The sequence below is a fragment of the Manduca sexta genome, chromosome 26, assembly GCF_014839805.1.
Source record: "Manduca sexta isolate Smith_Timp_Sample1 chromosome 26, JHU_Msex_v1.0, whole genome shotgun sequence".
Classification (NCBI taxonomy): Eukaryota; Metazoa; Arthropoda; class Insecta; order Lepidoptera; family Sphingidae; genus Manduca; species Manduca sexta.
In genome coordinates this window covers 12437853-12582031 of record NC_051140.1, presented here as the reverse complement: position 1 = coordinate 12582031, position 144179 = coordinate 12437853, and the positions used below count along the sequence as shown (strand labels likewise).

At 32.9% G+C, this 144179-nt stretch overlaps 16 protein-coding genes across 16 annotated transcripts; 14 read left to right on the top strand and 2 right to left on the bottom strand.

The window, feature by feature from the left end:
- Nucleotides 1-4035: 4035 nt before the first annotated feature.
- Nucleotides 4036-25360, top strand: LOC115444673 (T-related protein). The gene is made up of 8 exons (XM_030170540.2): nucleotides 4036-4302; nucleotides 16265-16426; nucleotides 19946-20066; nucleotides 20966-21109; nucleotides 22345-22621; nucleotides 23235-23351; nucleotides 23823-24162; nucleotides 24535-25360. Exons 2-8 carry the CDS (start codon nucleotides 16266-16268, stop codon nucleotides 24782-24784), a joined length of 1410 nt encoding a protein of 469 aa, XP_030026400.1. The 5' UTR covers nucleotides 4036-4302; nucleotide 16265; the 3' UTR covers nucleotides 24785-25360.
- Nucleotides 25361-30162: 4802 nt separating this feature from the next.
- LOC115444674 (origin recognition complex subunit 3) lies at nucleotides 30163-38207 on the top strand. The gene is made up of 12 exons (XM_030170542.2): nucleotides 30163-30486; nucleotides 30568-30714; nucleotides 31205-31380; nucleotides 32076-32184; nucleotides 32503-32723; nucleotides 33298-33445; nucleotides 33805-33930; nucleotides 34152-34466; nucleotides 34773-35153; nucleotides 35380-35613; nucleotides 36983-37164; nucleotides 38049-38207. The coding sequence occupies exons 1-12, from the start codon at nucleotides 30460-30462 to the stop codon at nucleotides 38143-38145; spliced, it is 2163 nt and encodes a 720-aa protein (XP_030026402.1). The 5' UTR covers nucleotides 30163-30459; the 3' UTR covers nucleotides 38146-38207.
- Nucleotides 38208-43290: 5083 nt separating this feature from the next.
- LOC115444661 (larval cuticle protein 16/17-like) lies at nucleotides 43291-44698 on the top strand. Its single transcript, XM_030170522.2, has 3 exons — nucleotides 43291-43421; nucleotides 43814-43926; nucleotides 44254-44698. Exons 1-3 carry the CDS (start codon nucleotides 43413-43415, stop codon nucleotides 44456-44458), a joined length of 327 nt encoding a protein of 108 aa, XP_030026382.1. The 5' UTR covers nucleotides 43291-43412; the 3' UTR covers nucleotides 44459-44698.
- A 1921-nt stretch (nucleotides 44699-46619) lies between these two features.
- LOC115444660 (larval cuticle protein 16/17-like) lies at nucleotides 46620-48477 on the bottom strand. The gene is made up of 3 exons (XM_030170521.2): nucleotides 48385-48477; nucleotides 48118-48230; nucleotides 46620-47160 (listed from the first exon to the last, which is right to left on the bottom strand). Exons 1-3 carry the CDS (start codon nucleotides 48460-48462, stop codon nucleotides 46947-46949), a joined length of 405 nt encoding a protein of 134 aa, XP_030026381.2. The 5' UTR covers nucleotides 48463-48477; the 3' UTR covers nucleotides 46620-46946.
- A 1317-nt stretch (nucleotides 48478-49794) lies between these two features.
- Nucleotides 49795-51144, top strand: LOC115444651 (larval cuticle protein 16/17-like). The gene is made up of 3 exons (XM_030170513.2): nucleotides 49795-49910; nucleotides 50285-50397; nucleotides 50726-51144. Exons 1-3 carry the CDS (start codon nucleotides 49821-49823, stop codon nucleotides 50940-50942), a joined length of 420 nt encoding a protein of 139 aa, XP_030026373.2. The 5' UTR covers nucleotides 49795-49820; the 3' UTR covers nucleotides 50943-51144.
- A 5923-nt stretch (nucleotides 51145-57067) lies between these two features.
- LOC115444653 (larval cuticle protein 16/17-like) lies at nucleotides 57068-58452 on the top strand. The gene is made up of 3 exons (XM_030170515.2): nucleotides 57068-57170; nucleotides 57790-57902; nucleotides 58106-58452. The coding sequence occupies exons 1-3, from the start codon at nucleotides 57162-57164 to the stop codon at nucleotides 58317-58319; spliced, it is 336 nt and encodes a 111-aa protein (XP_030026375.1). The 5' UTR covers nucleotides 57068-57161; the 3' UTR covers nucleotides 58320-58452.
- A 4489-nt stretch (nucleotides 58453-62941) lies between these two features.
- LOC115444656 (larval cuticle protein 16/17-like) lies at nucleotides 62942-64562 on the top strand. The gene is made up of 3 exons (XM_030170518.2): nucleotides 62942-62998; nucleotides 63900-64012; nucleotides 64218-64562. Exons 1-3 carry the CDS (start codon nucleotides 62990-62992, stop codon nucleotides 64429-64431), a joined length of 336 nt encoding a protein of 111 aa, XP_030026378.1. The 5' UTR covers nucleotides 62942-62989; the 3' UTR covers nucleotides 64432-64562.
- Nucleotides 64563-67907: 3345 nt separating this feature from the next.
- On the top strand, nucleotides 67908-69521 carry LOC115444659 (larval cuticle protein 16/17-like). The gene is made up of 3 exons (XM_030170520.1): nucleotides 67908-67955; nucleotides 68373-68485; nucleotides 69178-69521. Exons 1-3 carry the CDS (start codon nucleotides 67947-67949, stop codon nucleotides 69389-69391), a joined length of 336 nt encoding a protein of 111 aa, XP_030026380.1. The 5' UTR covers nucleotides 67908-67946; the 3' UTR covers nucleotides 69392-69521.
- Nucleotides 69522-72690: 3169 nt separating this feature from the next.
- On the top strand, nucleotides 72691-74035 carry LOC115444657 (larval cuticle protein 16/17-like). The gene is made up of 3 exons (XM_030170519.1): nucleotides 72691-72747; nucleotides 73370-73482; nucleotides 73689-74035. Exons 1-3 carry the CDS (start codon nucleotides 72739-72741, stop codon nucleotides 73900-73902), a joined length of 336 nt encoding a protein of 111 aa, XP_030026379.1. The 5' UTR covers nucleotides 72691-72738; the 3' UTR covers nucleotides 73903-74035.
- Nucleotides 74036-77094: 3059 nt separating this feature from the next.
- LOC115444655 (larval cuticle protein 16/17) lies at nucleotides 77095-78016 on the top strand. The gene is made up of 3 exons (XM_030170517.1): nucleotides 77095-77163; nucleotides 77357-77469; nucleotides 77673-78016. Exons 1-3 carry the CDS (start codon nucleotides 77155-77157, stop codon nucleotides 77884-77886), a joined length of 336 nt encoding a protein of 111 aa, XP_030026377.1. The 5' UTR covers nucleotides 77095-77154; the 3' UTR covers nucleotides 77887-78016.
- Nucleotides 78017-81113: 3097 nt separating this feature from the next.
- Nucleotides 81114-83137, top strand: LOC115444654 (larval cuticle protein 16/17-like). The gene is made up of 3 exons (XM_030170516.1): nucleotides 81114-81197; nucleotides 82503-82615; nucleotides 82793-83137. The coding sequence occupies exons 1-3, from the start codon at nucleotides 81189-81191 to the stop codon at nucleotides 83004-83006; spliced, it is 336 nt and encodes a 111-aa protein (XP_030026376.1). The 5' UTR covers nucleotides 81114-81188; the 3' UTR covers nucleotides 83007-83137.
- Nucleotides 83138-85263: 2126 nt separating this feature from the next.
- Nucleotides 85264-86781, bottom strand: LOC115444652 (larval cuticle protein 16/17-like). Its single transcript, XM_030170514.1, has 3 exons — nucleotides 86705-86781; nucleotides 86105-86217; nucleotides 85264-85667 (listed from the first exon to the last, which is right to left on the bottom strand). Exons 1-3 carry the CDS (start codon nucleotides 86711-86713, stop codon nucleotides 85451-85453), a joined length of 339 nt encoding a protein of 112 aa, XP_030026374.1. The 5' UTR covers nucleotides 86714-86781; the 3' UTR covers nucleotides 85264-85450.
- Nucleotides 86782-90859: 4078 nt separating this feature from the next.
- LOC115444649 lies at nucleotides 90860-104562 on the top strand. Its single transcript, XM_030170510.2, has 9 exons — nucleotides 90860-90936; nucleotides 91078-91359; nucleotides 91855-91945; nucleotides 92128-92203; nucleotides 92455-92707; nucleotides 94847-94898; nucleotides 100357-100544; nucleotides 101440-101560; nucleotides 104401-104562. Exons 2-9 carry the CDS (start codon nucleotides 91079-91081, stop codon nucleotides 104560-104562), a joined length of 1224 nt encoding a protein of 407 aa, XP_030026370.2. The 5' UTR covers nucleotides 90860-90936; nucleotide 91078.
- A 4106-nt stretch (nucleotides 104563-108668) lies between these two features.
- On the top strand, nucleotides 108669-109641 carry LOC115444672 (endocuticle structural glycoprotein SgAbd-8). The gene is made up of 2 exons (XM_030170539.1): nucleotides 108669-108750; nucleotides 109050-109641. The coding sequence occupies exons 1-2, from the start codon at nucleotides 108739-108741 to the stop codon at nucleotides 109437-109439; spliced, it is 402 nt and encodes a 133-aa protein (XP_030026399.1). The 5' UTR covers nucleotides 108669-108738; the 3' UTR covers nucleotides 109440-109641.
- A 5982-nt stretch (nucleotides 109642-115623) lies between these two features.
- Nucleotides 115624-116416, top strand: LOC115444666 (larval cuticle protein LCP-17). The gene is made up of 2 exons (XM_030170534.1): nucleotides 115624-115727; nucleotides 115888-116416. Exons 1-2 carry the CDS (start codon nucleotides 115713-115715, stop codon nucleotides 116245-116247), a joined length of 375 nt encoding a protein of 124 aa, XP_030026394.1. The 5' UTR covers nucleotides 115624-115712; the 3' UTR covers nucleotides 116248-116416.
- A 12319-nt stretch (nucleotides 116417-128735) lies between these two features.
- LOC115444669 (larval cuticle protein LCP-14-like) lies at nucleotides 128736-131046 on the top strand. Its single transcript, XM_030170537.2, has 5 exons — nucleotides 128736-128871; nucleotides 128945-129180; nucleotides 129365-129437; nucleotides 130411-130500; nucleotides 130854-131046. The coding sequence occupies exons 1-5, from the start codon at nucleotides 128860-128862 to the stop codon at nucleotides 130947-130949; spliced, it is 507 nt and encodes a 168-aa protein (XP_030026397.1). The 5' UTR covers nucleotides 128736-128859; the 3' UTR covers nucleotides 130950-131046.
- The last annotated feature ends 13133 nt before the right edge of the window (nucleotides 131047-144179 follow it).

The window sequence follows — 144179 nt, the reverse complement described above, 5'->3', positions numbered from 1 at the left end:
GTGCAACATGTTTTATGTAAAGTAAACACGCAAATTGAGTGCGGAATACTCACGTGTACTATGGTTTATCTAAAAATATTTATGTCATTAAGTAACATATTTACAAAACCATTTTTTTCAAAGACATAAAAATATATTTTATATCTAAATGATTAAATACAATTGAAACGCCACTCTAAGTGCCACCTCATGAAGCTAATCAAATTTTATACTTACTTATTAAAGTCTCATATCTATTAATTCAGCATCCTGATATGACGCTACTGACGTGACGTAATATAGCCAATATTTCTATTTCTTGTTCGAGTGCGCATTTTGTACGTACTAATAAATCTACGTCAGTTAATAACAATCAGACATTCTTTCAATGAAATACGTAAAACTCATATGGCTGTCATGTTACGGCACTAAATGATATTTACGCCAAGGTGTTAATTTCAGGAGTTTAGAGTAGCGTGAATTTTATTTATATGAAAAGGTAATTCATGCCCTACTAGCAGGTAGTGCTTAAACGGAGGAGTTAGCACTGGGCTTCGAATAAACACCGCGACGCAACGGAGTATACGCGTTAGCGTATGCCGCGGTTGCGTGCGCGCACCGCGGTCTGCCACTGATAGCACCTTGTGTGCTCCGCAGTTTTTGGAACAATTAAAGTAATAAGACTAACGAATTGCTTATCTGTAAATACTTCGACTAATTTTAAATAGCATAAAGACACAGATTTTTTTATTATAAAGTGAGTGGGAACTGCCTTCGTGAAAAGTTCAAGCAATGCAAAAAATCCTATGAACAATGAAAGCTTCGCTTTTATACTATTTAGCATTTATAAAATTTTGGTGTATTGTGAAATTCGAAATACCTGCCTTTTGTCAAACAGCTGTTTCGTAGTGTTCTTTGCGCTATCTTTGCTAATGTGAGCTATTGCAGTTTATAGATTAATGAAAAATTATATACACTAACCGTTAAACGGTTTTAATAAATATTTTAAACATAATTATAACTAACGAATCTAATTATATGATTAAAAATTTTATAAATAGGTGTTTATACGATAAACGTGCCCAATACAGTCGTAATCAATATTTAAGGTACTTCACGGCCTGCAGTACATATAAATAAATATTTCATATATTAGTTTATTCACGATATCTAGAAAGGCTTGAATGGGGATTTTGTGTAATACATGTGACAAAACGAAAAATATTTGTTAGGAATGATAAGGGGTCAAACATACGTCTAATAAATTTTACGACATAGATATTGTAAAAAGTTCTCTGTTCATGATTCGAAGTGAAAAATGTGGTTAATTTTGTATAGTTATTTCTCATCATGTGTATTGTATATATTAAACCAACCACATATCTGTTGGAATAAAATGAGTGCGATAACAAGTTATTGTTCGAAAAAAATATAGATATTGTTTTGTTTGCTCTACATTTCTAAAGATTCTGTATCCTGAGTAGAAACCATTTTAAATAGAATTATCTGTGCAAACAAGCGGATAAAGAGAATTTCGGTTCAGTAGTTTCTGAGAAGGCTGGGGTTTGTTTGAACCATGCAGAGGCGAGGTCAGGTTTTAAGTTCTCGAAATTCGTCTAAAATGTAGATTTTGTACAAAAGTATCTAGGTCTGATATTGCTTTTATATCGACATGTGAGGTATATTTACTTGTAGGTCTTTCATTTGCGAGTTTGTATACCTTTTATTTTAACATCAGTAGTGCAGTGAATAAATAACGGACTGTAAAGCGAATATTCCCAGGTTCTAACTCCCGTCCATAAGAAATTTTCGTGATATCACACATTTCTATAATTATGGTTTAAATGTTGTGAGACTACAAGGATTTTTTGAAAATCCTACCTACACAAGAAATAAATTTAGAGCTCTGCTTGTAACAATTGTTATGTATTGTTAGGTACGTTTGTTTATTCATAATTATCTACTTAAATTTTATGATAATAAGCGATATTACGTATATTACAACTTATAAGTATATGTTATGATGAGATATAATTATCCACGTAATCGGAAGTACTTACAAATACTACTTCAAACCATGTATGTAAAACAATAGAGCATAATTATAGTAAGCATCCGGTTGGAAGTCAGTTATGCGTGGAATATTCCCAAGTTTTTAACCTAGTTTCAGAAAACGAACGCGAGTCACCTCCGCTTTCAAGAACTGCAATGTATGCGTGTAAGTATCGACTATAACGGTCACGGAGATGTTTAAAAATGAAACATTTCTGTGGAGAGCATTGAGCTCGGTCGTTGTTTGAAGTTTCCTTTTCCAATTAACACTTGGTCGGCCGGCAGACCGTAACTGGGTGAGGCGGGCTCGATGCATTGGAATGCTGACTAGGTGTCTACAGCAGCTCTTCACGAACCGACACACTTCTACACCATACTCTATACTTTAAAACCGATTCTAATCATTGTATATTCATCAAACTTTTTCATAAAACTTTATATAAATAGGTACAGACAAAAATGTTCAGTATCTTGTTCTGTTTATGAACCCATTTTATTTACTTTTGTTTAGTAGATATTGATGAGCTTTAGGGTAGTCAATAAAAAAATAGTCGAATTTCATCTTGAGCACTAATCTATATTATAAACAGTAGCATTTTTTTTCTTCATTTTTAATGGGACGTCTACAATAGACGACAATATAAAAACATACTTAATATGTTTGTTATAAATTAACTAAGTATCCACTCTTTAGAAAGTTCGGGTGACATGCAATTTTTAAATGAATTGCAATTCTACTTATTCTACGGCTTGTTCATAATTGGGTGTTTGTCTAATATAAATATTTACGCTTTTTTTATACGTGCACGGCAAAGTGACCTTACTGTACCTGATCGTAAGTGGAGTGAGCTCCAATAGAATGTCCACTGATGAAAGATGATTACCGCTCGGCAGTCGATACAATTATGCCGGCCTATTGAAACCGGATATACACAGGCTGAGTACGCGACACACTTACGTATTGTGTACGGTGGTCGCTATCCGGGCGGATATGAAATATATCCTACCACTAGTAAACGAATAAAGTCCTAAAACAGACGTCGCATCCTTATGGATTGCTCGTTGAAATAAGTTTTTGGAAAAAACATTTACTATGCATGTAAGTAATAGAAATTTTTCCACACATTTATTTCTCCGGAGGGGAATAAAAATTTAAATTATATATAGAGTTGACATAATAAATAAAGTTTTTAGAAGAATTCAACAGGTGCTGGAAAGACAAGTGCATATTTTAACTATTATATAATATTATGTACTTATATTAAGTACTAGGTGTCGCTATTTCAGCATAGTATAAGAGTTTATATGTCACCTACGTTGGATTTTCTTAGTGCAGGAACCCGCCTATGTCTGTAGACGATAGGTAGGTAATTTTGATTACCTAATTCATTTACACCTATAGATAATTTTGACGGGTAAAATTTATAAATAATCAAATATATTATTTAAGTAGTTGAATGTTTTAGTTTATTTAATATAATATTTGTAAAAAATTATTGGCATTTGTGTATTTGTCTATAATCTTAATTGTTTATTATATTTTTATAAATATGCATTTTAATTATTTGGCTAACAACAATACACATTTATAAAGTAATTTTAGGTTTATCAATTTTATTACAATAGTTTCTAATACAATCAACTAAGTTAAAGTTATTATTAACGACACAAGCGTAACTGAAATCAAAAATTATAGGAATTTAGTTGTAACCTGAGTGACCGCCTTTAAGCTGCGCAGGATTGTCCTAACTATGAACAGAATGAGCCACCAATCAGTTTATTTGTCAATACATTAGAGGCGGAGTCTCGTATAGTTTACTTCGTTACATCTCAAAAGAGCATAATCGACTCTACTCTGAAAGCTTTATGGTTCAAAATCGTATTTTTTTTCATTGAAGAAGTTGAAAATAATTTTGTTGAAAATTATATTCTATAGCTCATATATATGATTGAATATCAGTCAGAGCGTACCGTGGGTGGTGTCTACGTTGTTTTGTACGAACGTTAATGAAGAGTAGTGTGGTCGAGTTTGCGGTAGTTGCTCACGGAGTTGGCACGCAACCACTGATTTGTGATATGTGACAAATAGGTGAATCTAATTTGGCCACTTAAATACTTTCAACAATTAACATTGAAAATGTTCAATAGGATTTCTACAAATTCGTTAGTGTTCGTGTTGTGAAGAAAGGTGTTGTTAAAATAATTATTACATTTTGAATGTGTTTTTAAATAAGTCGCCGAAATTGAGGACAAAATAACCAGCGAAAATAGGTAAGTTAAAATTTAAAGAATTATCGTCGAAAATTGTTGCTTATTTATAAAAAAAAACTTCGTCTTGAAATATGTATATATCATAAAACCTAAATATTATGTATAATATTATGTATAACCTGTCTAACTTATTTATTTAAATAGAATAAAGACCTCCTCAATATTCATTAGATTGTAATAAGCACTTAGAAATAATAATGGATGTATATAGATATTCTAAGAATAATATCTATAAATATGCTCGTAAAAAGACAATAAATTTAAATGTTGACGTAATTGTTGGTAACTGATTTGTACAATAAACCAACTCTGTATCAATATTACAAAGTAAAGCATTATTATTCTAATTACTTCATTGAGCACATAAAAGTTGTATGATTATAGCGATAATCCTGTAAAACAAGTCAGTAGGTATTATCCGCAAATATATTGTTAGGTATCAATTGAATTTGCCTGTAATTATATCTAGGAACTATCATTTTATTTAAAGCTAATTTCATAACGGATTCTGTCCTCCAAAAAGTAGGTGATAATTATCAAGTGAACTTTCATACATTTTTATTGAAATCATATCAAAATATCTTTTCAGTTTCAAGGAAATATTATTATCTTAAAATTCATACTATTTAAAGTACATATAGATAATCTAATAACAAAATTATTATCAGGGTCTATAACTATAGACGGGTATGCATTATACGCACGCGCAATAATTATATAAACACAAAAAGCGCATGCGGCATTTTGCACAAAGCATAAAGCTCGAGGTTGAGGAGTACAGAGGCCCCGGGCGTCGGTGCTGCGGTGGCGCGGCGCACGGGCACGACCGACGGTGTCCACGCCGCGCCGGTTCCGTCATCGGCTCAACGCCTATCGGCGCGTCCGGCTCGCCACAAAGCCCTACAATAAATTTTTACAGCACACATAAAACCCTGACTTTTTAACCCGAGTTATTTGAATTAATATCAATTCGGAGTTCCTCAATGGGCTTTACTCGTCAAACTTTAAAGTTTTATGACAACCACAGAATTGAGAAATAAAATTTAATTGAAATGTAGCTTCAAAAAAGTTTGATTGTGGTTATCAGCTTCCGAATTTGAATATTTACACTGAACGCGTATTAAAGAAAATAAAATCGACACCAATTTGATGGCGTGTATCGTGGAGACTAATTGAAACCATACATACATTTTATTATCACGTCAAAATGGTTTTGCTGCAATTATCATTATTAGAACATTTTATATATTTACACGTGTAAACTTCACATGTAGCTGGGCTACTTGTATTGATAGTAAATAAATGCGCCTATGTTATTACACGGGGAAATCGCTATAAACCTTCCTGTTTAGGCAGTGGACGTTGGTATCTAAAACAAATAAATTTTATTGGTATTATAAACATTGTAGTTTCAAAGCACAGAAAAGAAGACCATCAAAAAACCATTAAATATAATTTATCGTATCAATATTTCTAATTTTATTACTTTTAGTGATATGTGAGTATTTTGCATATTTTCTGTTGACATGGCCGATAACCATGTGTCTTTTAATGACGCGTTCGTATAGCTTACATTCTTGACTCGTGTTATTAACTCTTACACATAAGAGTTGCACTGAAGTATTCGGATTCTATTGTTAGAGAAAATACCCATACATACAAGGTGATGCCGACACAGATTGTTATTAATACCTATTCAAGGCAATTTTAGCCAATCGAACATTGTGTAAACAATTGACCAATAGTAGAAAAATATATTTTTATTTGTAGGTATTTAAGGTCAAATCTTATTGATCATGTGTTGCGGTTATTTGATTTTAGTCTATTGTTTGATTAACATATCAAGGCTGGTGGTTGTATACATGCCAAGTGATAATGAAAATTCAAGTTTGAAACGTCGATGACGCAAGACCATTAAAATACTTGAGTTTTCGGCATCGTTCCATTTGCACAGCCTTCTCGGCCTTCGTTACGCAGCCATTCCGCAAACTTTGAAATTGGAAAAGAAAACACGAGCCGTATTGTTTCAATGGTTTCAATATCGGTTTGGTCGGTCTTGCATTTGATAATTAGCACCTCCCGGCTCGGTGCTCACATCGGTGCTGTTGTGCGCGGATGACGCGACGCCCCGCACCGCGCAGCGCCGCGCCACCTCTTCTGTCCCGGACAATTGCGTCTCTGACGCGATGCCGCACACATAATGCTTCTATTTATCGAAGCGATTGCCATAAACCTCCAATCACTGCGCCGAGGTTCCTTTCGAAATAGCTCTCAGAGCCACTCGTTGTTATCTTTGATATTTTATAGAGATCAGTAAAACGCCGGCACTGCAAAGCGATTTATCGACATTCCAAAGCGATTGATGCGTCGCCCGAGATTGACGTTGGTGCCATGTAGCGTTTGATAAAAAATGTTATTGCACGTAATTAAAGGGCCGTAATGAATTACTCACATTGTTCCCCTCGCATTAAATATTTTGTATTGAACGTCCCTCGATACAGAGTAAGATCCAAAACTGAGGCCATCACTCGCACATCATATTTAACCTCGCCATTAAAAAGGAAATGTTAGCAATTCATCTATACGACTTAAGTTTAATATTTATACCTCATGCAGTCGTAAAACGATGAATAATGACGCTGCAGACGAGTGGGCTAGCGCTGTAATTACTGGACCTTTATACATACATGTTGCTTGCTTTCTTGTTATTTAATACTTAAATGTTGTACGAATACGATAGGCACCTTCATAGTTTCTCCGAGCTGGACATAAAACCAAATTACGAGCACTGAACTATAGACGAGAGTTCATGGCAGGGGATTCAATAAAGCACCGGCGTGCCGTCTTTATTCGCAAACATGATCCATAAATCATATAAATTTTTGAAAAACAATTCTCTAAAGAATAAACAGCATATTTTGTTTAACTATGTAACGTAAAACATAATACGAACTTATTCAGAGAACATTTGAAGTCCAGTATAATAAATGGGTGAAGCACTTTGGCGCATGTTTACGGATACATGATATCCCGATTAATGTGAATTTACATTTTGATGTTGAAACTATGTTAATAAAAAAAATTTCCGCTTCTTTCAATTTTTATTCTAGAATGTTGATAGATTTCAAAATTAAAAAAGTTATTTTTTTTTGTAATTTTCAAACTAGTTTTGATATTGTGTTAGGTATAAATTGATTCGTGTTCCTAATCTACGATATTACAGTAAATACGTGGTAGATGAGCGTGTTAATATAACATATTTAGACCGTAAGATAATGCAAATAGATATCTTACGTAAATAAGAATACATTTTGTGTATTTACTAATTCAGTCATTTTTGAAGTTTTTGTCGTCCCAACGATCTAATGAAACGATAAAAGAATAGAAAATGCATAATGAGTACTTATTTCAGGCTATGCTTTCAGCAATAAAATATATTCTGTTTTACATCTCGACTTAGGTTTAATTGGTACCCAAGTTGGAATCACTTCATTAAGGATTTTTTGTTATAATACTATTTGCACAACAAAATCAGTATGTAATATTATTCCGTCTCTTGTTTGTATATTTTTGCACATTTGCTTACCTTTATAAGGGATACAGAATAGATGTATGTAAACAATTATAAAAAAAAGAATTATACTATTTTTCTTTGAAGTTATGATAATATTAAAAAAGGAAGTATTTAAAAATATTGCCGTCAAAGAACTCGATCGAAACTTACGAAAGTATAACCGGATACGGGCCGAATGTATCTATACATTATAAACTACAATATTAATATGAAACATTTTCCTTTAGATGTAAACATACCATTAGCCCCAAATGAATGTATATACGTACTGGGCTGGTACTGAGTCAAACCCAGTATCACTTGGTCCGTCCTGGGACCTCAGAGTCGTGTCGTACCGCGCACGCAATACAATTACGCCACCGAGACACTCAGTACTAAAATGTATCGCTACATTATTATTTCTTTATTTAATAAGCGTAATTTTAACGAACGGGTGGCATTACTGAACGAATCCATCAAATGATCTCTAAGTTACTAAATTGATTAGTCGACATATTAACAGTCGTCTGTTTATTACAATTTACTTTGCGTTCAATGAATATTCACCAGCCAGGATCTAACCATCGTATAATATTTAAAATAAAGTTATCCTATAAATATATTGGGTAATAATAGCCAAAGTTTAAGTACTTCAATTGTTAGTTCTTATATTTAAAATACAGCCATATAACATTTAGTTTGACGAGTAGTTACAAATGCAAAACTCTACCTTTGCCTTCATGCTTCCGGTGTTAAAAGTTTAATATATTCAAACAATATTTTTTAGGTAAATAGGTGTATTCACACATATTAATAGTATACTACACGGGAAATGACGGCGGGATGGCTTTATGTTAAACGGATAAACTCTATCTGATAGAATATAATTCAAAAATACGTTGTTTACCGCAATGTATTGCTTTACAGTTACATATATTGTATTTATTTTGAAAATGATTGTTAATCTTTTAAACAACGAGGTTAGAAAAGTGTATATTTTTATTTTAGTTTTTATAAATCAGCTTAAATATATAATTAAGGGCAAATAACAAAAGAAAATCGAAGATGTGCAGAAAGCGGGCGAATAGTAAAGTTATTTTGCCATCTCGCTTGTACGCAGGCCCGGGAATAGGATTATCTTTTAATATTATTTGACGCTTTATCTTAAAGCATACAAATTATTATTAATATTTGTTAGTAATAAGATTTTTTATTTTAATTCTGTCATTATTATGAACTTAAAAGGCAATTCTTCAAAATAACAGAGAGTTATCATATGTATGATCAAGTAACTATTGTTATTAAAAAAGTAACAGTAACGTAAATTGATTTTAGTTACTTATTTGTAAATTTATTATTAATAAAAAAAGGTACACGTTGCAGATGTCACGCAATCAAAATATAATAAAGATAAATAAATTGTAACTTTCCTTACTAATTGATCAATTCATAACGTTAAAACAAATTTATACACAAAATACAAATATAACTACATGCTACTTAAAAATTATGTGTTTTTAATCAAATAAAATAGTGATCGTCCAGTCGCCGAAATTCTACCGTCGAATTTAGTATATTTGTAACATATATTATACATTAATTCTATTTTTCTGCTTTCTTTTTCTACATGAACTTTAATCAAGTAAAATTTCACACATCTCCGTGAGCGCAATGTGCTTAAAAGGGGTATGTTTTCTCTTGAAGTATATATTAGGTACATATGTAATACATTAATCATAAGTAAAAGTGTACACACATGTGTCATAGGGGTAGTAATAGGTATATTTTTTTTTATTAATTTAATGTATTTATAATGTCCATTATACAAAGATATTAGCTTTTTGCAGTCCTTTTCCATATTAACTTAAATTGTACTTAATTTCATTCTTCTACGTCCGGGTAATTTTCTTGAAAAGGGGTGCAAAGTTTGTTCCCCACATATGAGATAGACGCGTTGAAGTCTTTTACTACGAAAGGATCACCAACATTTTTAACCAATTTATTTTATTTAGTTACTCTCTTTGTTACGTACAGGCTCAACTTTTAACATACTAAGCCACTTAAAAGACAATTTTTGATACCGCTGTCGTGATTCCGCATTTCTAAGTAAACAATATAATATTAAATGTAGTGCTTATTTTATTATTTGTACTTTTTTATTACAACTACGCAATTATTAGAACTCCATGGTATATTTCAAATCGTAGCCGTTTATTTTTAGTTTGTTAGTCTAATTCTACTACATTCATATCTCTTAGCCATTTCTATTTTAAAATGAATAACTGCGATCTGTTCCGGATAATGTTAACCGCAGGTTATTAAAATTGTGTTTATTATATATCAATTATAATATGATGTCTCACTAAAATATTGTGCACAGATAAGATGTGTAAAACTTATACATAAAAATGATTTAAAATTTGCCAAATAAATACTAACAATTGCTGTGTCACAAAATAGTAGCGCGATAAAAACTTGTAAGTTGAATATTTTTTAAATATGGCGCACAATACAGATTTCCTTAATATTTCGTTAAGTATATGAGAAATTCTGTTTGTCTACATGACGTTAAAGTTGCAAAAATAATTTTAAGGTATATCATTTTATGTCAACGATTAAACAATATTGAAACAATATTGCAGTCGTCAATAGGCCACAAACTGACAGCGTAGTATACTACTTCTTCGAGGGAAGGAAGAGGCGTCTTCACATCATACCCCGGTATTGATAACGTTCTTAAATCGTATTAAGAAGGATTCACATTTGAGACTGAGTTAACTTAACTACATCTCCTAACTTAACAACCATAAACGAAATACAAGTATAACATTATTAAGGTAGAAAAATATAAAAAAAATTCTGTGCCTGTCTTATAGTATATTGTAGAGACCAGTACCAATATAATATGATGGTTATAATATACAAAAACGTGAAAAATCACAGGAAAAAATATGTGTACAAAACAGGTATTAAACAAATAGAGCAATTTCCATTTCATTTGTTAAACAAGCGGATTAAGATATTAAGGACATTAAGTAAAAACCTTTTTCCTATATACACATACATAACTTATTAATTTGTAGACCATCGTGTTCTTGTCCATATCTTATCCTAATATAATGATGCTTCTAGTAATTTTTTCAATCATGTAGAATTCTTGTAGCTTAGTTTTTACGACCATCGCCTGTTTAAATTTGGAGGATTTAGATTCCAGTCTCGGGCAAATTTTGCCAGAACTGAGATTCAAACTGTCTAGCAGGACTAAAACAAACATTTTGATGTTATGGTTCACTTTTCAGACTAATCTTAAACAAATTTGAGACAACATAGTCTCAATTACTTGTCATTTACGATCTGCGAGTAATACTTATTAAGACTTAAAGTGAACGTGTATTAATATTAAGTGAATTCAAGAGTCAAACTATTGTGAGTTATCGCCTAGTCTCGTAAATACCTAATCGTCGACAGTAACACAACTCGTCTCTACAGGTGTGCATCTTATTATAATCATGTTCATAATTTTAGTTCTTATGAAAATTATAAATGCGAACGTTTATGAAAATATCTGGATGTTTATAGGTTTGTTAGAATTAATCGCTGAAACAAACGGATTTGGATATAATTAGTCACACAGGTAGATCATATCCTGAATTAACGCATAGTTTACTTTTTGTCCCGGTAGTTAAAGATAATAGTTTTTAAATAGACGACGCTGGTATGTTTTAAGAGTGGGAAAGGCATTTCACGTAGGCGTTGTCGCGAGAAAAAAACAGTAAAATATATAAGTTACTTGTATGACGTACATAATGTGTTAACTTTATAAATAATGTATTCGGATAATATATGTTTATTACATTAAACTAATTTGTAGTTAAGCTAAGTAACACGAAATATATAAATATGAACACAAAATAAAATGTCCAATTGACAAAAATGTACCGTGTCAGAAAGAGTGTTGGGACGTTGAACCAACGTAGCCGGCGATAATGGGTACAATAAACAGTGAACGAGAAGATCGTGTCCGAGCCCAACTTACAATAAAATATCCGGCTTATTTGCTATACCATTGGATTTCGTGATTCTCTTCGTTCGTAAAGTACATACGTTTCGTAATAGTCTAGAATAACTACGCATTTAAGTTATGAAAATTGGTATGAATTTTGTTATTTAAAATAGAATTAGCCTACTCAGATTCTATTTACACGTAATAGGGAACTCGACAAGTATTTCGACGACTTAATTGTGTACTATAAATCATGTTATCCAAATATACGTATATGATATTTTATTATTTATTTGATTATTAACAGGTTCTATAACTGGATTTTTAATCCGTCATGTTTATTGCTGGTTTTTATTTCGGCACAAACTAAAAAAGCAGTGTAGATTTAAAACAAAGGTTTAGGTTTTCAAGTTTGTGATAATATTTGTATACATAAACTGTTGAATAGGTTTGCGTACAATTTTGTATGCAAATAGAACTAGTTCTGGACTAATATATAGGGATCAAGCGTTAAGTTATATTATGTAAGTTGACGTTATACTTTTATCACCGAAACACAATTCCTATTGGCGATGCCGTGAGCACAAACTAGAATTTAATAAAAGAACAAATGCCTGTATATAAATAAAACATTTTATAGATGGAAATGTCGTTAAAGTCTTGTTTAATAGAAATTACAGAGGATAGTTCGGTGTAATTTACATAATTATTTATATTCGGTAATTTGTTTCGTATCGTGTGTGGTATAAACCAATCTTGTATAAATAATTAATGATGATGATTTTTATTTATGTTGAACTTTATTAATGTACTTTTGACCGTCGCTTCGCGGGCTAACCTTTTCCAAGTTATGGGTACTATTGTGTCCATATTACTGGCAGAAAAATTCCACACAGGCGTACCGTAATTGTCTTTCAAAAACCCTTCAATTCATATAGCTTCATATATCAATCATTTTTATTGTTGTTAATATTATCAATAATTATATTGTTACCATTTTAATCTGTTGAAATTTTACGATAGAGTTTGTTTTGAGAAATAATTAGTATTTCCATAGATTCGATTATTAGGATAAATCGTTCTGTAACACATGCGCTTCTGTAAACATTACAATATTTATGATTATATATATAAATATATCTAGCTATCTAGCATCTAATAAGGATCATATATGTGCTTTTAATTATTAGCGTCTCGTCAATAATTTATTCTTCTTTATTTTCCTACCCAGGCTATACATTACTAGCCAACGTATCGACGCCTTTAAAATGCGCAAGAAGATACTCCCAATTCTGTGGACTACGTTTAAATCCAATTAATCTTTATTTGAAGAACTCAAGCTTGATACAAAACCAAGGCTCTCTTATGACTGAGGAGAATCTTTGAGTTCTTCGGTCACATCACCCATAGATCTGGTGTTAGTTTCCAGAAATTAATATTCATCGGGAAAATGGATGAGAGGAGACCGAGAGACTGGAACCTAATGCGCTAGATTGATCAGATCTGCACCACGCTCAACATATAAGTCCCTGATGCTGTACTTATCGCCAAGAGCCGAAGTAGATGGCACAATAACGTGCGCGAAAAGTTATTTCCTTAATGGCTCACGTCTTTCAACGTTAGGGAATCGACACAAGAAGAAGGAATGATTAACGTAATAAAATTGTGTATTGAAATCATAGTTTTTGCGAAATATTTGCTTACCCATAGTACCGCAGTTCACCCAACAATTGTCTGTTTATTGTTGCTCTTATTACGTTACGATTACGTGCGTCAGGCTTTCGGAGTACTTTTTAGAGTTCCGTACCTCAAAAGGAACCCTTAAATAATCACTTTGTTACTCGTCCGTCTATTGTCTGTACGTTGAGGTGTCAGAATGAAATTTATATAAAATAATCAGTTCAACGGTCTTTTTCACTTGTGAAAAAATCAAACTTGTAAATTAATACAATCAAAGCCTTTAGAGTATTTCCCGTTAGCCTTAAATCTCGAAATTTGTCAAAAAGCAATGTCTTACAGTACATGAAAAGAGAAAATGTATAAGCCGTAAATATGTACTTTGATAACAAAAAATGCGAATTTACGGTTACAGATTTGTTATTTGCGGTTGATGCAATACCCGTGTGTAGGATACGAAAGGCAAAGAAAAGTTTGTCAAGTTCGAACTTTCATATAAATATACTTAGATAGTAGATACCTTATCTACAAATTTGTACGGAACCCTCTGCGCACGAGTACAACATCCATTTGTCTGATTTTTATTTATCAAATCCTTTCTTCATTATTATTTAATTCCATCAAGAACCTATATAATGCATATATTTAGTGGCCTCTTATGTTTAGGCGAATGTTAGTCATTAAAATTAAACTAATTTTCGGATTTTATCGCAGTTTTAATATTTTTCTCCTGACGTTTCGAAGACTTTTCGCCATTCATGTTCACGGAGGGGACTGAGGTGTTGTTCATCGGCAAAGTCAAAGTTACAATATCTACCTACATTTTACAATTATACAACTTTTTAAATTTTAGCTGTTGGTGATCCGATCTACGCAGAATGAGTTAACAGTGTCTTGAAGTCTGGCAGCCGGTCTTTTGGGTTCCGATGTAATTAAATGTGGAACTGGATTTATAATCGATTTAAATGACATTTATCAGTTGATCAAAATCAAAGTTTTTTTTAATAGATAGAGCAAAATTTACCCAATTTGATATATTTTAATCCCTTTTCCGGGATCTTTTCGTTAGGAAATACAACATAATCTTTGACCATACAACTCTTGTCTATCATAAATTATTATTCCACATCCGTATTGATATACATTTTCACAAGCCAAACTAAGGCTGTGATATTTCACACGATGCTTCCGGTATACATCTAAATGATTATATAGCATATTATTAATCTACTATGTTTCCGTTGATAGATGAAGGACATAAAAAAGTTTTGTCACTATGAAGAATTTTGGTGCTTAGTATCTGGCAAGTAAGACCGGGATTTAAAAAGATTGTAGTGTGACGGCAATATACGTAGAAATGTCTTAATACATACAACATAGACTGACTTGACTATGTTTAGGCAATCGTCTAAACACGAAATTTTGAGACAAGACCTTACAATATCAACATTTTATTTTTACATTTTATTGATGTAAGCTGCTCTTTATACTTCTTTGCTAGAAGGCCCTTCTTACTCTCAATAAAAGTCAACGCCTTAATATTCTTGCTATAAATCTAGTATTATTTCTTAGTAGTATTTAATATATTTGCAATAAAACTTTTAAAATAATGACAATATCATTTTAGGGACGACATTAGAGGGACGAATTTCCAAAATATATTTTTGGATGCGTGGTCTTCGTTATGTGAGCAATTCTTGCGCAAATTTACGCTGTTAGAGCTATCAGTTTAGGATATGCATTGTTTGCGAGTTAGTTAAAAAAAATGTATTTAGAGTCCCTTTTTAGACTCTTTCCTTTATTCTAAAAGAAAGTTCGTGCAAAGGAAGGATCTTATTTAACTTAACATATTAGGTGTAATCAATTTATAAATACAAGAAAATGTGCATTGACATACAGGTTATTTTCGTGTAAAAGGGAAAAATAATTATATATCGTCACTTAATTTTAACTAGTTCTTAATAATGAGATATATCCAGTAATTATTATTAAATATTTAAAATAAAATGACTTTCTGCCGCCACTTCAATTGCGTGAAATAATTTTCAATAGTACTATTTCCAACAAACCTTTTCATTTTCCAGACCATCTAAGTAATTTCATTTATAACAAATGTATAAGCATCTTAATAATAAAATATAAATAAGACGTAAATTATAAGCATTATAATGATATTAAATAAGATTTGTTAGAGTTGTTACCTTTTTACGTCTCCTTTACTGATTGAATATTATGAAGTACTCAATCGCCTCGAATTGGCATTGGAAATATTATGAATAATTTACTTTAGCATACCCCGTCATGTAATAAGTGTACAAATATGAAAGTTCTGCAAAAGCTTAGATTTTCAATTTATTTTGCACTAACTGACAATCTACGTACAGTAAATAATGCAAACTGAGCGTACGTTTTTAAAGAATTACATTACTCTAAAAATAAATTTTACGTATTTAAATATAACTTTGAAATAACAAAAGAAAAACAAAACGCAGTCATTAACTGCTACTCCAATGATAATGATATAAAATAAATGTTATGAAGCAATTAACAGTATCAACAGGCTTTTTACCTTTATTTTGTTGTATAATATTTCGATAAGCCCTATTAAATTATGCGGCGGAATAAGTTTAATGAAAAGTGTGTGCGCGTGCATTATTTACGCATGTGCCTATTCCTTCAGTTGTTTACGTAACTTTAATATTTATTAACATTGACATTGTTCAATCCAGAATGGCTGCGTCGCACATCCTGAGCGCGGTGGAGCCGACCGTTGGAGGCGGGGGCTCGCGCAGCGGCCGCGAGCGTGAAGTCACCGTCGCTTTGGACGACCGAGAGCTGTGGGTGCGCTTTCAGACCCTCACCAACGAGATGATCGTCACAAAAAATGGAAGGTGATATATCAGGAAAATACATTTGCATCAAATAGGGTTGTTTAGCTATATTTAAAGAACAAATAAAATACATAGGAAATGTTTAGCTGATAGGTAATGTTTGTTATATGATTAAATATGTGTTACAGGTAAATATTTAATCAATAGTGTTGTTAGGAGATAAAATTTTTGTTCTAGCAGGATCAGGATAGCGAATTCAATCATCAAACCATCACGTGTAAGTTGGCAAATTAGTTCGTCGCAATAAATTAGATACCGTAGTGGCTAATCATTTGAGCGTTGTCTCCCTCTATTACAATAAAATACAATTATATTATATAAAGAAGCATTTCGGTTTTGAACAAATATTCGCATTGTCCAGGTATATAAATTATAAAGATAGGTAACTCTACCATTTGCCGTTGCTAAACAAATAATTACATGAATAGTTGTACAATTTAAGTGTAATATTCAATTTAATACTATAACGAAATAATGTACTTTCATGATGATATAATACGGCATTAAATATGGATTTAATCTTTCGTACAATGTATGTACTTTATACAAACTATAAACTGAGTATAAATACAAAATACAGATATGCATTACCTGCGCAATCAATATAAATACTAAAAGTATAATAAGCAAGCGTGTGTATGACTCATTAGTCATTCACTAATTAAGTACTCTTCATATTACATCGAACATTTTATTCAAGTGAGCAGTGTTTTATGGCGAGTTTGAACTTTAGTCGATTTTAAGTATTAAAATGTGATAATCATTCAGTCCGGTTGTATGTAATACAATACATTATCAGGAAATATTTACAAAGTATATCAAAAATTTTATTAAAATGAACTGTAGTTAAAGTGCACCTATTCAGGTTATTAGATTGTACATTTCGCTGGTTTTATTTAATTATTTAGGAAGCTATTTAAAATATATTATGTTAAGTCAATTATTATTTTTGTCAAACATCGATCTGCCCATTTTATTGGTTTTTGGAACTTGAGTAGCAAGATAAACATATTATTACAAACATAATATTTTAATATTATTGGATTACATTTGGACGACCCTTTTTCGTTATAATTTAATGATCTTACTGCACTAATACCTGCTAGTTTCAATTTCAAAATAATCTATTGAAGGTGTAGAGGATTTATAATATTGAAGAAATAAAATAAATAATTAACCTCTACGTATCGATTGTTGGATTATTTAGAATGTTTGAGGAACAGTACAGTAATAAAAAATTTGGAAAGATTGACTAATTTCAATATGATTTAATTTAATGTCATACAAGATAGAATTTCACGGTTTTGAGTCTAACTGCATATATTTTTTTGTTGCTATATTATTTAAATTTCGTAAAGCTGTATTCATAATTGTCAAATATTCTGCTACTGTATTTTTTTGCGTATTGAAACCCTTTTCATTGTATCTATGGGTATTTAAAAATGGTTATCCCTTCTTAACGTGCTCGTACTACTTGGGGCTATTTACAATACCACTAGTTCATTTTTATTTTATTAAAATTAACATGCAAAACAGATTATAATCAAAATTAAAGCTAATTTTAAAATATACAAGCATAAAAAATAGATTGTATTAATAATAGATTGTATAAAACTTCTACAAATGGTCCTCTGTTTCCTATGAGAGCGGAGACTTTCCTGCCCTCACACCCACGTCTACGACTCTTATAAGCCAAGATCTGCAATCTTCTTCTTCTGGTCCTAAGTTCCCACGGCGGGGCAAAGGGTAGACACAAAGTTAAGCCATTCTTGTCTGTCTTGCGCCTTCCGCTTAACTTCACTCCAGGTGGAGTTGGAAATATTAACTGTCCACTTTCCTACATAGGAAAGGCGGAGACAAAAAAATGAACTAAAGAGGTATTTCAACCTTAAGTATAAAGACGTTTACAATTAGAAAAGCCAGTTACAACGCATCACAGATAAACATTAAATCAAAGGATCCTATAATATTAGCTCTTAGATTTTAAGATAGTGCTATGACAGCAGTAAACATGAATTAATTCCAGATCCTCCTTTCTATAATGTATACTATGTGATTAATTTCATTAAGAAAAACTGATTTCAGCGACTTGCCGTACTTGGTATCTCGATAACATAAATGCGTGTTACTATGGGTTCTTATCTTATACGTCAATGATTCTTGTATAAAAGAGTTGCAGCGGCGAATATAGAAGTAGCATAGGACTGAGTTGTTAGAATTAGTCTTATTATACGCGTTACTCAGAGAGTTAAATAAAATGCATGTCTCGATATTCGCTATTACATCGCTTGTAGTTCTACTTCGATATATTATGACGTAATTTCATAGCGACTAGTATAAACAACTATGAGATCTTAAGATCTTAAAGGTTTGAATGCTAAAGTATATTATCATGAGTTAACATTGAAAGCACCAAACATTAATTGAATGGTAATTTACCATTTCGTGTTACAATCGCAACTTTCAATGATGTCATGCTGAATTACAAATATTAAACAACGATCCCTATATCTATCTTCAATCCGATTCTGATAAAGAACTATATAAATATAAATCATTTGTAAGCATGTCAAAAAACCTTGTCTGATTGGTTTGAAATAGATCGAAAAAAGGTTTGGGATGTTTTCTGAAAATGGTATTTAGTGGCTTGATTCATTGTTAAAGTAGGATATGATTATAGGAGTATATACATACGTATGCGGACACATTCGCCAGTGCTAACCGTTCGCCGGCCGTCGGCTGGTTTTCAACTATTAACGCGGTAGGTCTTACTCATTAACGTGAGGCAGCTAAACGATACCGCCCGGTGCTCGATCAGCCACGACAGTTCTCCATCTTTGGCGTACTGAACCGTCTTGTTACCTCAGTGCTTATAAACATAATATGCTGGCTTTTCTATAAGTAATTATATGCAAATGATCAAATACATAAATTAGTTCTGATATTGGTGGGAATAATTTAATAATAATGTTAAAAAAATTGAAATAGTTTACACTAAACCTAAAAGTAGAATTTATATGTTACTTTTGCATTATTTTCTTCGCGTCTCATATTTTGTTTTAATGCCATCTCAAATACTTTTAACTCAATAAAACCTAATATAAGGAAATAGGCACGCCCAATCACATCATGGGATGGAATAAAGACGTTGAAAAAATGCATCGGTCCCGCATCTGCCTACCCCTTTGGGTATAAAAGACGTGAATGTGTATAAGGAAACTGGAAAAAAACTAATTTGATATAGGTACTTCGTTTAAACGCAACTGTAAATTCAATTTTATACATGTAATATTGACTCTACCATCATAATAGGTTATCGGCGAGCATAATGTCGTAGGACGGTAGTCAAAGAATTATCGGCTATCAAATACTTCGACATCATTTACTTACGTTGGGAAATTGAATTATATTATAACCACACAACATCTGTAACTTTCACTACCTTTATTGACCGTTAGTATTAAAGACAAACTATGTAGAGTTCTTTAGGCTCTAGAGTTAATAATATTTTTGTTTTAGGCGTATGTTTCCAGTCGTAAAAGTAACTGCTAGTGGATTAGATCCAACTGCAATGTACACTGTCCTACTCGAATTCGTTCAAGTCGATTCGCATCGATGGAAATATGTTAATGGTGAATGGGTATGTATATTTTTAATTAGTACTATCTTTACTAAAAAATTATAACACAAAATGTGTCATATAATGAACACAAAAATATACTTTACTATGTCTAATAGAGTTAATTTCTTATATAACTTTTCCCGGTTTTTTCGGTTACCTCGAATTTATTTACCTCAAAGAATTCAGCGCGTGTTTCAGCATTTATGCTGGGTTTCTACTTGCAAAAAGGTATTTAGCCATTATGTAGGTAATGGTTGGATGATAAGGTTCCGTTTAGCTAATAGCTCATCTTCGTAACCTTCTACTGACAGAAGCTTTTAATAATTATCTTTCGTTGTAAAAGAGAAATGAACGATAAACGAGCTCATTATCAGACCTTCCTGCCACACTTGTTGGTGGAACTGTTTGTATGCATTAAACTAAGTCAATATAGAATCCGCTCCGTTTACAGTAGATTCTTCACATTAGTTTCTAGAATCAATAGGTGCCATGCATTTGTATCTATCATCAGGCCAAAGAATGAGGATTACCACTTCATCTTACTAATATTATAAATACGGATGTTTGTTAACTTGTTTCGATGCTTAGATGTTTGCATGTTAGAAGTAAACGCAGAAACAGCTGAACGGATTTGAATGAAATTTAGTACACGGGTAGACCATGTCGTCGATTAACACATACCTACTTTTTATCCTGTTTATTTAGGGAAAACACGCAATTTTTAAATAAATGGCATTGACGTCCTATAGGTGGCGTTGTGTATCGCTACAAAATTTTAGGGACCTTTGTGGTAGCCAAGGCTTCGCACGCGGGCGAAGCCGCAAGCAAAACCTAGTATCTAATAAATCATGAGTCTAATACCTATTTATAATCATATGTAAAAATTTTCTACTATTAACATTTATTTTATTTATTAGGTACCTGGCGGCAAAGCAGAAGTGCCACCTTCCAATGCTATCTACATACACCCAGAAAGTCCAAATTTCGGCGCTCATTGGATGAAAGAACCAATATCTTTCGCTAAAGTTAAACTTACTAATAAAACTAATGGAAATGGTCAAGTAAGTTAATTTTTATTTATTTTGTTATTGTAGTTTTTTAATAAACCTAATATGAAGCTTTTTATTTAGCGAAAAATAACAATTTATTTGTATAAACAGTCCAATTTGTTGCATCTCGATAGAAGGAATTAATTAATGACTTCGTTTATGTTCGTGACCATGCTTAGTAATTAGTTTACGGTTCGGATTCGGAGTATAGTTTTTTATGACGTAAAGCTTCCATAGGTGTTATAATGTTATGATTTCGGGCTACCGCTACTTCATGGAAGCCAGTTCTCACGGTTGAATGTGGTGCGAATGAATACGAAAGTAAACATCTGATACATCCAGATCCATATGTTGACGTCTCGGTGTGAAATCTGTAGCTTACCATCTGTTTAGCGGGTGCCTGTACGCACTATCATTTGTAATAATTATTGTCTCTGCGCTATGTTTACATTACACATATTTTATGCATAGTCAAGTTATTTGCCCCCCAGTGTTGCTTTCACATATTAATGTAGCGTTAATTTAAACGTGTTAGTATATGATTCATTATATCAATGGCTAACGTTAACCTCAAACTATAAATTGTTTTACATGCAAATATTTTTTTTTCTTTTTTCCCCGCGGGGTATAAACGCGTTATCGCGACCACCACAACGAGGGTAAGTGGAACCGATACGTTGGTTTCACCGGTCTTACCGCCCATTGTCGACACTCGGGATTATAGCATCATTCGAGCGAGTGTTGGACCAACTTGCTACTATTATATATGCTTTACACCAGCATAACAGCCAAAACCCGCGGTGCGCTTTATCGGCCTATATGAGGCACATTGGCACAGGGTATATTGTTGCACTGAGAGCTGCGAGGAATCATCTTAGCGCTATAACGTATTGCGGCACCTTTCTAATTGAGAGGGATAAGATGCTCCCATACGCTGAAGGACACTTTCGGCGTCTGCAACATCGGGAGACCGACTTTGTCGTCCATCTCGGAGTCGCTGTAGTCAAGCAAACACCATCCCATTGTTTTCCTCGTGGCTCTCACTATGCCCCAATTAGGTGTCTCTTATAACCGGTAAGGGATGTCGTAACGGAATTATTTCGATGCCCCCAAGCCATAGGGCACTTGCAAATAGTTGCCTTAATGTTATCATCCCGTTATGAAGTTAAAACGATGATTTATAAGCAGATACGATGTTTTAGACAGTTCTGGCAAATAGAATTTTCTAACAGACATACTTGTTGCAGATAATGCTAAATAGTTTGCATAAATATGAGCCTCGGGTGCACCTAGTGAAAGTGGGTACGGATCTGCGTCGTATAATGACGTATCCGTTCCCGGAGACGCAGTTTATCGCAGTCACTGCCTATCAAAACGAAGAGGTGACGTCATTGAAGATCAAATACAACCCATTCGCAAAAGCGTTTCTCGACGCGAAGGAGAGGCCCGAAGGCTACTACCAGCGGGATTTTGTCGGGACTCATTATCCTCAACAAAGTTCTTCGCCGCACCAGTATCCACAGTGTAAGTTTTTGTAGCTAGCGTTTTGATACGTTAATTAGTGACAATCGCCAAACGCGGTGTGTGAATTGGTTAAGACATCGTTGTATCTTCGTACATAGCAATGTTTGGAGCCATAAAAATACATTTTAATGTCCTCTTTTTTCAACAGTACATTACGTTGCTGGATTTACTTGAATGTTTGATGCAATTTTTAATATCATCTCATCATTAACCTATCCATCCTTCTAAGTATTTAATCGTAAAGATACCTTCTTTCCTCCTTGTTGTGTTCATGTGTTCTTAGTCTCGGGTTAGGGGTAAATATATCGCGTCATTAGTCAACAGCCTGTATATACCTAATATGTTTCGTTTATTGAAAATAGGCTTTTTGTTGATATTATTTTAATTTTTTTAACACTATATATTATTTGTATATGAGTTCATAGAATAATAATAGAAATTTGTTTGAAGTTTATAAGCTTTTAAGGCCACTAGCAATCGATGTACACAGACATTCTTATATCCACATTGCATAACATTCGGTCGACAGTCTATTAGTCGATACTTTGTACACAATCATTTGAATTGGGTAACGCATAATCAATATTAAACGGAGAAACCGTTTGTTTTACAGTCGGAGGATGGTTTGTGACATCTCAGTCTTTCTACGGTGGCAGTAACACAGCGTCTCGAAGGCCAGCGCCCTACCCGCCGCGGCCGCCATCACGTCCGCGCACTCTTTCACCGCCTTGTAAGTTTTTATCATAAGTAATTTTTTGATCGCACTGCACCTGATTGTAGGTGGAATGGGATCCAATAGAATGTCGACTAACGAGAGATGATTACCCCTTGGCAGTCGATACAATTATGCCAGCATTTTGCAACCTGATATACACAGGCTGATCCCGGAACGTGGCATACTTATGTGAGCCACTATGGCAGGGTTTAACATCATGAGTACGGTGGTCGCTATCCAGGTGGATATAAAATATATCCTACCACCAGCACAAAATTTGATTCTTAAAGAGCACGACTTAAAAGTAACTGTGCAAACACGTCATGGCATTTTTTTGCTGGCAGTATTTTTACACATACTGTACATTTAATTACGTAGCTGTGTATGTTTCGGTTCATACGTCGGAGTAGAATGGTAACTTATCCGTCTATGTGCTCGAAGTTTACCTACTTATTTTTATGCTATAAATATATTATTTTTCTAAAGCTACATACAGCAACACGGAACGCACCACAACAGCGCCGAATGGCAGCGGCAGTTACACATGGCCAAGTAGTAGTGGATATTGGAGTTCAGCGCAAGGCAGCAGTTCTCCCCAGCCGAACACTTCTCCCGCGCCATACCGCACCCCTCCGCACGCGTACCCAGCTCCCTTAGAATACTCGCCTGCGCCCCCCAGCAGCACCTCAGCCCCGACGTCGGCTCCGGCGCCGCTCTACCCCCTTCAGTATGAAACGTCGACGCAACACCATTCGCCATACTACCAACATGCATATGCTCCCTATGCTCATCATGCTATTGAGGACATCTCTTACTGGCCGAATAGGTAAATATTACCAAGAATTCGATGCTACAACACTTAACACGTAAGATTTTCTTAATGATCTTAATGGACCATGATGTTATTGTATTGAATATATTTCCACGAATTTAATCCGAATCATGAGTTTTTCCATGACTGAAATTTTTACCAATTACAAAAAATTACGTTGTTATATCCGACAAGAAAATAGTATTCTTTATTATCTTTGAATTAATAAAATTTTAGTACAAGCACAGCCGTGCGCTGTTTTTATTTGTTTGTATTAAAATAGAGCTTTTCAAAATAATTTACATATACAGAATAGAATAATTTAGGAACTGTAGGTACTTTCTGAATATTATATTGTAAAAATCATAATGCGGTCATATGTTTCAGTTTAAACAGCTATGGATACCAACCATCGGAATACGTCGGTACGGGTGATGTTGCATACGGAACAGAAGGCATGCCGTTTGGACCGGCGGGGCCGGCACTCGAGGCCACCGGCACTAGTGGAGAGAGTCGGGCCACACCACCGGGCCAAGAACATCCTTCAACCGAAAGGGAATACAAATTCAGCACCGAAGAAGATCGCCACTCACCTTGTGAAGAAGCCGCGTTGCCACCACGGTCGCCTACACAGTGACGATGTTGTTAAATAGTCCTAATATCAGTGAAAGCAAACATTGGTTACTAAAACCAATATAGCTACATAAATTCATGGCCTGTAAATATCACGATCAGTCACAATGTGAGAAGACAATTAAATATTAATTTCCTAAATAAATGTATCGTTAACCAATTTAACAAACGGTATGGTAAACGTAAATAAATTATGATTTTTTAGGATTTTTATCAAATTATTGTACTCACTTGTTTTAATGTTATGAAAGGCTAGTTGAAGAGGTTGAAGCACTTTAGAGGATTTTTAGTTTCAATCGACCCTTAAGCCTCGGTAGGTAATGGTAACAATGAAATATTTAAAATACATAAAGTAAAGTACGCTTTTATTTTTATGTAAGTAATATTTTTAAAATATAGCTTCAAAAATAAACCGAAAAAAGAAAAATCAAAATATTGGATTATTATTGTAAAGATACACGACGCATATTGTTTTTAATATTCAAGTTCGTTGTACTTATTCCTTTTTAGATGCACAGTAGACTAAGTTTATACTTATTGCCTTGTAGGTACTAGGTACACATTAATAATAAAATCATGTTTCTGTTATAAATGTGTATTTATTGTGTACTAGCTTCCGCCCGCAGCTTCGCCCGCGTGGATTTCGGGTTTCAAAAATGGAGAAGGTGCTCAATTTGTCGGGATGTTTTTTTAATTTATGGTGGTATGCAGGTGGTCCGATTGTCCGGTCAGGGTCTGATGATGGGATCCTGGTGAAATCGAAGGAACTTTTAACCATTAAGGTTGCACACGAAATGAAGGAAGCTTAAAAATGGAGTAACTTCTCCCGTTTTCCCAACATTTTCCATCACTGCTATGCTCCTATTAATTGTAGCGTGATGAAAAGTATACTATAACCAGCTCAGGAGTATGAAAAATAATTGTACCAAGTTAAGTTAAAATCCGTCGAGTAGTTTTTGTTTCTATAACGGTTATACAGACAGACAGACAAAAATTTTACTAATTGCATTTTTGGCATCAGTATCGATCCCTAATCACCCCCAGTTATTTTGGAAATATATTTCATGTACAGAATTGACCTCTCTACAGATTTATTATAAGTATAGATATGCAAAAGTAGCTCAAAAATTGTCCATAACGAAAACATGCATTTTAAAGTAAAACAAAAGAAATAATATCGTGAAGCCAACCAAATAACTAATGATATATTAAATTTTGTGACTGTTCAATTTAGTCGGGTCCGCGATATCACTTTTGTTGAGTTTCAGAACGCGACATTACATTATTATATTCTGTGCTCCAACGCACACTGCTTTGATGTTAGGAACACACCTACATTGCTTAGACAACAGTGAACTTTATACAATAGCAATAAAGCTCAAATTGACTCTACGTATTAGTTAGAAAACGTTTGTATGGGAAATAGAAAAATGCTGTTTTGAGGATTTTCCCGGCAATTATTCGAATTTTTCTCACCTTTTAAATCTTCCCTAGACCTCCACGAATAATTCAAGACCAAGATAAGATAAATCCGTTCAGCCGTTCTCGAGTTTTAGCGAGACTAACGAACAGCAATTCATTTTTATATATATAGATTACAAACCTGGTACATGATTAATAACGTTATCCATTTTTCATACAAAATAGCCAAGTGTTGTTGCTTTCGAACGTAGAACTTACCTAAGACCTTCTTCCGAGCAAATAAATTGACTTAAGCATTCGTTACATACACTTTGGGCGCACGACTTACGGCGGGAATACGCAGATTCATGAAAAATTAATTTAAAAATCATTCTAAATATTTTAGAAAATTGTAAACTACCAAAATATTCCTCATTGAAATGTCTATTTAATAGTTTTGAACATCAACACATAGCATGGAATTAACAATTTTCATTGTGAAATTAAGGACAATAATAACCACGTTATAAAAAAAAACTAAGAAATTAAGATAACATATTGTAGGTATATGATATAATTTTTTTTCTATATCTATACTATTATATAAAGCTGAAGAGTTTGTTTGTTTGTTTGTTTGTTTGTTTGAACGCGCTAATCTCAGGAACTACCAGTCCAAATTGAAAAATTCTTTTTGCGTTGGATAGCCCTTTGTTCGTGGAGTGCTATAGGCTATATATCATCACGCTATACCCAATAGGAGCGGAGCAGTAATAGCTAATCTCAGGAACTACCGGTCCAAACTGAAAAATTCTTTTTGCGTTGGATAGCCCTTTGTTCGTGGAGTGCTATAGGCTATATATCATCACGCTATACCCAATAGGAGCAGAGCAGTAATGGCTAATCTCAGGAACTACCGGTCCAAACTGAAAAATTATTTTTGCGTTGGATAGCTCTTTATTCGTGTAGTGCTATAGGCTATATATCATCACGCTATGACCAATAGGAGCGGAGCAGTAATGACTAATCTCAGGAACTACCGGTTCGAACTGAAAAAATCTTTTTGTGTTGGATAGCTCTTTATTCGTGTAGCGCTATAGGCTATATATCATCACGCTATGACCAATAGGAGCGGGCAGTAATGGCTAATCTCAGGAACTACCGGTTCAAATTGAAAAAATATTTTTGTGTTTGATAGCACTCTGTTTTTGAAATGCTATAGGGTATATATCATCAAGCTATGACCAATGGGAGCGAAGCAGTAATGAAACATGTTGCAAAAACGGAGAAAATTTATTAGTTTTGAGGGCTTCCGTTGCGTGCGCTGCGTAAACAGTTAAAGTTATGCAACAGTGATGTATGACGGGATTGTTCCTCTTAAAAAGTTCTACAAAAATATATTATAAAACAAAGTCCCCCGCTGCATCCGACTGCCTGAACGTGTTAAATTCAAAAACTACCCAACATATTAAGATGAAATTTGTTATGGAGACAGTTCGAGACCCTGGGAAGAACATAGGCTTCCGGGAAAATATATAGCGTGCCTTTTATAACGGAATACTTTAGCCCGAAAAACTTTCTAACGCGGGCGGAGCCGCGGGCAAAAGCTAGTATTTTATAAATTTGAAGTAAATCTATACTTATAATACAAAAGAAAGTTGTGTCAGTTACACTATTTATAACTCAAGAACGGCTGAAGCGATTTGGCTGAAATTTTAGTGTTGGATAGCCTACTTATCGAGGAAGGCTATAAGCTACGTACCATCACGCTATGATTAAAAGGAACATAGCATTAATGAAAAATGTTGAAAAAACGTGGAAACTTTATAACTTTTGAGATATTATATTGCGTGTGCTGCGTAAACAATTAAAGTTATGCAAGAGAAATGACGAAACTGTTCCTCTTAAAAAATTAAAAAAATATGTTATAAAACAAAGACCACAGTCATATATGGAGATTGTTGACCCTGAGAAGGTTATAGGCTACTTTCTATGCCGGGAAAACATATAGCGGGACTTTTATCTCGGAAAACTCCTTCACGCGGGCGAAGCCGTGAAGAAAAGTTAGTACTTAGCTTCTAAAATATGGATAGCGCACCGTTTTACTAGGGGAACCACCTTAAGGCAGGACTCGTTTAAAAGTGTAATGTTAAATTGAATTAAAAGTAATGTATTTAAATTAAGTAATGAAAATAATTAAAATCACCCGACTACGGCGTAGGGAGGAAGGGATGACTTTAATACATAGGTAAAATTTACAGTTCTATTTAGGTATATAAACCAAAATTTTAGGACCTAAAAGTTTTAGGCATTTTGAAGATTGAACACAAACATTAATAATTATAAATGCTTATTTATTATTGTTACCAAAAAACAATTATTAAATCAAGAAATTTCTTGTGAATTAAGCACGTTTATAAAAAAATTACATTAATAAAAAAATAAATAAAACGTACCTACCTATATTACATATTAATATAATTTATTTAGGTTAAAACTAAGTATATTATATTATTATGATAACTTTAAAAATATTTTATACCAAATTCAACCAATACTTATCTCTTATTGCTCTTAAGCTGTCCTAGTGGCATCGATATCATGGAAATCGTGTTTACCTACGATATTGCAAAATGTATGCCCATCTTAGATTATTAAATACTGCAAATTGATAAGATCACCTGTCTATACCATTCCTGTGTCTACGGATCAGGCGGTACTCTATAATGTTGTTTGTTATAATACAGACTAATTTCGAAGGATCGATTTAAGACTTTTTTTTCACCTCATTTTTTTTTAAATATTTTATTTATTTGGTCATGGGTTACAAAATATACCAAGTATCTATAAATAAGTTATTATCGATATATTTGATAACATTAAACATATTGACGTATATTCTATAGACAAGAACGTCCATATAAACTATTTGTTCAAAATCTGAACTAAAATGGCAGCCGAAACGTCACTGTTATACCCTAATTTATTAACTTGAACAACAAATAATTTTACTTATTTGATTAATATTTTTTATTCAAATCCAAGTTTACACTTAGACTCGAGTTCTTAATTATCAGCGCCACTCCATCCACAACCAAAAGCTGTCACTATTAACCATATTAAAGTCAGTTGCATTGCAATCAATGATTGCAATTCAATTCAGTTGAACACAGTGAATGTTGGGAACGCCAAATCTAGTTCGTAGTACATATATATCGATGCATTAATAATACTATAATATTATTTAAATTAGGAAGGTACGTTGAATCTTCGCGTCCATTAAGTCGGGCTGGGACGAAACATGCCGCACGATGCTGCAAGTGCAGTAATTGCTACGCCGATTACCTCCGTTGCGACACATTTCTAATAATGTACCACTAAAGAAAATATATAGAAGACGGATTTTTGTATTGAGTTTCGTGTAAAATTATTTTTTTTCCGTTAAAATTGATGTATACATCAACTTATTGGCGCTTTCAATATAAACTGCGTGGAATGGAATGAATTCCGGAATCCATAATGTTTGCCAATGATATTCTTTCAAATCAATCTATAAAATTAAAAGCTATCATTAATTTGGTAATATACTAGTAATAGGATGTTAAATTTGTGAAAGTGTGTGAAAGTGAAGTTTCACTCATAGATTTTTTTACATCCGTAGCATTTCTGACCAGACCAGAATTCAGAAAAGGAATTTCCGGATGTTAAAGCTCTAATACAAGGATGCTACCGCTTGTCACTTGTCAGAGCTGAGATTAGAGAAAAAATAAACTTATGACTTGGCTTTGGCCTTATTTATATAATAATAATAATTAAACAAGGAAATAATATGAAAACTTGGCTTTGGCCTTATTTAAATAACATTAACAAGGAAATGATATGAAGACTTGGCTTAGGCCTTATCGTACTGCATCTCATTGAAAGCACTATTAATGACGAGGCTGTATGGGCTAGAATACTTTGCCTTTCCAAAAAAAAAAAAAAAATTAGATTAGAGAATGTGATTGACAATAAACAATTTGAATTGTTTCAAATTTTATTTTGTGCGTGGTTTTTATGAACTGTTTGCTGAAATAACAATGAATATTATGTGTATCATATAAAGTAAATTATGAAATAATAAACATAACATTTTTTATGGGTTCAGCATCATAAACACCAGTGTACGTAACGGACATATAGGTCCATACCTTGGACTCATACGAAGTTGGGTTATAATCGGCAGGTTCATATAAATTGTTGATAGTTTTTTTTTCACGAGTTACAACGGTCACATCCGTAATGGAGTCTACGGTATCTGTTTCAAAGGTTTGTTTAAAATATTCGAGGTAATTACTTTTATTGAAACAATCAACATCAATCTTATTTTGTCCATTTTTTTTTCTGCAGGGTGTGTTTCTATTTCCTAATGGTTTTAAAAAAGTTAAAAGTAGCAAAAAGAAGCCAGAATCTGTATTTTTCGAGAAACTATTTGAAGAGGAGTCCTGGTATGTTGTATACAAAAGGAATTGGGATTTAATTGAAAATGTGCTGCAAGTAAGTAAATTATAGCTTATAATTTAGAAATAAACTTTTTAAAATTAAACTATTTCTTGGATTTTATCATGGTTTTTATATTATGATTATCTCCCAATATTTTGAAGACGTAAGTATTATTTAGTAAAAAATTATGAATTTGATGAAAATATTGCCTTTAACAATTACTCAGTAAAGAAACAAAGACACCTTATTTGTTAAAATAGGTGCATTAGGAGTGATGCTTAATTAGAACATAAAATTTACATATATAGAATGTTAAATTTGTAACTCTTCCTCGCTTCGCTATGGTCAGGTAAAGAATTACCATGACCAGATTTTTTTTTTAAGTTGTCTGATATATGACTTATATTTGCTGTTTTTAATATTTAAATTTATTTTATAACACTGAGTGAAGACTATATAATACTTGTTGTAATAACAGAGGGATATGCGTCATCTTAAAGTTGATCTCAATTTCTGCTAACTTAATTTTCATGTTTTATTCCAGGACCTCCATCACAGAACTTACAGTGTGTTGTTAAATGATATAGTGAATTATATAAAGGAATTCTCTGGGAGAAATGAATTTTCTTTGGATGGTATTATTCCGAGTGCTACCCTTTTAACTGGTGTCAACCAGCCAGACCATGCATCACAATTCACAGCTTTACTTAATATTATCAGGTAAATAATCATTTAATTTGTGTTTGAAAGTAGGTGTTGATTTAATATTCTCAAATAATATTAAATAATAATATAAAGAAGCGGCGATGGCCTAGTTGGCTGTGGAACAGACTGCCGAGACTAATGTCCGCAGGTTCTAAACCCAAAGGCGCCACTGACTTTTCTAAAATAATTATGTATATATTCTTTTCGAATTATCGTGTTCTTTAACGGTGAAGGAAAATATGGTGAGGAAGCCTGCATATCTGAGAAATTCTCTATAGCAATTTTCAAAGGTGTGTGAATTCTACCAACCCGCACTAGGCCAGCGTGGTCAACTAAGGCCTTATCCCTCTCAGTAGTAGAGGACAGTATATAATACAGGGCTGATATTATTCATAATATTATTTCAATATTATTTCATAATATTAATAATTAATAATCATTAATATTATTTCATAATATTATTTAATTATTGAGAAATTCATTCCTATAATAAAAAAATACAGCATGGCTGGTGAACTGTGTATGTAATTACACATAATGATGTACTTCTTGTGGGTTCTGAAGCCATATGCACTAGGTTTCAGTCTGTTAGTTGTTGCAAATGATAGGTGTGGTATATAATCATATTTCTAAGATACAGAAACAAAATTGAAGTATGATATATTAAAGTAAAAATTACATTAATTATATTTGTAAATTTACATTTTCAGGGAAGAAATCACACCTCATGTTGCTATCATAAATGCCCAAGACGCGCCTTCTGTTAAACATTTAGTAGAAAATGCTGTTCGGCAGCTGATTTGTGAGCAATCCCAAATTGTTAGTGTTACAAAAACAGTAAAATATTTTGTTAAATTGTTATCATAATATTATTGCTTACAAAAGTTGTATATTTAATTGTGACATAAAATTATTGAATCAGTTCTTTGAAAAAAAAAAATATGTATTATTTTCATTATTGTTCTTTATAGTCCACAGTCACAAAATTCTTTTTTATATTTATTAAAACTAAAGTTACTAGTTAAAAAGTATTCTTAGGAAATTTTATAATGTCTTATATAAAATTTTAAAAAGCAATACTGTGGTAATGGTAGTAAATAGTATTATTATGTAATAATCAAATTTAAAATGTTTCAGGACTCATCAGATTGTGACGATTTCAATGTAAAAAGTAAAACCAAATTAAAAAGGGGTCAGTATACTATGAGGGCTTTAAAAAATTGGTATTGCTCAAAATATGTTAATGTGTCACCAAAGAAGAATAAACACAGAGTACCACCAAACACTTTAGTAATAGTTATGCCTGATTTTGAGAGCTTTAATTGCAATGTATTACAAGATTTTATAATGATTGTAAGGTATTGTAATTTTCTTTCTTATTTAATGCCGTATCAATATTTAAAACTATCATATAGAAACCAATTTGTTTGTGGAATATTATATTATGTTAAAAAAGAGTAACTTTACTAAGCCACTAGGCGAGATTTTGCATTATGGGTACAGTGGACACTGCTCATAATCCAGTCAATAGGTTATTTTATTGATTTCGGAAACCATCATTCTTTTCGTTCATTCTCGCATTTGGTTCAAGTTTGAAATTGGGATTGTTTAATGAAAATGGCTGTAAATATATTAACAGCGATGACACCAGATGTTTACAAACGTGTGATGTCATCGCAAATTCGCCAGTCGAAACCATTTACGATTATGTGCTTCCAACGAAATTATTTGGTTTTGGGTTTTTGTAATATAATAGATATTCAATATTTTTATATATCTTGTTTCAAATTGCTTTTAAACTTGATAATCTACGCAAACGGTGATAAAAAAGTGATTATTTCGTTTGCTATGAGAGTGACTCTCATATGAAAAATTAGATGAGCGTTAGGCTTTTTATGTAGATTTATTTCAATATCTTTTTTCTGTTTCCAGTTCCTATACATCATGTTTACCCATAGTTATTGTATTTGGCGTGGCAACATCAGTGTCTGCATTACACAAATCCTTTCCTTACCACATCTCATCAAAACTATTAATTAAAGTATTTCATTCACATTCTTCGCCAGTTTATATGAATCAGGTAACGTTAATTTTAATAATATTTTTAGTTTTTATACTACTTGATATATAAGCATTACAACCATAACTATTTAATAAGTTTATAGTGTAATAGTATATGTTATAGACTATTGGATGATTATGTTTTACTATATTTATATTTGTTTTTTTTTTATATTGAATGCTATTACTTATTGTGTGCTATGTTCTTCCTAATATTTTGTATACTATGAAGCTAGCTACCTCTTGCCCCCATTTCCTGCTGTCACACTTTAGTCTGAAACAATAACAGTCACGCACTCGTTACTACATTCCTCCAGGTCAAAAGATTGGAATAGCAGCTATAAGTAAATAGATTATTATTTTTTTAAACTTTTTCAGGTGCTGGATGAAATATTTTTGACTCACACAAGCCCCTTTCACTTATCTGGAAAAGCGTTCGAACTATTAACAGATGTGTTTCTTTTTTATGATTTTTCTGTTACTGGTCTCATACAGAGTATAAAGGTAAACACAATTTCTTGGCATATAAAAATAAACTGACTGACATATTTTAAAGTATTGAAGGTAAACTGTGGAATTGAGACAATTTATTTCAGTTGTACTGTAGATTTTAAATTCCCTTTCAGACAGACCAATTGTATTTTTTGTAGTTTACCAATTTGTGTATAATTAAAATCTTAAAAATGTTATATCTTTCAAATTAAATGGCTTTCATTAATTTCCAGTATTGTATGATGGATCATTATTATGGAGATAATATGAAGTCACTATGCTGCCAGCCAGACATGTTAGAGGAAACGATTTTAAATCTCAGCAAGGAAGATCTCGAGAGCATACGACAGTTAATGTCTTTTAGGCCGTTTTTGGAGCAGCAAGATTGTAGAGCAAAAATAAGTTTGTTTGAAGATGATAATTACTTCAGAGATGTGTTGTACAAACAAATGAATAGGCTTTATGATTACTTATACAGTTTCTACTTGTGTGTTAGATTGTTACACGCATTTGTGCAAGATATTCCTAAAAATTTACTCGGAAAGACGGTATGGAAAAATCATGCTAGTTATACTTTATACACTAGAATATGTTTTATAAAATAAATGCTATATAGATTAACTAAAGTAAAATCCATATTTTCACACCCATTTTCATATTCCATCAAGCAGTTGGGCTATGTTTAGAGGTGAATAAAGGAAGCAGTAGACTTTATGTGATGGATGCACAAGCTGCTTTCTTAGAACCTTAAGGTGGTCAAGTGTACACTTTTCTGATTGTATTATATCTTGATTTCGTATTTATGATGATGAAGATTAGAAACATTGCGTTATTGTTAATTATCCATTTTCAAGGTACGTGAAATCTACACAAAGTGTGCTGTTCAAGATATAGTGGAGACAACAGCGTTTAAAGAATGCATGCAGTTACTGAATTTTCAATCGCAAATGAAACTTGTGGAAACTATAAAAAATGGCTTAAAAGTTGTGAATACTTCACTGCAAAATGTTTCACCAGTAAAACCATTGCAAGTTACGCCAAAGAAAAACAACATGGAAGATGTGATTGTAAACAACCATTTAGGAGAAGGTTTCGTGAAAAATGTTAGAGTACATTTGCTTATGTTTCTGAGGCAAATTGAGAAAGCCAATACTGAAGCAACTATTATTACAAACTCTATGGAAACCGATGATGATGTAGAAAATGTTCCTGGCAATAGATATAAACTTAAAGAGGTGAGATACAAGGATTTGATACTTTAATCACAATCAATTGGTTATTTAACCATTGTTTTTAAGCAGTAACAGAGCTTTAATTTCTTTGATATCATATTTTTTTGTCAATGGCTATTGTTGCCATATAATTGTTAATTTAAGAAATCAATTTTGTTTGTTATGACGACTTGAATTCTGAATATTCGCCTCTATCTATCTCTAATTATTTTTAATTTTTGTATTTTAGAAACTGCTAAAAGCAACGCGTGTTGACAGAGTACAGTCTGAATTTGAAATGGTTCGATTAAGGTTCGTAAGTTACTTAGAAGAGGTTTTCGCGAAAGGATTGCAACCGCCGCACACGCAGACTTTCTACGAGATATTGTTCTTTAATGACGTGTCGAATGTCAAGAAACAGATCGTCGGGTCCCCCCGCGGAGCGTTGCACACAGCGTTGAGCAACCCTGCACATTATTTACAGGTACCGAAAATAATAATAATGTTTGTTATTATATATTATAATAAGTCTGCAAAAGAGCTAGGTAAAGATCCTTTAGATTTGGTAATTCCAAAGCATTGAAACTTGTAGCTGTGCATAAATATTAACTTCACCTGTAAATTGTTAATTATATAAATAACTTTACATTATGTAGGTACATACTTATCAGTCATAATGTCAGTCCAGGAGTAATATTATTATGTAGATGAATGCTATTACACGCATAAACTCATCAAGTGTACATGTGTCAGTAAAGAATTGTTTCTCCAATTAGTTGAAGAATTATGTGAAGTCAATATGACGGTTTCGTAGTGGAAAGTCCATAATATCTGTAAAAATAATATTTATTCAGAATTTAGAAATTAAAGATTATTGGAATGAACCACTAATAACAGAATTTTTATCATCAAATACATATCAATCACGTTCAATTAGTGTAATGATTTAGAGAAGAAAATACATATTTGTTATTTGAAACAAATTGTGTCAACGTTTTAATAAAACTATTGTCGTTCGTGCGAAAAAGTTCCTCTCCTGATTTTAAGTTACCTCCTCCTACATATTACATCCTACGAGTACATTTCCTTTAATGTAATCATTAGAATGTTTTAGCCTTGAAAAAACAAAAGACAGGCAAACTCAAGTTCCCAAATTCACAATATTAATAAGTATTAACAATAATAATTATAATATTGCTTGACATTTGACATGGTTTCATTCAATCTTAATGTTAACTTATTTTATTGTCTTTTAAAAATGTATTAAATTATTTTAAAACTATTGCCTGCACCAATTATGACGATGATGAAATCTTTAAGCATATTTCGCGTTCGCAAGTGTGTGAGATTTGGCATGAGTAAAGTTCATGTAGAGAAGGAATGAAGAAGAATATACTTGATGTATTATATGTGTTACAAACATTGACGTATATTGTCACTAGAATATTCAATTCGATGTCGAATTTTGGCCATTGAACGACCCCTAGTAATAGACAATTATCTTTAATTTGGAAATAAGTGATTTTTCCAAGCCTATAATAATATCGCCAGTTGAAAGGTTAATTGACTTAAGACATTTTATGCGACACTAAGTTTCATATATATTTAGAATCAGAAAATGTTTCTATATTTTTTTTAAGCTTGTTAAAATTAGCTTTCAACCATCGATATAGTTATGTTATTAAATTGGTCCTTACCGAACAAATATGCATCCCTCTCAGTAGTAGAGGAGGCCCGTGCCCAACAGTGGGACAGAATATAATACAGGGCTGATGATGATGATGAATAAATATTTACAATGATAAGTCATGATAGATTAGTATTTGTCGAGTAAGGTGATTGTTTCGTGACAGTGTACGTGCTGTCAGCTGGCGTCGTCGGAGAGCGTGGTGGGTTCGTTGCCGGACTTGTGCCTCGCGTACAAACTGCACCGCGAGTGTGGCAAGCACATCAACCTGTACGACTGGCTGCAAGCCTTCGCCGCCGTGCTCCGACCCGACGACGATGAAGACAGGCACCAACACCCCGTGGTCCAGTAAGACATTTCGACAAATAACTATATATTGTTTGTTGGTGAAGTGTCAATACCTATTAACACAAGTTATACCTAAACACTTACCCCCTTATTCATGAACGTTATTTATCTAAGGACGGAGCATTGCTGTGATAATAAGTCTGTTTCTCAGTGCTATGGCCGTTGTGATTGGATAATATTGAGATACAACTTGAATCTAATTGGCTGTCAGATAAACAAAGGCGAGAAACAGACTTGTTATCGCAGCAATGCTCCGTCCTTAGATAAAAAACGTCTATAAATAAGAGGGCCGTAAAATGTGAGTTAGGTAAGTAGGCATTGAAACTTCATTGTCAATATGCGCACATTTATTTTTATGTTTTATCGTTAAAAGCCCTGTAAATGCGATAAAAACTAGGATTTTTTAAACATTTATGGATTGTTATTTATTACAACTTGATTTTTCTATGTATTAAATAAATCTTGGCGTGATTTGCTAGAGAATCACATACGGATTAATTGAGTGTTAAATATTAACAACTTCTAATATACACATAACAATTTCTGCGTTGGTAAATATTGGTATAACTGTGTCCAATTAAGTACAATCATATCACAGCTACTAGGACAAAGTGATGTTGTGTTGTGATAGAAGAAAGTAATAAATAATTGTTTTAACTGTTTGCCGACTATTTTTCAAATGTCTGATTTACCTTTTAATGCTTCTGTGATGTGTTTTGCATTTTATTTGTATTTTCCATATTTCACCTAGCAGCACCTATATTTAGCTTTAAAATGAAAGTTGCTGTTAGACGACGCGCAAGCGCATTATCTAGGACTTTAAGGTGGTCTAGCGTACACTTTTCTGGCTGTTCATTACAAAAAGGTGTAATTTGTGGTTACAGGTCGCGTTTTACGCGGGCAGTGGCAGAGCTACAGTTTCTCGGCTTTATAAAATCATCCAAACGGAAGACAGATCACGTGATGCGTTTAACGTGGTGATTGTTGTATGCCTTTAATTTATTAATTTATTGCATTTTATTAAACATTTTGTTACATTGGAATTTATAATGTTTTATTTTGTGACCGAATAACCAGGCCAAGGATTTTTTTATTTTAAGTAGTATTTGAAACCCAGTAGTTGCGTTTCTGTCTACCCCTTTCTGGATAAAAAGCCCTGAGTGTGTATGTGGATAACTTTAAATTTAAAGACTATTACTAAACTTCAAGTTATTTGTGACTGTTACATTTACTTTGATGTATAACGTGTATCTTTTAGTAAATATTATAATCTGTTACCTAACATTTTACTTAGTAAATTCGTATTTTTCTTGACTTGAGGTAATTGAGACAACAAAGCAAATTTCCATTTTCGGTCTTAATCAATTCGAATACATTTTTGCCTCTTTACAATTCGTATCGAAATTTGGAAGGTAATTTCTTTGCAAATGCAGCCAGTTTTTAAAATTGTTATAGAAAAATAAAACAATATTTTTTTAATCTAGATCCAATTTAAAGATATGAAAAAATTATGTAGTTTTGTAGAATATTTTTTATCTTTAAATTACGCAACCACTGATTCTGTCAGGATCATGCGAAAGGCCAACTAAGTATTACTTTTATTTAGTAAAAAGTAAGAAGTAAAAACATCAGGAATCTAGACCCAATAGTTAAGTTCTAATTACTAAATTTAGTGTACAATCGACTTGCAATTTACAATAATCCAAATAAACTACGCAATTTCGGGCAACATACATGGGGGTTAAATCGATGCACATTGAGTTCTTCTATCGACCTTATTCAGCTGGATAGTCTATCGTGTTACAACTCTCTAATCAGAAACACATAAATATAAATTCGAAATATATTTAAAATTGCAAAATAATGTCGTTTAAGCCAATTAGCCTTTCATCCGATATATTATACGCAATTAGCATAAGTTTCATCTAAAGGCTGTATGTATATCTTATTCGGAAGGTAGGTTATGCCACTGCTATGTTAGCAGTTATTGTAATAGCGATTATGATCGCAAAAAAATCTGCATTGCGCTTAAAAGTCCTGCGGCTGTGATTACTTAAATTATAATTAAAATAATCATGATAATTTTATTTTTTGTGGTATTTCTAGCAAAAAAATTAAAGTTATTTTGTGGGGATAATATTTTTTGTGGCATGTGGTATTTCTAGCAAAAAAAATTAGAAGTTATTTTGTAATGATTTTCCAAATGCAATACAAAATATATTATCACACTTACTATGTGAATGTTTAGCAATATTAGCGCTGTTGTACACATGTTATGTACGCTAAATGGCACGAAGACTGATTGCATTAACATAAGCATTAGTAAGAACATAATGAGATTCATATATTTTTTCAATAATGCAGTGTCTGCGATATTTGAAGAGTTGAGCACGCAAGGTTAAACGATGTTACTTATGTCACGTGGCTCCGGCGACTGGCGATTACTACACCTCAATAAATTCCAGACATTTGGTATTCAATGAGGAAGTTTTTATTCTGTTCATACGTGTATTACATCTAGCTTACAAATTAAGCATTACCAACTATATATTTTATTATTATTTTATATAAAAAGATTGTCGTAGTCGTTGATGTCTTTTGTAAGATGAAATCAAATAAAGATAGAGCGTATGAATGTACGTAATATTGAAATTGATAGCGACAGCGGTATTAATTGCAGGTGATTTGAAACATAACTTTAACAGCTTAACTTAAGAGCGTCGGGTTTGATGTGATTTTAAAACGACTACAGTATACTATACTGTAGTAGCTAATAAAAATTCCATTTTACATATAACCACCTACGGCAAATGTAAAAACAAACGCGATGGCCTTGAATCATAATTTCACGATATAAAATAGTGCCGACCTCTGGAAAGGTTAAGAGCACATCACTTTTTTTGTGTTTTACACAACGACGTGGGACAAGTTTTGGCCTATCTACACATGTTTTATTGTATATACATATAGTCGAATAATATGGCTTCAGATCTAAGGTGTCTATTTTTTATTAGCTGACCTTTTAAATCTCTATTAATATAGAAGACATCTCCCGGGTACGAAGCAGTTTTGTTGCCAAGTTATTATTTCTACTTTTAACAAAGATACCAGTTTAGTCACGTCTAGGTATTGGAATTTCCAGAATTTTTTAGCGTTTTATCTTATTGCGTTATAGTACAATGTTGTAAATTGATATTTATTTTTAAATTGATAACCATAAAATATTTTAATGGCTCTATTTGAAAAACTGTAGAATCAAAACATTTGTAGAAAACAAAAGTGTAGAGTTGGATGCGGTTCACATTGAACTTTACTAGTCACAAAAAAGGATTTATTTTTATCGTCATTGAATGACCGACGTCAATGCGGTACTAAAATTATTTAATAATTTGATTTGCACTATATGTGTTATGAATTTAGATTCCGATATAATTTTCATTCTCTAAACTTGGGATACATAATATTTCTACTATCTAGATAATTTCAGATAAGTATCGAATGACAACAGATTGCTTTCTCATGCCATTCAACACAATTATGCCGGCCTACTAAAATGCTTCTTAACGTTACGGCGGAAGGACCCAGGATTATAGGAAGTAGGGAACACGCGCTCAGGCAAACTATTGAAAAGACTGATTGTGCGGCAAACAGAGAGTTAGCGAACCTATGAGTTCGGGTTGTCATGTATTTAATCATAAAGTTGTGGCTTCGCATGCCAGAATGCATAATTTTTAAAGGAAAGGAGAGGAGGGGATCAAATGGAACATTTCCATAATGCAGATCATGTAAATAAATGTTCTTTTCAATGCATTTAAAATCATTGCAGTGGGAAATTTACTTGTGCTGTTGGTATATTACTTAAAGAAAAATAAAAATATATACGAAATAGAATCCCAACCATCGACAAAGTTTTCCTTGAATATTTAAGAATACTATTTTAAGTGAAAAATATAACTTTAAATGTGATTCATCTTTCTTATTATTATTAATATTATAAAGATGAAAGTTTTTGAAGATGTTAGGATATTAGGGAATATCATAGAAAGCCCTGATTTGGATAAAATTTTATACACGGATGGATGTAGGATCGTTTCATCCCGTAAAAGAGCATGTATTGAATTTGAGGTATATCGGGAAGCTCACGCGCAGACTTGCGAACAAAAACTAGTTATTTATAAAGATTGCCTTATGTCATCGGATACGTATAGTAGCTACCGCTACCAGGTTTTCCTCTTCAACATTTGTTGCAAAAGCGTGGTTCGCTGTATGTATGCTGTAACTGTAGGGTTGGCTTTTGGACTGTTACGCAAGGTTTTAACAAGACCATTGTATTCGTTCACGTATTGATCTGTCAAAACCTTACTAGTCGCTTATTCATAGATTTTTCGTCATTAAAACGTTTCTTTTAATATTAGTGCGAATTATTTATTAAAATAAAATGTAAGTAATGAATAACTAAACTAATATATACCTATATTTTGCGTCAATCCTGATCGTTTAACTTTAATGGGAGAGATTTTTGGTTCTCTTTGTTAACGGAAGTGTATATACTGTATATGGGAACTAAGTACGTATCTACTGTCATACTAGTACGTTTATACCAGCTAAACTTCGAACTTAATTAGTACCAGAACTATATTTTGGAAACTGGATTTTACGTCTAGCGTGTTTTGTAATTTGTATTTAGAAGTCGTTAGTCGGGTTTTAACCCGTTACATACATATAGAACATTAACGCCGTATCCCTTTTTAGGGGTAGGCAGACAGCATAGGATAGGCCAGGTATCGCATCCACATTGCGATAACCACGTTATGTCATGTAATAATAATAATAATAATATCAGCCCTGTATTATATACTTGCCCACTGCTGAGCACGGGCCTCCTCTACTACTGAGAGGGATTAGGCCTTAGTCCACCACGCTGGCCTAGTGCAGATTGGTAGACTTCACACACCTTCGAAATTCCTATAGAGAACTTCTCAGATGTGCAGGTTTCCTCACGATGTTTTTCTTCACCGTTAAAGCGAACGATAAATTCACAAAGAATACACACATGATTTTTTAGAAAAGTCAGAGGTGTGTGCCCTTGGGATTTGAACCTGCGGACATTCGTCTTGGCAGTCCGTTCCACACCCAACTAGCCTATCGCCGCTATGTTATGTCATGTAATGGGTGTCAATTATCATTTGCCAGAACATATTGGGCGGAAGAACCCAATGTCACTTTAGGCGACCAGGAGATCGAAGCCGGGACCGCAGCGCGGCGCGGGAGTCAAGCTGCAAACGCAATACAACACGACGCCGAAGCATTTATTAATTCATTACGCAAATATGAAAGCAAAACTAATTTATTTACTGTTCTTAAGTTCAATGTTATTTTATATTTAACGTTAAGCTCGTTTCGCATCTACTAGCACAAAGTTACATGAAATTTAGAAACAAGTTTTCAAATAATTATTTTTTCTTATTGATAAATATATTTTTTAAATATCTGATAATACCTTACATTACTCACTTATGTGATTGTAGTTATTAACATTAAATTATATTTATAATAAAGCTCCATATTATATTTTTGTAATTAGATTTTTGAATTCAACGGCCTTTGCGCGATACGTGTTCAATATTTCAGTAAACCGACTAACCAAAGAATAGACATAAGAAATGTTCCTTAACTTTCATTATTTTATTCGTCTCCAAGTAATTTTTCGCAAAAATAGCGGAAAATTTACTCTTACATTGTATTTGCCGATAATAGCGATAACGCACATTGTTTTTTATAAAAGGGACAACAAATAGTCCTTTATTGTAATATATTGAACATCCATTTAATACATAAATAAATAAATCAACAACATAATACAGCGAAAGATGTTAGAAGAACTATAATGTACAAACTGAAATCTAGATGTCTAAAATAAGAACAATGTGTTTAAAAGCCAATAAAACATCGGTTGTAATATTTGTCCTTGGAATGATAACACCGTGGGAGTGGCAGTACAGTACCTACCTACTCTGTAAACATATAGACAATTATGAATACTTGGCGTCTATGTGTCAACATATACAATGGGTATGTGTAAAGTTGTGATCATCGAATGTTTGAATCCGGTATATCGACATCGTATATTTGCAGTTGTGTGATATTACTTTGCGTTGGCAGAGAAATGTATATAAGATTTTGCTACGAAGGAAGATGCACCAGTCGCTCATTAGATACCGACCGAAACAAACCAAAATTCATCCAAAATGAAACTGGTACGTAATTCGCATAATAGCCGCTTTTTAATATTTTGTATCCTCAATAAATTCTGAAAGTTAAATTTTTTTAAAGCAATTGCGATCCGAGCAACTGATTGATTGTTGTAGTTCTGTGCATTACTTTTTAATATTATTATTATGTTACTAGGTTTATCTTGGGACTTTCCCTCGCGTTAAAAACGTTTTCCGGAATAAAAGAAGCGCTATTTATTCCTTCCTTGACAAAATTACCTACTCTATATTATTTTAATTCTAACTTATATAATCAAAATACAAACTTTACCATTAATTGTAATATTGAATTATAAAAAGTAGGAGAGGATAAAATTGTTTTTATATTTTTATTTCGTGATTATTTGCCAAATATACTACTAATTATTATTATTTAGATCATCCTCGTCGCTCTTGCCGTCGTGACCATCGCAGTCGCCGCTCCCCCAGAACCACCTAAGATCCTGAAGTCTGAATTTGACCAGGGAGCAGAGGGCGGCTATGTTTTCAAGTACGTCTTTAAGATTAACCAATTGGATTAAAAAATTACAATATCAAAAAAAATAATTAAAAACGTATAATATTTGGTAATATCTGAACGGCAATATTCCTCAAAATCCATGCAGCTCTATATAAATGAATTGCTAAAAATATATATATTTAAAATAATCACTTTTATGATTGTATAAGTGGGATTTTGGTAATCCATTTAAAAAGTACTTTCAGGGTTATTAGTAACCTGTAAAACAAAAATACTTTAACATTACTAATTATTTATGTGTTTATTATGTAGCCCACAATATAAAAAAATATATTTAACATATTAACTCAATTACAGCTTCGAGACTGAAAATGGTATTGCTCGCGCTGAAAATGGTGAAGTGAAGGATATTGTCGACGAAGAAAACAAGCCCCACAGAGTAGTCATTGTTCGTGGATCATACTCGTACATCGGTGACGATGGCAAACCCGTTTCCATCGAATACTTCGCTGACGAAAATGGATACCACGCTCAAGGAGACTCCATCCCCAAGGTGCAATAAACTAACTGATTGATATTTACAACGATTTTAACCGCCGAAACATACTTGCTTAACCGATGAAGATTAACAAATAGATCAGTCATCTCTACACAAGTGCGTTCTAGCATCTAGCGCACCGTACTGTCTAGTGTCTATTCTCTGATGCTCACTGCCATATTAAACTGTTTAAGTTTATACTTTTATACTGTTTGTTAAATTTTATAACGTGATGTAGATAGCAAATAAAGTTGATTTGTGATATTTTTTCTTTTATTTCAAATTACAATGTAGTGTATAGAAATCCGTAAATTGAAATATTTTTAATGACACATGCTTGTAAATTACCTGTGAAGAAAAACGCATTTATTAACTTCCTGAAGGGGTTATTCAATTGTCACATGCAAGGTTCACCTATAGCATATTTCGTAATTGTAATAGTTCATCAGATTTAATTATGTGGCGCCTGTTAATATTTAACCACAAAAAAACAAGTTACGTTCAAATAAGGGGAACTTTACTTAATCGCAAAATGGGAGTTGTGTGTGCTAAATTGATATTAGATAAGTTATTGTGATTTCATAAATTATTATAATAATTTATGTAATATAACACTGGCAGTTTACACGACATTTGTGCGCGAGACGAGAACGCGGTGAAGCAGCTACACGTGCTGAACTGCGCGTAACTAGCCTCCATTTATTTAATATTAATTCATGCTACAAGTCATACAAATTCAACTGAACACGTGAACGCAACAATAACTTCTATTGTTTTTGATTTATGTGTAACGTTGTTAGTGGAATATCTTATTATTTTTTTAAAGAATATGATTACCTACTCATTGGTTATTACAGCTTCGTCCGTGTTAAAAGCCGTTCCTGTTACAAAGTCTTTTTGACGAAAAACTCCTATAATACACAGGCGCCATCTACTCGCATTTTAATTATTAATAATTGTTTCTTACAGAAGTAAACTACCAGGATAAAAAGTAACCTACATGCTAAATTATGTATTTAGAATATGATTTATCCATTTACTAAATTTTATCCAAACCAATTTCTATCAATTAAGGAGGTAAGGTACATATTTCAAGACAGAGTCACTTGCTTGTAGCGAAATGTCACAAATAATGGGACATAACCATATTACATTAGGTATGAACAAGAGCGTCGCCAGCCGATGACTTAGGAAGGGGCAAGTTGATATGGAGAATGAAAAAAGTATGAATTCTAAGTAAAGTCGAGAGCACATGTTCCTCCCTCACTCCCACTCTCCTGCTTTAACAATAACATAAGGCAGAGCGTGATTAAGTGTACCTACGGAATATTGGGAATGGAATTGGTGAATTCATTCGAGTTTCGACGTACGGGAATGTTTGATCAAGCACGTCAAGTCAATGACTTAGAACTTAGGTTGCTTTGCAACTTTTTTAGAATTTCTTGGGGGGAGGGGGAAGCTGCCCCTTCCTGCCCACCCTTGGCGATGTCCTTGGGTATGAAGCTCTGCAAAGTATTGAGTCGCGTTCCTAATTAATTCTAAGAAATTCTTTGCTAAGATCCAAGTTGACTAATTAAATAATACAATGTCAATTAAACTAAAATAACTTGTAATGTCTATTTGACGAAAGGAATGGATAAAAAATATTACGCAGTAAGAAATTGCTATTGTTTATACTTTTCAGTTTGATAGATTTCCAATAAAGTTGTAATAATTTGAATGTTTTTTTTTATTATATGATCAATGTCGGTTAAATGTATTAAAAATTATATCAAGAACAATATTCTTTATTATTAAAAGAAAAAACCAAACTGCGTAAAGGTTTTTATCATAGGGAATTTTCTAATAGATTAGCAGTCAGAATAGACTGAACAAAACGTTATCAAAATTTATCACCTTGTAGACAGAGAGAAAATGCGAGACTTATTAATAGGTGTAGAATCTAGACATTCTCCGTATCTATTGGTCGCAGTATCGCTAATTATAATAATTTATCTCCCTCACTATTTCTGCCCGCAGTCACTTGACAGTTGGATCGTGGCGTAGACTATTTTGTCTGTGCTTAGTCATATAATATTACCTATACATTATTTATTCATAATTATTTATAGCGCTCGCAATTGTGATAGGTTGATAATAGGCATTATAACTATAATTAATTTACTGTAGAAGACATGGCCTCAAGCCTTTTTAAATCATTCCATTTTATTGTTCAAAATACAATATTTTATTATTAATATAATAATTCGCTTTCATTTTTATTATAGGTACACTAGTAAAATCCTATCCGTTAAAAACTAGTTATTGTTATTTGGTCTAAATAATATTCTACAACTATATATATACGTTTATTACAAATAATTTTATTTTCATTGTAGTTATAATAAATAATAAAAAATCATATAAAATAGGAACAGGCAAGTTAAGATGATGCTGTATCTTTAGTTATACTGATTAGTTCATTTTCCTATTTTACTGCTCAATGGTATGAGTTCATTTATCTTGAGAGCAGTTATTTCTTGCCGGAGACTTGGGAGATTGACTGTCCCTCCAACTGGAACCCATTCTCATCAGCAACGTAATTGAATTGCTGTAGCTTGCCCTCGGGGTCAACGTACGAGTAAGAACCGCGAACTACAACAACGTTAAGAGGTTGATTCTCTTCGTCAACGGTTTGTTTCAGTTCACCTTTTTCAGAGCGGGAAATACCATCCTCGGTTTCGTAACTGAAAAAAGCATTATAAAACACACACATTAATATTATTATTAACCGACTTAAAAAAAAGTAGGAGGTTCTCAATTCGGCTGTTTTTTTTTATGTTTGTTGATTTTTTTTTATTTGAAAGCTGGTGCTTCCCGCTTGGTTCCATATAAATGTCACTGTTGTTGGACCCTTGACTTCGTAGATAAACCAGAAAACTCTTAAAAGTATGTCGTCAACTATGATGCCCTTAATGTACACTGATTTTTACTAACAAAAATGTAAAAAATAAAAACTATTTAACAAAAAAAATTAGTTAGTCACCGAATCCAAAATTGGTAGTCAGTATATGTAATGTTATGTTTTTTTGTTTCTTAGTGGTTTTTGAAGGTATAATTTTTTGTTAAAATGTTTTTTATTGCCTTAGTAGACAAACGAGCAAGCGGTTCGCCTAATGGTAAGCTGCGTCCGCCGCCCATGGATTTTGCAATGCTAGACGCACAGCCAAGGCGTTCCCTACCGGGAGGTGAGCACTCTTGTGTCTCGGAATTTTTGTTTTTTGTGTTGTTTTTTGTTTCGGAAAAGTACACAGTGGGACTTTTATTTAAAAAAAGATGAATCGCGGGTAACACTTTTAAAACATTTTACACATTAAGTCCATCAATTATTAGTTAAAATTTCACATGAAGCCCGATTGATCTGCGGTAGAAGTAACATAGCAATTTATTGATTTATTCATTTTTAAATATTAATACGTTTCTATTTCATTCATGAAATAAAAAAAAATGTTTATATAAAAAAATATGTAATAAATATAATTTCTCAAAAATTAAAACTGTACATAAAATATAATTACCATATTTTTTGTAAGTAGTATAAACGTTTTCTTTTTTCATAAGCGTATCGCTATAAATAATTTTGGTTGGCAACTTAGGTAACTATTTTCGCATCAATAACAGAATTAATAACAGAAGATACATACGCGAAATGATAGCCTCCCTCCGGTTGGGAATCGAATTCTGATTTAAGGATCTTAGGCGGCTCTGGGAGAGCGGCCACGGCAACGGCCGCGAGCGCAACAGCGACGAAAATGATCTGTGTAAACACTTTTTATTTATAATTCTACACATTATGAAACTCACTTAAACCAACTTAAAATGTATGTGTATGTAGTGTATGTATTACATAATAAATTGAATCCTTGCTTTGTTTAAGCATGAATATTTGTTTAATAGAATAACAGGCGTACCATTTTCATAATGTATATTTTGATTTGTATTAGCTGGTAATACTGGTACTGCTGGTACTGAATAGGTAAATGATGCATCACTACATGGGACAAAATCTTTTATACGTTTTACTAGTCAAAACATGTCACACATTTTGATGTATTTTTAGTACTTGGCAGCATTTGCACAATACATGTTGTGCATGTTATTTAGGTATAACGTTTTTTAGAAACAATAATAATATTACACAGGTACATGTATAATCGAAGCCGCAAATACAATTATTATTCAGATGGAGCGGCGGTCCCAAATTAATTTATGCAACAGAATAAGTTATATTAGAGAAACTGATTTTCAAATAGTCATTAGAAGTAATACAAAATAGCCTACACTGGGTAAAATACGTTCGATGGTCCAGTGAGTGGCCTTGACATTTCACATGAGGCCCACAGTTAGCGTCCGCGTTGCGGTGCCGTAGGTCATCACCATTAATAGACGTTGGTTCAAGACAAATTTATTAGTCAATGCACTTTATCAGCAAATAATAAGATGTACAAGTGAATATTATCCCTGTAACAATACATTATCCACGGATGGGAAAGCAATGTAACGAATCTTTAAAATATTTTTTAATGAAATGTTATATTTTTTTTGTAGTACCTACATTTATAAATCTAATATCTACTCCTCGTACATAAGATCTGGGTACAATATGGTGTGTAACTTAGTATTTGATTTTTATTTTTATTTAGTGGTGTTAAATATAGAGTCTCCTATATTTTACACCCTTTAGTGACCCCAAATCATATATCACAAACCCTATAATATGCTAACCAAAAATATTTGCATAATTGGCGAGAGTTTTAGAAGCAGCCGATTGCAATTTCATTTATGTAATAGCTAAGCCAAGGTTAATTGCAATAGGAGATTAAAGATTATTACACGCCATTATTTAGTGAAATAATATTTTATATTTACTTTCCTTCGAAAATCTGGTATACAACACATGTTGAGTTTTTATTATATGAAGGTATAATGATAATACATCTAGTGCTATTTTTAAAAATTTATATAAACCGCTATCTATTCGCTAAATTTTCATTGATTATTTTTTTAGTTTTGGTGATAATTTCTAGTTCTTATTAATTTTTTTGATATTGATCGTATTTCCATATATGAACTATAGAAGAAATAGACAAACGAATATATTATTTTTCTCAAAAATGTAAATATTCCATTATATTGCAATTCTTAGAAAAGCACCTCCATAGAGTCTCTAATACATAAAACCAAAAACATAACCGTCTTAATTTAAGAAAATACATAAACATGAGCCTATAAGTGAATGTAAGATTCATCGATAAAAAAAAAAACAAGTTTAGAGCAAACAAACCTGTCACGGGAATATAGTATATCACAAATGTGATGTCATTGTAGAGGCCGTTAGCGCGGAGAAATGTATAAAAGATTTTGTTTTAGGCCTCAAGGCATCAGTTGCTCATCAGTTGCCAACCGACGCAAACCAAATCCAATCAAAATGAAATTGGTAAGTTAGCTACTATATATTTATTTTTGACATGTAAAAATACTAGTAACATTAAAAAGATTTAATTTTAATTATTGGTTAATGTGGTTTTGTTCAAATTAAGTTGCATCAAACAACTATTTTATTATCAAAAGATATTGAGCAAATATGATATTATTTATTTTAATATAAAATATTTTATACGCTCTATATTTCCTTTATACCATTAAAATAATTTAAATAACTTTTTATATTTTAAAATTATTTAGGAACTAGACTTTACAGTTGGAACATTGAAGATTGAAAAAAATATATTTTGATTAAAAAAAAAGATCGGTGAATTATTTTATAAAGAATGGTGTAGGTATAATATAATTTGGTTTTGTGGTGCACAGGTAATCCTCGTTGCTGTTGCTCTCGCGGCTGTCGCCGTCGCCGCTCCCCCAGAGCCGGCCAAGATCATCAAGTCCGAATACGACATTCAGCCTCAGGGAAACTTTGTCTACAGGTAGGTATTTGATATTGTTATTAGTGATATGGTTTCACTAGCATTTTATTCTGTTTTGGTTTACATTCAAGAAATATATATGATAAGATATACATGATCATTTGATTTATCTTATACTAGCTTTTGTCAGGGTGACAGACATATTATGTACTTTTCAGCATAAAATAATATAGACTGTCTGTATGCGAAATATATCTTTAGATTAGAAACATTTCACTATATTTACTTGATTATTTAAAATGTCTGTATGTAAAATAACAACTTAGATCATACCATACAGTTCCATAGTATTATGACGTTGTTTTAACTTTTGCTTTTTATATTTTAGCTTCGAGACTGAAAATGGTATTGGAGCTTCTGCCGTCGGTGAACTGAAGGAAGTCGTTGACGAGGACAACAAGCCCCGTCCCGTCATTGTGCTCCGTGGTTCATACGGCTACACCAACCCTGAGGGCATCCGCGAGGAAATCATTTACTACGCTGACGAGACCGGCTACCACGCTGAGGGACCCTCCATCCCCAAGGCCCCCGTCGCCCGCAGATAAACAACCTAAAGCAAGACTCACCGATGTCATCAACTAATAAACTTTATGTTTAAGACAACTGGACTGCCATAAGTTGATTCGGCATCAGCCATATGTTTTCAGTGTTTGATGCTCACTGCCATAGATATTATGCGTACATTATAAAATATTGTTATGTTTTAATAACGCGTTAAACATATAAAATAAAATCAAGTCAAATTTATTACATATTTCATTTTATTATATTTATTGTAAGAATAATGTGATGCCAAAGATACATGATACAATATTTAACTTACCACTAGTTTACCGCCTTAATTAAAATTTTATTCGTAGTACTTCATATCCAGCTTTTCCAGTAGTAAATGTTCCTGTTCGAGAACCTTTTCAATATGTTAATAGTGTTCTTAGTTAATTATTTGTCTCCAACTTTCCTTTGGGGGAAAGTGGATAATTAATATTCCCAAGTCCTACCTATTGGATCGATTTGGTTTCAAGACAGTTTAATGACACCAACCGATATCACAACATGTATGCCACTATTGGCAGTGGAGTACAGGAGCAGTAGTGGCGAGTGTGCGACCAGGATAGTGGTGTTGTGAGTAGGCATAAACTATACAGTAGTGAAGAAGGAACTGTACGACTAAGACTACTAACGACTAACTAAGCATCTTCTAAACATGAACGCAATGAGCTTCACTATTATGATGATGTGTGTGAAAGGGCGTACCTAGGCGAAGGGGACATCGTAGTTTACCTGCCCTACTGGATGTTACGCCTACGGACTATTGTATGTACTTGTGTTGAATTCTAAGACAATCTATAATGAATTCGTGATTTGTCAGTTTTTTGGTCCAGCGGATACGGATCCGCTGGACCAAAAAACTGGGCACCTTCATTCATACATCTCACAACTGAAAGGGACCGTTGACACAGGTATTTAATATAAATTTCAACTTGATACCTCTCCGCGTTTCAGAGAAAGGTCTTGGCAGGCAGATACACGAACATACGGACAACAAAGTGATTCAGTTCGGTTTCTAAAATAAATGTACGTAATCCTAAAAACAAATTTTCGCTATTATCGCTATTTTGTGGTAATCATTGAATATCTATTTTTAACAATATCGATTACATACCCTTATCCCTATGCAAGACTTCTGACAAATATTATTTATAACAACAATCAAAATAGCGAAAATTAAATCAAATATAGTTTACTTTTATTGGAAAAAAAACCCGCGAAGGAATTTTATTTAGTATTTTTTTAAATATATCACGAATTATTATAAATAAGAACTTTGACGGGGATACTCTTGTCTACAACTTAATGTACAAAATGGTTAGAAAATAAAAAAAAAATCGTCTTATTTAATTGAAAAAATTAACCCCGAATAAGATTATTACTACCTCAAAATTAATTGGAGTAATTTATACAAATATTTCTTAAATTATGAATAAGTAAACAAGGCAAATGCTCCCTTTATAAGAGTGGGACAGGTTTGGGCATTTTGTTCTGTTTCTTAGAGATCTTGTTTTTCGCTTTTCAATTGCGATAATATTATATTTTAACTAGGCGGGTCTATGGTATTATCGTAAAAAGTATTCAGGAACTTAATATAACAGTTTTCTCAAATCTATTATCTTTAATGTCACATTGCCCGTTAAAGAGTTTTTATATATAAAAGCAACTGTCAACGTGGTTCTCCTATTCTAGCAAACGGTTTGCTTATTATATTTGTCGAATTTATTTTGAGGAAATTAAATGAGTAACGTCTGAAGTGTAGCGTTCATTTGTTCTATGGAATGCTGTCAAGCTCACTTAATTACGCTGTGTGGGCTTCCGGAAATGTCACTCACTATACGTAACGCCACAGTAAGTCACTTAAAATAGGTATTCTGTTAGATAGTGGTATAATGCCCCTCAAGCCCGTACATGCATCCGCAGACTTTCATTTTTTGATGCAGCCATGTTTATTTTTTTTGCCTCTAATATTATAACTAGCTTTTGCTCGCGGCTTTGCCCGCGTGAAGGAGTTTTTCGGGATAAAAGTCCACTGTATGATAAAAGTCTTGCTACATATTTTTCCGGTATTGATAGGTTCAAACTAATTTTATCCCCATGGAGGTTGAATTTATCAAAATCCTATTTAAGCGAACGTCTTCATCATTGTAGCTCCAATCTTTAATTTCAGTTCAATCAGTCGAAAATCTAAGAAGATTTATACAAACTTTCATCCCCTATTTTATCCCCTTGGGGGTAGAATTAATCAAAATCTTTTCTTAGCGGATGCCTACGTCATAACATCTACCTGCATGCGAAATTTCAGCCCGATCCGTCCAGTACTTTGGGCTGTGCGTATCAACGCACAGCCCAAACTACTGAACGGATCGGGCTTGATCGATCTATCAAGATCACTATGTCAGTCAGTCAGTCACCTTTGAGTTATATATATATTTTGATTTCTTGTGGTCGATTTATTGATTTCTATTCTACTTTTGTTTATTAAATTAGTATTTATAAAACAAAATTCTTATGACCAAATAATACGTAAATATTCATAAGATAAAAATGTATTACAATATGCTGACGGTATAATATAGTATAGATCAAATAATATAATATAGATCTGTATCACTTAATAACATTAATAATTACTTTAAGATAATTAGATTACTTAAAATAAAAATGCAGACTATGCAGTAATAAAATTTAAGTTAATATACATAATCAGCCATAGATATAATAGACCAGGGGTGCCCACTTGGTAAGACCCAAGATCTAGTTTTCACTGATGATAACTCTGTGCGATCTACCAAGCTACATACATCTTGAAATCTTAAATGAAACAACATAGTTTAGTACACAATTTATTATTATTTTGATTAAAAAATGATACAAAACGATGCGTGCAGCAGTTAGTGATTAGGTATGTTGCGCGGTCTGTTCTACGTATTTATATTTTTGCCTTGCCATGATCGACTAGACTTGTTGTCGCGATCGACCAGTCGATCGCGATCGACCGGTTGGTCACCACTATAATAGACATTCCGTCTATTATGTGACTGATTTTTACGTATCCAGTGATTTACAAAATATGCTCCATAATTAATATAATTTTTGTTTTGGTATTTCAACCTGTTTTGAAATAACGCATTAAGTATTGTATTTTATTGCAATGATGGGCGTTAACATTAAACTTAGTTTGGCCCCAGCATAATTACAGTAATTATAAATGTTTATTATGCTTTAAAGTTATTTTTAAATGATTTAGGTTTGGACTAAATATAACTTGCGGCTTCGTCCGTGTAAATAACTATTTTCGGTATTAAAGCTCCACTGTTTACATAAATGGAATAAAAAGTTAGAAAGCAAAAACTATAGCGATGGCTTGGGACAGTATGTAGTATGTACTGTTTAGGAACTATTTTGAATTACTTTCCACATCCAATCCTATGAAAACTAAAAGGGGTTGCGCAGACAATACATCGCTGCCGTAAAAATATTGCATTCTCTCATACAGCGTCTGTGCGGGGCATTTAACTTACATGAATGAATGAATGTTAATAATTCTCGAGTTATTGAGGCACGATAGGTATCATTTTTAACACTTATCAACTTACTTTTGAAAAACATAGCCCATTTCCAACTCACACAAAAATATAGATTGAAGTATAAAAATACATCATTAGGCACATATTATGACACAGAAACTATTTGTATTGCTGGTAGGATAAAGAGAACAGCTAAATTCAATTTGAAGCCGTTAGGTCTCATTAATTGTAAATAATTATAAGCTAGTAAAATTTGCACCTTTAAGTATAATATCAATTAACGTAACATATCATGTATATAAAAAGCAGCTATACGTTAGTGCGTAGAACGGACTGCCGAGACGTATGGACACACGTCTAAAATCCGTACGCAGGTTTAAAATCCATGGTCACACACCTCTGACTTTTTTAAAGTTATGTCAGTATTCTTTGTAAACTATCGCTTGGTTTAACGGTGAAAGTAACACCGTGAGGAAACCTTGAGAAGTTCTCCTTAATAATTTCGAAGGTATGTGATATCTGCCGACCCGCACTAGGCAAGCGTGGTGGACTGAGGCGTAAGAGTAGTAGAGCAGGCCCGTGTCCAGCAGTGGAACAATATATAATACAGAGCTGATTACGTTATATTATTTATCTACATATAATTTAAAATTCATCAAGCAATGTTGTATAGGTACACACACACACACACACACATATATACTAGCTGACTCGACAGACGTTGTCCCGTCTTAACTATGAATTTGCAGCGCGCATTCTGTTAATCGCTGACAGTTATTATAAACAATTGACAGTTATATAAAATTAATATTTTCGTTAAGGCGATACCTCAAGGTCCATTTTCATACATTTTGTTTCACCTTTAATCTGGGTAACTAAACAAGTATTGGCAAGTAAAGAATTTAAATTCACGTCTAGTTAGTGATTAGTTCTCGCAGTTGAAGAAAAACGTAAAAATAATTAATAATCATGGATATTTCGGCCTTTAAAATTTAATATGACGAAATTTTAAAGGCAGAAATATCCATGATTATTAATTATTTTTACGTTTTTCTTCAACTGCGAGAACTAATCACTAACTAGACGTGAATTTAAATTCTTTACTTGCCAATACTTGTTTAGTTACCCAGATTAAAGCCGAAACAAAATGTATGAAAATGGACCTTGAGGTATCGCCTTAAGTTTTCTAATTTTCCGCGCAATTTTTTGATTTTTATTCTCCGGACAATAACAAACACAATAAAAACATATTTATGAATTCGGTCCAGCCGTTCACGCGTGATGGCGTGAGCAAGGGAAATAGGGATTCATTTTTATATATATAGATAAATACGATTTCAGGTACTAAACTGATTACAATGAATCTTAATATTCATTCAGAATTTAACTCGTAAGTATGCTTTAGGTATATTTCAGAGCCAGCCGACCAGGGCCATTACTGAAATGGAATATAGTCTTCTCTTAACTATAATGTTTTGATGTGATTCGTTACATTAATCTAATTTAACGAAATAAATGGTATTGCTTACATGATGCTCATATAATATATTGTGGTCTATAAATTATATTTTGTGATATTGTGGGTATTTATTGATTTTATTATGTAAAAATAATCTGTTTGATACTTATAGCACGTAATATTAATTCTAATGGGAAAAAAGTACAATAAAGTATGTGACCTTTATATAAAATCGTAGGACACTCGATAGGTCGGGAGAATCATTAAGTAAATATTGGTGCACTCGGTACATACGTGATTATTTTTTTTTGGTAAATACCAGCGCGGCGGGTGTTCACGCAGAATAATAATTTTATTGAAACTTATTGATTCCGATAGTGGTTAAGCCGCTAATTTAAGAAGATAGGAAGTTTTATCTACTTAAATTAGCGGCCTTCCTAGGATACTACAATTGTCTTACAGAAACCCTTTACGTCTTGATTACGACAATTATAAAGCGACATATTATACGAGTAAATTGAAGTTGATTGTATATTATTTGTATCTTCTTTTTTCTTTTATTTACGTTGTTTGCCGTTTGTTATCCGGAATTGATTCTACTTCAGCGTAAACCTGGAGAATTGACTTAGACCCTTAATTGTGTCACTACTGGCATAAGAGAACAAATCAGGCGATTTTATTTTGGATTTTTTTTAGGTAAATCATTTTCATAATTTTATAGTTTACATAGTTATAATTATAGAAGTTATCCATGACTATTTCTTTATATCTGATGGGCGTGAACTGCGACTTGCGAGTTCCTAGCTTTGATTCCAGGTCAAGTAATATGCCGTGTATATATAATTACCAGTTTCAAAATATACTCAATAATATTTGTACAATATGGCGTGAGGATTTCATCTTTTAACATAATGACATTCAGAACTGTTGGCGAATTGTGGGTGTTGTTGTATTATCGAAGAACACTTATAATTAATTCAATATAATTAATAGTTTTAGGAATATTATCTTTATTAATAAAACAAAAACTGGCTTCTTTCTTGTTCGTTGTTATGTAAAAAGAGACTTTGTCAATAGTAATAACTTAGTCATGGGCAAATAGTACAACAAAATATGAATCTCTAGTGGCCGCTAGGTCAGGAGAATTATATAAAAGATCCGGCCATGAGTGCTCAGGCATCAGTTGCTCATCAAGTGCAAACCGACATTAACCAAACTACACCAAAATGAAATTGGTACGTGTGCTAAGTTGTTAAAGTACATTAGTTGTAAAATATCTTAGCGTCTTATTCAGGACTACGATTCTGCGTAATGTGGAGGATATACCGCATCAAGGTGTCTTTACTTAGGATATTAAGTGAATTCTGTGAAGTTTTTCAATTGAAATTTTTTCTTGTGAACGCGCACAGGATTTCTTGATCGGTGAATCTTAATGACAAGATTTGAACGTTCCTTTTCGATTGCATCGAGTGATTTAACATACAGTTCTCAGAGAGGATACACAGTGTGGACGTAGTCTTGATGCCATTTGGCGCCTGATATGAGTTGCGAAACACGTTATTTTATAAAGACGTGAATTATCTGCGTATACGTGCAATTAGAGGTTAAGGTACAAAATTTGTTAGGAAACCGGTTTAACAGTAGCTTGGGAAGAAAGTTACGATATCAGACGTAAGGCCTTAGTAGTGCCAGCGCACACCAGCGTATCACGACTTAGGAATTCAGGATGTCTGTTGGAGTTAGAACGATACATGAATACAAATATTTATCATGCTATTTTTGTAACTATACTTATATTATTTATGATTTTAATTATATTATAATTTAATTTAGCGACGTATTGTTTTTGTACAGATTATCCTCGTCGCTTTGGCACTTGCAGCAGTTGTTGCCGCCAACGAACCAGAGCCCCCGAAGATTCTTCGCTCGGAATTCGATCAACAACCTGAGGGTAGCTATGTCTTCGGGTAAGTTGTCTATTTTATTACAATCTCTTATATAAATACAAGTCATTGGTTCACAATAAATAACAAGACGAGAGCTCAATTGTGATTTCTATACTGAAATCCAACACATTGTTCTATTAAAGTTTTATAACCCTAGATAAAAGTTTTAAACGACACCAGTTCTAAAATGTTATAGTTTCTAAGATCTTCACTTATATTCCCAGGTTCGAAACAGAGGACGGCGTATCACGTGATGAAACTGGAGAGGTAAAAGAAGCTTTGGACGAAGAAAACAAACCTCACAGTGTGGTTGTAGTCCGCGGACAATATTCGTACACCGACCCCGACGGCAACCCGCAGGTCATCAAATACTACGCCGATGAGACCGGCTACCACGCGGAGGGAGACTCCATCCCCAAGGTGCCCTCCAGGAGATAAACTCCTCCACACTGCACCACATTGATACCATCGACTGTTTTAACTGCTAGCCAGATTAACTGCCTTACTTAAGTATGTTAATATGTTTTGTTATTTTTTAATATCTTGAAAATAAAGTCGACTTTAAACATAAGTATATTTTTTGCAACTCCCGTCAGAACCACTACAAGAGTTTGGTTTATTAATATATTAGTTTCATCTACATCATGTATGAGGACTCTATCTTAGCCTATCTTATAACCCTTCTGATACAATGTTCCGTAACACTTAACACGCGCAACGCGTGTGGCCAGTCTCCCCCTGTGGCCATCTCCCTTAAATTAGCCGAGGTTTATGTTACCAATACCAAATCTTAATATTTTCTTTAATTAGATTTTTAATCCAACGAGTGGTTTCGGAAAAATACTCCAACGCACACTGGAACAACCAAACAGACATGTAATAAAACAATCTATATACCAGCACAGTATTTATGTATGTACTGTCTACCATGGGTCGTCTCTACAACGAAAAGGGTTTTTAGTCAGTAGTCTTCCATGATGGCTTGTTGCGGGTTGGCACACATGATATACCTTCGAAATACTTATTGAGACTTTTTAGGTATGTAGACTTAACGGTGTTTTTTTTTTGAGGCGAACGATATTTGATAAGCATAAACAATACACTTCTCGAAGTCATGTGTGTATGACCCTGTCTGACGTTTGTCTTTGACCCTGCGAAGACTTGTTATTTGCAGTCCGTTCCATTGCCAACCAAGCTAACGTGCTACTCCTGTCGAATTGAACTCTGGACCGGGAGGACTGGAAATACTTCTTAGGCGATCCTCCGACGCGGTGAAGTGTTGGGTCGTAATATTACTAGGTGCTAATAACTTACATAAAGCGCAATTGAACGCTAGAATATTAAACTTTGTATTTTAATCTTTTTATATGACCTTTTTCCCACTATGTGCCTCGATTATCTCTTCTAACACGTATTCATTAAGACCATTCTTATAATCCCAAACATCCTATATATTCCGTAAGTTACTAAGGAGTTCAATATCCTGCAGACTTAACAATGTTGCAGCATTAGTTTAAAGTAAAAACATATTGTACGAGTAAGAGATTTTTTTTCTATATGTATTACAAATTTTAAGCAGATAGGCTCTAAAATACAGTTAGCACGCCGTTTGGCTGATGATACCGCCTTGAATTAAAATAATAAATATAATAATATCAGCCCTGTATTATATACTTGCCCACTGCTGAGCACGGGCCTCCTCTACTACTGAGAGGGATTAGGCCTTAGTCGACCACGCTGGCCTAGTGCGGATTGGTAGACTTCACACACCTTCGAAATTCCTATAGAGAACTTCTCAGATGTGCAGGTTTCCTCACGATGTTTTCCTTCACCGTTAAAGCGAACGATAAATTCACAAAGATTTTTTAGAAAAGTCAGAGGTGTGTGCCCTTGGGATTTGAACCTGCGGACATTCGCGTCGGCAGTCCGTTCCACACCTAACTAGGCTATCGTCGCTTTATTCGTAAATCCTGACATATTTCTGTTAGTGATGTAACGAATGTAATTTTTGAACATTCACGAATGCGAATGCGAATATAAAAATCTGCTACCCTATGAAATTCTTCTTTTTTTAAACACGACTGCCACAATTTCAAATTATGCTATTTGTGGTGTTTTTTTTTAGACACAATATAATAAAACACATTAGTTTTTATATAATTAACGAAACATTAATAATTCATGCGTTATAATATTATATTTTTATTTATCTAGATTTATGGAATTAACATTTATAGTATAAAAGTAATAAATAAACAATTGTTTACTTGTATAATGATAGACTTTCTGATTTCTGAGCTTTTTTTAAAACACGGCAATATTTCGTCCAGGATTTCTAGAATTTTCTCGACAATTCTAAATGTTTAATAAAAAACATAATGTATATATAAATTTATTAGTAAATATAAACAAACACTCGAATGATTTAAAAAAAAATATATATACATATATATATCCCTATTTCCCTTGGTCACGCCTATACGCGTGAACGGCTGGACCGATTTCACTATTTTTTTGTTGTGTTTGTTATGGTCAGGAGAAATTTCTTATAAAAAAAAAATTCAAAAAATTGTGCGGAAAATTAGAAAATTTAAGAAAACTTAACAACAATATTAATTTTACATAACTGTCAGTAGTTTGAAATTACTGTCAGCGATCGACAGAATTTGCGCGTGCATACATAGTTAAGACAGGGCAACGTCTGTCGGGTCAACTAGTTAAAAAATAAAAAAAATGTTTGAAAAGTAAGCAGTAAATAAGTTTAAATAAGCACTAAATTAAGAAATCAAATTAGTCATATAACAATCATTGTACTCATAATAACATAACACAATAATAAGCTTAGCTCGTCCACATCAATGTGAGGTTATTAATAAAAATAATTTTGACAAAAAATTAAACCGCCTTCAAAAACCACTCAAAACCAAAAAATTATTTCACATAACAAGTATATATTGGATACCAATTTTGGAGTCGGTGCCTAATTAAAATTGCTAGTTAGCTATATTTGTTGCATAATCCATCTATGAGCTAAATTTCTTTCAAATCAATTAAAAGGAGTAGGTTTGCGTGTACTACAACATACACAGTGAAAGGTGTAATACCAAGCACATGTATGGTGTTTCATCTTTTTATTTCCTCTTTTTTCGAGGCAGCGAGTGTAATACACCCACATTTGACCGGCTATATGTAACAGGGGAAGAATTTGGGTAGTGTACAGTTCACAAATTTAAATATTTCCTTAATAGCTTCCATTTGCTGTGCTGCGGCGATGTGTTTATCTCCGGTGACGATCTGACTTGCTGACTTTGTACGCTGGCAGCACATTGTTTTCGTATATTCGTTAATGTATTTATCTACCTTAACTAGCAATTTTAATTAGGCGCCGACTCCAAAATTGGTATCCAATATATACTTGTTATGTGAAATTATTTTTTGGTTTTGAGTGGTTTTTGAAGGCGGTTTAATTTTTTGTTAAAATTATTTTTATTTGTTGCTTTTTTGTGTTAGTAAAAAATAGACCGTCTCAATGGCATAGTTGTGTTTCGCTCACGATACGACTATCGCGCTGAGGAGTTACACCTCTGAGTACCACTGAAAAGGGGAAAAGGTGTGATGCTATATGTATGTATGTATGTAAGAAGTAGAGTCCACTAAACCCAACACAAAAACACAACTAATGTGTTTCGCACGCAGTATGACTATCGCGCTCAATTGTTACACCTCTGCCTACCCCTGAAAAGGGTAAAAGGTGTGATGCTATATATATGTATGTAAAAAGTAGATTCAAGCAAACCTAACGCAAAAACACAACTGATATATTTCGATCATACTATAACTATTGCGCTGTGGTGTTACATCTCTGCCTACCCCTAAAAAGGGGAAAAGGTGTGATGCTGTATACATATATGTATGTATGTAAGAAGTAGAGTCAATTAAACCCAACCCAAAACACAACTGATATTTTTCACACACAGTACGACTATCGCGATGAAATGTTACGCCTCTGCCTACCCCTGACACGGGGAAAAGGTGTTATGCTATATGTATAAGTATGTGAGAAGTACAGACAACCAAACTCAATGCAAAAACATAACTAAATACGTCACAGGAAAGCTAAATTCGCGATTTCGTTTTCTTGGACGACATAATTATTCTAGTTTTTTAAATTTTAAAACTAAACTACCAAAGCGATCTTGAAAAAAAATTATGGGACCAATCTGGAGAGAAATTCTTTCGAATAAAAAAAAAAAAATTCCAAATCGGTTCATAAATGAGCGAGTTCTGAGGTAACAAACATAAAAAAAAAAAATAAAAAAAAAATTCACGTCGAATTGATAACCTCCTCCTTTTTTTTGAAGTCGGTTAAAAATAAGATAAAAAAGAAAAAATCTAAATTAAATGAAAGTAAGCAATAGATAACCAGTAACTACAATGAATCTCAACTATGAAGACACATACATACAAACACACACACACACCTATACTTTAATACATTTTTTTATTTAGGATATTTTCAAATGAATATGTGAAAATAAATCGATGCAATACAAGAACAGAAAAAAAAAGCCTACTATGGGCATCACCGTTAAAAAGAATTATTTACTATAATTTGGATAAATAAATATTTTGTATATTCTGTCCTATGATGTGACAGAGGTAAGTTTAACACTATACTGAGCACACATTTCCAACTCCGAGCGATACTGAGCAAGAAAACCCGATATCACTTTAATCATCCGACCCGGGATTCAAACACGCGGTCTTAGAGAGGAAAGCATACCGCGCAGGAAATACAACTACGCCACCGAAGCAGTCATTACATCTGATGATCAATGCAATATAATAACCTAGTCTATGCACATGAATGGTTCATAAATATGATAATTGATACATATTAAAAAAATAAATACTGCCTTCTTTTTGTCCAATGTTATTTAAAAAGAAACGAATCAACAGTAATAGTCCAATAATGGGCAAATAGTCCTACAAAATATGTACCTCTGGGGGCGATTAGGTCAGAAGAATTGTATAAAAGATTTGGTTTTGAGTGCTCAGGCACCAGTTGCTCATCAAGTGCTATCCGACATTAACCAAACTACATTAAAATGAAATTGGTATGTGTGCAAACTTGTTAAAGTAAATCAGTTTTAAAATATGTTAGCGCTTTGTTCAAGACAACGATCCTGCGTGCTGTGGCCGATGTTGCGGTCTCAAGATGTTTCCCCTAAACCGCAATAAATATCTTTGCTTGGGATATTGACGGACTCCCGAACTTTTCCAACAGAGACTTTTACTCGTTAACGCGCACAGGACTTCTTGATCGGTGAACCTAAAAAACGAGATGCGGCCATTGCTTTTCTGTGATTACAAAGAGTGTTGCGTATTGTCCATACAGTGTGTATTAATATACATAAGAGTGTTAACTGCCTCGGTGGCGTAGTTGTAATCGTACAAGGTACGAGCACGACTACTGCGCTGAGGTTCTGGGTTCATATGCTGGGTCGGGACAAAATAATTGTAACTGTGTTTTTCCATCTTAAAAAGCATTATTATTACTCAGCTACAGCTCGGAGTCAGGAAGTTGGCGATTTGATACTCCTGTGTCTCGGAAAGCGCGTAAAGCTGTTGGTCTTGCGCCTGATCTTTCTCCAGCCATATCGGATTGCCGTCTCACCGAAATATGAGAGTGAAGGAACAGAGAGTGCACCTGTGTATTACGCAAATACTTTTGCACTATAATATCTCTTGCATATCTGGCTGATATCCGTTGAGATTGACCGCCGTGGTCAAAAATTCGGCAAGGAGGATTTCATTTCATTTTCACAGTGTGTACAGATCGCAGAGCCTTGTTGGATTTCAGCGACAGATATGAGCTGAAAATCATCACATCTTGGAAGTGCAGAATGTCATTTGGAGTTGGAGTTACATAATTATTTTTATTAATTTACCTACATTATTTTGGTTTTATCACATGATGTGATTTGATTTAATAACATGTAATTTATTTCTGTACAGATTATCCTCGTCGCTTTGGCGCTTGCGGCAGTTGTTGTCGCGGACGAACCAGAGCCTCCGAAGATTCTTCGCTCGGAATACGATCAGAAGCCTGAGGGCAGCTACGTCTTCGGGTAAATTATCTATTTTATTTCAATCTCTTGATATAAATACAAGTTATTAGTTCAAAATAAATAACAAGACGAGGGTTCAATAGTAATTTCCATATTATTTTCCAACACAACACATTCTTTCACTAAAGATGTCTATTTCGAGAGCAAATCTTTAAACCGCCTGTTTTACAAAACTATATTTTTAAAAATCTTCTCTTATTCCCAGATTTGACACAGAGGATGGCATATCCCGTGATGAAACTGGAGAGGTAAAAGAAGCTTTGGACGAAGAAAACAAACCTCACAATGTGGTTGTAGTCCGCGGACAATATTCGTACACCGACCCAGACGGCAACCCGCAGGTCATCAAATACTACGCCGATGAGACCGGCTACCACGCGGAGGGAGACTCCATCCCCAAGGTGCCCTCCAGGAGATGAACTCCTCCACAGTGAACCACATTGATACCATCGACTGTTTTAACTGCTAGCCAGATTAAATGCCTTACTTAAGTATGTTAATATGTTTTGTTTTTATTTAATATCTTGAAAATAAAGTCGACTTTAAATATTAGTATATTTTTTGCATCGCCCCTCAGAACCACTACAAGAGTTTAGTTTATTAATAAATTAGTTTCGCCCACATTATGTATGCAGTATGAGGACTTAGATCTATCTTAACCTATTTTAAAACCCTTCTAATATGACTTCCCGTAACACTTAACACGCGCAACGCGTGTGGCCAGTCTCCCCCTGTGGCCATCTGTCCTAAATTAGCCGAGGTATATGTAACCAATACCAAATCTTAATATTTTCTTTAATTAGATTTTTAATCCATCGAGTGGTTTTGGAAACATACTCCAACGCACACTGGAACAACCAAACAGACATACAATAAAATATAATCTACACAGTATTTTTGTATGTACTGTCTACCGCGGGCCGTCACTACATCGAAAAGGGTTTTCAGTCTGTAGTCTGCCACGATGGCCTGGTGCGGGTTGGCACACATGATATACCTTCGAAATACTTATGGAGATTTTTTAAATATATAGACCTCACGGTGTTTTTATTTGAAGCGGATCATATGTGATAAGTATAAAGAAATGCATGCAAAACACACATGTCTTCGAAAAGTCAGAAGTGTGTATGCCTTTAAACCTGCGCAGCCTCGAAAACTGCTGTCCGTTCCATTGCCAACCAAACTATCGTGCCACTCCTGTCAAATAAAACTCTGGACCAGGCGGATTGAAAATACTTCTTAACCAGTCTTCCGACGCGGCGATCTTTAGGGTCATAATATTACTAGGTGCTAATAATATACTTAATGCGCAAAAATTCAACTTTTTAGTTCAATTTTTTTAAATGACTTTTAACCTACTATGTGCCTCGATTATTTTAACTAACTCTTACTCAGTTAGACACGTTAATAATACACGTAATAACAATACACATTAATTGATCTTCCTAAATTATAACTAAGAACTCATTCATTTCTATCTTGATATTATCTTTCAAACGAAAAGATTCGCAACCCAACCGGTGCATTCGTTTGAAAGCTACGATGTTGATTCTTTAAACTTATCACATTGCCCTTTTTCTGTTATTACTTAAATTTTTATACAACTTATTTTTTTTATTTTCTTTTATTACTTTAATTAATTATTTAATATAAGACGGTGTCCCCAGCCAAATGGCGTGCTAACCGTATTTTAGAGGTTATTTATTTAAAATTTGTAACACATATAGAACAAAAAAATCTCCTACTTGTACAATATGTTTTTACTTTGGCTGTTTTAAATTATTTATAATGTGGATATTGTTTCATTAATTTCATGACAGAAATATCTCTTTAATTATTGATTCTGCGCTGTTTCGTCCTAAACTACACATTATATTAATTGGTAATGAATACTATTACATAGACAATTTAATAAGGAAAATTTTGATATGATGATTGTTTATACGGTTTTTCATATTATAACTTGGGAATACCCAACGCGACATCTCAACGACTTTACAGTCTTCGATCCCAGGACAATGAATGCAAAGTCTTCGAAACGTCAGAATAAAATTATAAGATAAAAAAATGTGATATGAACAATTTTATTTAAACATCTTGGTAGTTTAACATTGACAAAAGCCCAATGTTTTCTTTTATACGATTATTCGTAAATCTTTGCATTATCCTATAAGTGATGTAGCGAACGTAATTTTTTTAACATTCGCGCATGCGAAAGCAAATATCTGCTACCGACATTTTTCAAATTTGGCGCCAATTGTCTATGGCTTGGTGGCAGTCTCGTTAGAACGAGAGGGTTTAATAATGTATGGGGCGGGATGGCTACGCCATGCTGGCACTCTACTTTACGTGAAGTCAAGTACCGAGCGCGATGGCTTTATGTGAAATATACTACAATAATAAGCACGTTACATCTGTTTACGTCACGCCAGTGTCGCGTCCCCGTCCCGCCCCATACGCTGTGTGACCAAAGCTTAATAGTGTAGGTCGCACTCTAAACACTATAAGAAGACAACAAATTTAAACTTAATTAACCTCTGCTAAGAAATTCGTCTTTTTTAAACACGACTACCACACTTTTAAATTACGCTATTTTTGGTGTCTATTTTTTGTAGACACATAATAAAACACATTCGTTTTTATATAATTAACGACACATCCATAATTCACGCGTTATAATATTATATTTTTATTTATCTAGATTTATGGAATTATCGTTTATAGTATAAAAGTAATAAATAAACAATTGCTTACTAGTATAATGATAGTGTTTCTGATTTCTGAACTTTTATATTTTTCAAGATACGGCAATATTTCGTCCAGGATTTTTAGAATTTTCTCGACAGCTCGAGATGTTTAATAAAAAACATATTGTATATATATTTATTAGTAAATTTAGACAAACAGTCGCATGATTAGAATATGGAATAATTAAAATTTAGTTTGAAAAGAAAACAGTATATAATAATACAAATAATTTATACAAATAAGCACAAAATTAACCAATCAAATTAGTCATACAACAATCATTGTACTCACAATAACATACACAATAAAAAGCTTAGCTCGTCCACATCAATGTAGGTTACTAAAATAGGGTGAAAAGAAGCAAAATAAGGTTATTTCTTAAAATAAGATAAAAAAGAAAAAATCAAAGTTAAATGAAAATAAGCAATACATAACCAGTAACTACAATGAATCTCAACTATGAAGACAGAGAGATTTTTGGAAATAAAAGATTCATTTTTTAATATAATTTCATAACATTACACACATACATACACACACATACACATACCTATACTTTAATACATTTTTTTTATTTAGGATATTTTCAAATGAATATGTGAAAATAAATCGATGCGATACAAGACCAGAAAAAAAATACAAGCCTACGATGGGCATCACCGTTAAAGAGAATTATGTACTTACCTCTATAATGTGGATAAATAAATATTTTGTATATTCTGCCTCATGATGTGACGGGGTGAGGTTATCACCATACCGGGCACAAATTCCAAACTCCGAGCGGTTACTGAGCAAGAAAACCTGATGTCATTTTTATCACCCGACACAGGATTCGAATCCGAGATCTCAGAGCGGAAAGCATATCGCGCAGGAAATACAACTACGCCAGCGAAGCAGTCATCTGATGGATGATTAATTTAATTACCTAGTCTATGCATATGAATGTTAGAAGAATATTATCATTGAAAGATATTAATAAAATAAATACTGCATTCTTTATGGTTCGATGTTATGTAAAAAGAAACTAATCAACAGTAATATTCCAATAATGGGCAAATAGTCCTACAAAATACATGTATCTCTAGGGGCGCTTAGGTCAGAAGAATTGTATAAAAGATTCGGTTTTGAGTGCTCAGGCATCAGTTGCTTAACAAGTGCTATCCGACATTAACAAAACTATATTAAAATGAAATTGGTACGTGTGCTAAAATGTTAAAGTAAATCAGTTTTAAAATATCTTAGTGCCTTGTTCAAGACAACGATCCTGCGTGCTGTGGCCGATGTTGCGGTCTCAAGATGTTTCCCCTAAACCGCAATAAATATCTTTGCTTGGGATATTGACGGACTCCCGAACTTTTCCAACCGAGATTTTTACTCGTTAACGCGCACAGGACTTCTTGATCCTGTCAAAGCCTGTTTGGCAGAAACATTGAGAGAAAGCTATGATAACGAAGTGGCTCTTTGTATTTTATATCATAGAACAATATTTTTTGGAGTAGGAGTTACATTGATACATGATTACAAATATTTAATTTTATTAACATACCTACATTATTTTGTTTTTAATCACAATATTATTTAATTTAATAATATGTAATTTATTTCCGTACAGATTATCTTCGTCGCTTTGGCACTGGCGGCAGGTGTTGTCGCCAACGAACCAGAGCCCCCGAAGATTCTTCGCTCGGAATACGATCAGAAGCCTGAGGGTAGCTATGTCTTCGGGTATGTTATCTATATTATTACAATCTATTAATATAAAAACAAGTTATTGGTTCACAATAAATAACAAGACGAGGGTTCAGTAGTAATTTTGCATATTAAAGGTCCAATAGAACATATTCTTAATTTAAAAATTATTATTAATGTTTTCTGTTTCAAATTAATTATCAGAGAAAATAGACTACTTAATGCTAATTAAAAACAATTTTACCCGGAAATATTCTACTCCAAGCCCAGCATAACGTTATATCAGAACACGGTTTTATTTTTGGTTTTAATCGCGGTTTTGGTTTTAATATTCGTGTTCCGCGAAATAACATTTTTTATGGCAAAAGAACATAAAATTATTAAATTCTTAAAATAATAAACGAACTGCCAACAAACTAAAACAATACTATCCAGAAACTTGACAGCACGTTTAAATTAAATGTATATACAATATACAGAGAAAACTCAAAATACCAATATTATGTAGATTGATATCCTTATAGCGTGAATTTAAATAATAACCAATGTGAATGGTTGGAGATGTGATCTGTGCATCACATACAAACCAATTTAGGTTTAAGTGATGTTTATAATGTAACTTTTTGTATGTAAAAATGTAAACAATACATAAATAAATGAATAAGTAAAAATCTTAAACGACACCTGTTCTACAAAACTATAGTTTTTAAAATCTTCTTAATTCTCAGGTTCGAAACAGAGGATGGAATATCGCGTGACGAAACTGGAGAGGTAAAAGAAGCTTTGGACGAAGATAACAAACCTCACAGTGTGGTTGTAGTCCGCGGACAATATTCGTATGTCGACCCCGACGGCAACCCGCAGGTCATCAAATACTACGCCGATGAGACCGGCTACCACGCGGAGGGAGACTCCATCCCCAAGGTGGCCTTCAGGAGATAAACTCCTCCACAGTGAACTACATTGATACCATCGACTGTTTTAACTGCTAGCCAGATTAACTGCCTTACTTAAGTGTGTTAATATGTTGTGTTATTCTTTAATAAACTAAAAATAAAGTCGACATTAAATACTTATATTATTTTTTTGCAACGCTCCTTAAAACCACTACAAGATGTTAGTATTTTAATATTTCCGTATTGGCCACAAGACCATCTATGAGGACTTATATCTATTTTAGCCTCTCTCACACCCCTCCGAAGAAAAACCTCCCGTAATACTGAACACGGGCAACACAGGTTTCCCATCTTCCACAGTATCCATCTGCCCCAAATTACCCAATTATATTAACATATATGTTACAAATATCAAAGCTTAACATTTTTATTAATTAGATTTTTAATCCAACTAGTACTTTTGGAACGATACTCCAACGAACAATAGAGCAAACAGACAAACAATTACATATAATCTATATACCAGCACAATCTTTACGTATTGTTTACAGCTATGCACGAGCTTTCTTTACAACTAGGAGGGTTCTTAGGTCTTATTCTACCACGATGGCCTGCCGCGGGTTGGCAAACATGACATACCTTCAAAATATGTACTTATGGAGAATATTTATGTATGTAGACCTTATGGTATTTTTTTTGAAGCGGACGATATTTGATAGGTATTAAGCACACATGACTTCGAAAAGTTAGAGGTGTATGTCTTTGAACCTGTGGAGCCTTGTCTTGTACAGTCCGTTCCATTGCCAACCAAGCTGTCGTGCAACTCCTGCCGAACCTAACTCTTGACCGGGCGCATGCAAATAATTCTTAAGCGGGCCTCCGACGCGGGGAAGTTTTGGGTTATAATATTACTTGGTATTAAGAATATAAATAAAGCGCAAATATTAGACTTCACATTAATTTTTTTTTCGATGAAATTTTTCCCCACTATGAGATCTTCCTACATTATAACTAAGAACCTTCTTGATCTTATGCATGTCTATAATGATGTTATCTTTTAAACAGAAAGATCCGCAACGAAATCGGTTCATTCGTTTGGAAGCTACGATGTCACAAACAGAAATACAGAAACATTTTTTAAACTTATAATACTCTTCTTTTTTCTGTAGGGATTAAGAAAATAATTAGGTAGGTACTACTTTGTTACTTTAATTTTTAATTATTTAGTTTTATTCAGTGTTCTCACCAAAACGGTGCGATAACAATATTTTACGAGCTATCTCATCAAAATTTGTAATACTCTTACATATAGAAAATAAAATCAAACATAATTCTTCTACAATATGTTATTTGTATCTTGGCTGTTTCAAATTGTTTATAATGTGGATATTTTTGCATTAATTTCATAATGAAAACACTTCTATAATTGTTATACTACAAATTATATAAATTGGTAACGAATACTATTTAAACATTAATTGACATTATTTTGGTATAATGATTTGTGATATTTACGCGAATAGTGTCTACCTTTCCCAAGACAGATGTAAAAATGGAATGTTCCTACATTACTATAGGCAATGACGAAAATTATTTTAATAATTCAGATGAAACTATTTCACGACATTGAATACTGAGGCCCCATTTAAAGCTGGATTCTGACTTGTAACAATATAATATCAAACCGAATCCCGATCGAACCGAGTGTCACCAACGCGTTGTTAGGCTAGTTACAGACGGAGGTCTTCACCACACGGCTCGAATATTTTAAGGTATGTGAAGTGTGGTGACCAAAGCTATAAAGTGTAGGTCGCACTCTAAAACTTATGTGAAGACAACAAATTTGAACTTAAATAACCTTTGTTACGAAATTGTTTACGAAATCTTTTTTTTGACACCACTACTTAAATTCTAAATGATGCCAATTTTGGTGTCTTTTTTGTAGAAACATAATAAAGCACATTCGGTTTTATATAATTAACAAAACATCCGTAATGCACACTTTATAATATTGCAAAAGTAAAAAAAGATAATTAAATAGTATAATAGAGTTTCTGATTTCATGAGTTTTTATTTCTCGAGGCACGACCATTCTCGTTCAGACTTTTTAAAATTTTCTCAATTTGACAAGATTTTAAATGTTTAAGGCGATACCTCAAGGTCCATTTTCATACATCATGGATATTTCTGCCTTTAAAATTTCGCCATATTAAATTTTAAAGGCCGAAATATCCATGATTATTAATTATTTTTACGTTTTTCTTTCAACTGCGAGAACTAATCACTAACTAGACGTGAATTTAAATTCTTTACTTGCCAATACTTGTTTAGTTACCCAGATTAAAGCCGAAACAAAATGTATGAAAATGGACCTTGAGGTATCGCCTTAATGAAACATAATATGTTACGTAAATTTAAAGACACAGTCGAATGACTAGAATATCTGACCATTAAAATTTAGTTTTAAAAGAAAACTGTAAATAAGTATTAAGTATAAATAACCATAAAATTAACCAAACAAATTAGTCCACAATAACATAATACAAAGTAAGCATTGCCCGTCGACGTCAACGTATATTACTAAAATATATTAGTGTGTTTAAGAAACGAAATAAAGTTATTTCCTGAAATAAAATACAATAAAAAAATCTAAGTAAAATGAAAGTAAGAAATAGATAACGAGTATCTACAATGAATCTCAACTATGAAGACATAGAAAGATTCTTGGAAATAAATGAATAATTTTATAATTTCATAACATTACACACCTATACTTTAATACAACATTTATTTTTATTTAGGATTATTAATATGCGAAAATAAATCGATACCTGCAATATAGAAATAGAAAAAAAAATACAAGCCTACTATGGGCATCACCGTTAAAAAGAATTATTATAATTTGCATAAATAAATATTTTGTATATTCTGTCCCATGATGTGACAGAGGTAAGTTTAACACTATACTGAGCACACATTTCCAACTCCGAGCGATACTGAGCAAGAAAACCCGATATCACTTTAATCATCCGACCCGGGATTCAAACACGCGGTCTTAGAGAGGAAAGCATATCGCGCAGGAAATACAACTACGCCACCGAAGCAGTCATTACATCTGATGATCAATGCAATATAATTACCTATGCATATGAATGGTTCATTTATATGATAATTGATACATATTAATAAAATAAATACTGCCTTCTTTTTGTCCAATGTTATTTAAAAAGAAACGAATCAACAGTAATAGTCCAATAATGGCCAAATAGTCCTACAAAATATGTACCTCTGGGGGCGATTAGGTCAAAAGAATTGTATAAAAGATTTGGTTTTGAGTGCTCAGGCACCAGTTGCTCATCAAGTGCTATCCGACATTAACCAAACTACATTAAAATGAAATTGGTACGTGTGCAAACTTGTTAAAGTAAATCAATTTTAAAATATGTTAGTGCTTTGTTCAAGACAACGATCCTGCGTGCTGTGGCCGATGTTGCGGTCTCAAGATGTTTCCACTGAACCGCAATAAATATCTTTGCTTAGGATATTGAGGGACTCCCGAACTTTTCCAATAGAGATTTTTACTCGTTAACGCGCACAGGACTTCTTGATCGGTGAACCTAAAAAACAAGAGAGAACTAGCGGCCAGTGCTATTCTGTGATTACAAAGAGTGTTGACGTATTATCTATACAGTGTGTAAAGACCAAGGTGCCTTGTTGGGTTTCAGCGTCTGATATGACCTGAAAATTTATAATTTAATAATGACGCGCAATTTATGCTTATACATATTATAATTAGTAGTTAAGGTAAACAAATTTAAAGAGGGCCTGTTTGGCAGAAACATTGAGAGAAAGCTATGATAACGAAGTGGCTCTTTGTATTTTATATCTTAGAATAATGTTCTTTAGAGTTGGAGTTACAATGATACATGATTACAAATATTTAATTTTGTTAACATACCTACATTATTTTGTTATTAATCACAATATTATTTAATTTAATAACATGTAATTTATTTCTGTACAGATTATCCTCGTCGCTTTGGCGCTTGCGGCAGTTGTTGTCGCGGACGAACCAGAGCCCCCGAAGATCCTTCGCTCGGAATACGATCAGAAGCCTGAGGGCAGCTACGTCTTCGGGTATGTCATCTATTTTATTACAATCTCTTGATATAAATAAAAGTTATTTGTTCAAAATAAATAACAAGACAAGGTCTCAATAGTAATTTCCATATTATTTTGCAACACAACACATTCTCTCATTAAAGATGTCTATTTCAAGAGCAAATCTTTAAAACCACCTGTTTTACAAAACTGTGTTTTTAAACATCTTCTCTTATTGCCAGATTCGACACAGAGGATGGCATATCGCGTGATGAAACTGGAGAGGTAAAAGAAGCTTTGGACGAAGAAAACAAACCTCACAATGTGGTTGTAGTCCGCGGACAATATTCGTACATCGACCCCGACGGCAACCCGCAGGTCATCAAATACTACGCCGATGAGACCGGCTACCACGCGGAGGGAGACTCCATCCCCAAGGTGGCCTTCAGGAGATAAACTCCTCCACACTGAACAACATTGATACCATCGACTGTTTTAACTGCTAGCCAGATTAACTGCCTTACTTAATTATAGTATGTTTTGTTATTATTTAATAATCTGAAAATAAAGTCGACTCTAAACCTTAGTATTACATTGTTTTAATGCTTCTTAAAAACACTGCAAGCGCTTAATTTTTAACATATTCTTTTTGCCCACAACATCAACAATTAGGACTTAGACTTATTTTAGCCCCTCATACCTTTCCGAATACATTGTTCTGTAACACTGAGCACGGGCAACGCGTGTGTCTGTCTGTTCTCACCCTGAGGGCATCTCTCTCTACACTAGCTTATATGTAACAAATATCAAAGCTTAATTTTCATTAATTCGATTTTTAATACAACGAGCGGTTTTGGAATGATACTCCGACGTACACTGAAACAAACAGACAGACAATAAAATATAATCTATATAGCAGCACAATTTTGACGTACTGCCTACCGTTATGCACGAGCCTTCTCTACAACTAAGAGGGTTTTTAGTCTGTAGTCTACCACGAAGGCCTGGTGCGGGTTCGTTCAAAATGATTATGGAGAATTTTAATGTATTTAATTTAAACCTCACGGTTCTTTTGAAGCGGACTATATGTGATAAGCATGAAGCAATACTATTAATACAATATGACTTTGAAAAGTTAGAGGTGTATGTCTTAGGCATTGAACCTGCGGAGCCTTGTTATCTGCAGTGCGTTCCATTGCCAACCAAGCTATCCTACAGCTCCTGTCGAACCGAACTCTGGACCGTGCGCACAAAAATACTTCTTAAGCGGCCCTCCGATGAAGTTTTGGGTCATAATGTTACTAAGTATTAATAATATATTTAAAGCGCAAATATTGAAACTTTTATTATTTTTTTTGGATTTTTTTTTTCTACTATGGGGAATATTCAAATAAGTGAATTGATCTTACTTAATTATAACTAAGAACCTTCTTATCCATGTCTATTTTGACATTATCTGTAAAAAAAAAGATCCGCAACGAAATCGGTTTATTCGTTTGAAGCTACGATGTCACAAACAGAAATACAGAAACATTCTTTAAACTTATAACACTCCTTTCTTTCCTGTGGGGATTAATAAATGAATTAGCTACTAATTTTATAACTTAAATTATTAATTATTTACTTCCCAGCAAAACAGCGAGCTAACCGTATTTTAGAGGCTTTGTACTCACAATGAGTAATACACATACAAAAAAAAATTAACATCATACTTCTACAATATGTTATCTTTATCTTGGTTAGTTTCGAAATAGTTTATAACGTGGATATTGTTTCTCTAATTTCATAATGAAAATACTTCTATGATTATTGATTCTGTACAATGTACTCCTAAACTACACATTATATTAATTGGAAATGATCACTATTACATAGACTATTTAATAAGTAACATTTTGGTATCATGATTTGTAATGTTTACGCGAATGGTGTCTACCTTTCCCAAGACAGATGTAGGTGCAATTTCAGACTGAAATAAAAAAAATTCTACTCTTAAATTGAATGTACTACATTAATATTAGTATATACATATAAAATAATGTAATTAGTACATTACTATAGGCAATAACTAAAATTTATTTAATAACTCAAATGAAACTATTTCGCGACATTGAATACTGAGGCCCCATTTAAAGTTGGATTCTGACTTGTAACAATATAATATCAAACCGAATCCCGGTTGAACCGAGTGTCACCAACGCGTTGTTAGGCTAGTTACAGACGGAGGACTTCACCACACGGCTCGAATACTTTAAGGTATGTGAAGTCGAGTACTGAGTTCTTGTGGCTCTACGTGACATATTCTACAATAATAAGCACATTACATATTATTATGGTCACGTCACGCCAGCTGTTTGACCAAAGCTTTAAAGTGTAGGTCGCACTCTAAAAACTATATATAGACAACAAATTTAAACTTAAATAACCTTTGCTACAATATTGATCTTTTTTTTAAATACGACTACTTTAATTCTAAATGATGCCATTTTTGGTGTCTTTTTTTGTAGAAACATAATAAAACACATTCGGTTTTATATAATTAACGAAACATCCATAATTCACACTTTATAATATTATATTTTTATTTATCTAGATTTATGGAATACACGTTTGTAGTACAAAAGTAATAAATAAACAATTGCTAAATAGTATAATGAATAAGGATTTCTGATTACTTAACGTTTTTATTTCTTGAGGCACGACAATTTTAATCCAGTGTTTTCAGAATTTTCTCGAATTGTCGAGAAAATGTTAAATTTTTAATAAAACAATGTATAAAAATTTGCAGTCGAATGACTAGAATATGACGATGTAAGTATAAATACCCATAAATTCAAGCAAACAAATAAATCATATAATGGTACCCATAATAACATAAAACGAAAGTAAGCTTAGCTCTTCCACATCAATGTTATTTTACCTGATAGTAAGTGGTTACCGTTGTTCATGGACATCGGCAGTGTCAGGGGCACAGTAAAGCCGCTGCTTACAGTGAAAACCTTTTTTAACTTACCAGTATAATTTGGTTAAAAATCATTATTAAATAAATTTTATTAGTATTATTTACTATATGGAAATCGCTCGCAAATATGGCCTTGCGTGATATAATACCTACGCGAGTTTCTTTAGTTCTAGGATCCCTGGAGTGGATTTCTAAAGCTCTCGGGTTTTTTGGAAAAAAATATGTTTCGACTTGGGTCAGACTTCTAGGGAATGGGGGCAGCTAGTGCATTCCCATTTTTCCCATTATGTGATAGTGGTATTATTATATCGGATACAATATAGCAATACCCGTATACCAGATCCTAGTTTGATACTGAGATGAAAAACCTAATAACACTTCGATCACCCGATGCGAGATTCGAAACTTAGACCTCAGAGTGAATGCACCGCGCAGGAAAAACAACTACAACACCGAGGCAGTTGTTATCTTTGATTTTCCTTTTATAGCTAATGGTCAATTTAATATAATTTACCTAATATATGCATATAAATGTTTTTAAGAATATTATATTAATAAAATAAAAACTGCCTTATTTATTGTTCGGTGTTATGCATGTACAAAGAAACTAGTCAATAGCAATGGGCAAATAGTGCAACAAAATACGTACCTGTAGGGGCGGTTAGGTCAATAGTATTGTATAAAAGATCTTGTCTTGGTGGCTCAGGTATCAGTTGCTTATCAAGTTCTAACCGACATTAACCAAAATGAAATTGGTACGTATGCAAAGTTGTTAAAATAATCAGTTTTTAAATATCTCAGCATCTTGTTTACGCCAACGATCCTGCGTGACGTGGCCGATGTTGCGGCCTCAAGATGTTTCCCCTGCACTACAGTGAAATCTATGTATTATTTTGTTTTTATCATAATATTATTTAATTTAATATCATGTAATTAAATTCTGCACAGATTATTCTCGTCGCTTTGGCACTTGCGGCAGGTGTTGTCGCCAACGAGCCAGAGCCCCCGAAGATCCTTCGCTCGGAATACGATCAGAAGCCTGAGGGCAGCTACGTCTTCGGGTATGTTATCTATTTTATTTCAATCTCTTGATATAAATACAAGTTATTGGTTCACAATTAGTAACAAGAGGAGAGTTAATAGTTATTTCCGTATTGAGATCCAACACAACATATTCTTTTATTAAAGTTTTCTATTTCAAGTGAAAATCTTAAAAATACCTTTTCTACAAAACTTTATGTTTTTTAATCTTTCACATTCTCAGGTTCGAAACGGAGGATGGCATATCGCGTGATGAAACTGGAGAGATAAAAGAAGCTTTGGACGAAGAAAACAAACCTCACAATGTGGTTGTAGTCCGCGGACAATATTCGTACATCGACCCCGACGGCAACCCGCAGGTCATCAAATACTACGCCGATGAGACCGGCTACCACGCGGAGGGAGACTCCATCCCCAAGGTGCCCTCCAGGAGATAAACTCCTCCACAGTGAACTACATTGACACCATCGACTGTTATTTGCTAGCCAGATTAAAATCCTTACTCAAGAGTGTTAATATATTTTGTTAGTCATTAATATCTTGAAAATAAAGTCGACTTTAAAAATTTGTTTATTTTTTACAACAATAGAAGTGAAAGATTAATTTATCCATAGATAATTATATTGAATAGTTAAACACACTTTAACCTTCTTAGAAGCAAGGTGAATAAAATAAATAAATCGTATAAAGCAAACTGTGGCTACGGTAGCCAATCTTAACAAAGGTAAACCAGTGCAATAGGACACACTATAATGCACAAGTGATTGTGTATTATACAGATGCACTCTGTCTTCTTTCACTCTTATACTCCGATGAACATTCCGAAATGACCATAGAGGGATTAGGTGCATGACTAACGTCATTACATGCTTTCCCAGGCAAATAATGCTGCTAAGGTTTTGATTCGGAGTTGAAACTGTTTTCTTTATTCTCGAAGCTTTTTGAGCTGACCTGAGATCTCAGCGTACCAAGCATGGATTACGATTACACTTGGTTAATAAGTGAACAATAAGTAAAATAACGAAGTCATTGGAATTAAAACTATGAGATTAGAAAATAGTTTATGATCAGAACATGCAGAACTGACATAATATTCATTTATATATAGGTACATTACCGTTTACCGTTTATAATCTGTAAGAGTTATACATAGATGTCTAAAAAAACGGATTTAAGAAATGTAGTATTTAAAAGTCTGTGGTTTAAAAGAGTTACTCTAAATAATATAAGGTACACTTAACAACTTTATGTCATAGAATAGATAGGTATCATGTTGAATACAATTATGTTCTACATTAATAAACAGGTAAATCTATACAATCTAAGTTACCAGCCTCAAAAGAAAATAAACAGAGAATAGGGAAAGGTACTGGTGATTACTAGTCGTAGGTCTCTCATATGTGAGAGTTCTCCTGGGTAGGTACCACAGCAATGTCTATTTCTGCTGCCAAACAGCAGTGTGTAGTCACTGTTGTGTTCCGGTTTGAAGGACATTGTAGCCAGTGTAACTACTGGACATGATGAGACTTTTCATCTCACGTCTCAGAATGGCGAGCACAGTGGAATACCAAGCAATACTTGACAATTGAAGATGTTGGTGTTTTTACTGTTTATGGGCGGTTGTATCGCTTACCATCAGGCGAACGGCAAGCTAGTCTCGTCATTCAAAGCAATAACAAAAAGGTACCAAGCGTCTAGAAATTTTACTTATTATGCAAATCTCAATAATAAATTTACATTTGATTAAATATTTTTCTAACACAATGATAAAATATACAAAATTATCACTGGTTATTATGTCGTGATTAGTTTGCACGCTATATTTCGATTATATGAAACCACCTAACCAGGGCGCTATATTGAGTATATTATGCTAAATTTTATTTCATAAACTGTTTATTTACCCAAAACACACTTCTAGATACATTTTACTTACTTTTTGTTCCTTTTTAACCTAGTTTCGAACTAAATGTGATTTTTACAGACTACGCGTACAAGAATATGGTTTCGTCTGGAAAGAGAAATGTGTTTTTTTTATCGGCTATCTCTCCGGTACGGCCATTTTATCCAGTTTTATCTAATATGAATTAAAATACGAAATCTATTAAGAGTCCGTGCGGCTGTTCTAACCAACTGATTTCCTTTTTTTTAATGGAAAGTTATTCATCAAGCATTAGGATTTACTTAACTCTTATCTTTCTCGAGTTATACTCAAACGCGATTCCCTCCTGTAGATATCTTAGGTTTTCATGGGAAAAGTTGGAAATTTTAATGGTATTTTTATAATATACGAAAATTCATTTTTGTAGACGCTAATCTCCGAAAGCATTAAATGTTCCATTTCAATTTGAAGAATAAGAACGTTTTGGATCCGATAAAGGGCGCTATTATCAAAATATAAAAAAGATGAAAGATAGTCTAAACAAAAGATGCGGTCTACGTAAAAGCTGGTCTGTAGCAAGACTACATCTGCCAGGTGTTTAGCGAAATTAAGCAACTGGAACTCTGATGACTAAAGATAGCACGTGTCGGTATAAACATAAAATCAATGACACATTTCCTCAATTTGGGAATCTTAACACAAAACATTAAGACCAACGTTTATAAATACAAACTTACAGAGGTAGAGTGTTAGCACTAGACGAGTGACGATTTTTTTTTCTATATTATTTCCATAGCGTTAAGTATTTCCTCCATTATGAATCCATAGATAAAATCGGTTTTGAAATATGACGAACCTTCGCAAATTGATAGACAGGTAGACAAATAAAGAAAATGCTCTAGTCATGGGGACTTTAATAAGTACGAGGCGTACATACTCTCTTCGTTTCTTACGTGCGTGTATCGACTTTGAGCAAGGAAATGTTTCGAAATTGGTTAATGGTTGTTCCAGATCAGTTAATATGTTGTGTATCAAATATTGTAATTAACACACTGCCTTGGTCGCGTGGTTGCATTGCGTACGCGTTACGTTTATCGCATTCGTATCCCAGGGCCCTTATTCTCTATCCCGCACGTTATTTTAATAGTGCGTAACAAGCACGTAACACAACGCATCATGTTTAGGACTATAGAAATTTGGCTTACAGAATACCATTCCACGCACATTTCTCGAAGATAACATGACACGGCCGCGTTACGCGTTTACACTATCATACAGAATAAGGGCCCAGGTCGGCTTGTGTTTGGGTTTTTTTTATCCAGTATCAGCATGAAGTCTGGAGTTGAACCCGGTAAAAAACAATAAACTACTCCATGTCACGTGGGACTTAAAATAACTGGTGAAATGTGGATGTATTATATTTCTGCCTACCCCTGCAAAGGTACAAGGGTTGGTGCTATGTATGTATGTAACAGGTACGAGTATATTCGACATTTTGAGTGCAATATGGGATAAAGGTCGCACTTTATGTCATTATGGGATCCATTATTGATTTATAAATATAAAATACTTATTTAAATCATCCCAAAGCACTTATCAATTCAATATAATTCTTTGTTATTACCGAAAGCATAGGTTCAAGATATTATTAAAACAAAATACGTTTTATTTCTTATTCGGTGGTATGTAAAAACAAACTAGCCAACAGTAATAGTCTTATAATAGGCAAATAATACAACAAAATATAAATCTATAGAGGCCGCTAGGTCAGGAGAATTATATAAAAGATCCGGCCATGAGTGCTCAGGCATCAGTTGCTCATCAAGTGCAAACCGACATTAACCAAACTACACCAAAATGAAATTGGTACGTGTGCTAAGTTGTTAAAGTACATTAGTTGTAAAATATCTTAGCGTCTTATTCAGGACGACGATACTGCGTGTTGTGGCGGATGTTGCTGCCCCAAAGTGCTGCGTTGGATTTGCGTTGTATTGAATCTTTATGTTTAGGATTTAAGTGAATTCTATATTACCATCTGAGATATTTGAACGGAAATGCGGAATCTCAGGATTTCTTGATCGGTTTTTGGTTAAGCTGAAGCTTCCGTAAGACTCACGGGCAAGCTCTTTGCTGGGCGTTTATTGCCGGATCGCACTCGGATGACATCTGCGAAGAAGTAAAAGTTACCGAGTGATGACGTGTTGTTGATACGCAAGTTACACAGTGTGGACTGTAGGCTAACTACGCAGTGTTAGACACCTCATTCCGCCCCGTGATCAAGAAGTCTGCAAAGTCTTCGAAAAGTCGGGAGAAAGAAAGAGAAATTAAAATATATAAACCACGATAAAATCTGAATAATAGTTTAATTTTAATGTCTAACATTCGCGTAAACATAAGAAATCATTACGCAGTGTTGTTGGATTTCAACCTTTATATGGACTGCTAAAGTATTCTCTAATAAAGACGTGTAGTTTATGTTCATTTATACAACCAGAGATCAAGGTACGTAAATTCCTAGGCAACTCGTTAGGCGGAAAAGCTACAATATCTTTCAAATGACGGGGCTTATTGCTAGTTCTTTGTTATGCCGGTGTATTGCGTTTTATCTGTGCAGAATGTCTGTTGTATAAAACAATTTTGACCATTGATTAACCTTCTTGTAAAATAGCTGATTGATCATCATTCACTTTTAAATAGCGCATATTACTGGTTATAGCGGTTGGGTGGCAATTGTTAAAGTTTTATAAAAAAAAATATTGTAATTGATCATTAAAATACGTCAGCATGGTTTATATCATTTTTTTAAAAGCATTTTAGCTGATTTCTTAGCGTCAATGTTAAAATTGTTTACAGTGCGATTTAATATTATTGCTATATCGTCTATGTTATGTGTCCATTGGATATCCTGGGAGTAAATTTAATTTTAGAGAGCTACTAATCTTAAGGCCCTCCCACGAGTAAATAACTTTGAGCATCCGTTTCATATCAATATGTATGGCGCACGAGTTTTGTGTGTCAGGTACACATCTTATATTAGGTGATAAATACCGAATGAAAATGATTACATATAGTGACTATTTTATTGTTGTAATTAGTATTATAATTAGTAATATTTTTGTTTTTAACCGCATTGTTATTGAATTTAATCGTGTATAATTTATTTCTTCACAGATTATCCTCGTTACTTTGGCACTTGCGGCAGTTGTTGTCGCCAACGAACCAGAGCCCCCGAAGATTCTTCGCTCAGAGTTTGATCAGAAGCCTGAGGGCAGCTACGTCTTCGGGTACGATTATTGGTTTATTGCAGTTCTTTTAATACAAAAATAGGTAATTTTCTTACGAGGCGAAGCTCAATGCGGTTTCTGCATTTAGAACCAACACAATATTTCCTTTTATTAAAGTTTTAAATGATACTTTCTTTACAAACATGTAGTTTTTACGATCTTAATTGTTATTCCCAGGTTCGACACAGAGGATGGCATATCGCGTGATGAAACTGGAGAGGTTAAAGAAGCTCTAGACGAAGAAAACAAACCCCACAGTGTGGTTGTAGTCCGTGGACAATATTCATACGTCGACCCCGACGGCAACCCGCAGGTCATCAAATACTACGCCGATGAGACCGGCTACCACGCGGAGGGAGACTCCATCCCCAAGGTGCCCTCCAGGAGATGAACTCCTCCACAGTGAACCACATTGACCATCGACTGTTTTAATTGCTAGCCAAATTAACTGCCTTACTTAAGTATGTTAATATAATTTGTTATTTTTTAATATCTTGAAAATAAAGTCGACTTTAAACATTAGCATTACTTTTTGCAACGCCCCTTAAATCCACTACAAGAGGTTAGTTTATTAATAAATTAGTTAGAGGTTTAAAACGGGCGGGACCGTAATTAAAAGCTTGTTTTTAAATGAAAAGCATTGACTTTTCCATTCAAGGCAAAGACGGTAAAACAAAATTCATTTTAATTAAAAAACATTAAACTTTATAGTTAGTTATAGACCGGACATCAAGCCAAATTTTTGCCAATTAGTAATTGGTAATAAGTCACTGTCTGATTTGAAATGTCCGTATGACAGCATCTGTAGATATTTATACAAAAATAGTAAATTTACAGAAAATATGCTTAGTCCATTGAAATGTTACAATTTAAGGACCGAATATTGCATTTGTTAGAGGACGCAATTTTATTTTTGGGGCATGTGTGGGGGGTCAATAGAAACTTAGCCTCAAGTTTGTGGGATCGGCACCCTTGTCCCCGGCCGCCATCTTGGAAAAAGGGGTGAAAACACTTTTTTCACGATATCTCGGAAACTATGCATCTTACGAAAAATTTGTAAAGTCATAATTTGTAGCAAATTGTTTGCTACAAATTATGACACATATCCCTAAAAAACGCAAAGCTCATGTAACATTTCAATGGGCTAGCTAATATTCGCATTAAAAAAATGTGATTGATGACATGGAAAAAATATGAAGTATTTTACATTGATGTTTTCCTATTTTGCGGTAGATTGAGTAACCATCACAAAAGCGCAAAATTTTTGTATGACAATCTTCTCAATGTCCGCGCTATATAATCTTAGAGCACTTTGTTATAATTAAATAAATATCTGAAGGAAGAACTTAATTAATCAAAATATATAGAATTATATGAATATTTATTTTAGGTATATTTAATTTATACGACTTGTAGATGGTTGAAATGCATATCTTAACTACTGTGGCTCACGAATTGCTAGAATAACCAACTGGAAAGTTGACGTCTACATATCGCCTGGCGTCTGAAACCAAAATAAAATATAGTTTGGACAAAGATTATGCCAATGCCAATCAGCGGACTGACATCCACTGTCGAATGTAGACCTCCCAAGTATGCGCCAACTATCCTGGTCTTGAGCTGCTTGCACTCATGCGGTACCTGCCACACACACATCACGCATTTATCCCCGAAGGGGTATGCAGAGGAGCAACTAAGGCACCCACTTTTCGTCAAGTGTGTTCCGTCCCATGATGTGGTACTAAATATTTTTTAATAAAATCATAATATATTTTAATATGGCAAACATTTTGAGATTAAAACGAATATTATGTCTGTATCGTTGCAAAACCATTGGTACTAAAAGAATTCCGAGAATATTATGAAATGTGACTTCTTAAACAGATATTTAACTATTTTTAGAACTAAACGTGAAATCGATGATTTATTATTTAAAGTATGAAATTTTGAATGTTAGGGGTAATTATAGATTAGACTTTTAAATAATTTATAGGCGTTGGTTCACCCAACCTTTCATTAGTATCAAGGTAAGGCACAAATAAAATATAGTATAGATACAAAAACATGGACGTATGGTAACCCGAGAGAAACTCCACCAGTAACCCACAGAAATTAAATAAATAGAGGTAAATAATGGTCTTATCTAACTAATATTATAATAATGAGTGTTTATGAAAATGTTTCGGTGTTTGTTAGAAGTAAACGCAGAAACAGGTGAACGGATTTGGATAAAATTAGGCACACTGATAGGTTAATTCGCAGATTAATATAGGCTATTTTTATCCCGGTAATTTGTTCCCGTGGGAAATAATGAAATATTTTATGAATTTTTTTAATAGGTGGCATTGGCGTTGTACAGGTGGAGCTATAAATTCCGACGGTGTTTTAGAGTCTTTTATAGAGAAAGGATTTTCTGGCGAGCGAAGCTGCAGAGAACACACAGTTCTTTATAAGTATTGATTCTTTGCATCACGTATACTTGCCAAATTATAGTTTAAATCCAAGTAGATATATCTAAGTAATGCATGTAATTGTTATTACTTCGGTAAATAATAGTGAGATAATTAAATTTATTTTAGTGTCATGATGCATTAAATATGAACAATATTGGTGTTCAATTGTATTTCACATAAAATAAAATCATCCAATTTTTTTTGAGTAAATTTATTGACTTTTGTACATTATGTTAACAAAGATAACAGTTAACAAAAATCGCACAAATATGGCAGGAAGCATCAAATAACAGCAGAAAACGTACGGCTGACGCTTCACCGTGCGTTCATTATGGCAGCAAGATCATTAGTCTAATACTAGTTGGTCCTGGTTGTAAGGTGCTTATCTCCTGGCGACAACAACTTTGGGGATGGAGTCTCCTTCAGCGTGGAAGCCGAACTCATCAGCGTAGTAGTTGATGAGTTGCGTCTTGCCTTCGGGGTCGACGTAAGAGAAAGATCCACGCATGACAACGACTTCATGGGGCTTGTTTTCAGCGTCGAGAACTTGTTTCACATCACCGTTTTCGCTGCGGACGATTCCGTTTTCAGTCTCGAAGCTGTTGAAGAAAAAATAGTAATATTATTATATAATGAATAATGTTCTCAATTTTATGATTGTATTCTACATGTCGTAAGTTTTGATAGGATATCGCTTAAACTAAATAATCGAATATGAATTTAGGAAATGTTAATTTATTGTAAAGTTACTTTATGTCCCCTCACTGCAGTATCAGGATTAAAGAATTGGGACTCAGAGTTCATTAAACTGAACTGATACATTAGTAAGTACACAAAAACTCCTGAACCACATAAATTTAAGTTATGAAAACCAGATGTTTTAAAAGAATCAGATAGGAAATTATACAACAAATATAAACAGATTAATAAAATGGAAACAAACGTTAAAAAATACCGATCTTTCAATCAGTGCGACAAAAAGGGACTTTGGAGTGTAAAGATGTATAATATAAGTTTAAGTAAATTATGACAGTACTTGTATACGTAGGCACCATCGGGGTTGACATCGCTAGATGACTTGAGGATCTTGATGGGCTCAGCGGGAGCAGCGACGGCGACGGCCGCGAAAGCAAGAGCGACAAGGATTACCTGTGAAATAAATAGACGTTTTAAAAAAAATAATAAGATGATAATACCATACTTGTATTATATATTATTCCACTGCTGGGTACGGATCTCTCACTACTGAGATTGTTTACGTCTTGATCCAGCATGGTGACTTAGTTCGCCTTGGTAGAGTTCACATAGATTCGATTCCTATGGAGAATTCTTATGTAGATTGTACTTCACGATGTTTCCTTCACGTAATTATCCAAAAAGTCTTAGAAGTATGCTTTCGGTTTTGAACCTGCGGCTTGGCTTCGCCAGTATTCCCAAAAATGTTATCGTGCACTTTTAAAACCATAACTAACACTTAAATATTTAATATTAACAGCACACAATAACACTTCAAATATTATTTATAAAGTTTGGCGAAGCGCTTGAGATGTGGCTGTAGTTTATATTATAATTTTACACAAAATATAAATGTCAAAGTATTAAATTATGCATATTATAGTGAACTAGAGTGACGTACCGATTTCATTTTGAATGAGTTTGGTTCGTGCTGGTAGAGCTAATGATACCTTTTGGCATGTGCAAAGTGCTTTTATACATTTCTTCAGCGGAAATGACCTCCAAAGTATCTTCATTTCGTTAAATCTTGCATTCTATTGATCATTTATTTTTAGTGTGGATTGATACTTTTACTTTATTTGTATTATTGATTGGCGAGTCGAAGAAACTACTCGCTTAATGATAAGCGCCACACCGCCTCTAAGGAGTAGCAACACCATCGAACCTCTGAATTTTTAAGAATTATTCTATGAAGATATGATATTTTATAAACCCAGCTTATACCATTAATGAATTACTTTTAAATATCATAAAAATCACCCTCTGCGTCTGTCTGTTTGTCTTAACGCCGTAAACTCAAAAAGTAACGAACGTATTTCGATGAAATTTGGTATGGAGTTAGTTTGGGAAGGACATAGTTTACTTTTATCCCGGGAAAATATATCACGGCACTTTTATGCCACAAAAAGCTAGTTTGGTTGTTTGTTAGAAGTAAACTCGTGAACAGAACAACGGATTTGGCACACGGGGAGACCATGTCCTGGATGAACTCATAGGCTACTTTAATCTTGGTGATTTACTGAGAAATAATATAATTTTTAAAATAGATGGCGTAAGTGTCCTATAAGTATCGGCTAGTTCCATGAATCGTTACAATGTTTTAGGGATTTCTGTAGTAGGAAAAGCTTGTCATGCTGGCGCAACCACGAATAAAGCCTAGTATTCTATAAAGATGACTTAGGTCTGGTTTTTCAATTATCAGATAAAATTTATGCGTAGGATAAAATGTAACATAAACGAATAAAAACATTACAGGCATGTGTTAATTTACTATATTATGTTACAATTTAATTGATGAAAGCTTTTGTCTGACCATACAAAAACCAGCCCTAAAAGAGGAATGCTCTCAGAGGGGAAAATGTTTTTCGGGATAAAAGTCCGGCTTTATAATTTTCCGAGATAAAATGGATCCTATATTTTAAGATTGATCTCTACCAATATATCCGTCAAAAGCACATTTAATATTTTGCAATAGTTTTTACGTGTTATGTGTACAAACATATAGACAGACAGAAAAACAGAAAAATAAAAAAAACTGTTGTTTAAACTTCTGTGCTCTATAAAAGTCCAATTTTAGTTTTTTTTTTCTTTATCTAAAATGTATAGACTTGGGTCTGTTACAAGTTTATTATTGGCAAAGATAGATGTATTTCTCGTCTCGACAAGTTTAACTTGATCATCAATCATCGTTCATACATTTTATAAATGTTATATTCTAAGCATGTAAATGTAAATAATATGTTACATAAAGTTAAAAGTGCTTGGCCAATTTAGTATGACGAGGTTGGTTTTTAACAGCGAATATCAATGAAAAATTCTAGGGATTTTATATTAGAATATAAATGGATCTAGTCTAAAATGGCACTTAAATCTGTAAAATATTCAGAAAAAAATTTGAAGATATGTTCTATAAGTTATATACAAAACTATACATTATGATACTTTGAGACTTCCAAGTTAGTAAATCGATGTTTAGCTATTGTTCGAACGTAACTTACTCTCGCGTCAGAATTTATTCACGATTGTGTTCTATTTCAGTTCTCGGTTTTATCCAAATACTTTCTACGATTGTATAATATAATATGCGGCTAATTTTAACACTCCAAACACCTTTGCAAATTCACATAGGAGTAGAATTAATAAAAAAATTAAGTTCTTGTTCCTTACTTAGATCATCTTATCTTTTTGGAACTTATTGCATTTATCAACGAGTGACCGACAAAACTGCATTATGTCGCAAAAAAAGTTAGAGTACGGAGTCATTTTTATTTCTAGCTCTCCTTCAATATAGTATGAATAATTTTTTGAATCTTCTCAATAATATTTATAAGTGCTGCCTGGACTTCATATCGATGACTTTTCTGATTTTTAAAGCCCTTGTTTCACCTTTTAAAGTAGTACAACTAAATCGATGAGTTGATTATAATATCTGAAGCATGCAGTTTTATTTCACACTATAAAAAATATTTTATAAACTTATGTTACATAGTAATTAATTAATTATACCAATTATTTTAATCTTGTTTTACATGCAAATAACATTAGATTAACAGCAACTAGCCATACAATGGGCAATTAATTACAAATTAAAACACTTAAAAAAATTTAATACTTCCGCATACATAAACTTGCCACAAGATAAAATTAAAGCGGACTACTAAACTTACGTTCTTACATGCGTTTATGGGCTGAATAGTAAAAAAACGCAATAATATAGTAAGATGTGTAATTTAGTTCGTTAACTATCATGTAAGGGTAATTAATTCGTTGATTATCTCTTGTAATGCATAATAGTAACAAAACATTTGACCTTATTTTAATGAATTATAAAGCATTTTATGACGATTTTGAAATGATGTCATTTATTTGATCCATTTTTGGGAAGTAATGACGAAATTTATGTATTTATGAGAGACATTGTATGTATTTACAGCCCTCGTGGAAAAATAGGGACCAGTCATTTGTAATCTGGAAAGCTGAAGGTTCGACTTCGAGAAATGTTCTTGTTATTCTCAAATGTTTGATTCTTTGTGTTAATTTAAGTCAGATTTTTTTTATTTATTGAGTAGTGTTATGTATTACAATATTATATCATTTAGCACTAATAGTTTTTACAATTGTAAACGCGTTGAGACGTGCTCATAAAATAATGTATAGATTTTGAATCTATTCTATCTAAAAATACACATCTTATCAACATGCTTGTTATCTGGTCATACGACTATGTAACTGAGGAAACCCTTCACTTTGTTCATGAACTTATCCAATTTTGTTAAATTAGCATTAATTAATATATTGTTAAACTTAGCCAAAGAAAATATTTCAAGATGACGTTAGTCTGGGATTCTAATTAAAACTTGTAAATTGTTCGTAGTGCTTATTTGTTCCTATCAAGCTATTCGATCTAGCATTGAATTATATATTATAAGCAGGGTACCGATACAGATAGAGATAACAGTTTTTGTGACGTTATAAATACCTATATCGTGATTTTAAACGGAGATTTTCAGATACTTCAATTGGAGGCACAGCTAAAAAAATGGCTGTAATGTGCAGTCAATAAATTATTTTCACATAATGACTGGAACTGACTGTGGCTACAATAAAATTTAAAAAAATAAACAAATATATTGATTAGTTAACTTTAAGATATATTATTCTTTGTCTAAAGCAAATTGAGGGGTGGAAAAACTACAATCTGCGTTTATAATATATTCAGTAAATAGGCCACGTAATGTCACGTTGAGAAGAATAATATTTACATCATTAAAGTTAGAGTGTATTAGAACGCCACTAATCTACTTTGATAGTGGAGAACTGTACTTGTATCATAATTCTAGGATTTTTGGTAAATTAACTTTATTCAGCTATTTTTAAATACGGTATAAATATAAAATTGCGTGTTACACAATATTTCATACCATGTGTCCCCATAAGCTTGTTATACTAAAAAAATAATATAATATTAGCTCTGTATTATAATACTGTCCAATTGCTGGGCACGGGCCTCCTCTACTACTGAAAGGGATTAGGCCTTAGTCCACCACGCTGGATTAGTGTGAATTGGTAGACTTTACATCTCCTAAAAATTCCTATAGAGAATTTCTCAGGTAAGTAGGTTTCCTCGCGAGGTTTTTCTTCACCGTTAAAGCAAGCGGTAATTCACAAAGCAGTAACTGCTAACACTTAAAATATTACAGTAATATTTACTTATATTGAATTAAAACGCCAATACATCTGGGATGTTATTGGTGACTAAATAGTTATGATTAATTACATTAAGTGATGTGACATTTTATGAAGTATCGTTAACAATGCACAGAAATTTACCTTTAGAATATCTGCAACATAATTGGATAGATCGTGTTTAAGTAACTGAGGCAAGCACTTAACGTAATTTAAGGTTTTCACTAAGTGATTTCCACTAGGTATTCGTGCTGATGAAATTTTGAACAACTTGTAACTAAAACACGGCTAATGACTGTCGGTGGATTAAATACGTGTGTGAACCTCACGTTTGAATGATGGCATAGCAAAAAATATCATCACTTAGTAACCCTGCTGCCTATAAATGGATTACTTGGATCTCACGGTAGCAGTACCATCCGACATACGGGTGCATGCGGATTAAAGGTAATTTACACGAAAATTATTTTTGTAATGGCTACGTTACGACGTGTATTCATTAACAAATTAATATGTCATGTGTTTTTTCAGTGTAATTGATAATATCTTGTGTTTTTAACCAATTAAATGGGATTATACTGTTTGCAGGATGGCAGGCATGTTAGCTACAACGTTAATGCTGTTCGGGCTTATGTCCATTGTTCATCCTTTGTCATTCGCGGTTGCTGCAGAGGCTCCAACTGGAACATCTACAGTTCCCCCTCCCGTTCCTTTGGCTGTGGCAAATCCAAATAATCCATATTACAATAATCCTTATTATAATAATCCGTATTATAATAATCAATATTATAATACGAATCGCGCGGGTCCTGCGGTGCCGATACTGTCCTATGCAAGTGAACATGTCGGCGATGGATCTTACGCTTTTAGGTAAGTGATAATTTTAATAGTTCCATAAAAATATTGAATATAATAGGTATTGATTGAGCCAACGCGCGCGTGGTTACCATTTTCGGGAAAAAATAGCCTATAATATGTTACCAGAACAAGGGTTATTGTCAAATTGATTTAGTAATTACTGCCTATATATATTTCTGATATACATCTGTGAAAGAACAACAAGTTTTACATTTACAGTATGTATGTATAAGTAAGATTTTTACAGCGCCACTTTATTATTGTTAAAATACTTGTGTTTCAATAAAGTTTACCATACGTGGTTATGTTAAGTTATTCTAAGGTGGATGCTAGGCATTTTAAATGATCTTGCATATACAATAAAGTCTACATTTGTTATTAATAAACTTGTGTATGCGATTACTGCGCGGCGATAGCGTTGTGTCCATGTGAAGGGCGAATGATATTGGCCTGAATTGGGTATGAAATAATTCTGAATAAAAAGTTATATATCGGTATATTTTGCAGCTTTACTACCGGCGACGGCAAGCAAGCGCAGGAAAGTGGATTTTTAAAAGATGCCTATATTGACAATACCGGCAATCCTCAAGGAACACAGGTAAACTTGTTAGATAAACCATAAGTTATTTAAAATAAAAATATTCAATGCGGTCTGAAATAAAAAAGTACATTCCTGGCAAGGAAAACTAAAAATAAACAATGATGCACGTTTAGTTTTAATAAAATTCATTACCCGAGACCCTATATAGATTGATAGTCAATATTTATTTGATTTTTAAGGTCGTGCAAGGAAGCTATGCTTATGTGTCACCTGAAGGCACACCTATACAAGTTAGTTATGTTGCTGATGAAAATGGTAAGTGTTATGATTTCTTTTTCGTTAAAATATTAATAACTATATTTTATTTATGTAGGTAATTTCATTACTTTAAAATTAGAATTTTTACAGAAGTTAAAAAGCTTTTAAATGTTACGTTTGCTAATGCAGCGATTTATATTGTTTGTACAATAAACAACAAAATTATAGCATGGGATTTCTTGTGTTAAATCTGTCCAGCTGCTTCTGTTGCTTACTGTACTCAAATGTAAGATTAATGATGACCGCAGGATTTAGGCCTTCAGGCGTCCACATACCAGCCGACGGGAAAACTCCTCTTGCACAAGTACCTTTAGTAGACGGTAAAGATAGAACATTCGACCCGCTGTACAACAGATACAACTACCGGAACCCCTACAGCCCTTATAATCGGCCCTATGACACCAGATATCCTTACGATTCGACGAAATATCGGCCCTACAATGAGAGATACAACCCGTACCTAGGTCCTGTTCAGATTAAAGAAAATAAGAAAGAAACTACGCAACAATAAATAACCTTTTATTTTGTTGTATATATACTTAATGGCACTGAAATGATTGTATCATAAAATAAGGTTTTTAATTATATAAAATGTCACCTAAGAAATAATATCATAGGATATGTAATATGACGTACTTGAATGAACTATTTTTGTTATAACTACGTCTTTTTGACTGCGATAATGAATACATTGTGTGATTATAAAACGGTTATTTAATAAATCGCTTAACTTTCAGTCTTTAATTATTTTTTATACATTCGAAACGGTCGGCTATCTGGCCTTTTAGTAAGCTTTCTCATAAACAGTGTCAACAATACACAAAGCTTTGAATAACAAAATACCTGGTACTGCATGATGCTCACCCTAAAAAATTACCTTTAAACCTAAAATACTCCAGCAGAAATAACATACAATAGCCAGCAAACAAGTTGAGCATATTAGTACGTGGGTGATTTTTTTTACATGACTATAACTAAAGCACAAAAATATCCTTCACAACACGGCAGTGTGCTGAAGTTACTGATAGTACAATCTAGAAACTGATTTTATATGAGACATACGTATTTATAATTTCGAAGCTGTATTTATTAGTCGTTCGTATGTAAATTACTAAAAAAATTTAAATGAATATTTATATCGACTTCGATACAACTGAGTAGAAGGTATACTAAAATGGTAATTTAAATGTAAATACAGCTTAATTTAGTTTTATGTATCAAGGTTCCTACTGAATTAGTATTTTCCTTGATAAACCCATTGGTACAAAATAATGCCAATATCGTTTTATTCATATCCTGGTTGAAAATTTTATTTACTTACCTATATACAATATTGCTGCAGGAACATCGATGTACTTTATTATTTATTGCTAGATGAAAACGAAACTTGGCTTTTCTACATTATAACGTTGAGTTGCGTTCTGAAGGAACCTTTCCTCTTATTGTCGGCGAAGTGGTAAACCCATGTTCTGCAATCAACCTCAGTCATCATATACTTCCAGTGGATACTACTAGTTAAGTCAACTGAAAAGCTTAGAGTCTACGAGGGTTGAAACCACATAAATTGAGTTACATACAGAACTGTTTTAACCCGCATTTTCGTTACTTTTTTAGGAGTTATTACATTTTGATAAATTAAAATAGCTCTCTGTGTTTGAAAAATTACATAGTAAACAACCATGAATTTAATTAAATATATTTGTTATATCATTATAGTGTGAGATGGTTTCCGAAACATGTTAAATTATTTTTATAATTTTTATAGTTTTGCAGCCAAATGTAAAAAACTGGACATTTTTAATGTCGTCGTTCGTCTACCCATAAAATAGTTTTTATTTGTTTATGTATGTGTCTTTTATATATGGATGTGTTTTTAACTTGTAAATAAGTGAGTGATTCAGAAATATATTTTTTTGTGGTTGTGGGGAAGGTGCCATAATATAAGTACCGCACCGCACGGTGTCGCGTCGCATTTTTCGCTCTAGGATACCCCGTAAAACATATTTGTTCATGTTGCGTTAAAGGGCGAATCGAAGCCGCAATTTGCGTCACACCTGGCTTATAAGCCGTTGCACCACGGACACTTGGCGAAAGATGGACATATGAAATGACTGAATTTAAATGATATTATTACATTATTTTATTTATTCATAAAATATCTCCACCGGCGTTTTATAATAGTGAATGTTTGAGTGTACATTCTTTATAGACCTTTTGAGGCTTACTGTTATATGTTTAAATAAAATTAAGTTTTTAAAGAAAATTGGCGAATTAATTGTTGATGGAATTCTGAAGTATCTATAAATTTCACAATAAAAAAAAAATAACAAATATTAATAAATAATTTTCATAGCCGTTTTGGTAATATGCTAAACACGAATTTAAACTTGGACAAAAATCATATTGATTCTACTTTTAGTAAGGAGACATCATATCACGTTCGTTAAGTGTTGGCATTTTTCAATTGAAATCTAACCATATTACATTAATGGGCAATATTTGTAAGATTATAATTATTCTTTATACTTTCGATACTTTTTATAAGGTTCTGAGAAGACATAAATAACTTTCAAAATTTTATTTAGATTATAAAATACAGATAACCTCGCAATATTTCATATTGAAATATCTTTTTTTCAGGTTTCTTACAATAGTAAACCTTAGGACAAAACTGTTTAAGGACTCAAACCCCGTATTTAAAAATATTTTTCCTACATACAAAAAATATATGTAGGTACCGACAAAAAAAAGCATTGCCGATCGCCATTGTTCTTGTTGTATAAACCGTTGACAGTGTAACGCCTACGTATGACACAGATTAACTTCAATCTTCGGCATTGACACTTATCTTGATTTAAAGTCGATGAATTAAGAATTGCTTATGACTTGAATTATGAAATATGATTTATTCTGTTATTTCATATTATAATGTAGTGTAGCATTATTTGGGTTGATAAAATTTTTTAGATACAATAGATTTTTTATTCTGTATAATTGTTCAAGAGTAACGGAAAATCAAGCGGATATACTACACACACTTTTATATTTGGTATTTAAAAGGTATGTTCATAACATAGATTTAGAAAGATGTTTGTAAAAGGCGATTGCGTAGTTTTACATTAAAAAGGTTAATAAGAGCAGGCGAGGAGAGAGATGAGAAAAAGTTATTGTTATCCATATTTGGTATTAAAAAAATCTGGCCAATGCAGGTCACTAGTAAATAACATATAAAACTAAACTTTAGTCTTTAAAATCAGATAAAACTATAAGAACATAATATAGTGTATATACATGTATCGTTTTCAATAGCCTCGCGGATCATCCTAGGCAGGAATCGGTGTTCTTTGGCAAGGATTTGTGGTTTGTCTAGTCGCAGATATTGGTTAGAGCCTCCTTCAAAGTGTTCAGTGAATGCAGACTTCGTAGAGCGTCGGTGTTTCACGTCAGCTATATGTTCTTTTACGCGGGTCCCTCTATTCGTTTTGTTTTTGCAGTATCTAGTCACTGTTGTGTTCCGGTGTGAAGGACATTGTAGCCAGTGTAACTACTGGACATAATAAGACTTCCATCTTATCTCTCAGGATGGCGAGCTCAGTGGAATACCAGACAATACAAAATAATGCAAGGTGTTGTATGCTGTTCGTACTGTTTATGGGTGGTCGTATCGCTTATCATCAGGCGAACCGCAAGCTTGTCTCGACATTCAAATCAATAAAAAAGGAAAGGCATTATGACGGGTTTAACTATATAGTGAGTAAGATCAATTATGAAACTACAAATATTATCCTTATATATAATAAAATTGTAATAGGCTGATATTTATAGTACATTACGGATTTTGTAGAAAAACAACGATGTCTTGGAGCAACAGAAGCCAAAACAACGGATTTATTTGTGTATGTTTGTCCACGCATCACGCAAAAACTTTTGCATGGAATAAAATGCAGTTTCACCGATGTATTGCTAGAGATCTAACTTAAAATATAGGCTCCAATTTGCAAAATGTAAAGCGGATCTTTATTCCGGAAAATCTTTTTCACGCAGACGGAGCCACGAGTACAAGCTAGTATACAATATAAATCTTGCAATTCAGATTTTTTGTCACACTGCTTACCGGTGTATTTTTTACCTCGTACTAGCCATTTCGTATCTATACTAAGATGAAGCGCCTTGAATATATTATAGAACCTGCTTGAGATGTTACTCTTTTAGGTACAGCTTCGAATATTAATTTCGGTAATAATATAAAATTCGAAAGAGGATATCCATTTTAAAATGAAGGACAATAGACGTTATCAATAACAAGTAGGTATAATTCCAAATAAATAAGATGCAGGTAATTCTTTATATTTTTTTAAGAAAAAGATAAAATCGAATCGTTTCTATATTTGCTATCTAAACTTTGTGAATATTTATACCGATAATAAATTGTTTTAATACAACATAATCATTTAAGGGTTCAAAACTTGAAAAGATGCATACTCGTGATATGTCCGTATGGAAACGACTGTGCCTCAATATATATATATATATATATATATATATATATATATATATATATTTCTAATTTTTGCGGATCATCCATTGTTAAGTTAAAATATTAATATCAGTTGCTAGCTAAGATACATTTATATAAAATTGTCAACGTTCACGTTATGTTTGGGAACGATATCTTAGCGATAAACTTATCGTTAGATGTACTTTTTTATTTTCTATTAGCGTTACCGCTTGTAGAAAGGCATCTTGGATGCGGCCACAGTATTGGTAATTTCCGGAGAAATATGTTGTTATTTTTTACCTATTATTTTTTTTAGTTTTTTACAACTGCATCCAATTAGAAGTATCTGAATCTCAGTTTATTTTCCTTATAAAACGAGATGTTTATTGTATTAGACTAATAAATTACACTTGGAATCTATGCGCACGTGATTCATAAGTTTTAATACAAAGGTTCATAACATGAATGTTTTTGATAATATTCCATGATATGAACATTTAATATTCCATGACTAAAGTGGCAACTTTTATGATTATATTATATTCTCCGGGGACTTTTAATTCTTGGGTTTCGGCATCGATTTCTTACAAATAATAAAATAATTTTGTCAACTCATCGTTTTACCAAATCGGCTTATCGACCAGTTGCGTGAATCCGATAGTATGCAAGCACAAAAGTTGCCAAAGTTCAAATTGTCCATCACCGACACTGCGCACATTGTGCAAATAACAGCGTCCTATAGCCGCAGGCCATCTATTTATCAATATGTCATGAACTGGAGATAATCGACTAAAGAATTTGATTAAAGTAGCGTTAAAATACACGAGACACAAAGGTGATGGGTTTAAGAAAATAATTATTATTCGTGATTGTTGAGAGAATATTTTATATTTCTTTTTTCGCTCGCACACGTTACCGCGCTCATCGGATGTTTCATCATCCTTAGCCGGTTTTGTGTGACCACGGCAATCATTAGATATTACTAATATAGCACAAATAAAATAACTCAAGTCAACAAAATATAATCAAGAAAATGTCGATGCGCTGAATTTCAGCGTTTCGAATTAATGTTATTTGATCTATTCTGGCGATTAATTATAATTTATCTATAGCTATTTCGAAACATATTTCCCTTTAAATATAAAAATATTATAAAAGATAATTTATAGTATGCAAATTGCAAATTAATTGATTAAGTATGTACTATACATTTTATCATATTATATCAATACAGTACGTGATATATAGGCGCAATATAAAACCAAATAACTATAAACGTATCATTGAGTTTAGCATTTTACTTAGTGTTGAAAAGTTTTAAAAAGTGTCTTCTGAGAATTCAATCATATCATGTCTTCTAAAGAATTTAATAATGTATAAATTAATTTATGATTAACAATTCACCTTTGTTTGAAATATTTAGTAGTTCGTATGATGAATCGCAATCTATTTTTAAATGAAGCATCGCTTTATCTGTCTAGACGCCTACGAAAGGTCAGTACGAGGTATTTGGCCATAAAATATAGTTATATGCAACAAGATTTTTTGACTGTTCCCTAGAAAGATTTAAAATTTGCATGTATGCGTAATTATTACATTTATATCTTAATAATATATACTCCGTGTGCCGACGGTAACATAAATATTAGAAATACGTATTGTACTTCAAGTCTTTTCAAAGTTATTCTTTAATATATTTATATATAACGTAACATTTTCCTCACACGTAATCGGGCTTCGCGCTAATACAGGTGACTAATATAATATGGGCGCCGATCATGTCTGTAGCTTTCAAGCGATAAAGACAATTGCGAAATATTATTTTGTGGAACCTTGATGAGCAATTTCAATATATTATCTTAAAAAAAAACCTTGTTGAAGTATGTCACAAGCGCATACTTGCGACTGGTTTGTGCAGATCCTCGTGTTCGGATGTTCCCGCGCGTATCAAGGTGAACATTATGGTCTTTTGTATTCATTGCATAACATGGATACCTTGTTTTGCCATTTAAATTATTTGTCGCGTCTCCGCGTGATTGTTTTGTGTTCTAGAATGCTCTAATGTAATAGTTATTACCACTTCGTCTTGAACATTTTATATTCCTTTTTATATTTAGAACTTTATTTATAGAGATTCGCAAAATACCAATACTTCATACTACATATACTACATACTACATACTGCGATACGGGCCTGGAGCCTAGTGCAGTGACCGCCGTGAACTGATGTAACTAATGTGAACTGAACATAAATATATTTCTATTTCTATTCAAACAAAAAATGATTGGTTAAACTAATCGTAAACATGCGTAAATGTAATATTTGATTTGCATCTTGATTATTTGATACGTAAACAAAATATAACATAACTGGTAGGTGTCGTCTTCAGAAGGTCTTAATATGAATTATATTTAAATACTCAGTAAAAGTGAATATAACAGAAGCACGTAAAATTCATTCGTAATCATTCCCAATTTCGTTTTTTACTGACTTTTATGGCATTACAGTCTTACGCCAATGGCTTTAAGGCTTTTATTTCTTTGTCGGGCATAGTCCTACCACAGAAGTTCAGCTCAATAAGGGACGCCCCACACGGCCCTTGGATGAGTACATACTCATAAAATATGTGCAGAAACTGCAACGATGTGTAATTGGCCACAAATTTTTTCGTATAAATACTGGGGGTGAATCCAGAACGCATCATTGTATACATTGGTATCATCTTGCGACTGCAGTGGAACCATCATGAAGTGCATTGTAAGTTATAACTTATTTGAATACTTAATATCTCGCGTAAATGATTTATGTATTATTATGTTCTCATTTATATTAAGGGTTTGTTCGTTAACGCATTCGTTTTTATATGATGCTTCAGAATATTTGCGAAGGTAATATTAGAATATTGTTATTGCAATGTTTAAATCTATATGAGTTTTGCCAAAAAGCCGTGTTATGATAACTTAATATATATTTATTACAAATTAATTATTACAAGAAATATATTTTCTTAACCTCATACATGTTCAATTTTATACGGTTATACACATTCAATCAATAGATTGAACAATGGTTTATGATAATTGGATTCTCCCTACAAGCATACGATATTACTAATCATTGAAAATTCTTTTTGCAATATTTAACAAATCATAAATTTTGACCGCTATAAATTTATAATTATTATAATAAGAATTTTAATATATTTTGTGGTACCTGTTGTTAATACAGGGACTCAATCGCACCTTATTAATGTACCAATAGATATCGTAATTACTAATTTGTAACTTAATTTACACGGATCTATTCTGCATAAGAATATATATTATATTATTATTATATCATACATAAACCACTCATGCATAGGGGCTGTCGTTTAGAAAATCATTAAAGATTAAAAAAATATCTTTTAATCAAATTAATTTATTTTAAATCGTTTTAATATTGATTGTCATAAACATGTGCTTGTTTAAATATTATAATTAGGAACCTATTTCAGGACTCACATAGTGGATTTCATAAACACATGATATTTATATTCCAAAGAAATCGGGATTTATTATTTACTTGACAGCGTATATTCATTTACTTGACATAGCGTGTGTTCATTTGTATCAATATTCATTAATTTAATGTAAGTATTGATGTTTGAAGGTAATTTTATTTGCGGCGATTGGCGTGATCACCGCTGACGTCATCAGCATCCAGCCATTCCACCAAGGTCATTACCAGCAACAACAACAAACACCGCAGCCTCTACCCCAAGCCTATCCAGGGGACAATAACGTCCCTATCATCAACCAGGACCAGGTCATCAATCCCGACGGATCTTACAAATGGAGGTCAGACTGTTACGCAGTTATTAATTCGTCGTAATTCTCAAGAGTCTACGCAAACATTGCTACTTCACAATGGATTGAGCGCTGTGTGAGCTTTATGAGACAATATTTGAAAATATATGAGTACACGAAATTTTCGTGATGTTTACATTCTCATGCCGTCAAGTACAAAAATTAAATTATAAAGACATGGCTGAGGCTTTGTTGTATTGTACGTGTGATTTCGTGTAAAAACATTCTTAGTTTATACAATGTGGACATATTCGTATTTAATAATATTGAACTATGCCCCGCTTAAAGAGCAAATGTTTCCTGATTTTAAATTAAAAAAATATATAACCATATATAATAGATAATGCATGAGCACAGATAAAAAATAAAATCGTTTTATATTTTAACTACAAATTAATTTTTAACGTAATAAAGTTTTTATGGCTTCTTGTAATGCACCAATTGCAAATAAGGTGCTTTTTAATTTTAACATAGCATAGCCTGTTTTATTTTGTTAGGTTATTTGCAAAATATTTAAACAGTATAGTCCGTTAGTATCGATCCACAGGTTAGCCTATCAGTTGTATGAGATTTTCTTATAAAAAATACAAACTTTGTGACCTCAGTTAGATTTATAAAGGCTCTCATTGCATAAAATTGCCGATATGACGGTGTTACGAAAGGGAAGTTGGGACGAATGCAATTTAGCGATGCGTAATTTTTTTAAATAATATTATTTTGGGGTAATGGCTTCACAGGCCTCCCCTACTGAGAGGGATTATACCTTATTCAATCACGTTGGCCTTAAAAGAGTTTTGCAGAGCAAAACACTTCATATAGCTTTAAAATATATGTTGTATTGAGGAAAGCTGCAGCTTGTATTGTGTACTAACTAATTAATTTTTAGTTATGAGACTGGAAATGGGATTGCCGCGGAAGAGCAAGGCTTTTTGAAGAACCAAGGGGCAGGGGAAAATGAGGCGCAGTCGGCACAGGGCCAGTTCCACTACACGGCGCCTGACGGACAGGTAACTTAACGTATTACACATCGTTGAAATTGCGCGCCGTTTATCAATGACTTTTGTTCTATACGAAGCTTTGCTTGTAGATTGTACAAGAAATTTTTTTTTGTTAGCCATTTATAAAGTTGCACAGGTTACTTGTTTTTCATTATAATAATGTTAAAGGTCACTTAATTTCAATTGTTTATTTTATTTTAGATTCCAAATCGTTTTTTCTTAATTATTTTTTTTTGTTAAATAATTTATTATATGCAGGTATAAACGAATGTAAAATAATTAGACATTGCATGAATAAATTCGAAAATGTCTTTAATTAGTACACAATCCAGTTAGTATCTAATTGACCTATTACTATTAATAAAATGAACAGTCTCTGAACACTTTAAAGTAATAATCTATCTATACTTATAATAAATCTGTAGAGAGGTCAATTCTGTACATGAAATATATTTCCAAAATAACTATCAGGGGGTGATTAGGGATCGATACTGATGTCAAAAATGCAATTTGTAAAATTTTTGTCTGTCTGTCTGTCTGTCCGTCTGTCTGTCTGTCTGTCTGTATAACCGTTATAGAAACAAAAACTACTCGACGGATTTTAACGAAACTTGGTACAATTATTCGTCATACTCCTGTGCTGGTTATAGTATACTTTTCATCACGCTACAATTAATAGGAGCAGAGCAGTGAAGGGAAATGTTGGGAAAACGGGAGAAGTTACTCCATTTTTAAGCTTCCGTCGCGTGTGCTACCTTAATGGTTAAAGCTACACAGAAATCATGTATGACGGAAATGTTCTCCTTAAACTTATGTAAAAATATCCCACGACAGCATATGTCTATCTTTTATGGTTGACTCACAATAACACGTGTAACTCCCGATAGCTTAGCAGTTCGAAGCTTTCTTATTATATTTGTCTAATCTTACGTTTATAACACTCTCAGTCATCCCTAATTAAAAAGTTAACATTATTAAATATTCCATAAATAGAATCATAGAAATCGGTATAGAAACACCAAAGTTATACATGATATGCTAATAATAAGCCATCACGCGTGAATACTGAATCCCATCATCAGACCCTGACCGGACAATCGGACCACCTGCATACCACCATACATTAAAAAAACATCCCGACAAATTGAGCACCTCCTCCATTTTTGAAGTCCGAAATCCACGCGGGCGAAGCTGCGAGCGGAAGCTAGTCAGTATATAAATTTATAAAAAACTGATTTATATGTTATGATTATACTACTGTTGACGTTGATATTGTTTTTTCGTTTTTTACGTTATATTATATTGAGGTCGTACCCATAACATACTTATTTTTAGGTGTAATATTTTTTTATTTACCATTGGCTTCACAGTATTTGTTTTAAAACAAAGTATTTATAGATATGATGAGATTGAACTTTGTATGACCTTTATTCTACATATTAATGTAAATTTTAACACCATTTGTTAAAGACAAATCATGAGATCATTTAGAAGAAAAAATAATGGTACGTGAGGGAACTTAATAAGTGCTTTTTCAAAACATAGAAACTAAGCTAGCTCTTATTTTCTGTCAGCGACATAAGCTATAGGCTATCTTACAAAGCAGAAAACTGTCTTCATAATTGCTGTTGAAGTATTTAGAGGATAAAGAGTTCATGGCTCTCGAGTTGATGTTAATTTTACACTTTTCTAATATTATTTAATATTTAAAAAGATACACGCTGTTATTAGTTGTTTAATACACATTATTAGCAATTTATCAAAATATTATAAACATGTAATATTTAAGATATATATTTAAATAATGATACGATATTTCATGTGCTATAAACATTTGCATGTTCATGCTAATATAAACAAGGTAAAACATAAGAATCAGTTATATTTTAAACAGCGCCTACTAACTGTATACGCATGTGAAAGTAACTTTCTGAGAATCAGTGATAATTTGATTTACAAAATTTCGATAAATCTATGCTTCCATACTAATACGGTAAATACGAAAGTAGGTCTATTATTTTACATTGTCACGGTTAAATGGTCAAACTGATTTTGAAGGTTGATATTATAAGGATATTTTATACGAATAATTATTAATTTAATTACTATTATATATTTATATTTAGTACTTTTAATTAAACATTGTTTTTAGATAATTAACCCTACCAAATTAATTAAAATTCACTTATCATTTAACGGGGTCATTACAGACAAAAGCTAGTATTAGTAATCGGCAAGCTATTATCATTTTTCTATAAGCAACCTCTTGCCTTCATTAAGGTAGTGAAAGTGTATAACCGTTGAATAGCCGTTATATGTTATACTGTATTTCTCTGCTGTATTGTCTCCCGCTTTACTTTAGAGGGAAGTGGATAATTAATATTTCCAACTCCCTATTTTTCTATTTGATTAATTTAGTTTGCGGATAAGGGCAAATTAGTATTCCCTGAGACTCGTCTAGTTTCACCGTTCGGTGTCATAAAATGCGATCCTGGGCTACAGGAATTGTAGTGGCGGGTGTGAGAGCGGGATACTCTCTATACTGTATTTGTATACACATTTATTTATTTTAGCGGAGTAAGAATTCATTGCTTATGATCGTATCGTAGACCTAACATTATTGTTGTTTCCCGTGGTGGTCATTATTTGTATCAGATTGGTTAAACTCCAACTGATCTTGAATGCGACGTTTAAAGCTACTATGTCGTGTTTTTGCTTTTGCGTATGATGTGCGATTCATATTATGGAATATAATGTTTAATACGTAGAGATCGTTGCGATGACTTGAATAACAAGGAAATAAAACTACAAAACTTTTAAATGAATATAATATATTTTAATATTTCCAGTTGATCCAGCTACAATACTTAGCTGATGAGAACGGCTTCCAACCACAAGGTGCTCATTTGCCAACTCCTCCCCCAATACCTGAAGAGATTCAAAAAGCTTTGGAGTATCTCGCCACAGTTCCGCCGGCCATTCCTGATGTCAAGGAGTACATCAGGCATTAGACACAATAATAAGATCAAAATCGTCCAAACCATGAAGGCTAGTTAGTTGTTATAAGTTTATAAAATAAAAAACAAAAAAAAAAATGGTCTTAATTCTAATGTTTCAATCGTTATGATACTTTATGTGAATTGTTATTAAATTATCAAATAAACTATAACTTTTATGTTTTAGTGTTTTATGTTTAGAAATATTTTGAGTTCAGAGTAAACGTCATACTTAGGTACCCTATATTTTTATTGCGCTAATGAGAAAAAACATAATAAGTATATTTTAAAACCGTCAAAATTTGAATGCATACACTTTTATGTTAGAAAACCTATTCAAATTTATATAGTTTATTCTAATCACTTTATAAGTAGTTTGTATGTTTCTAATGTAAATAATTTATATTAATGATATGAAGTTTTGTCCTCATGTTTGCCACTAATTATTAATAGAAGAAAACGCTCAGGTTATGATTACAGACTTATCAATATACATTTTTAAAATTAGGTTAAAGGAAGACGTGTACTAACTCCTTCCCGATCCAAATTTACCTTACTGTATTGATAAACAATAATAATTGATGAACTTGTATTGAACCTATACGTTGGATTATGCTTTAAATCTGTAGTTTTTCGTGTAATAATGACAATCATGATGCGATTCATTACTAATATTTCTTGAATTACGTCTAACAGTACACATATCTTTATTAAATATGATTTCTAAAGCTAGCTTTGTAAAGATATTTTTGCATAAATTATCAGAGACCTCTAAAGGACATCTAATCAATTTTGATATAAATTTTTTGCTTGCATTGTTTGACTTTTTTAATGGTCAAGGTTAATGCGAACTTTAGCAAATTAATTTCAAAGGCAAATTGTACGTGTGTGAAAGATTTCGTCGGCGTCTGTAGGCTGAAGCTCCGACCGGCTCTCGACCGGCTCGCCTCACGACCGGTCTGATCACTTTCCCCGCCACACGTGTCAAGGTCGCCACATCGTCTCGTAAAATTAGATGCTATTGGTATAAAATTTTCTTAAATGGCATATTCGTTTACTTTTGAAACTATTTGCGAAGGCTTTGATGCAATCCCGTGACCAGGGGTCTTAATGTAAGTTAACGATTGCATAGGGCTATCGTAGTGATTTAATTATTAATTCGCTGCCAATTGGAAATAAATAATGTCATTAAATTTCGATATATTCGATATAATAAAGCGCTAAATTGATTGGTATCTAGGTATTCTTTTTTATTATCGGAGTGCCGGCAGGTTGTTTACTTCATATTGAACGCTTAGTCCGGATGAGACCCGTCTGTCTTTCTGTTTCTTTTTACTAACAGACGTGTTAAGTTTCTGTTTTATGACGGTTAGATAAAAAACGACTGCAAATAATTATTCATGTAGGTACTACGACTAGTATTTATTTTTTTTTATTGCTGGTAGTCTTCATAAATCTGTTATATCGGTTATAGGAATTATTTTATTTTTAATGCAAGATTTTGCAAGAAATTACATAGTTCTGGGACACAGATACAGTTCACAATCAGGCTAGCTTTTGCCACGTTGAACGAAGATGAACTTAAATATGATAAAAATACTTTTTTAATAATTGAATCCTCAATAAGATATTAAACGCGGTTTTAGTACATAATTCTTTGAGATCTACTGCAGTTCACCTAAAATTTTTTGCTCCTTCAAATGAACGCAAACATGGAATACTAATGAATAAACGATGAAGTATATAGTAAACCTTGAATAATCATGGTTAAATATAGCTTTGTATGCTTTAGTATAATTTAATAGCTGTTTTGTAATGTCGTATGACATCACACGTCACAACCGTACATCATTCCGTCATATACCACTCCCAATGATCAATGCAGCAATAATACAGCAAGCCCAAAGGCATTCTGTTGAACAAAAGTGACTCCAATGTGGTTTACATAACAGATATGAGTGAAATCCTTTGTTGTCTGAATACGTATTCATAAAGACGACTATTATACCAATTGCATAATGTGACGATAGCAGTCGATATGTCACTCGACTCGGTATAATGTAATATATAATTAAAGGTGTTTGATGCTCCGACTTGCAGAATACACAAGACCTTTACAATATGTAATTGGAGAATTAAGAAACTTATTAACGCGTTTGTTAAAGAGTAGGTACTTGGTTTGTATTATAAGCTTATTCTTATTACAATTGGATACAGATACAGTTACAGATAAATGTGTAATTACAATTGTTTTGTGTACCTTACACAAGCGAAGAATGTGTGAACAAGACGAGTACTATTTCGTTTAAGCATATATTTTAATTTACGTAATTAAGTTTGGCAAGGTTTCTTCTTTCACATACGTTCATTTTGCATTTTTTATGATATTTCTATTATGAAATTCTTAGGTAGTGTATGTTTTTTTGTCGTAATAATTTATCGTGACATACAATTTTCTTTTCGGATAGTTACAACAAGTGGCAAACGTTACGTTTGAATATAAATATTTTTTATTGCTGTGAATGACGAGATGAGCTTGCTGTTCGCCTGATGGTAAGCGATACGACTGCCCATAAACAGTAGAAAGACCATCCGACACCTTGAAATACAAAATATTGTTTGGTATTCTACTGCGATCGCCATCCTGAGAGGTGAGATGTTAAGTCTCATTATGTCCAGTAGTTACATTGGCTACAATGTCCTTCAAACCGGAACACAAGAATGACTACACACTGTTGCTTGGCGGCAGAAATAGACATTGCGGTGGTACCTACCCAGGCGGACTCTCACATATGAGAGGTCTACAAACAGTAAATTATATTCATATTAATATATTAACGAAAAACATTACGTAGTTCCTTCAAAGAGTAAGTTTATAGTTATTTTTTTAAATGTTATCTTTCTACTGATTGACTTGTGGCTTTGACATTGAACATATCTGAATATTTGAAAGTCAATTATTTACCAAATTATGGGTTAATATATATTTAATTATATATTAATTAATGAGGTACACCAACAGCATATAAGTACAGACAACATTCACAAAGTAAATAAAATGTGATTAACAAACAGCAATACTTTAGACGCATAAAAATTAAATTTTATAAATCATTACTTTTTCATTTTTCATTTAAACATAATAGGAACTTATAAATATTGAACTTTAAACAAAGGTTTTAACAATATAAAACCTTTCAAGAGTTGTGATGACGGGTTGGGACTCCCGATAAGTCTTCTAAAATATTCTGTTTTTACGGAATGACTATGACTAATAACGATATCAATGAATTATTTGCAAATATAAACATTCAGCTACAGTTCATTGATTGGTTACAGTATTACTAAACAACATATTCATATTAGTAACACCATTGCAATACATTGTAATTCGTAAATAAGTTTAATGTACCGTTAAATATATTATAATCTAAAATCAAACGAGATTATTTGCTATTTAACATTGTTAATGTTATTTTAAGTAATCTTGAGATTCACTTAATTCTAACTTAAGGCGGCACATTAGAGTTGTGGACACGAATGACGGCCCGTGTAATTGAAGAAATAATGCTGTCACGAACGATACACGCGAACTTGTCCTTCAGTACAAATGTATTGTAAATGCCTCGGTGATGAAACCTGTGTTTAATGAACATTCAACCTTTTAGTTAATGGTTCAAAGTCAGTAGTTGCAAGGATATTTTGATTTTGTGGTACAACTAATATTTAATAGCTTCACTATCATAAATCTAACTCTGAACATCTTAGACCTTGCTAGTGCTGTTTGTATCGAATTTGACTTTGACTTGGGAATATGTTAACAGTTATATACTTTAATATACTTGTTCCCAATACGACACGTCGTTGTAGTTTGAATGTAAAAACTTGAATGAGTAAAAATGTTTAGCGCTGACCAAACACAGAGGTAAGGCCAACACTGAACAAATGGAAAATCCGTTAGGTTTGTTGACAACCATTACGTTGCAGCGCTAACTTAGCATACATACGTCGAGGTAATGTATCTAATGTTTACTTATTTCATAGATTTTGCGACATAGCAATGAATTGTGAAATTGGCATTGTAGAGGTGGTCAAATAGATCTAACTATAAATACCCAAATTTTCAGGATGAAAAGCATCATTCGACAACAGTTGTCTTCAGCTGTCTAACAAACTACCAAGCAAGACAAGATGAAATCTATTGTGAGTATCCATTGTTACAAGTGCTTACTTATGATCACTCGTCGAGTAATGTACCTATTCATCTAACAATAAAGTGACGCTGCAAGTGTAGTGATAATAACATCATGTTCCAGTTTTGTGATCTGATATATGCAAATATACTGTTTTCAATAATAATGTGTTTTAAATATGTGAGACAAGATTCTCGACGAAATATTCAAATGAGCCGCTTAAAGTGACACGCCAAATTCGTCTAAATTGAACACGTGTCTTTGAGTAAGTGGTTATGGTGACTTTACTAATATTGACTTTATTTGCAGGTGTTGGTTTCCATGCTGGTCGCGGTGGCGTTCGCCGCTCCCCAAGGGCAGCCCGAACACGAGCCCATCCCGATAGTCCGTGACGACAGCCAAATCAATGGCGACGGATCGTACCAATACGCTTACGAGACCGGCAACGGCATCAGCGCTGACCAGAAGGGTGAACTCAAGAAGGTTGGAGACGTAGAGGCTTTGGAAGTGCAGGGCGAGTTCAAGTACCCCAGCGAGAACGGAGAGCAGATCTCCCTTACGTACACCGCTGACGAGAACGGATTCCACCCGCAAGGCGCCCATTTGCCCACCGCCCCCCCGGTACCTGAAGCCATCCAGCGCTCGCTCGCCTACCTCGCCACTGCGCCTCCCGCACCCGCCGACGCACCCCAAGCCTAATAATTTCATCTAGTCAAACCATAATACTCATTTAGTGTTGAGTGATCTATATTTTATAATTTTGTACCACAGATATACTTAATACAGTAACTAATTCAGATTTATCCTTTTATTCTGTTGATACCTACCGTGTTCATGTAAATTTGTATTATGTAACAACACTAAGACGCATCCGCAAAATTATATACAATTTCAAAAGCTATGATATAAATTTTATTTTATTTGAACATTAAAAACATAAAATTCTAGTACAAAGTAACGATTAAATGAAACAAGAAGATAAGTTCAAACAGACATTAAATTATATCTACATTATATTAAACTGACCATTAAATGTTTTATCACCGTTTATTATAAACAGTCATATTATGAAGAATCGTCAAGAATGGCGGGACTGCGATTGCTATTGGCTGTAGCAAATTTTACATAGAATTAGACATAAGACAATATTCAATAAAAAATCTAAGATAAAAAATATGCAAAACAATTTAAAGACTGATGAATCTATAAACAAAGATTTATTGATCATTTCCTTAAATAAGATAATTATGATATGTATGAGTAATATTTTCAAAATACTTAGAATAACTTTTCTTAAGTTTAAATCGTGTTTTATACAAAACATAATATCCATTTTAATCTATACTAATATACAAAGTTGAAGAGTTTGTTTGATCGCGCCAAACTAAGGAACTACTATGCCGTTTAAAAAAAGATTGCACTGTCGGCGCCGTAGCTAAAAACTAGAGAAAAATAAAACTAAATACTTTAAATCATTATTGGACTTCTGATCACATATCCAATATGATTAGTTAAAAAGTGTAACACAAAGATAGCTACATACACCTACACACTCCACGATACCGTCATACAGAAATAATAATGATGCGTTTGTGTTAAAATAAAATCCAGGGCCAGAGTATTTAGTAAACAAATTAAAATTAAATACTCAGTAAGTTTCCATCTATTGATCTATAGATATTTGTTACTTCATCACGCGTTCTTGGAACAGTTTAAACAAAAGTTTACTATTAACAATATCATGAAAATAAAGTACAATTGACTTTATTTTCCTGATATTGTTGATAGTAGCGAATCAAAACGTTTTCTATGAAGATGATATATTTTTCTTTTGTATTTATATAAAAGTTCACAGCTACATCTCTGAAGAAAAAGCAGACATATAATTGCAATAGTTGAGGATTATTTTCAGAACATCTCTAGGGATTACGCAGGTTCACATCTGAACAAGCTTACTCTGTTTGAGGTTGGAAATTAAAAATAAAATTGGTTCAACACGGCGGATGATAGATATGATGATATTAATAACCTTTTTTTTCACCTTATACATATTTAATCAATTATAAGGGTATGAATACTTGAAATATAAGTTCCTGTTTAGAATATTGATGAAAGTAAATATCAAAAATAATGTTTTATAAACGGAACAAATCACTTCCTATCACAAAGAGTTTAATTAATAGGTCTCTAAATAGAACAGGCAATTGTATGGACTTAGTTCGCTGAAGAAATAATATAAACGACGTTATAAATGTTTTATGAAGGGTTCGCTTACTTAATGGTTATTACATGTTTTATGTTGCACACTAAATGTTGAGGTTAAATCGACACGCACACTAATTTAACAAAATTTGTTAATTATATGTTTCTTAAATAAAAACATGATATTATAAATATATTTAAATTATTCGAAATATGTTTTTAAAATATAGTGTGAATCCGGGTAAATAGCCATACGGGAAAAAATACCAATGGGAGAAAATTTACTTACTTTATTCATACAGAGCTTAAAGTTTAATTAAATGTTATTTTCGCATAGTTTTTTCTTTTATTGTACTTTTTTATACAAACTATAAACACAATACACAATGTACAAATGCTTATTTTTTTATAATATTAGAATAATGCGTGTGTAGTTTTTGTTTGTTTATCGTACGTAAAATAAACGTTATAAGCTTTTCTTGAATTAAAAGAGTTCAACGCGCTTCATTTTATTAATACCAATAATTAAGTTAATTTCGATTCATTAATTAGAATGTTTTATATTAACTTCTTATTTCCATATTGTAAATTGAAACAGTAAGGTATAAGGTTGCCAAATTAATGAACGTACAATAAACTCGGCATTTACATAAAGCCTAAGGTGCATTCCATTAAGTTTTTACGCGTGGGACATAAGCGAGAATCGTACTAAATTGTGTTGAAAACATTTAAGATATATTTGATGTATATTTTTAATACGTCGTAATTTGCTTAAACGACAAAGATCAAACAACTTAAGTGACATCTGTATAAAATATGCAAAGCAGATAATAAAACACCTTACGTAAACCATGAGATAACCGAAAAGTTTTAGTCAAATTTAATGTGATATGTCTAGCACATCCGTTTCTCTCTGGTAGCTGAATTTGCTTCAACGTCTCTTCATATTTAAGATATTGGAATGTGTATTTTTGGTATTCAATTAAAATTAGCAAACAATACGTTTCCCAAAAATTACATTAAATTATGTAATATATCAAGACATTGAGACTATTTTATCCACATGTATGTATAATTATAATAAACAACATTTTTATATTAGTATAGGTCCTTAATGTTTTTAACACAATTTGAATAATAATACTATAATTAGTGATTAGTTTAAACCAAGAAGACATTTTTCTGAGAAATAAATTATAAGTTATTGTTAACTATATTAACATATTTATTAATAAATATTATTTTTAAGCAACATATTTTAGGGATTAAACGTAGTAGAAAATGAAGCGATGACATTTAAATTTTTAATGGCCTCGCTTTATTGAATGAATGAGTTTTGTGACTGTACTTGGGTTGTTAGTTATGTTTATAAAAATCTATTAAAATGTTAAAATACTTAAATAAATACGCTCACGAACAAATAAAAAGAGAGCAATGCGATAGTTAAAATAAAACCCCACTAAGTAGGTACATTTCTCGTATTAAACTGCCTCTGTGGCGTAGGAGTACTGTGTGCACGGTACGGCAGCGGTCTGATCTTCTGGGTTCGAATCCCGAGTCGGGCAAAGTGATACTTGAGTTTTTATGCTCGGTATCAGGCCGAAGTTTGGCATGTATGCTTGATATGGCGATAGGCTCGCCCTCTCACATCATGGACCGGAACACACTTGGCGAAAAGTGGGTGCCCTGGTAATGACTCTGCATACCCCTTCAGAGATAAATGCGTGATGTGTGATTGTGTATGTAAGTACATTTTTGGATTTAAAAAAAACAATCAAATGTAGATGTTTCAAATGTAAACACAATAATTTGTTCTGTTCAACATGTTTTATTTTATAAATTATAAAAAACCAGGTAACTGCTCTGGGATCCCGGATGTATCGCGTGAAATCCGAATCTACGGCAAAATGCAGATTCATTTTATTAAATTATAAGTTTGTACGTCCCGGGCGTGTCAGATTCTGGAGGTCAGTGAGTGGCTCTTATTATGTTAAGGCACAAAAAGGTTGGTACTAAATATCATTTTATTTGTGTGTATGAAGCTTCGTGCTTCCTAGCGTACCTCGTTAGTTAAATAAGCTTGTTCAAAGCAATTAACAAAACGTATCCAGTTAGTTATGAATACCTAATACCTATCTCGTAAACATTATGTCCTCGATAGACTGGTTTGCAAAACTGGATACCTATTGTTTTTTATAGATTTTGAATATGGAATTTTTTCATTTTAATTTATGCAAAAATTATCGTAATATCATAAAAAATATTACTCCATTCCTGACAAACTTGTGTGCATTTTTAGGGTTCTGTACCTCAAAAGAAAAAACGAAACCCTTATAGGATCACTTTGTTGTCCGTCTGTCAAGGCCCTTTTTATCAGGAACGCGTGGAGGTATTAAGCTGAAATTTATATTAAATACTGAGGTCTACTTTCTCTTGGAGCTGTGAAAAAATCACACTTCTATGCCAACGCAATCAAAAGATACAGCCGTTAATGTTACAACTTTTCGAAACTCGCAAGGGAATCAAACTTCCCGTGAACTCAGAATCTTGTTTATTAAATTATGTACTTATATATTTTTTTGTTATTGACGGATTATTATAGATGTGGCCTAGGTAAATATAGCATGATACTAGACAAATTTGGTTCCCGCTTCCGCTTGCGTTTAATTCTACATATTACCTTAATATTGAAGTACAGAATAGTCATTGCCGTTATTCCATTTGCACATAAATATTTGCAAATTTGGAAATCTCATTGACTAACTACTACTTCTTCGAGACCAAAGGGAATATATGATAACACTGATTTTGCTGACTAATCTAATAGCTCATACAGACGTGTTTAAACATGTTATTATATATTAAGTAACTAAATGTTGCCTCAGTGGTACAGTTGTATAGAGTCTGTGGTATCACTTTCGTGCACATGTCTCGGGTTCGGTCTCTGCGTCGGGGAAAGTTATACTGAGTGTTTCTGTTCAATATCAGCGTGTAGTCTCAAATTGTTTCCAGTAAATAGCTATACGCTCTCCCTCTATTTCAAAGGTCCAAATATGGCTGGCGAAATGGTTAAATCATTACATCTCTACCTGCCCTTGAACAGGGAATGAGGCGAGGTTATGAAATAACACGATATATAGTTTACTCATCAAAAATTATATGTGTGTAGGCCTTACAATGTCAAATCTGACATATTTTAAGCACGCTATGTGCCAAATAGTATTACAGAAGGATAATTTCAGGGTGATGTAATATTGTACCGAGAAGGCATGCTTGGCGGCAAATGATTGCGCTATCCATCATTAAAAAATAAAAGCGACTTATAACCTAGACCAAAGTTTTGGATGAGACTATACGCGGTTATTACACTTATGATGAAAGACGGCGTTGTGTAGAAATGATCATAAATTGGTAATGCTATCCTAATTCCTGTTAAGGTTATAAATACGAAAGATTAAAGAAAGTTGGATGTGTAGATGTTTGAAAATAGTAAACTTAGTAGCCGTTGGACATTATTGCATTTCCACGATCATATCCTGAATTAGGTTACAGGGTACATTTTCCGGTAACACAAATCTTCTTTTATTCCGAAAATGATGTTTCACGCAAACAAGGCCGCGTTCTACACCTAGTTTTATAACGAGAATTTACTTTTATTCGGTAATATACACAAATCAGCTTTTATTTCGAAAAAGGCGTTTCATGCAAATTTCTTTTGTGTTCAATTTAGGTGTGAATTTTATAATAAATTATACTCTAAAACCTTCATCAATGACATCGTAACAACATAGATGTTAAATTAAATTGTTATAAAATTTAACATTATAGAAACATAATCAGTCAACCATGAAATGAAGAAAAAGAATTCACACAAATGTGGAAAGGTGCGAAACAATAAAACTTACGTGGTGATATCAGGAAAGTTAGTAACATGGCTCAGTTTTCCTCATCTGAAGGTAGTAAAATGATTAGTATATGATTCGATAACTATTTAGCATGTAGTGAGAAATCTATCGCAATGGTTTCAAAGAGTAGTGTTTTGGGGTCAGTGAGTACGTCCATTTAAAGCATACTGGTATTTTGGCTAACATCGATGAATACACCATAATCTTATTTAAACTAAACCGTATCTACCATCCATTTTATAGTAGTCACTTTCTTTATCAGTATAAAAAATATCATATTAAATATACCGATACTCGGAACTGCGATGTATAAGGAAATGCTGGATAAATTGCGTTATTTAATTATTATTTATATAAAATTTTGCTATTAGAAATATTCGTGGCATTATAGGTACAAACATTTCTTTAAGGAAAAAAGAAGACTCATTTGAAACCTAATTCCTCTAATGTACTATTAATATTACCCTACAGTACATACAATACAAAAATGACACAACTAGAGTATAGGTCAAGTTGAGAAATTCGGTGAAGTAATAAAATTTTTCGCCGTATACTGCAAATTTTATTACAATGGGCGGTCAAATTTATGTGATAATTTATTTAATCAACCATAGACACAAAAGCTCGGCGCGGAGTATAGAATTTGACTGAATAGTTGTTAATTAAATGTGATGTTGTTGGTCATCACGCAAGCGCATGACTACGGTAGGTTAACTAGCGTTTTGTCGAATTTATTCTGACGTGCCAAATGGTGCTGCAATAGCATCCCGAGGTGGTAGGCGGTTGTGAGCCGCTAGTATATATACCGATATGCCAATCTTAGATCAACATTGTCTACTGCCTTCCCCGACATTCATATACAAACATGAAGACCATTGTTGTAAGTGCAAGTGGTTGTGTTTAAAACATTAAATATAAAAATAGTGAATATTTCATCAGTGAATCTTTGTGATTTTATGTGAAAGTGTTTAGTTCCAAAAAGAGGAAATTGCATTCCCTGTCAGAAGTTACAAGTGCCTTAATATTGTTTCGTTTTACAGGCTTTATCCTGCCTTCTGGCGCTCGCGGCCGCCGCTCCTCAAGGAGAGCCCATCCCGATCGTCAGACAAGACAGCCAGATCAACCCAGATGGCTCGTACCAGTACTCCTATGAAACCGGCAACGGTATCTCGGCTGATGAGAGAGGAGCACTGAAGAACATTGGTGCTGAAGAGCCAGCCCTGCAGGTGGAAGGCCAGTTCCAGTACCCCAGCGAGGAGGGTGGCAACATCCAGCTGTCTTACATCGCCAACGAGAATGGTTTCCAACCCCAAGGAGCTCATCTCCCCACTCCTCCCCCGATCCCTGAAGCTATCCAGCGCGCCCTCGCCTACCTTGCAACCGCCCCGCCTCAGGCTTAAAACTGTGGTCACTCACTAAATATATATAAACTACGTTATATTACAATAAACTACTTTTTATTCTTTGTTATATTATTTCCAGAGAATATTAAGTTGTTTAGTGGTAGTTTTATAAATTTGTACATAACTGATTTTTATACTTTAATGTAAATAAATACTGATATGAAAACTTACGTAAACTTTTTTTTTCTTCGAAACACAAATAATGATATTAATTATTCTTATATTCCTACCACAACATGATAGGGATACAAGTTCCGCTCAGTGTAGATGTACCAGTTGCGTTTCTGCCTAACTCCTTCGGGAATAGGCGTGAGCTTATACAAGGAATAATTATCTAAGTAAAATGTTTTAACAAGGTCGAGTGGAAATCTTTAGGGAAGAAGTATTTTTAGCAGAGGTCTTCATGTAGTTAAGTAATATTCTAGACAGTTAATTTCATACGCATTAGTTTATCTCCTATTTGGATTATCGTCGAAATGTACAACATTAAATATGATGTATAATTATTATTGTGGGGATGTTGAAATCCTACTACCTATAATAAAAAAAAAATATGAGTTTTTCTGCCAATTAACATAAGTTTTATATGAGATTTTATCAATGGCCCAAAGTATCTAGGAAGGAAATCATATGTTTAAGTTTTAATAAAGAGACATTGAAGTAGTCTTTCAAATATTAAAAGATTTATAGATTATTACATATATATATCGCATTATAGAGGCTAATGTAAAAAAAAATTGAACTACGAAAAATAAAATAAACATTAAGCCAAAACAATACTTTCTAATTATAAAGCTAGTGAGGAAATTGATGAAGTTGCGGTAAACATTAAATTAAGGTCAAACACTTGCGAACAAAATATAATATAGCTTTATTTATGTTGTCTTATAATCATAATTATTATTTAAAGTACTAATGAATATAACCGTTTAACTGCCTTGACGAAAATATCGGATTCAAATCCCTGGTCGGGTAAAGTTATTTTGGTTTCCTTAGTTACTTGGTGTCTTTGGTTTCCTTACTCAGTTTTGGATTCAGATATATGTGCCTAATATGGCGTTAAGCTATCTTATCACAACATGGAGCGGAATTAGTATGAATAAAATTGGCGGCATTAGTTGCGCCTCTGTCTACGCATTTCTTTTCTTAAAGTGTAGCGTCGTACCTACCATTATTGTGATCATGTAGATGTTCATTTGCGGTTGTCATGATTTTTCAAGGACTCATTTTTTTGCTTTCAAGGCTTCTGTGATCACAATTGCATATTTCTTCTATTATATTCATTAAATATAATTGGAACGTATACTGATTTTTCTAATCGTCCTGGTAACACAATGTCGCTGTTAATACTAGAATCCATTAATTATAATTAGAATGCTGCCATCTACCTTCGGAATTTGTCCTGAAGTTGACTTTGCGACATCCGTGGGAACAGTGGTCATCCTAATAGAACAAATAACATAAAAAATCGATTTATACAAATGTTAGTATTCTATTTACATGACTCAAGAATAATATTACCACAGCATTTTTTTAACGTTCTCTGGTTTTATAACCTTCCTCTAAAACAATTTAACTGACATTGCAAACAACATCACAATTCGTTCAGCTAAAGTTAAATTAACGATCTGACAGATTGCTTCAAGGTTAAAATAGCTTCGCATTTTGTATATTGAAATATAAATTAAATAAGTATGTCTTATTGTGTCTATAATCAAATTAAAAAAAACCTTTATCAGTATAGCTTTACAAAAATTATAAGTAAAGTGCTTCAACAATGGAAAAATTTATGAACCTTGAACATCGCCGCCATATTGTACTGTTGTAACCTGTAATTGATTGTTTTTAAAGTTATTTGATCATTAATAATAATGTCAGCACTGAATTATATTCTGTGGACTGCTGGGCACGGGCCCCCTCTATTACTGAGAGGGATTAGGTCTTAGTTCACCACGCTAGATTAGTGTGGATAAGTAGACTTCACATATCTTCAAAATTCCTATCGAGAAATTCTCAGGCTTCCTCACGATGTTTTCCTTCACCGTTAAAGCAAAACTATAATTCACAAAGAATATACACATCAGTTTAGAATAGAGGTGTGTGCTCTTGAGATTTGAATCTGCGGACCAATGTTTTTCTTAAATAATAGTCAGTACGGGAGGAGAAATAATTAAGAGTTTTCTTGAAGAATGGAGCAGCTTTCCCAGAGTCTTATACTTTATGCTCCTGAAATCTTTTATTCCCTATTGTATCCCTTCGGTAGTATTCCCATCAATGGATAGTATAATAATTCCATGGTCGTAATTAAACATTTCAAATGTTACTCAGCCAATGAAAAATTCGTTTGTATGTTTACATATTTATAGTAAATACGATTTCGGAGCAAGTGCAGTCATAGATAAAGGTTAGTTGATAATAAAATTTTCTGACGTGATGTTTTATTCATTGCTGGTGTTTTAGCGACGGTCCATCGCGAGTAACATATATGGAAATATCAAAATAAGCGCATCTTCTAGAGATTAAACTAAATATAAAAATGCCTATTGATATTTGTAATGGTTTTGATGGCATTTATTCGTCACCATTTTCTTGTAAATCATTGAGGAAAATAAATTATACAACTGCTTAAGGTTAAGTCTTGAATATTTTTATTAGTAATTATGTAAGTTTTATGAAACTTGATTAGTTTTTATTGCTAGTAAAATAAACGAGCAGGAATTCCCGGTGGCAATCAATGTCGCCTGTGAGCTTCTATTACCAAAAATTACTTGAGTTCATAGCCACGACATGGAAAAAGGGAAGGGAGATTATACATTGATATGGGTTTGTAGAAGTCATTTTCCAGCTACAGTAATCTAACATATACAGTAATATAATACATATTATAAAAAAAGTCCCTGAAAGCTGTTTGCATGTGATCGATTTTCTCAAAATCTACTAAACAGATTTTTGTACGGTTTCTACTAAAAGATAGTGCAATTCTTAAGGAAGTCAAAGGTTAATAATACAAAATGGTTGTATATATATTGGCTGAAATATACTGATTAGTGATTACTGTTGAAGAGGTCGCCTGGTTGTAATAAATCTCCTGGGTCGGGATTTACGCGGGAAATACTTTATGACACACAAATTTCCATGCAGGCGAAGCCGCGAGCACTACTAGTACTATCTATTTTAAGATATTGTAGATATATTGTTAGCCAATAGTTTGAGTAACTAGGCAATAGACATGTGATACAGCTCCGAACGTCTCATAAACATCAATATAAAATTTAAAATAAATATTTTGTTACCTTATATTGCTTCGAGCAATATTAGTATCTAAAGATTTAGCAATATCAACAATGCGCTATTATATATAATATATGCCTTAAAATCGTAAAAAATAATTGCGTCTTAAAAATTCGTACGTTGTAGATTTTCAATTAATATGTACAAATCTTTGCACAAGATTTTTTTGTCTAGTGATTTGTAACGACGCTACAGTCTGGGAAGCGCTGACTCGCAATGTTGTGTGGTTTGGCCTGTAACATACTAATGACATTTGTACAGCGTCTTTGTAATACTGTGACATTTAGTTAGTACGGCAGTGGTTTCTTCCCGCCACTCGAGAAATCTACCATCTTCTGGATATCTAAATATATTGGAGCAGTATTATTTATTTGGGATATCAAACAGTTTTAGAACTCTTTTTTGCACAAGCAATAAAACATACAGAAAAATATCGAAGAAAATATATACAAGACATGGTTACATAATGGGCGGTCTTATCGCTAAAAGCGATTTATTCTAGACAACTTTGGATGGACATAGACAAATGTAAATATAAATGGCGGCGTACAATGAACAAGTGAGAAAATAAAATACTTATATTATTTAATATCGTAATAAAATATATAATATAGAGTAATATACAACAATACACATATTAATAAAACATAAAAAAATACATCTATGATAGATGCAAATATATTAAATATCTCTGTATTGCAGTGAGAGATAATAGTTTTTCAACAGTTCTGCAGTATTTTTTTTAATAATGGTTACCGTTTCTAAGATTAACTTATTATATACAGTCTCGTTCTATATATTTATGTATTATACCAAGTAAAGCCCGCACGTGTCTTGTTGCGAACTATAGTCAAACATATGCGATTTAAAATATAGTCGGCATTGTTGTGTCCAGTTTTTCATTCCTCCGTAAACTTGGTTGTTAGTGGTTAACCACAAAGGTCCATTCAAAGGTGTATCTGTTTTTTTGCAAACCTTGGCCGCATATTGGATTACGTAGAATAAAAATATTTTTTCCTTCCTTCCCTTTATTTGTTTGTTCTTAAAAAATATAACAGGATTGTCTGATATATTTTTTATTGCATTTGATACTAATTAAGTACATATTTTTGGTTCCAGAGCCAGAAAGCTCAATTTTGTTAATATTTGTCATTTATTTTTAAATTAAGGACACAATGTCTGCATATCGAAGGTCTTGCGTGTAGAATGCGGATGTTTTGTTCATTAAAAAACAATTACGTGAATTCCTCGATTCACATAAAAATTCTAAACGCAACATATTAATGTGATAAACGTGAAATGTCAACTCTACGTATTATACAAGTGCGTATTTTTATTATTTAAACACTAATGAGTTAAATCAATTTCAGGTGTTTTGAATCTTTTGGATAATATTAAGATGATGTCGCATACGTTATGAGCTGTCAATTAGTTCCAAAATTATAATAACGTCATTTAGTTTTACTATCAAACATTATTATATCGTATTTTCCACATACGTAAAAAAAGTATCCCTCACAGAATAATAATTCTTAACAACAAGAAACAAGATTCCAATTTTCAACATAAATTAAAATCAATCATATAATTCTGTATTCCAACATCCGATATTTCGTAGCGCGCACAAGGTCATCACGTGCGTTGTAAATATATTTAGTGCCATCTAGTGGTAGGTGTTTAAAGCACATTAGATTTGTTTAGATATTAGTGGCAGCAAAATACAAACTATTTTATGATAAAGTTAAGATTCTATTTTATATCACACTTTATGGGATATGAAACAGATGGCGCATTGCTAAAATTTTCAACTTCAATCAAATAATATTTTTAATGTCTGATGTCTGAACAGCTTTATGAGATATGCATACCTACATTTTATAGTATTCAGCCATTGTAAGGGATTTAATTTATATTATTAGGAACATTTCATATTTTGTATGTTATTTTTTTATTTTGTTTATATGAATTGAAAAAGTTAATTTGTGTCAAGGAGTAGATAGACCACTTGCATTAACTTGACAAAAGAGTAGGTAGTACACTTTTCATGTACCGACCAAAAAATATCTTCTTCTTTCCTTAACCTCTTCGCACGTTACGCAGGTTTAAGGTAATCCCAACCTGGCCTTTATACAAAATGTCACTGCTTTGTAATCATAATTAGTCGTGTGTGACTGAGTTACTATTATGTGTTATTACTCACTCAGTTTAATAATTGTAGGTACCTAATGTCATCTTATACTATTATTATTACCTAATTTGGGTTGCCTTGGTAGTGTTGTTGTAATTGTACATGTTATGAGTACAACTAGCTAGCGGAGGTTCCGGGTTCGAAATCCTGGGTTCGAATTCCATCTTAAAAATTACTCAGTCGCAGCTTGCTTTAGGAAGCCGTTGGTCCTGCGCCTGATCGCATTCCGATCATGTCGGATTGCCGTCTTACTGGACTATGAGAGGGAAGGAACAGAGAGTGCATCTGTGTAGTGCGCACATATTTGTGCACTATAATATCTCTTTACGATGGCCCGCCATGCCGAAATTTCGCTAGAAAGAAATCATCAAAGTAATTTGGGACTCCCGAGGGATTACTAGCGCTCATTTTCGTATCTAATGTAAACAGTAATATTGTCGATCTACAGAAAAGATTTTAAATTTTCTAAGTCATTTGAGATATTAAACTACGTTACATAATAAATTATACCTAATAGGATGTCCAAATATATATTACACACTTGAAGTCACATTAAACAGGTTAGAAAATTGCAATAAAAATTGTTTAGGTTTGTAATAAATCGTTTATTTTTAGATCCTTCCAAATGCAATTTATTAGTAGTTTTTCCTATCCAATGCTAATAAACTTAAAATAATTCGAAACATAGAATTTTAAATGATATCACCGATGGAACGATTACATCAGCTTAAACATAAAATATTGTGTTATCGGCTTCATCGCTTTGGTGGAGTATCTAAATTTGGTACTTATACGTATAATTAAGATTACTTTTCATAACTCCTAAATCTATACTATTATATAAAGCTGAAGAGTTTGTTTGTTTGTTTGTTTGTTTGTTTGTTTGAACGCGCTAATCTCAGGAACTACCAGTGAAAACTGAAAAATTCTTTTTGCGTTGGATAGCCCCGTGTTCGTGGAGTGCTATAGGCTATATATCATCACGCTATACCCAATAGGAGTGGAGCAGTAATAGCTAATCTCAGGAACTACCGGTCCAAACTGAAAAATTCTTTTTGCGTTGGATAGCCCTTTGTTTGTGGATTGCTATAAGCTATATATCATCACGCTATACCCAATAAGAGCGGAGCAGTAATGGCTGATCTCAGGAACTACCGGTCCAAACCGAAAAAATATTTTTGCGTTGGATAGCCCTTTGTTCGTGGAGTGCTATAGACTATATATCATCACGCTATACCCAATAGGAGCGCAGCAGTAATGGCTAATCTCAGGAACTACCGATTCGAACTGAAAAATTCTTTTTGTGTTGAATAGCCCTTTGTTTGTGGAGTGCTCTAAGTTATATATCATCACGCTATGACCAATAGGAGCGGAGCAGTAATGGCTAATCTCAGGAACTACCAGTTTGAACTGAAAAATACGTTTCGTATTGGATAGCCCTTTATTTGTGGGGTGCTATAGGCTGTATATCATCATGCTATGACCAATAGGAGCGGAGCAGTAATGAAACATGTTGCAAATACGGGGACAATTTATTAGTTTTGAGAGCTTCCGTTGCGTGTGCTGCGTAAACGGTTAAAGTTATGCAACAATGATGTATGACGGGATTGTTCCTCTTAAAAAGTTCTATAAAAATATATTATAAAACAAAGTCCCCCGCTGCATCCGTCTGCCTGAACGTCTTAAACTCAAAAATTACCCAACGTATTAAGATGAAATTTGGTATGGAGACAGTTTGAAACCCTGGGAAGAACATAGGCTCCCGGGAAACTACTACTTTTATAATGGAAAACTTTAGCCTGAAAAACTTTACAACGCGGGCGGAGCCGCGAGCAAAAGCTAGTCTTATTATAAACAGTTTGTAAAATTGGATTATACGGCTAACAAGATATTGAATAAGGTCTGATATAATAATATCCAGTATGTATTTTTCACCACACTATTGTTTTATTAACTTCAAAACATTAAGATGAAATTGTCCAAAAAGAATTGAATGATACATATAACTATATATTTGTTACTTTAGTATACCTTATTAAGGTGGTAGCTCAAGGTCCATTTTCATACATTTTGTTTCGGCTTTAATCTGGGTAACTAAACAAGTATTGGCAAGTAAAGAATTTAAATTCATGTCTAGTTAGTGATTAGTTCTCGCAGTTGAAAGAAAAATGTAAAAATAATTAATAATCATGGATATTTCGGCCTTTAAAATTTAATATGACGAAATTTTAAAGGCAGAAATATCCATGATTATTAATTATTTTTACATTTTTCTTCAACTGCGAGAACTAATCACTACCCAGATTAAAGCCGAAACAAAATGTATGAAAATGGACCTTGAGCTACCACCTTAAGCATTACTTATATTAATTGAACTATACACAATATACGCTAGAATTGTAGGTATCATGCACTTATTTTCTAGTCTCACAAATGTAAACAATTATTCTCTGTCTGTCTTAAATAATTCCATTCTGATATTTCTTTCCTAGTAAAATAACTAAAATTATGCACGGTGTGCCATATATAATGACAGTTAAAACTAAATTATACTATAATATTATACGAAAAGTGTCGGAATTATATAATATCGAATATATTATATATATAGTTGAAAAGTGAGTATATTTTTGTTTACATTACTGAAGCTGTATGGCGAATACACTCTTATAAATTAAATTTATTTATTCCAATGTCAAATTTAGATTTCCTGCCCAATCATTTATGTTTTTTTAATTCTCAGAATATTCGTCATCATAGTTCACACCTTAAAATTATATGACTTTAATATGTCACAGGTCGAAAGCAAATTCTGGATTACTCATAGTCGGTGGTTATCTGTAGTTTTCAATATACTCAGTTTCATGTACTAAAATTGTTTCTTATTAAATTGTTAACGACATTGACCATGAAGATATTCGGAGTTAGACAATGAAATCCTTCAATAAAATAAACGATGACGATTACTGCGATCGTGAATATTATATGTATTGTATAATTTAAATTGCCAGCTAAGCTAAGCAAATACACGAACAAATTATACGAAAACAATTTTAATTGAAACTAAGAACTCACTTCAACTGTTGTTTCACTTTAAGTACAAATAAAGCATTTTTTTAAGGTCGGTTTTATTTTATGTATAAAAATATTTTTTCATGCACGTACTTACTCGTACACTTATGCGCACATCCAAATTATAAAAAATCCAGGTCTCCCAATAATTATGGATGCATTCGATGAGGAGTGGAAGTATAGGATTTGTAAACATATTAAAATAATAATATACTTGTGTTGCTTTATTTATATCTGCGTCCCTTGGACGATGGTGCAAAAATGCTTTTCACTGATCCATATCGGTGAATAGCATTTTTGCGCACATCGTATTCAACTTAATTACTACACATTATGATTTAGGTACTATTTACTTATATAATAAAGCTGTCAGCAATTTCCTATACAGTACTTTGTTAAATAAAGTTCTCGAAAATAATCATGAGTGTCATAAATGTAAATCATCAGTAATTAAAGAAGACATTTTCCCCGCAAATGTACAGGCTTATACAAAACTGCTACAATATATTTTATGTTATCATTATACCAAAAAGCTTTATGAAACTAGTGATTGCATGCATTTCACGATAAGCCTATTGTTAAACTGTTACAACAGAGGTGTTAATGAGCGCAATTTTTTCTATACATATAAGTATATATCCGTAATAATAATGTTGCCTGTTAGCTGCATGTGGCATTATGACTGACCCTGGTGACCCGAGGAGCGCCGGTAATAATACTAGTTGACATTTAAAACGATGAAACAAGTTTTGTGGAGGCCCGAGATCGTCTTCTATATTTGTGTTATGTGTCAATTTAATGGCTAGTTTCCCAGATTGGTGGCATCTGGATATTCAAGGTTAACAATGTTATAATGATGTTAGGTGTTTGTTATTTCGACCCATTGAACTAGGAATCCGTAGGCGAATTTGTAATTTATATTGCTTTAAAAAAAATATGCCGAGGGTTAATAATTTAAGAACTAAGTCATCAATATTTACTTTAATTGATTATAATTTATATTTATAACTTAATTCGATTTTTTGGATATTTAAACTATAGTTTAGAACGGAGTTTATACCTGTTTACATGTTAACGGTTATTAATTAGATTTTTCACTATGAATAAATAATTATATCGGATCGGATCGTTTATTATACCCATTCCAATAGATTTCATAGATTCATAATAACGTGAAAACTATTGATAGATTATCTTATTTATTTTGAATAAATATAAAGTCGTTATAATGAAATAAGGTTTTTCGAAAGAAGGTTACTTCGTGTGCAATTTTTTTTGGTAAGTATAAGGCAGTGATACTGAAGTCAGTTTGTATTATGTATTCGCCAGCCTTGAACTAGAAATGTATGCAAACTTCTACCCACATATTAAATAATTCCTTTTTTAGGCCTTTCCAATTACTTACAAATATCATAGAATTATACTAAATATGTATAATAAATAACATGGTTAAGTAGGTAGATCCTAGACTTATAGATATAAAGTTAGAGATATAACAAAAATACAACGTGTAAAGTGTTAGTAATAATTTATTACAGTAATCATATTTAAATTATATGTTTGTATATACAATGAATATACATAAATTGCTAGGTATTTATTTATGAGGAAAATTTTATTGTTAATTTATGTTGAACTATTGATTATGAGGGCTTATAAAGAACAGGTAAACTATATTTTCGACTCCCTATAGATATCCTAGTAACATTATAAATGTGAAAGTTTACACAATTTTTAGGGATATATCAGACTAAGGACGATTTTTCAATCATTAAATAAAACTTATTCGTAGGACAAAGTACATCATGCACGAATGAAATAATTACAGTTTTATGAACATAGTTGTTTAATTATCTCAGTCTTACATTCAATCAGGTTATAGTTTATTTGGTTCAAAACTATTATCTGATGATTGAAAAATAACGACCTAAACGTAAAACAAAACTATAAAAAAGATTTTATAATCACCTTATATTTCAGAAAAATATATAATGACATCCAAAGGAAAATATATTACATTACTATATCACAATATAGTAATAATATATTACAAAAAAAAATATATAGTAAATATAATCAATATTGAAAGAAAAAGCACAGTGTACGTTTATACACAAAGCTTTACAAAAAACACACATTTAGTATCTTAGTACACATAACAAATGATTTAAAATGCTGTACTGTATTCATGGTCGCTCACACCTGGTTTCCTACTAAACAACTGATACATCGGTATCAAGTGCCCCAGAGGGCTATGGAGAGAGCTATGTTGGGTATTTATTTCTCTTCGGGATATGGTGCACAACACCAAGATCCGCAGAAGAACCAGTCCACGAGACATAGCCGACATCATAGCTCGAAGGAAGTGGAAATGGACAGGCTACATAAGCCGCACATCAGATGGCCGATGGGGGAAGAAGGTACGTGGAGAGGTAGCCGCGAAGATGGACCGACAACATCATTTGAACGGCCGGGAAAGACTGAATGCGGAAAGCCCAAGACCGCACTAGTTTGCGAAATATGGAAGAGGCCTTTACTCACCATTGGGTACATGAAGGCTGAAGAAGAAGAAGAAGAATATTCATGTAAATGCTTATATTTTAAGAGTATGCTTATCGATTCTGGGCTATGGCGTGGAAGAGCCGTCGATGTTATTAGACAATAATTGCAATAACGACTATATCAATTTGTTACTTTTAAACGTTTTTATTAAATTTATTTAATTAAATAGCTTTTTTAGCTCATTTTAGGGTACAAAATAATATGTTAATTGTTGCCAAGCATATTACTTAAGTTGCCTGTGTGTGAGCCTATTATGTCGCACAACGAGCTTAAATATGAATTATTCGGCAGATCGCGTGTTATTGAAAAATGGGATTTTCAAAATGCCAAAATTTTTTAATGCGTTTTAACATTGGAATATTTCTAGTATCTAGAAAAACGAATTAGGTCAAAATTATGCTTTTTGGGCAGTCAAACTAAATCTCTCTAAGATTGAGGGTAACTCGAAACTAACTGTGATGTAATTTTGCTTTTGCAAGGTACGTAATAAGCTTACAGGTAATTTGCAGGTTACAACCTGTACGATGAGTCCATTATAGTTTTTGTAATACTAAAATTAGAGGTATAAGGTAACGAAAGTGTTTGTAGAGACAAACTTCTAGGTTATCGGAAACTTTCAGTTTTCTTAGTAGATTTTTTTTGTCTCTATATTTAATGTACCATGGAAGCTTCATAACATGTTATAATATGATATTAAAGCTTAGGTACTTTTAAGGGTAGGCTACCTAGGTACCTACCACTAAAGGTACCTAAGCTACCTAGGTACCTAGGTACCTTTCATAGTGTAAAAGAGCAAGAGAAATTATTATTTTACATATTCATGTTTGTTCCCAACATGGTATCGACGTTGTAGTAGGCTATAATTATAAAAATTTTAACTTTAATAAACTAATGTGAATTAATTTTATTTAAATATTTGTATTAAAACACTATCATGGAAATTAAAGGTGAATATTTTTAAACTGTCACTGACAATTAGACGCCATTTTTTTTAAATCATTTGCATGCAGGGCATTGTGCGAAACGTGAAGTCAACGATTTGAATTGATAATTTAAACGAACGGATAGGTATCGCAGACGCATCCGTTGGAGTTTGAAGTAAGCAGGTATCTACATATTTGACCGCAAAAAATGACTTTTTGTCTAAGTCTTTGTATAACATTTTGGGCACGTAATTGGCAACCAAATAAAGCACATTATACACATGCGGAACCTTGAGTACGCTATCCATTTCGCTCTAGGTAACATGGAGCATGTTAAATTAATTTATAGCTCATTAATTAAATGACATAATACATCCAGGCGGTTACAATAACCGTCGTAAAAGCGTGAAAATAACGAAAAAAATCTACAAGGTTGCTCTCGCGTGTCAATGCCCTTACAATTTGAACGTTATTTTTTGTCCAGTATTTTTTATTAGATATATAAAAGGATCGAATTTGTATGCCATGGGACCTGTTGTTTCTAGCATTTGGTAGACACGGACCTCCTGTAAAATGAAATTCTTAGTAAGAAACTTATAATTTTTGGTGAGACAATGCGTTTAGTGATCAAATTCAGAAAAGTTTTTTTTTATTATAGATCCTTGCTCTATGCGTGTACGCCGCGAATGCCGCGACGGGTCGCTACCAGCCTTGGCAACCAAAGCCGGTGGTCCAAGCCGTGGCTGAGGCGTCGGTTGCTGCGCAGCCCGTCGTGCAGACTGTGGTGCAGCCCGTTCCAGTTGCTGTTAAGTCTGTCGTTGAAGTTGGCAAGGATGCTGAAGCCATCGTCCTTCGCTCTGACTCTGAAGTCAACCCAGACGGTTTTAACTACGTGTAAGTCAAAGTCTTTAAGCAATTAGTATACTAACCTAATTTTTAAAAGCAATTTACGTAAAATCTGTAATATAACAAGGCTGTAATTGATGGCGAGTACATTTAGGCTCCTCCTTTATGTATTATAAATTTTAATAAAATCCAGAAGTTGTCGTTTTTTAAGTGCACTATTTTATGATTCCAGTTACGAGACCGGAAATGGCATCACTGGCCAATCTAGCGGTGTCTTGAAGCAAGTTGGTGACGCTCAAGTGCTTGTAAGTATTATATTGTTTTGTTCGGGTTGTTTTTATTTTAAAATTTGGATCTATTTTACTGTCAAAACTAATTTCCACCTGCTATGTTTTAATAATAAGCTGTTAATAACTAATTGTGATAAAAAAATAATCAAAAGAAATTTAATAAAAACCAAATTAATAGTTTTTGTGATTATTAGCCTTTTATAATATACGATCTCTAAATTAATCTACAATCCAATTCCTAGATTGAACCAAATAAAGTGATCAATTGACAACATTTCAAAATGTAAATGTGTCTAAAACAAAAATATCTTTTCTTAATATTTCTACTCTGAGTTCGGTTATGTATTTAAATTTTTTTTAATACTCAATTTCAAAGAAAAAAATTAAAAACTGAAACATGCTTGATGACGTCATACATACGGTTGAATGAAATAGTTCCTTTCTCCACCTTACTATTTATTTAAAAAAACTAAGACACCGTTATTGGTCAATGTCAATATTACAATAGATACATCACAACTGTCACTTTTAAAGAGAGAGACAAATAAAAAAAAACTGTCACTTCACTTCTTTTTTACTGCGAAGCAAAGGTCATTACGTCTTGAGCCGTAAATATGACGTCATTTGGTGCTTACTTAGTTTTAGAATAACACAAAATTCAAAGTGATAATCATGAATGAAAATATCTGAATTTTGAAAAAAGAGAAAATATCGGCCTCATAATTATACATCTAATTTCATTAAATATAAATATTTGAGTATGTTGCAAAAATGAATTAATGTTGTCAATTGTAAGCATTGATTGGGATCGTTTATTGAAAATGGCGATAAATTATAATAGTTTCCTCCGTCATTAGGAAACAGTAGATTTTGTGATTCTATTTGCCCATAGAGAAGATAATGTGAGTTACGAATATTTTAATTTAATCTTAAGTATAAAATTTGTACTTTCATTCTTGATAACGTAATGTGCGTGATTCATTAACAGGCTGTCCAAGGTAGCTACCAATACAAATCCCCGGAGGGAATCCCTGTGCAGTTCTCTTACGTAGCTGATGAGAACGGATACCAACCTCAGGTAAGATTTATAAAATACTTGTGATAAAATTATTTGTCTTCAAAGGGAATTCAAAAAAATATCTATAATATCTAAATAAATGAGGTACTTAAAAATATCTATTTCTGAAAATATTAGGTAGTAGAAACAGTCAGTTTGTTGGCTTAAAATAATAAATATTTATGCTTAAAAATGTTTAACGTAAGGGAATATTTATTCCTTCTCATTATTAATTATATTAAATGTTTAATCAAAGAAAAACTAAAAAAAAATAAAATGATTATAAAATTATAGAACCAAAACTTCATTTACTTTTCCATAATTAATCATTTAATTAAATCAAATAATATACATTTTTCCTTTTTGTGTTACAGAGCGACCTCCTCCCTGTTGGCCCTCCGATGCCTGAGGCCATCCGCCGCGCGGTCGAGTACGTTCTGACCCACGCGCCCAAGGAATCTGTCAACTAAAACCACCAGAGCTTTAGCATTTAGACACCGACAATGAACAATATCTCTTATGGATAATACAATAAAAATGTAAATACATTCTAATTGTGCCATATAATTCGTTTTTACTTCATGTTTCCTTCGGTTGCACTTGCATTTATTCACAAAACATATAATAATAAATCCAGTATGACCATAAGATGTTAAATGTTACTCATGAATCTAGTATAGTTACTGTTTAATCTATACTTATAATAAATCTGTAGAGAGGTCAATTCTGTACATGAAATATATTTCCAAAATAACTATCAGGGGGTGATTAGGGATCGATACTGATGCCAAAAATGCAATTAGTAAAATTTTTGTCTGTCTGTCTGTATAACCGTTACAGAAACAAAAACTACTCGACGGATTTTAACGAAACTTGGTACAATTATTTTTCATACTCCTGAGCTGGTTATAGTATACTTTTCATCACGCTACAATTAATAGGGGCAGAGCAGTGAAGGGAAATGTTGGGAAAATGGGAGAAGTTACTCCATTTTTTAAGCTTCCGTCGCGTGTGCAACCTTAATGGTTAAAGCTACACAGAAATCATGTATGACGGAAATGTTCTCCTTAAAATTATGTAAAAAATATCCCACGACAGTATATGTCTATCTTTTATGGTTGACTCACAATAACACGTGTAACTCCCGATAGCTTAGCAGTTCGAAGCTTTCTCATTATATTTGTCTACTCTTACGATTATAACACTCTCAGTCATCCCTAATTAAAAAAGTTAACATTATTAAATATTCCATAAAAAAAATCATACAAATCGGTATAGAAACACCAAAGTTATACATGAAATATGCTAATAATAACTAAATCGTCATAGGTTTGCCTATATTATTAGAGGAGTTCCTTCGATTTCACCAGGATCCCATCATCAGACCCTGACCGGACAATCGGACGACCTGCATACCACCATACATTAAAAAAACATCCCGAAAAATTTAGCACCTCCTCCATTTTTGAAGTCCGAAATCCACGCGGGCGAAGCTGCGGGCGGAAGCTAGTTACAAATAATCCTATTACAGTGCATTATGCAGTAGTTGTGGGACACGTTACAAATATATATATATATATTTTTGTCTGATATCAATCAATCTCTATTATATTATTTCACGAATCTTTTACTTATTTAATTTTATATGAATGGCTATTTTCACCTCAATTGTCATAGCTTGATTGAGATCAAAATTGGTAAAATACGTTGAAACAATACAATGTGTCAATGAACTCGCGGCGCACTTCTTGGGCAGACGCTAAGCGTGGATCCTGGTGATAGGTCTCTCGTATGCGATGGGTCATCAGTTACCATTATAATGTCTATTTCTGCCGCAAAGCAGCAGTGTGTATGCACTGTTGTGTCACGGTTTGAAGGATACTGTAGCCGGCGTCATTACTGGGAATTATGACACTTTATGCCTCAGGGTGACGACTGCAGTGAAGTGCCACTTGTTAATCAATAATCATAAGCTCTGTAAGCTGTTGCTACTATCGGTCATGTCATTCACCATCAGGCATGCGAGATACTCCTTTCGTCATTCAACTGCAATAAAAAATACCTTGAATTAAGCGTTAAGTGCTGAAAATATGCAAAACTCCGCTCCTAATTACCATAATTCATTATATACTTTCACACTCTTATAAATGCCAAATAAAGGTTAGTCAAGATGTCATATGTCATTCTAGAGTCGTCTTATTAGGATAATAAAGTAATTTACGTCAAATTAATATATTTAGAATTTATAGTACTAAATCAATTTATGTTTTGATTGTTTTCCAAATTCGATCAACAAGGAATATATTAAAAACTAATTTTAATAGAATTTTAAATAAAAAAAATAGTTATCGAATTATAGTTATATGTTTAACAAAATTTAATAATGGTATACGTAAGTCACGTTTGATCAATATATCAATGAAGTTGATTATATGTAGTCAGACGTTGTCAGATTTCATGATATCGCCCGCGACAGGTCTGTGGTTTCTCTTCGCAAATGGAGAAGATTTAGGACAAATATTTTGAGCTAATACCATTTTCTCCTTGTTTATTTCGGATATTTTTCCTTATTTTATTCATCGGCCCGCTTTGAGTACAACGTACTACTAGTTTTGAATCTGCAGACATTCGTTTCAGCAAACCATTTCATTCCCAACTACAGTATAATGCGCGATGTACGCTTTAGTTTATTTTTCTTTAATACAAAAGAATGCGTAAACTCAGATTGGTGGAGTCGCAAGTAATGCAATAATGATTTGCTTAAACTATTTATTTGTCTATAGTTCTACCTCCGTAAGAGAACGAGAGTGCTAACGCAATATGGTTGAATAGTTTTGAAATTTATAAAAAAATAAAGGTAAAATGCGAATAAAGAGAGCTAGCAATGTGGTTGAATAGTTTTGATATTTATAATAAAATAAAAAAATAAACGTAAAATGCGAGTAAAGAGAGCTGGCAATATGGTTGAATAGTTTTGATATTTATAATAAAATAAAAAAATAAAGGTAAAAAGCGAGTAAAGAGAGTTAGCAATATGGTTGAATAGTTTTGATATTTATAATAAAATAAAAAAATAAAGGTAAAATGCGAGTAAAGAGAGCTAGCAATATGGTTGAATAGTTTTGATATTTATAATAAAATAAAAAAATAAAGGTAAAATGCGAGTAAAGAGAGCTAGCAATATGGTTGAATAGTTTTAATATTTATAATAAAATAAAAAAATAAAGGTAAAAAGCGAGTAAAGAGAGCTAGCAATATGGTTGAATAGTTTTGATATTTATAATAAAATCAAAATATAAAGGTAAAATGCGAGTAAAGAGAGCTAGTATATCTGTTGGCAATCATTGCTAATCGCCGTTGTAATGTAGGAAAGCTGAGTAATCGAGTCGTGTTGATGCGTTAGTTATAATTGTTAATCAATATTTCGGGTGTGTATTCCAAAAATACTTTGACTCTCTTCTCTACTATATTTTTTTATTAGGAGAACATCAGGAACCAGTGAGTTCGATCTCAATTTGGCATGATTGATAGGTGAATTTCTTACAATACTTCCCTAATTGTATGTTGTGTAATGCGGCTTACATAGTATTATACTTGCAGGCTGTACGACATAACTCGTATCTGCTATCAGCTTTTGAGAGCATGATTGATGTGCCCATTAAAATTGATGTTTCGTTGATTTCTTCAGAATTCTGTTGCAAAAGGCTACACAATATGTTGCAATGAATTATATGACTTTTCATACAAATAATAGATGCCTCACCCGTATGTGTCGCATACTGACTAACGAACTATGGTGAAATCGCGCCGATGTGCAAAGGTCAGCCTGCAACCGATTTACATAATATTGAGGAAATGCCACTTAAATATAGAAAATTAACCTCAAAGTTACCTGGAATGAATGTGTGGTAAAAGGGTTATTTTGAAATTGGTAGAGTCACACTATAGACATAAATATCTACAATATCAATGGGCCAGCTTGTCCAAGAATGTGCCACGATCTGACAGATAACCAAGAACACGTAGCATGTTGCACGTTCTTTCTCTAATCTATAGATACTGATTAGTGCTTTTCATTAAAAGTGCCTAGTGACTATAATAACTTTATTACTATCAGTATTTCTAAGGAGTGGAGATTATTATCAGATTAATTTATATTTTTGAAACTGGATATTGAATATGGAAAAAAATTTGAATAATTAAAGATGTTAATATAACAGGAGTTTAAGAGAAGCTTCAGACTTTTTCCTTACTACTATCCAAAAAAATACTTACTACTTGCATAATGCTACCCTAAACCTAAAAACTCGCAATATTCTAATGTTTTTCGAATACAATTAAACAAAAGCAAGAAATAGACCTTATAATTAGTAACAGAAGTCTTACCATTGTACCGTTATTACCTGCAATGTTCTAGGCGACTGATCGTGAATTCTAAGCCAAATCCAAAATTAAAAAAAAATGTGTTGTACTGCTCCCACGTCGTGTTGATGTGACATTGGTGTCTTCAAGCCATACAAAAAATTCCAGACGCTGCAATTAAAAAAAAGTATTTATCTCTTGAGTCTTCAAAATCGAACCCAAGGCATTTCCAGTTCAGCCTAAAACCATTGCCAATAAACCAATGACTTATCAGTTGTTAAACATAATAATATTGTGGTCAATATATATAATATTGAATCTAATATAATAAAAATCATCATACTATATTTTCGTATTAGAGTTGGAGCAATCATTCAGCTTTAGAAATGAATAAATAATGTGAGCTGATATTGATTTCATTAAAAATACAATGCAAGCTTATTAAAAAAAAAACGCATTCATCTGAATAAAATATATTGATAGGTTGGCAGTAACAATAATGTTAATTAATATGACGTTTTATCTATAAGATTAGTTAAATGTTTTTTGCAGCCAACATTTATAAGTTGGATGCAAAAACATTTTATAATAGAAATATAACAATAACATTCTCTGTATATCAACATTAAAATGCCAAATAATATTAAGCATTAAAATAGATTTTAATCAAATAGATTCATGTTTCTTGGTTAACCGTTTACCTTTCTTGATTACAGAACCTACGATGTCTTTAATGCTAATGTGATGATTGGAGTTTTGATCATAATTTTGTATCAGGCGCTTTATACATTCTTTAAATTTGTCCACTTTTTATAGTGATTTATTATTAAAATCAACCAAGACGGTTGATAAATTCGTATCATATCGTTACTCTTAAAACATAATGTTATCGACAAAAGAAGTAAATAGTATTCATGTTTTTAGGACTTTTATAAATTTCATTCACGTTGGTTTACATATATTCTCATACAATTTCTGCGATATGAAAATATAACAAAAATATTTTTGGTAACAATAACTTTAATAAGTTTATATTTTATGATTTTGTCGATTGTATAAATCCTACTCTTATTTGTTTATTGCTATCAATATGAATTGTATGTCTTATACTTATTTAATAGCAATGTATGTCTTAATGTATCTTCATCTAGTATTATAAATTATTTTATAATTATACATTATTTACAGTCAATGGGGTCACGACCGACGGATATGACCTCACGACCTTCAAAAAAAGAGCATACATTCCTACCTAAAAAGCCGGCATCGCATTTCAATGCTCCCTGCTATTACACATGTTCATAAACGGTGGTGATCACTAACCATTAGGTGAACTGTGAAAAAAGTTAATACGTCAAAGCGTTGTGAAGTCAGCATAATTTGTTGATATCCCTTTTGATGTATGCCGATACTAAAGGGGCAATTGAGATAAAGTCCGGCGAAAATGAATATTTATGTATGGCCTACATCGCGTCATGCGTACTAGACAAACACACTTTCATAATGGAATTTGCTAAATTTAATTTTAAATAATTAAGTAATTATTTGGCCACATGACAAATTTCAAAGTCAGTTGCTGCTGTTTACCTTCTTTTTTTCTTGGCTTCTTGAACAAAAATTTAAATAGCTCGTTTAGGAGAGCCATGTTGTAGGAAAGTGTCGTTTTGTGTTATGAATGGGTCGCCTTTTCAGATACGACTAGTGAAGTAAAAATTCTTGCTACGTTGTGGTAAATATGGAATTTAATCCTTGTACCGACAACGTTTACTCGTAAACGAAAAAGTAAAAGTGGGATGGTTCCCACTCTATAGATGTAGAGCAGCAACAGGTTTTTTATTTTCCTGCTCCGACTATTTGTGATATTATCGAAGGCAAAACTCAACCACTTACTTTGTTTACTCAGTCGGGAGTAAGAACTTACCAATCAGAGATCTGGTTGCTTATCCGCGCTTCATAATAAATCCTATAAAATTTCAGAGTCCGTTTGGCTCGAAAAAAAACCTAAATTAAAAACGTTAGTTGCATTTTACTAAAACATGCCTCTATAAGTATTTGTAAACATGTCGACAAGCAGAGAGATATCAATTTAAAGAGTGCATTTAGTCTGACGAAATAAAATATAGGCCGAGCGACACCGGAACCAAATGCAAGTTATTGTTACTGTGATTATACGAATAATATTGCTAATATGGAATAATACGTGTGGGCGTGCCGCGAATTGTATCTTTTATTGAACTTAAGAGAAATCGACGTTTTTTTTCAGCTTGGAATAGATTTATCTAAAATAAGACAATTGTGGAAGTTATGAAGTTGCGTCTGCTCAACATAATTCTAAGCTACGTAACACCTTTTACGAATGTACTTTGGATAAAAAAAAAATTAAATAGATTGTGTCTGTCTTTCCTCAATATAAAAAACCTAGAGCATCGAATAGAGTAACACTATGTTTTTCTGTTCTATAGCAGCTCAGTCAAGAACTTGTAACTGATATAGCTAATGGGTCATCTTCTATCATACCATGTGACGAAATACATACGTCGAAAAGTGGTAAAATGTGTGTGGGTGTGTGTACATTACTATTCATTAGTTTTAATCGATGTTATAACTATATTTCAATGATCTCTATCTTAAAAATAAACCGCTACAAATGTAGGACTTGGTTTATTATGTTTATAGTTTTTAATAGACGGTATTTTTGATGATCTTATCATAATATATGAAGATCAAATTTAATTTAAAACGTGACATAAGGTGCAAAGGACAATGCCCAAAACCAGGCTATCATTGCGTCAGTCATGCGTCTTAACCAAATATCCACGAAAAATCATCATTTTAATTATTACTTTATTTGTATTTATTTCAGTCATAAGCGAATGGGGGTTTAAAAGATATGGAAAAAAGTTGTTTAATTGTTGCAAATCAAACACCGGATAATTTACTGCCAATATGGCGAAGTGATACCAATTTATAACAAATTCCCCTTTTAAATGGAATAAAAGTTAATATGCACAATAAATGTGCTTTTACTTGAATCTATAACATATGGATTCAATATTTTATTCATTAAACAAAAATATTGTTATAAAAAATATATATTATACTTAATAATTATGACCAAACTCCAAATAGCTGGTAAAAAAGATAAAATATTAATCCTTCTAAAAACAAACAAATGGCGACTTGTACTTGCATTGACAGAAATACTAAAGTCAGCTAAAACATTTCTGGACTTTATTTTTAATTAAATGAATATATGGGTACAGATTTTTATTACACTGGCAACTGAAATTAATGACATTTTGACACTTTAGAGTTGTCTGAATGAAAATATTTCATTATTAAAATATTTTACTCATGATCGGAGTGTTATTCTTATGTATTTTAATGTTGAGTCGAGAAATTCATTGTTAAGAAACAAGGTGTATAGTGTGTGTTCCGAACTTTGAGACGGAAGGCTTTTAGTTAGCAATACAATGTCGTCTAGAGCCTAGACCCAGGACAGTTAATCGAGACGACATATCCCGGCGGTGTATTAACTGCACCATTGCGGTGCCACAGCAACGATAAGTATATTTCTTAGACAAGCTATCCAGTTTGTAAGTTATGTAGATTATTATTAACCTACCCACAATGTGGGAAAAATCTTGCAAAAACTAAAGAAAACAGTTTAACAATAATAATAATCTGAACATTTTTACTCAACTTCTTCATTATATTTTAGGTTTCAAGGCTGGAATGAATTTGTGCTGCCTGCTGGTGATCAGTTAATAGAGAGGTTCACAGACAACAACGACATGACATGACCCGACCAGCACTGCAAGAAGTCATTCACTCACTTCAACAGTATTATAAGCGTGTTGCGGCCACATCAAGTCCTTGTCTGTTTTCTGGGAAGCCATATCTATCAAAAATACACATCTATATAAAAATATACATCGGATTTCGTATTTCTTGTTTTATTTTTTCTTTTCATATGATAAGTAACTATTAGCCTAATCAGGCTGTGAAGTTAGTTCCTGGGTTCCTGTTCGATTTCTAGGCCAAGCAACATTTTATCTCGGTGTTTCTGACACGACTTACCTCGGATCGGAATCCTCCAAAGAGGGTTGGCGTCAGGCATGCGGCCGATCATAAAAACTAAGCTGAATCTATTCTACAATATGTGTTGACGCCATATTGAAATGAGATAAATTGTAAAATAAAAAATAAAGTAAAATGTAAAATAAATTGATTTGATTTGATTTGATAATGTTAGGTGAAAATAAATATTAAGTTAAACCATCTAATAGAATTAGTCATAAGTCAGAAAAATATGTACTTACACAAAGAGTCGGGTAGTATATGCTCAGTAGAAAAACTAGTATTCCGCCATCCTATCTTAGAAGTTTTATTGGAGCTTCGTCTCATCAGATATGTTAATACCTATCAGTTTCTTATAAGGGCAATTAAAGCTAAGTGAAAAGAATGTCCAATAATTGTTTATAGCAATATCAAGTAAGTACTGCAATACTGAACTTAATTAGGCACGTAGGTACTTTCTACCGTACATTATGGCGGTCCATACTTAACCTCAAAATAACCGAGTTACAAAAATTCTGATTACTCCGAACTCCCATCGAATATCCGATTGTTTTCAATTTATATAAGATTTAGGATATATTCCCTATAGTTTAGTGAAGGTTTTGTACAGACGCAAGCGTAGCCCAACTTTCATACAAAAATGGGCATTCTCCTTTAATTTGCCGTTAGAAATAATAATATATTTCCTACTCCACCTATGTTATAATTTGATTTATTTATAGTCGATTAAAGAGAACTCAGGTTTTCCGGAGACTGACCCTCGCTGGCAAGTGTGAATGTCAATACAGGCTTACAGGAGATGCAGGACCGGATATTTTACTTTAGAAAGAAAGAAAGAAATTTATTTTGTAAAAAACACAAGATTCATACTTATAACAAACAAACGAAACAGACAAAATCACTTAAAACTATGTTTGTCACTAAAAAGGCTCTAACTCAGCAATATGCTGTCAGTGAAGCTAGCGCTGGTCTTCCGTTGGGCCATTTGTTAGTTTGAAGTCTTAGAAGTTTTGACTGCCTCAGTGGCGAAGTTGTAATTGTACATGGTACAAGTACGACTATCGCGCTGAGGTCCTGGGTTCGAATCCCGGGTGGGGCGAAAATAAATGTGACTGGGTTTTTCCGTCTTAAAAAATTATTCAGTCGCAGCTCGGAGTCAGGAAGTTGGAGGTGTGACACCCCCATGCCTCGGAAAGCACGTAAAGTCGTTGGTCCTGCACCTGATCTCTCTCCGGTAATGTCGGCTTGCCGTCTTATCGAACTATGAGAGTGAAGGAACAGAGAGAGCACCTGTGTATTGCGCACACACTTGTGCACTATAATATCCTGCGTACCTGGCTGATCTCCGTTGAGATTTGCCGCCGTGGTCGAAATTCGGCTAGGAGGAGGTAGTTTAAAGTCACAGAGGATAAAAAAAAATAAGTTAAATATAATGAATAAATAAAAAAGTAATCGTGTGCAAATGTTGTTAATTTCTTTTGTGGTACTACAAACTACAGTGGCAAGTTATCACTGGCAATACCTTGAACTCTATCTGGCAAATTGGCGTCTCACAAAAAAGTGCTATTACTTTAGGGTAACAATACACTATATTTGTATATTCGTCCACGTATCTGTCTAGTTATCAGGGTAATAAGGCACTGTTTAAGACACACACAATACACCTACGAAGACAATTAAGTTAGTTGTCGTTATTTCAAAATGTAGAAGCCAGATTTTTATGTCAATGAAATTACATTCCCATCTATTTTTGTCGACAGCCTCGCTGGCGTAGCTGTATTATATGCGTGGTACGACACCATTGTGATGTCTTGGGTTGCGGCAAAGTGTTATTTGGTTTTTCTACTCAGTATCTGCCCAGAGTCCGGAAACATTTACCCAATATGGCGATAGGCTTGTCCCCCATCACATCATGAGACGGAATATACAGACGAAAAGTGGGTGCCCTTGTTGCAAATCTGTCTAACCTTTCGTGGACTAAGGTGTGATGTGTGTTTGTTTTTAATTTATTAACAAATGCATGCGATAAATCTCTTTGTTTAAAATTAGATATTCAAACCGGTTAGGTTTGAATTTATTGCAAAATGATGATGAAATAATGACACCAGACGCATCCTTTAACAATCGAAAAAAATGTAGGAGCGTCTCTTAAAACTTGTTGAAATTTTTGGTGAATATATAGAGTTAACCTAATGTTTACCACATATTAGGCATAATTTGCGTAACATTTGTCGCTGGTGACCTATAGGAACGCCCGTGAGAATACCCATGTAGGAGTTGAGTATGCAAATGTTTCGTAGTTGCATTAATCTAATGTCTAGTTGGCATATAATTGCAATTAAGATGGCACACTTGAGAATATTCGCAATAATAAGCAATGCATTCATGGTGCTAATGTATTTTTCAACTGAAAATTAACATGTAACATGTTGTGTTTGTATCGATAATATTCCTGGTTTATATTCAAATGCTAATTCAGCCTAATGAATAGGACGAGTCGCAATAATCTTGCGTCTGCGATTCAATGGGTTATTGTGATGCGCATACGCAGCGACTATATATGATATTCTGTGTCAATCGTATTTGGTATTATGTATCTTATTATAAACATGATTATCTTATCGCTTTATATTAAAAATTATTTCGCATAATTAAAAAGGAATATATATAAATGAGAGTGAAAATTCTCTATAACTAGTTTTTATATTAATAGAGACAAAATCTTCTTCGAGAACATTCAAACGAGAGCGTTTATTAGTTATGTAACACTTTTTTTAAAACTATATTTTATTAATGCGGACGAGCAAACTAGTTTTAATGAAAAAGAGTCATTTACATGTACACGGATGTCATTAAATCACTTTTATGTTTCTGAGGTTATCTTTAAAAATGCTAAATAGTTAGGGAATTAGTCACAGTTAACGAAAGTATAATCGAAGGTCTAGCTACTTTTTCTAGCACAATTTTCTTCTTATATCTGGATTTTAAGGATTCGTTTGCGATTTTATAATTTGAATACATTATCTTCTTTGAATTAAACATTAAAAGTAAATGGTAGATAGTATTATAAAATAAACAAAAATAGTAAATATCTAGGAAACTTTTACTAGTACTCAGGAACTATTACTAGTAAGAACCATTACTATTACTAATAATAGTTCCTGAGTACTAGTAAAATGTCTATTTGTGACATATTATTATCTTATATCTATTTTGGTTACCTTTGAACTATTGAGAACTGCATTATATTACACCAAAATTGATTTCAATAATAATTGTCTTTTAACATTGTGAATGAGGCCTGATGAGATGAGATTTTATTATTTACCATACTTGTGCCAATTTGTAAATTTTTGTCACTTAAACATAGGTTTAGAGAGGATTATCGAAATTTATTTGCAGGCCATATGAGAATTGCTAGACTGAATTGATTAAAAAAATATAACTTACTACACAAATGTGAGCCACCATGACATGACATTTTTAATATGAGTTTTGAAACTGTTTGTTGGAACTGTGTGTACATAAATATCATTTTTCTGCACACATTTTCTGTTGTGATAGTAACGTCATAATATTAATAAACACATTTTAGAGAATGAAGTCAATTTTTTTTTCTTTAATACTGTTAACAAATATATTTAAAAAAAGATAACTTTACTGTTACTCAATGAATGGATGGACAATAAAAGGCATACGTGTAGTTTTTATACGGTAGTAGCGAAAGCTGGTTTTTTATAGTATCTTACTCAACCATCAATGTTTACTTTTTATACAAATCCCACGCTTCCAAATGTCTATATGGAACGTTATGAAGGTCATTGATATTTATTGCCTCAATAAGATTAATTTGTTTGAATATTACTTATAATAAATTTAAAAATTATCACTAACGGCGTTTACTGTTAATACACGCATTTTTTTTTAAATAAAAACTCAGGTATTTTTAGTGTTTTTTATTCTTACGTAATATAGATACAGAATTATATTAAATTACCGTTAGTACATAATAAAATTTGAAACGATTTTCAGAGCTTTTTGCAGTACGCATGGGGTTCAAATGAAAAACTTGGCTTAATGAAATAAAACATTTCTGAATAGTGAGGATCCGGAACAAAGGGTACGCTCGCTAGCGTTTCTTTTAAACGGTACATTAACTCGATTTTTATAATCTTCTCTAAGTCATATCTAATCGGATAAAAGAATTTGATCCATAAATGTAGGAGATATACAGAGTACTTACGTATTTACTACAAAAGCCATATTTTATTTACTACAAAATATTTTCGGTTTTCATAAGATATATGGTAATTTAACAAATCTGAATGAACAGAAATAGATAATTTATTTTAATAAACCCGCGTAATAGCATTGGAAAATTAGAGCTGGTTTTTTAGACCCAAATATTGAATAAATAATTTTGACTTATATTCACCTGCTACAAACAACCTGCCACATTGATTTGTCTTAAGTTATCTCATGATTGACAAATTAGTCCTTATATCGTTATTTGTGTCTTTAGTTTGTTTTAGTCATATAGAAGAATTATGATGTCCGCAAACCACTCATTTGTATGTAATCGTTATAGCTTATTGCAGATTTATGTGCATAAATATAATATAATTAAATGAAATGAAGTATTACTATAATTTCGTTTAATTAGTTATGTATCATTGAGTTTTATTATGAAGTGATTATGGGGTGGCACAAACAGGTTATATGCATAACATGTTCAGCAGTGGAGATCCTGCGGCTGATGATGATGATGATGCATAAATGTAATGATTTTCGTTGGAGTAAACCTTACTACTCTTAATCAATGGGGTAGGAAGTCGATTACGACGCATCTTGCGTAGAGGAGATAGGCAAAGTTCTTATAATTATGTATGAATAGTTTTGCTTTCAATTGACAATAACAATCAAAGTTACTATTATATAATGTCAACATGTTTTAATTATATACTGTCCCACTTCTGGGTACGAGCCTCGTCTACTACTGAAAGGGTTTTAGGTCTTAGTCCACCACGCTGGCTTAGTACAGGATCGCAGACTTCACATACCTTCCAAATTCTAATGGGGATCCTTCCAGGTATGTGGGCCTGATCTCCTTACGATGTTGTTCAACCTTACTTCACCCTTAGAGCAAGCGATAATTCGCAATACACACATAAGTTTAAAGAGAAGTAAAAAAACGTTTACATATTGAATCTGCGGACCTGCGTTTGGCAGGCTGTTTCACTCCTAACTAGGTCATTTCC

What these genes read in the sequence shown, in the direction of transcription:
- LOC115444654 (XM_030170516.1), top strand. An exon ending in GAGGGCAGCTACGTCTTCGG is followed by an intron (nt 82,616 to 82,792) that starts GTACGATTATTG and finishes TGTTATTCCCAG; the next exon opens with GTTCGACACAGAGGATGGCA.
- LOC115444674 (XM_030170542.2), top strand. Translation starts at nt 30,460, where the DNA reads ATGGAGTCTACGGTATCTGTTTCAAAG. An exon ending in GCTTTACTTAATATTATCAG is followed by an intron (nt 31,381 to 32,075) that starts GTAAATAATCAT and finishes TTACATTTTCAG; the next exon opens with GGAAGAAATCACACCTCATG. An exon ending in CACCAACACCCCGTGGTCCA is followed by an intron (nt 37,165 to 38,048) that starts GTAAGACATTTC and finishes TTGTGGTTACAG; the next exon opens with GTCGCGTTTTACGCGGGCAG.
- LOC115444660 (XM_030170521.2), bottom strand. Translation starts at nt 48,462, where the DNA reads ATGCATCATTTACCTATTCAGTACCAGCAGTACCAGTATTACCAGCTA. An exon ending in AAATATACATTATGAAAATG is followed by an intron (nt 48,231 to 48,384) that starts GTACGCCTGTTA and finishes GTGTTTACACAG; the next exon opens with ATCATTTTCGTCGCTGTTGC. An exon ending in GAGGGAGGCTATCATTTCGC is followed by an intron (nt 47,161 to 48,117) that starts GTATGTATCTTC and finishes TGCTTTTTTCAG; the next exon opens with TTACGAAACCGAGGATGGTA.
- LOC115444656 (XM_030170518.2), top strand. An exon ending in GAGGGCAGCTACGTCTTCGG is followed by an intron (nt 64,013 to 64,217) that starts GTAAATTATCTA and finishes TCTTATTCCCAG; the next exon opens with ATTTGACACAGAGGATGGCA.
- LOC115444655 (XM_030170517.1), top strand. An exon ending in GAGGGCAGCTACGTCTTCGG is followed by an intron (nt 77,470 to 77,672) that starts GTATGTTATCTA and finishes TCACATTCTCAG; the next exon opens with GTTCGAAACGGAGGATGGCA.
- LOC115444651 (XM_030170513.2), top strand. Translation starts at nt 49,821, where the DNA reads ATGTATAAAAGATTTTGTTTTAGGCCTCAAGGCATCAGTTGCTCATCA. An exon ending in ATCCAATCAAAATGAAATTG is followed by an intron (nt 49,911 to 50,284) that starts GTAAGTTAGCTA and finishes TGTGGTGCACAG; the next exon opens with GTAATCCTCGTTGCTGTTGC. An exon ending in CAGGGAAACTTTGTCTACAG is followed by an intron (nt 50,398 to 50,725) that starts GTAGGTATTTGA and finishes TTTATATTTTAG; the next exon opens with CTTCGAGACTGAAAATGGTA.
- LOC115444649 (XM_030170510.2), top strand. Translation starts at nt 91,079, where the DNA reads ATGGCAGGCATGTTAGCTACAACGTTAATGCTGTTCGGGCTTATGTCC. An exon ending in GAAAATAAGAAAGAAACTAC is followed by an intron (nt 92,708 to 94,846) that starts GCAACAATAAAT and finishes TCTTTTTTTCAG; the next exon opens with GTTTCTTACAATAGTAAACC. An exon ending in TGTTTAAGGACTCAAACCCC is followed by an intron (nt 94,899 to 100,356) that starts GTATTTAAAAAT and finishes TGATGTTTGAAG; the next exon opens with GTAATTTTATTTGCGGCGAT.
- LOC115444653 (XM_030170515.2), top strand. An exon ending in GAGGGTAGCTATGTCTTCGG is followed by an intron (nt 57,903 to 58,105) that starts GTAAGTTGTCTA and finishes TTATATTCCCAG; the next exon opens with GTTCGAAACAGAGGACGGCG.
- LOC115444659 (XM_030170520.1), top strand. An exon ending in GAGGGTAGCTATGTCTTCGG is followed by an intron (nt 68,486 to 69,177) that starts GTATGTTATCTA and finishes CTTAATTCTCAG; the next exon opens with GTTCGAAACAGAGGATGGAA.
- LOC115444652 (XM_030170514.1), bottom strand. An exon ending in GATGGTGCCTACGTATACAA is followed by an intron (nt 85,668 to 86,104) that starts GTACTGTCATAA and finishes TTTCTTCAACAG; the next exon opens with CTTCGAGACTGAAAACGGAA.
- LOC115444669 (XM_030170537.2), top strand. An exon ending in TTGGTGACGCTCAAGTGCTT is followed by an intron (nt 129,438 to 130,410) that starts GTAAGTATTATA and finishes ATTCATTAACAG; the next exon opens with GCTGTCCAAGGTAGCTACCA. An exon ending in AGAACGGATACCAACCTCAG is followed by an intron (nt 130,501 to 130,853) that starts GTAAGATTTATA and finishes TTTGTGTTACAG; the next exon opens with AGCGACCTCCTCCCTGTTGG.
- LOC115444673 (XM_030170540.2), top strand. Translation starts at nt 16,266, where the DNA reads ATGGCTGCGTCGCACATCCTGAGCGCGGTGGAGCCGACCGTTGGAGGC. An exon ending in AATATGTTAATGGTGAATGG is followed by an intron (nt 20,067 to 20,965) that starts GTATGTATATTT and finishes TTTATTTATTAG; the next exon opens with GTACCTGGCGGCAAAGCAGA. An exon ending in AAACTAATGGAAATGGTCAA is followed by an intron (nt 21,110 to 22,344) that starts GTAAGTTAATTT and finishes TACTTGTTGCAG; the next exon opens with ATAATGCTAAATAGTTTGCA.
- LOC115444661 (XM_030170522.2), top strand. An exon ending in GAGGGCGGCTATGTTTTCAA is followed by an intron (nt 43,927 to 44,253) that starts GTACGTCTTTAA and finishes ACTCAATTACAG; the next exon opens with CTTCGAGACTGAAAATGGTA.
- LOC115444657 (XM_030170519.1), top strand. An exon ending in GAGGGCAGCTACGTCTTCGG is followed by an intron (nt 73,483 to 73,688) that starts GTATGTCATCTA and finishes TCTTATTGCCAG; the next exon opens with ATTCGACACAGAGGATGGCA.